At 40.9% G+C, this 133,535-nt stretch overlaps 1 protein-coding gene and 1 non-coding gene across 2 annotated transcripts; one reads left to right on the forward strand and one right to left on the reverse strand.

The window, feature by feature from the left end:
• Positions 1-58,394: 58,394 nt before the first annotated feature.
• LOC115656022 (cAMP-dependent protein kinase catalytic subunit PRKX) lies at positions 58,395-113,764 on the reverse strand. The gene is made up of 9 exons (XM_030572220.1): positions 113,704-113,764; positions 102,871-103,039; positions 94,272-94,535; positions 83,575-83,694; positions 79,831-79,926; positions 75,570-75,627; positions 73,467-73,544; positions 64,362-64,511; positions 58,395-62,586 (listed from the first exon to the last, which is right to left on the reverse strand). The coding sequence occupies exons 1-8, from the start codon at positions 113,717-113,719 to the stop codon at positions 64,386-64,388; spliced, it is 927 nt and encodes a 308-aa protein (XP_030428080.1). The 5' UTR covers positions 113,720-113,764; the 3' UTR covers positions 58,395-62,586; positions 64,362-64,385.
• TRNAK-UUU lies at positions 100,150-100,222 on the forward strand. The gene has a single exon. It is a non-coding gene; the product is annotated as a tRNA-Lys (tRNA).
• Positions 113,765-133,535: the final 19,771 nt, after the last annotated feature.

Below are 133,535 nucleotides of genomic sequence, written 5' to 3' on the forward strand. Positions count from 1 at the left end.
TTCTGCCCACAAGGGAAATTGGAAGCTGTCTCCTTTTCAGTTACTTGATTTCAGTTTGGACTACCCTCAAGCCCTTAAGTGACAAGGTGAGTAAGGGAATATCTTTTATAGGATTGACTTCTGTTTGTAAGAGAAACAAGCATTCAAGCTTACACTGCATACAACAGCGTGGTGGTTAATCTGATTTCCATTGTAACTTCAATTTGATTATTGCATTGTTTAAGTGTTTTAGAGAATATAGAAAATGAATTAACTTTAGATGTATTTCATCACTAGAGTACATCAAATCAATTTGAGGTACATTTTTCCTCATCAAATGGTGATGAGGGCCAAACACTCTTAAGTAAAGAGATTTTAATAAAAACATGAAGAATTCATTTATCCCAGGCCCTGAACTAAACTTCTATTACTATAGCCAATACTTCAGCTTGGGTCTCCCACATACTAGATGTGTGCCTTCACTACTGTGCTATTGGCTACTATGGGAGTCTTTTGCTCTCATGTTTTTCCCCCATGAAGATTTTTGAAAGGTCTTAATACTTCTTTCAGTGCTTGTGCACATATAGAGTCATAGAGTTAAGGCCAGAGGACAACACTAGATCACCTAGTCTGATCCCCTGTATATCCAAGGTCACCAACACCAGCATACTAAACCCAGCAAATATGCATTCCACTGCCAGTGTAAGTACACAGCGTACACTTGAGTCGGAGACTTGTCAGCAGTACCACTAGGCGGTGCATGTACCCCACTCTCCTCATGTATTGAGCCAAGGTCATAAAAGGGTAATATCTGCTGATTCCATTTTCCTTCCCATGCTGGTGGTGAGTGTCAGAGCTCTCCACAAATGTGTTTAGTCTCTGTAAGATGCTTATAAGTTGCTACATGTGTTAATCTTAGTTGTAATGTCTATATCACACCCTATAAGGTAATATGTACATGTTGCTTTGTAATTGTAAAAATGCCTGCTCTGAATTTGTGAACTCAGACCCATCAAGAAGAAGTATCAAAATTAAGTGGGCCATTGTGAAACATCATGATACAAAGACTTTGTTAATTGTCCCTATGCAGGCAACATGCAGAAGGTCTCGTCCCATCAGTTTGAATTCTGGAAAAGGGAAATAAAGATAGCTGACATAAGGATTTCTCATCTCTTTGCTATTTGAACTCTCACAGGGCTCGAGCTAGGAAGCAAAAGCAGAGATCCCCAGGGTCAACCTGGATTAGTCCTAAAACACATTCAGTGGCTAGATTACTACATCTGTCACCTTGTGGAACCATAGACTGTAACTCATTTGTGTATGTGTGTTACCTTCTTTAACTTGTAAATAACTCATTTATTTTTCCTAGTAATAACTTAGTTTACTATAGGATTGGCTACCAGGGTTTCACGTGAGATCTGAGGTACGAATTGATCTGGGGTAAGTGATTGGTATCTTGGGACTGAGAGCAACCTGAATATTTTGTGATCTTTGGTATAAGTGACCATTCATTACTAAGTCCAGCTTGCCTGAGTGGAAAGATAGACTGGAGCGTCCAAGGGGACTGTCCATGACTCCATAGTAATACTGTTACAGTGAGTTCACATTTATTACTGGGTTGGTGAAATTTAATTATAGAGCACACCACCAGTTTGGGGTGTCTGCTCTGCTTTTTGACAGTCTGTCCTGAGGCTGGCACTCCCAGTCATGAGCCACTCCAGACAGCACGACAGGGAGTTCAGCCTATCTATGAATAGAAGAGACTTGTCAGTATAACAAAATGAAGGGAAAGGACACTCTGCATCCATTCAATGAAGAAACCTCTTGGGCAGCGAGGGTGCTTTCACTAATGTTTTGGGTTCTTGCTGCTCTGAAACCAACCAGCTTTGCAAAAGGCCAAACTGTAGGGAGGAAATATACTTTATTATGTAGGAAAGATAACTGTTAATAAAGTGCAGACCCTGTGTGATGGGCTCATCCCCGGGTGCCACCTGGAACTGAGATACAGCTGAGCCTTCTGTCTCACCAATCTGGGTTCCCTCTTGCACTGTGAAATTGTGACAAGCTGCAAAGCCCTCCAAACTTGCACTCACACCAGCCTCCATAGGCAGGGAACACACCCAACTGTGTTCATGAATACTCTGGCCAGCCACACATGAACCCACAACAGAGAGGCTACAGCCAAAATACACCCAGCTCCCCAGCCCAAGACCACAGAGCTGTACCATCCTGCCTTGGTCAAAGCCCGACCAGTGTGAATTCATTATCCAGTCTGCCACTTCTACAAAGGAAAGCGGACATGCATTGACTCTTGATCATGAGCTGAGGTTTATCCCCTGTGTTCTTTGAAGTGCAAAGTGTTCTAGGTAAAATATAAAATTGATTTACTAACTACAGAAAGATAGCTTTAAAGTGATTATAAATGATACCAAACAGATCCAAGTAGATTACCACAAGAAATAAAACAAAAATGCAAACTGAGTCTACAATTCGAGATAGGATTTGAATCATTAAGGGTCTCTTTATCAGACTCTCCATTACTGCAGCATCCAGCTTCAGTATTGACCACAAGGGGGTCTTTAGCACCATCAACACCGTTGGCACCACTGGTCCTATCAGTACAGTTGAAGCACTTGGCACCATTGATGCAGACACTTCAGGCATGGTCAGCACCCCCTCTGTTTCCATTATATACAACATACTCAGCACTGTCAATGATGTCAGGTCCACCAGCACCACATAGCCTTTGACATTGTCAATGCAGTTGGCTTGAACACTGCTGCCACTTATAACACCTTATTGACATTCTGTGCTCATCCCACACTACATAGAGGTGTTTCCCACATCAAGACCCTCATGAACACTAACAAGAACAGTCCCTCCATTTCCCAAGGAATCACACATTTCCTCTTCAGACTCTGAACCTGAGGTGCATGTGTCATCATCCCAATCTTTCACATCACCTTGCAGATGTCATGCCAGAGACATGGCTTCTAAGGACTATGAATGATCTTCCTACAAGGAATCCCCAAGATGGTGCCCTCTGCCCTCAAGGGTCCAAAGTGTGGAGTGCAGCTCCATGGACCATATTGGTCATGGCCCATTCCAAGACAGATGAGACTTCCACCAGAATCCCAAATCAGGAGGCCTCTCTTTGAACAAGCTCCCCTGACTGTTCTCCCTCCCATGGTTTGGATCCTATTGAGGATAGTGAGATATTGGAGGAACCCTGGACATCCCATTGCATATTTCTTCCCCCTCTCCAGATGGGGGTAATTGAATCCACATTATAACCTCAAGACGACTTTAAGACCTTCCAGCACTTAATGAGAAGAGTGGCCACTTCTTTAGGCATACAGACAGAGCTTGTTCAAGAAAATCTGCACACAGTCTCCTAGATATTTTACAAACTCCTGCTCCAGGAAGGGTTGTTCTTCACTTAATAAAGCCCTGCTGCAGCCAGAAAAACCCTGCTGGCAGACCACGGCTTTTGTACCACCTACAGCCAAGAAACTGTACTGATGCTACTAAATCCCTCAAAATGACTTTGCTTTGATTCTCTTTTTCATACCGCTGATTCCTGACTCATTAGTGCTCATGGCTACCAGAGAGTGCACCTGCCACTCTCATCCCCAAGCCACTTCTAAAGAAAAGAAGCTCAAGAGACTGGATATGTACAGCTGGAAATCTTACTGCACAGCTATCCTGCAACTGAGGGTGGCTATCCTCTCCTGCCCAAATATAATTTTGTTAATGGTACAGATTTAACCAAATTTGAAGATGAACTACTGGAGGAGTATAGGGAACAGTTTATGGCTCTTGTCTGCAAAGAGCACCTCACAGCAAAAACATTCTTCCAGGCAGCTGTTGATGAAGCTGATGTGGCTTCACAATCCATGTACATTGCCATGAGACAACAAACAGGCATTTGGAATTCCAAAGAAGCTGGAAAATACAATCAAGGACTTGCAGTGTGAGTGCATATAAGCGGTTCTCTCAAAATACTGATGACATCATGCACACCCTGAAAGAGTCGTAGGCACTTTGAGCTCTCCAGGGATATGTAACCCAGCCTCAAAGAGGAAGCAGTTTAGACTTTAGCCATACTATATATCACATTTCCAGAAGATATTCCAGAGCTGTGATAAGAAACCACCTGGGAATTCTCAACATCACTAGACAGCTTTATCTCAATCAGGCCTTTTTCATAAGACATCAACAGCCTCTAAACAGCCATTTTGATTGCCCCCTTGAGGACAACATACCAGTTTCATGACCTATCTACTTTTTGGAAGATGCCTATTGCTCTTTTACGGTGTTCAGAACAAAATAACATTGGACAAGTGGATGCTGAGCACTGTAAAGAAAGGATATGTTATCCAGGTCACCTCCCTCTTTCCCCAACCCACCTTTCCCATCCCTTTTCAGGGACCCATTTTATAAGACCATATCACTTCCAGTAGTACGATCTCTTCTGGAATTGAGAGTGGTAGAAGAGGTTCTTTGTCATTGCAGAGGGAAAGTATTCTATTCCCATTATTTCCTAATTCCCATAAAGTCTGGTGGTCTTTGTCCCATGTTTGGCCTCAGGAAGTTGAACTGATTGATCAAGAAAATCAAGTTCAAGGTGATTATACTTGCTTCCATTATCCCTTCCCTGGAGTGTGAAGATTGGTATGCTACTCTTGATTTGCAAGTTGCGTACTTCCGTGTGGCAATACCTCCTGGTTATACAAGTGCCTTCTCTTTAAAGCAGGAGACACCCACTACCAATACATGTTGTTCCCTTTTGGCTTGTCATTGTCCTCAAGGGTCTTCACAAAATGCATGTCAGCAGTAGCAGCTACTCTGCACCAGTTAGGTGTCCAAATTTTCCCTTACCTGAATTAATGGCTAGTGTATTGACTCTCAAGCATCCAAGTCCACAGCAGCATCCTCATTATCAGACAGATGTTCTCTTGTCTGGGCCTGCAACTGAATTTAGGCCAGTCTAGCTGACACAGTGTACAATAGTCATAGGAAAAGACCTGGACTCCATAACCAAGATGGTCTCTCTTCTGATGGACAGATTTCAATTTATAGCTGCTTTGTTTGAAGGCCTAATATTCAAGCAAATGACAACAGTGCTTTTCTGTCTACAACTACTGAATCACATGGCCTCATGCACGCATGTAACTCTGCATGCCTGACTTCACCTTTGCTATCTACAGACCTGGCTCAGTTCAGTTTATTGGCCAGTGCGGCATTCTGTGGACAAGCTGGTTTGTGTATCTGCATGAATGTTTCTGTCCCTGGGTTGTGATTGGACTATTTCAATGTGGGCAAAGAGGTTCCTTTTCTGTCTCCAGAGCCAAATATAACTATGTTTACAGATTCATCTACCAAAGGTTGGTGGGCCCTACCTTGGCCAACTTTGTGAGCAAACTCTGGCCAGCCCAAGAAGTCTCTGCACAATTATGCTGGAGATCCATGTGACTTGTCAGGCCCGTGAGATATTTATGTCTGCTTTCAGGAACCAGGTGGTGTAAGCCCTAACAGACAACACCACTACCATGTTTGATTTCAACAGGCAGAGAAGTAGCAGATCGACTCAGCTATGTGAGGAGTCTATCTACCTGTGGAACCTACACATAAGAAACAAAGTTTCCCTGATAGATTTCCATCTTGTGGGAATGAGAACACCATTGCAGACTCCTCAGCAGAAATTTTGTAGACCACCACCAATGGTCAATCAGAAAGGAATCCTCCTCCAGATCATCCATCAATGGGGATACCCAGAAATAGACTTGTTCGCTACCCATCAAACAATAAATGCAAGATCTTTTGCTCTAGTGTGGGCACAGTCCCAGTTCCTTAAAGATTCATTTTTCCTCCCATGGACCAGTCATCTGCTGTATTTCCTCAAGTTCATCTCATCTCAAGGGTACTCAAGAAGCCAAACAGAGAAAGCAACATTAACCTTAGTGGTACCAACCTGGCAAAGTCATTATTTGTTCATAGATCTATGCACCAGATTTTTATCTGTTCATCTATAACTTTCTCCCCAAGTCAGCGATTTCCTCTCTCAGAACCAGGTCAGCTCTCTGAATTCCAACCTCCAATCCCACCACCTCACTACATGGATAATCTATGGTTAAATGCTCAGCAAAAATATGCTCTAGAGATGTTCAAGCTGTCTTAGTGAGCAGCAAGAAGGATTCCACTAGAGCCACATACTCAGCTAAGTGGAAGAGATTTTCCATCTAGGCACAATCTCAGCATTTATCACCATATAGCTCAGCCATTAGTCATATACTGGATCACGTACATTTGAGGTCATCTGGCCTTTCTGTGAGAGTTCACCTGGCTTCCATATCTGCACCAATAAAGGGTTTTTCTGTATTCTATGACCCTCTGGTGTCCAGAGTTCTGAAAGGTCTAGTCAATTGCTGCTCTCTGGTATCTGATCCAGTGCTGTTATGGGACCTTAACCTACATCTGTCAAGATAAAGTACTTGAACACATAGCAACAATGTCATGGTCTCTATTATCTATGACTGTTGGGTTTCTTGAGGCTATTGCTTCAGGAAGAACAACTTTGGAACAACAACTTCTGCTAGCTGGCCCTCCTTATGTTTTTTCTTTAAAAAGAGGACAAGGCATCTCCTCAGATCACATCCCACATTCATGCCAAATGTGATGTCATCTTTCTACCTGACTCAATCTATTCAGTTTCCCCTCCCCCCAAAAAAACTTCACCCTTCCAAAGCTGAAGATTTCACAGCTTGGATGTCTGCCGAACTCTGGCATTCAACTTCACCAAACTAAGTCATTCAGAGCCTCTCCCAGGTTCTTTGTAGTCTATGCTAAGAGAGTCAAATGCCAACCAGTGACAGCTCAATGTATCTCACATTGGATCTCTGACTGTATCAAATTTTGTTATGATCTTTCAGAAGTCTCTACATAATGTCTCATTCCACCAGGGCTCTGTCCAGTTCAGGCCTCTTTGAGCAACATTCTCATAACAGATATCTACAAAGCACAAATACTGTTGTCTGTACATAGCTTTTCCAGACATTATCACATCATTCTGGCCTCTTGGGACACTGCCAACTTTGGCAAGTCAGTATTTGAGTCTCTGTTCAGATAATCTGAAGTTTCTCCAACTGTAAGGGAACTGCTACATACCCACCTGCAGCAGACTGTATATATGCAAATAATCACTAGAAAGAGAAATAGCTGTTAGTTACTGTAGAGGTTCAGACTCACCCCTGCAGCACCTCCTGCTGGTCTTTCAGGGAATTAGCTTGATTTCCAGCCCAGAGCACCCTCTGCAGGCTGGTGATCCACTACCGCTTGGCCCCCATGTCCCTCCCTGGACCCCGGTGCCCTGCTAACTGGGGTGCTGCCTCTGGCAGTAACCCCTATCTCTCAGGGTCTCCCCTTCCTAGGGGATCCCCCACCCTCTATCCCCAACTCACCTCACTATAAGGCTATTGCCAGTCATCATCTAGCCCCCACACCCTGGGGCAGACTGCAGTATCAGCCTATTCATCACTGGCAAGGTTAGGTTTGGACCTGCTGCCTTGGCCTACCCCTGGGCTGCCCTCTGCAACCCCAAGTACCTGTTGGCCTTATGCTAGGCCACCACTTGGGGCTTTCCAGGCTGGAGCTCCCCAGCCTTGCTCCACTCGGGTACCCTGTCTCTAGCACCCTGCAGCCAGGCCTTTCTCCTTCTACAGGCAGAGGGAGACTGTTTGGGCTCCTGGCAGGGGCTGGACTTGATGACCCTTTGGGTCCCTTCCAGTTCTAGGAGATAGGATATCTTTAATTTATTTGGTGTAGCATGAAAATAAATGCTGAAAGCTCACAATTTTTCACAATTTCTGACCAGCCCTAACTCTAACTCACCTGTTTCTGATATATAAAATAACATTTATACTAGGGAAGGAAGTTTCATGTAAATCAGGAATTAACACTATTGAAATCAGTCAAGTTCCACGTGCATAAGACTAGTTTAAGTGAGAAGAATCAGGCCCTGAATCAATATTTCAAAAGGCTCCAAGTTACATAGGAGGCTGAGTTCCATTTTCTAAAGTCCTAAATGTCTAAGTCACTTTTTAAAATGGAACTTCTCCTAAGTCACTTAGGCATTTTTGAAAATTTTACCCAAAACTTTCATCCTGGGCTCTAGAGATAACTGATGGGGCGGCTCTCTGATCCTCTTCAAATATTGCAGTGACAAAGACAGCTTAGCTCTACCTAAGTATCTTATTTTCAGTTTTCTTCTGGTCCTCAGTGAAATCTCTACTCTATGGTTTACCATTGTCACTAGGACTTTTGTTCCAATGATTTCAGTTAAATAATTTTCTTTCCTTTCCCTCCATCCTCTTCTATCTCACTTCTTCTTTCTCTAGTTTTATTTTTTGACTCTTCTTTTTCATCCTCCAAAATCTCACTCAGTACCATAGATCTCTGTTTTCATTTCTCTAATCTCTCCTTCTCCATCCCCTTACATGCTATAGGGTGTGGACATTATACTTACTAGTCAAAGACCAATGAGGATAGGAGATGGGGGAAGGAATTATCTTCAGAGACAGTGTCCAAGTGAGAATCCAATTCCTTGTCCCAGCTGTTTGGAAAGGAGATATTGCTGGCATTCCTACTAAGGTTCTCTCCCCGAAACCTGTTCAGAGCTGTAATGCTGAATAGTAGCTATGTGATAAATTTTAACCCCCCTTTTCCACACACTCTGGCTTCTATGGAAAAGAAAGTACATTCTGTCTGTCTCTCTCTCTGTTCTCCCCTCCTAGCCTAGAGAATGATCTATGGTCTCTTGTTTGTCTCTATTTGTGCCTCATTCAGTGGTCCTTAGTAATGTTTCCAGTTCATTAGCAGAAATGGAGAATTGGCACCTTTCATGAAAATCTGGGGGCCAGTGGCAAGTCAGTCATGGTACTTCATACAAAGTTAGTCCAAAAACTTAGATGGGCACTAATGTGTTCAATATCTGCAGCTTGACTTAAGCTATGATGACAGGGGAATATAGCCACCTACAAATATTTGAACACAGTAAATACTAATGCTGGAGAGAAGTGATTAAATATGGCATGAGGGAGGTTAATTAGGAATAATGAGGTGGAATTCTGAAAGGGAATACTTGCATTGAATGTAAAAACTTCCTGACAAGGAGGTCAAATTAGACTATGAAAGAGTATACTGCAAGAAGTGGTGGAAACCCAGTTTAAAGCTACTTTTAACACTAGAAAAATGTGCTATAAAAACAGCACTGGCAGAAGATAGACTGAGTGAGCCAATAAAGTCTCTCTCTTCTATCTACTAAGATTCTGTGATCTAAAAATGGACCAATCCAAATAGGTTCAGACTTAGTGAAACTTCAGATCCAAATTTTGGGACTGCAGCCTATGTCTACTAAGAACAGAAGAAAAATAATTACGTATTACCGGGGAAATTGGTGCTATCAAGTTTTCCTGAAGCATAGTTTAGATTCCTGTGTTCTTCAAAACAAAACTGACACCCAAAATAGGAGATATTTATTTTTCTCCGTTCCTTTTTAAAAGACAGATGAAACTGGGAGAATGATCCAAAGGCTTCCAAGTGAAATCCATTTTGGAAGCATCTGTCCTGTGCTAGGAGTTGAAACATTTAACTCTGTGATTCAGTAGAACTCCTCAAAATAACCCAAAGGGGGAGAGGTATAAGGGAACAGGAAAAGAGGAGGAAAGTGAGGAGGGAAGAGGAAGGTGGGTCACTGAGTATTCTAACTCTTGAAAGGGGGAGAAGGAAATTAGAACGGTCAAGTCGTTTTTGCAATCTGTCATGCATAAAACTAACAGGACCCACCAGGCAATATTATGATATTCATTCATTCATTTTCCAGACATCTACCAGCTGTGACTTAGCTTTCGGGGTCTATCACAAAGCATCCAGGCTGCAACTATCAAAGTCAGTTGTGAAACTCTGAAATCCTTCCATTGCAAAAGCCATGTGATGCTGGAACATAAGCTGGACAGTGAATGTTTGACTCTCATGTGATACTACGGTGGATATATGGCTCCGAAAAGGCTTGAATTAACTGTCAAACATTGCCTCAGGTCACAAAGATGCATAGTTTTTTCCATTCACTTTTTCACAGTTCTTAGCTTAATCCCACACAGCAGTTTCCAATGCAAGACGATAGGTCGCTGGTGGGTTACTGCGTACAATTCATGTTTTCTTCCTGTGCAGAAAGTCTCAAATGTACCAGCTAATTCAGCTTCAAATGTCCGGCATGCAAAAACTGGAAATGAGGGAAAACGTCATCATATGAGAAATGAGTTTTGAGCCAAGAGATTAATCATGTTATTCACTTTAATGGCACAGTACTCTCTTAAGGAGATGGAAACTAAAGTAGCACTACTGCTGCAACTTCATTGCTTTATTTATTTATTGTGATTGAGAGATACTGCTTTAAATGGATTTTTAGATAAGTTTCCAGTCTTTATCTCTAGCTTATGGAATATATCTGTTTCATATACCTCAGAAAATGAACCCCAGAAGGGGTCATGGATCTCTTTATAACTTGTATAAATCCCAATCAAGACACACATCTATATGAGAAAAACTGAAGGATTTTTATTCCCAGCCACCTGCTCTATCTTAGGGGCTCTAGAAAGCAATTATACATCTGAATACAATAGCTATGAACTTTGATGCTTTTTCATTATAAAATCTTGGCTAAGGAATTCTGGAAATTCTGAGCTTATGTTTATCATCATTATTTTTATGGGCTTTGGCAGCATTACACAAGGAAAGAGAGGAGTTTCAGCTTCATTATTTCGCACAAATGATATACATTTTCATCAGATGGTGCGTAGAAAAAAAGGAGGTTGAAGCGTATGTGGGGAAATGAAGTCATTATTAATTTTGGTCCAGAAAACAAAGGAAGGTCCATGCTAGAAAGTGTTCAGAAAAGGGGCTTGGGAGGATTCAGTCACTGAAAGACAATAAAGCTTTTGGAAAACAACATCTGACAATTCTTCATAACATTTCCAGCCAATTACTTAGGAACAGTAAATGAATTTAAAACAAATGTTTTGGGGTTGTTTGTTTTTCCTTAAATCAGGGAGAGGACAGCTGAAGTTAGAGGATGTTTGACCCAGGAGAGTATGTGATATCCAGGAACTTCTTGGTGCCAACTGGAAGACAAGGGTACATACAGAGTTTTATGGGGGCCAGAGGTACGCATATTAATTTTACCAAAAAGTGTAGGTATGAAGTCTGTACTAAGAGCCAATAGCCCACTAGTCATCATAGACATTGTGAAATGTATAGATGGATGGATAATATTTAGGAAGCTATGTATATACTGGAATTTATGTTCTCAAAGCCTTGGAATTAAGGCGGATAGGCATGTATTAAGCAGGTTCCTTTCAAGCAGAGATAGCAAACTCTTATCTCCTTGTCTGTGTCTTGTGTATTGTATGTCTCACAATGTAAGCCTATCTGCATGCAGAGCTAGATGTGGATTAAAAAACTGCAAGGTCAACGATCAGCAGAGGGTGTCCTGTTTATGAAAAAGAACAAAGGACTGTTCTGATATATGTAAGGCTAACAGGAGATACCCTTCTTCCTTCGCCAAGGAGATTACCTGTCAGCATGCCCTATTTTATGAAAGGAGGGTGTAGCGGGGTGGTTATCTGCTCCTGCTCTGAGAGGTTTAAGAAGTGGCCTGAGAGGGTTTGAAAGCTGCAGCTCTAAATGCTGGGCTGATTAGGGAAGTGGCCACAGTTGGGCCACACCCTAATCAGGCCACAGCTGGCCTGGATAAAAAGGCCAGGGAAGCCCGGAGCAAACAGTCTTCCTCTGCCTGTAGAAGGAGAAGGGCCTGGCTGTAGGGAGCTAGGGGCAGGGCAGGGCAGGGCAGGGCAAGGCAAGGCAAGGCAAGGCAGAGGAGCTGGGGAGCTCCTGCCTAGAAAGCCCCAGGCTGCGGCCTAGTACAAGGCCAACAGGCACTGGGGCAGGGGCAGCTCCAGGCATCAGCACGCCAAACGCGTGCTTGAGGCGGCAAGCCACTGGGGGTGCTCTGCTGGTCACTGCAAGGGCAGCAGACAGGCTGCCTTTGGCGGCGTGCCTGCCATGCTTGGGGCGGCAAAATGCCTAGAGCCACTCCTGTACTGGGGGTTGCAGGGGGCAGCCCAAGGGTAGGCAAAGGCAGCAGATCAAACCCCTTTGCCTATGATGAGTGGCTGATATTGCAGTCTGCCCCAGTGAACGGAGGCTAGATGGAGACTGGGCAGTAGCCAAAACTGAGGCAAAGTGGGGATAGTGAGTTGGGGGTTCCCCAGGGAGGGGAGACCCAGATTGGTGGGGTACTGCCAGGGGGCAGCACCCCAGTTAAAAGCGCACTGGGGTCCAGGGAGGGACCTGGGGGCCAAGAGGACAGGCAGATCACTGGCCTGCAGCGGGTGCTCCTAGCTGGATGGAGCTAATTCCCAGAAGTCACCAGCAGGAGGCACCTCAGGGGTGAGTCTGCACGTCTACAGAGAGTCACAGCCAGCCTGACTGGAAAATGCTGCAAAGAATTCGTTAGACAAGACAGTATCTTACTAATTAAGTCTAGACTGTAGAAGGCATCTCATGGTTTTATTTTACATGCAACCATTGTTTACAATACTTTTACTGCTACTTCTCAAATCTTTATACTTTGTTAAATAAACTTGCTTTTGCTATAATTTATCTATGTGTGAAGCGGAGTGGAGATCTAAGGTGCAACTGGTAAGTTGAGGGGTACTGGTCCTTTGGGAACAGTGGATCTGTGAATTCTGTCAGTGTTCAGTGAAATATGTACTGGACACTCTAGGGCAGGGGTCGACAACCTCTGGCACGTGGCTCACCAGGGTAAGCTCCCTGGCAGGCCGAGCCAGTTTGTTTACCTGCCATGTCGGCAGTTTCGGTCGATCACAGCTCCTGCTGGCTGCAGTTTGCCATCCCAGGCCAATGCAGGAGGTGGGAAGCCACGGCCAGTACATCCCGCGGTGCTTCCCGCTGCCCACATTGGCCTGGGATGGCGAACCGTGGCCAGTGGGAGCTGCGATTGGCTGAACCTGCAGAAGAGGCAGGTAAACAAACTGGCCTGGCCCGCCAGGGTGCTTATCCTAGCGATCCACGTGCCAGAGGTTGCCAGCCCCTGCTCTAGGGAAATGCTCAGAGGGATTGGAGCATGCCTATTATTAAGCTGCAGAGGGACAGTGGAGCCTGCATAGACTAAGAAGGCAGTGCTTCTTATCTGTGGCTGGGGGATTCAGGGAGCTGACACTTGGCAGATACACACAAGACTTCCTCATTCTAAAGATAGGTAGTAGCGAGGTGTCTGACCCCTGGGAAGCATCAGTGTTTTAAATCAATCTGTAAATGAATCAAATTTGTCCTCTCACCCATGTAACCTGAATCTTATCTCCTCATCTAGCTGTCAGAATTGGCATTTGAGCCAGATGAAAGAATATTACAAGAGATGGTTCCTAAGCATTTTGGAACAAACTCCTAGTTATTAGACTGCCAACAAATATCTCCACCTAAAACAGACTTTGGTGATACAGATACTGCATTGTGGTTCGGAATGTCACTGAGCTCCTGCCTTAATCCGCCTTTCAAAGGGATCAATTAAAGAATAGAGAAAGCACAGTGACCGGTCAGAGTGAACCAAGATACTGACTCAATTAGAACTGGAGATTTTCCCCTGTTCGCTAGTCTAGAAGTTAAACTACAAGATCTGGATGGTAGGCCCATTTTAAGCATTTATTCACAGTATGGCTCTTAGCAAGTCATTTTACCTCTTTGCATATCAGCATCCCCATGTGTAAAATAGAGATATATCTTCCTTAGAGACAGGTTTCAGAGGGGTAGCTGTGCTAGTCTTTATCAGCAAAAACAACCAAGAATCCTTGTGGCACCTTAGAGACTAACACATTACTTGGGCATAAGCTTTTGTGGGCTATAACCCACTTCATCAGATGCATGGAGTTGAAAATACAGTAGGCAGGTATGAAAATACAGCACATGAAAAGATGGGAGTTGCCTTATCATGCGTGTGGTGGGGTTGGGTCAGTGCTAAGGAGACCAACTCAACTGAGAATGGGCCACTTCGACTCTGATTGAATTGGCCTTGTTAGCACTGACTGTGTTTTTATACCTCCCTACTGTGTTTTCCACTCCTTGCATCTTATGAAGAGGGTTATAGCCCACAAAAGCTAATGCCCAAACAATTTGTTAGTCTCTAATGTGCCACAAGGCTTCCTCGTTGTTCTTCCTTAGAGAGGTGTTCTCAGGCTTGTAGCTAATATTTGTGGAGCACATGGAGAAGTCTGGATGGGAAGCATTATATAAAGGTTCCTTGTTGTCATTGTTGTTATTATTAGCTCTTTGCCATAATCCCCCACTGTAGAGTCCTGAAATCATCAGAGTTTCAAGAAAGGTGACAGATAGATGAACCAGCAAATAAAAAATAAGATGGCTAGAACCAGCCAGTTCCATGGCCAAATTTAGCAGCCTGTTTGTCAGCACAGATTGTTGTGTGTTATGCTTCTCTGTTCTGGATGAGAAATTGATGTTGTCTGGAATATTGGAAGCAGTATAGTCATTCTCAACTAAATTACAACAACAGGTACTGCTTGAAGTGTGTAAGGTTAGGACACATGGAAGAGCCATTGCCAGTGTGATGTCATCCTTAAACTAAAAAACATCTGAGCTTTGTTTTACTACATAAGGTTTTTTTGTTTACTAAGCCAAATGTCCTCCTCAGATATCCTAATCCTTCCCACAGAAAGATTTTAGATGTCTAAGTTCTTTTTCTGCCAGAAATGTATATATTTCCTTCCTTGTGCGGTATGGTAAAATGCTAATCTCTGTTCCTTATTCATCAGTGCAATGATTTAATGCTTAATATTTTATACACAGAGTTCTTAAAAAACAAAAATTAAAAAACACAAACCCTGCACTGTCAGCATTCTGTAATGAAATTATCTCCAGTGGCCTTCAAAATGTTTTACAGCATCTTACTGCCATATAATTATAGCAAATTGTGAGAAACCTTTCAAGTTCAGTCAAGTCCTGTGAGTGATAACTGTGCTTCATTCCAGGGTTGTTGGGTTTGGGGGTTTTTTATGTCTTGATGGTAATTGTGAGAAAACAAATGTTACCACAGTGGTTTAGAAAAATAACTTTAGCTTCATGTAAAGGTTAATCATGCAAATATGCAGCTCTACAAGTCTGTCAATTTCTTAGATACCTGAGTTCTCATTCTGTGAACTTTACACATCTATTTATACATTCACGAAAAATATCCATCCAACTGTTATTACATGTTGAGCAGAAATTAGAATGTCTTGCTACCATTCAGTATTGCCATTCCAGATTGCAATGTTAAAACCTTTTTTCTAATCTAAGCATTTAGTGCTTTCTCTGTGGCTTAGTTATTATTCACCATATTTCCCGAAGACCTGTTCAGCACATATAGACATAAATCAAAAACTTTTGGTGAGAGACACAAAAGCAAGCATGAGTGTCTACCCATGAGTCCCATAAAAATGCATGCCGTACCCAGATCTCATTCCAGAGACTCTTGCCTCTGAGAGGCAGGAATGTAAAAATTAGGGCTGTCGATTAATCACAGTTAACTCACATGATTAATTCAAAAAAATGAATCATGATTAATTGCAGTTTTAATCACACTTTTAAACAATAGAATACTAATTGAAATATATTTGAAAATGTAGAAAACATCTAAAATATTTAATACATCAATTTCAACACAACACACAGTGTACAGTGCGCACTTTATATTACTTTTGATTACAAATATTTGCACCATAAAAATGGCAAACAAAAGAAATAGTATTTTTCAATTCACCTCATACAAGTACTGTAGTGCAATCTCTTTGTCGTGAAAGTGCAACTTACAAATGTAGATTTATTTTTTTTTGGTTACATAACTGCATTCAAAAACAAAACAATGTAAAACTTTAGTTCCTCCAAGCCCACTCAGTCCTACTTCTTATTCTGGCAATCGCTAAGACAAACAAGTTTGTTTACATTTACAGGAGATAATGCTGCCTGCTTATTATTTACATTGTCACCTGAAAGTGAAAACAGGCATTCACATATCACTTTTGTAGCTGGTGTTGTAGCCAGGTGTCATACCAAGGTATTTACATGCCAGATATGCTAAACCTTTATATGCCCCTTCATGCTTCAACCAGCATTCCAGAGGATGTGCTTCCATGCTGATGATGCTTGTTTAAAAAAGAAAAAAAAAAGTGTTAATTAAATTGTGCCTGAACTCCTTGGAGGAGAATTGTATGTCTCCTGCTCCATGGTTTTACCTGCATTCTGCCATATATTTTGTGTTATGGTAATCTTGGATGACGATCCAGCATATGTTGTTTGATTTAAGAACACTTTCACTGCCGATTCAACAAAACACAAAGAAGGTTCCAATATATCAGATTTCTACAGATAGCTACAGCACTTGGCCCAATGTTTCAGAATCTGAAGTGCCTTCCAAAATCTGAGATAGATGAGGTGTGGTGTATGCTTTCAGAATTGTTAAAAGAGCGATATTGTAATGCGGAAACTACAGCACTCAAACCACCAAAAGAGAAAATCAGCCTTCTGTTGGTGGCATCTGACTCAGATGATGAAAATGAACATGCATCGGTCTGCACTGCTTTGGATTGTTATCAAGCAGAGTCTGTCATCAGCATGGACACATGTCCTCTGGATTGGCGGTTGAAGCATGAAGGAACATACTAATCTTTAGCGCCATCTGGTACATAAATATCTTGCAATGCTGGCTACAACAATGCCTTGCAAATGCTTGTTCTCACTTTTCGGTGACATTGTCTGAGAGATTGACTGAACAAGAAGTAGGACTGAGTGGACTTGTAGGACTTAAAGTTTTACATTGTTTTATTTTTGAATGCAGTACATAATTCTACATTTGTAAGTTCAACTTTCATGATAAAGAGATTGCACTACAGGATTTGTATTAGGTGAATTGAAAAATAATATTTCTTTTGTTTTTTACACTGCAAATATTTGTCTTAAAAACAAATAAAAAGTGAGCACTGTACACTTTGTGTTCTGTTGTAAATGAAATCAATATATTTGAAAATGTAGAAAACATCCAAAAACATTTAAATAAATCGCATTCTATTATTAACAACATGCTTAATTGCAATTAATTTTTTTAATTGCTTGAGAGCCCTAGAAAATGTCACAGTATTGCCAGCCACAAGACATCAAAAATTGAGTCAAACCCCAAAATATAGAGAGATTTTTTAAAAAAAGTTTATCTTGTGATTTTTCCGGTCCACTTTTTGATTTCTAAACTCCCGCTGCCCATCCCCAGTGTGCGTGTGCAATAATTAGTTGTTGGGTAAGGTGATTTTGGCTCCTGCTGAAGGAGTTCCATGCCCACATCTGCCTGTCCCTCCCCAACAATTAATCCTGTCCCTATCCCACCCCCAGTCCTCTCATCAGTTCAGGCTTCCTCAGCCCCTACTACCCTAGTTCTGGTCCCAGACTCACTTCTGCTCCTCCTGAGGTTCTTCACCCATCTATCCCAGGCCTGGGGCCTGAAGAGGTATCCCCTTTCTACCCAGGCTTCACCCCAATTTGCCCTTGCCCAGGCTGGGTGCTGCAGGAGGGCAGCAGGTAGGAGCAGAGGCACTGTCCTATCCATCTTTCTCATAGGAACGGAGGGGAAATAATAGGCCAGAGACACCACCCTATACCAGAAACCCACTGACCGCTATACTGACCTACATGCCTCCAGCTTCCATCCAGGACACACCACATGATCCATTGTCTACAGCCAAGCTCTAAAATACAATTGCATTTGCTCCAATCCCTCAGACAGAGAGAAACACCTACAAGAGCTCTATCAAGCATTCTTAAAACTACAATACCCATCTGCTGAAGTGAAAAAACAGATTGACAAAGCCAGAAGAGTACCCAGAAGCCACCTACTACAGGACAGGCCCAACAAAGAAAATAACAGAACACCACTAGCCATCACCTTCCGCCCCCAACTAAAACCTCTCCAGCGCATCACCAGAGGTTTACATCCTATCCTGAAAGATGATCCCTCACTCTCACAGATCTTGGGAGACAGGCCTGTCCTCACTTACAGACAGCCTCCCAACCTGAAGCAAATACTCACGAGCAACCACACACCATACAACATAAACACTAACCCAGGAACCTATCCTTGCAACAAAGCCCGATGTCGGCTTTGTCCACATATCTATTCAAGTGACACCATCATAGGACCTAACCACATCAGCCACACCATCAGGGGCTTGTTCACCTGCCCATCTACCAGTGTGATATATGCCATCATGTGCCAGCAACATCCCTCTGCCATGTACATTGGCCAAACAGGACAGTCTCTACGCAAAAGAATAAATGGACACAGATCTGATATCAGGAATCATAACATTCAAAAACCAGTGGGAGAACACTTCAACCTCTCTAGCCACTCAGTGACAGACCTGAAGGTGGCAATTTTGCAACAAAAAAAACTTCAAAAACAGACTCCAAAGAGAGACTGCTGAACTCGAATTAATTTGCAAATTAGATACAATTAACAGGTTTAAACAGAGACTGGGAATGGTTGGGTCATTACAGTAATTGAATCTAGTTCTCCTCACACCTTCTATGGGTCATCTCGATTATCACTTCAAAGGTTTTTTTTTTTCTCCTGCTGCTGATAGCTCATCGCAATTGATTGGCCTCTTATTTGGTATGGGTATTTCCACCTTTTCATGTTCTCTATGTATAAATATCTTCTGTCTGTGTGTTCCATTCTATACATCCAAAGAAGTGAGCTGTAGCCCACGAAAGCTTATGATGAAATAAATTTGTTATTCTCTAAGGTGCAACAAGTACTCATGTTCTTTCTGACCTGCTGGGTTCTTTAGCTCCCTCCTTCCATCCTGGAAGAATGGCTTTAGGTTGCAATGGGGAAGGGGATTGGCTGACTCACATCATTGTGAGACTGGCTCCAGCCCAGCCAAAATCATGTCACTCACAAAAATAAAATAAAATAAATAAATCAGAAGGGTTGGCAATACTGATGACATATATCACAGACCCAGTTACGGTGAATAGCAATTTACCTGTCTTTCCAGAAGTATCTCAGGAGGGGAACCCTCCAAACTGAGGAAGTAAGACGATGAACTAAAAGAATCCAATTACCTCCTTACCTGACATTGGAGTTGGCCCGTCATTCTCTTCTGCTGCAGTAGAGCCTGATTTCCAAACTTGGACATCTGTTGTTTGGATGCTCTTTTCTGCATTTGAGATCTCCAATATCCATTTTGTGCGTCTGAGTGCCAGTTCTTTTGTGCACTAATTCGTATTGAAAACTAAGCTCCTGGAATTATTTCATTTGTTTTTTTCCCCCTCATTTTTGATGGAATTTCATTGTAATGGCACCTGGGGCAGTCAGACACCACCCAGCGCAGTAAACAAAAGGGTTGATTAAAGAACCATCAAAAGATATTATTTTGTGATTTGCCAGCTCCTCTGCATCATTTCAGCTGATGATCTGTTTCAAAAGGCCCTCATCAACTCCCTAATGGAATACAGAATGGAACATGCACAACCAATTCACTAGTGAAATGAAGGTCCTAGAATTCCTCAGGGATTTCTCTCTGTTGCTGAGCTAAAGCAGCTGCTCTGCTGGCTCACTCCAGCAAAACGCTGTCAGACATAAATCTGATTTCCTTAGACTTTCCTGTTGATCAAAGTGTCATCTAGTGATAATGCAGAGCAGAAATGAGGGCTTCTTGGCTGCTGAATTCAGGCATCATGGCACTCAGCGTGAACAGATGTTTTTGCTTTATCAGAAAATGATCTTAGCTTTTATCACATTGCTTCCACCTACCTAAAACTCTTTTTCTACTTTTTTTTTTTTTAATCAATGGCTCAGGCACAGCTGAGGAGCGTGGGCCGCAGGCAAAGAAAGATGGCCCTAAGCCACATTCCCACTCCTCTGTTCCTGGGTCAGCCAGCAGTCTGAACAGCCTGGACATAATTTGGAATAGTCCAGCCTTCTCCTGCTGAGGCATTCCCCCTTCTCCTCATCCCTAGACAGAATGTGCATGTATGCAGGAAACAGCAGAGTGAGTGGCACAGAGCTCACTATCCCCCACACACCCGAGCTTTCTTCCACTGTGTTCGCAGGGCAGCTTTCAACGCTGCAGTGATGCGACAGCAAGGCAGAGGACCTGGATCTGGGACTAAGACTCTGGCCCATTATCCAGAAATACAATTTTGATTTGGACTTGTTGATGGGTTAGTGTGACAGGGTCTAACTTCCCTGGAGAAGAAAGTAGTGTAGCCAAAACATTTGTGGGATGCGAGCCCCAGAGCTAGAAGGCTTAGAGGGATGGCATTCTCTACTCCTTCCACAGAGGAATGGCGAGCTCCTGTCAGCCTCATTTGCATTAATTATAATGTTGTATACCCATAATTCCACATATTGTGTTTTGTTTTAGTTAGAATTTGTCTTGCTTATGATTATATAAATGGTAGCAGATTGTCACTGTGACCAAACTCTTGACAGGGCACAGGAATTTTGCAGGATGTGCCCTGGACTATAGGAGTCACCCTGACTGCCTAGGTAGTGAATTCTGGTTTGGCAAGAACAGGTGGGAGTCTCTTTCAACCCCATGCTTTGAGTGGATGACAGGGGATCGATCACTTGATGATTGAACTGTTCTTTTCATTCCCTTGGAAGCATCTGGCAATTGGCCATTGTGGGAAGATAGGATATTGGGTTAGATGGACAGTTGATCTGACTGTTCTTACGTTATGTCCTAGAGACCAGGGACTCTGTCCAGTGATCCTGTTTTTGTTCTGGGTTCTCCACCTGGAAATTCTGTGGGAGTGGACCAGAGGTAAAGCAGTGCTGACTTTGCAGAACTGCAAGGTACAGTTGCACGTTGGCCCAGGACTGTGTGGTGCAGACCTTTCTAGATTGCAACAGGCAGGAGGAAGAGAGCTGGTCCCTGACTAAGAATGAATCTAATTGGACTCATGATTGGGGTTTTAGGTGGCTGGGGACTATGATATTAAGATTTGCAGACCATTACATGCCAGAAAATTAAAACTGGGAGCTGTGCTGTTTGGTCATCCTCCTGATAGACTTACGAGATTTTGTTCTTTTTACAGTATGTTATTTATATGGTGGGGGGGAGTGTTTCTCTTTACCCCCTAACAGAAAGTACTTGTGGTTCCTTATTTCTAAGAGCTTGTGAGTGGGGAAGAAGAACTAAAAAGATGATCAGGGAGAGTCTATTTTAATTTCCCAAAGCCAGAAGTGAGAAGATGGCTTAGGTGCTGCTCAAACCATTGTTTTATATATTTTATAAAAGAATCCCTAGACCAGGGGTCAGCAACCTTTCAGCAGTGGTGTGCCGAGCCTTCATGTATACACTCCTATTTAAGGCTTTGCGTGCCGGTAATACATTTTAAAGTTTTTTAGAAAGTCTCGCTATAAGTCTATAATATATAACCAAACTACTGTTATACGTAAAGTAAACAAGGTTTTCAAAATGTTTCAGAAGCTTTATTTAAAATTAAATTAAAATGCAGATCTTGTTAGTTTAGTGTTATCCTTGCCCTTGCTTTTCCTTGCTGACCTTTCCAAAGTCTGGTGGCACCTATTTGGATATTTTAAGCTGCACACAGGCTTCTGAGTTATAAGCTGATAACCAGCCAGCAGGAGGTCAGTGGCTGGAACCCCAGATCAGCAGGTGAGGTGAGTAGAGTTGGCAGCTGCTGGGCTGAGCAGGGCCGGAAGCCTGGACCCTGTCTGACAGGGGTCCTGCACTGTAACTCCAACTGGAAGCAAGGTGAGTGGGGCTGCAGCGGGGACCCCGGCTGGCAAGGGGCCAGCAGCTGGAACCCCAGAGCGGCAGTGGGCTGAGTGGGTCAGCCGCCCAGCTCAGGGGTTTCGGGGGTGGGCTGAGCATCTCAGCCTGCCCCAGCTCTGGGGTTTCAGCAGCGGGAACTCCAGAGCAAGTTCAGCCGATTGCAGCTCCCACTGGCTGTGGTTCACCTCTTCAGGCCAATGGGGGCTGTGGGAAGCCACAGCCAGCACCTCCATCATCCGGTGCCATTTCCCGCAGCCTCCATTGGCCTGGAGCGGCAAACGCAGCCAGAGGGAGCCATGGCTGGCCAAATCTGTGGATGTGGCAAGTAAACAAACTGGCCCAACCTGCCAGAGGGCTTACACTGGTGGGCCACATACTGAATGTTGCTGATCTCTGAACTAGGGAAATGAAACCTAGATGGAGCTACTATAGGTGGGTACAAAATTTGTTGGAAAACTGTTCCCAGAGAGTAGTTATCATGGTTCACAGCAATTCTGGAAGGGCATAATGAGTGGAGTCCCACAAGGATCAGTACTGGGTCTGGCTCTGTTCAACATCTTTATCAGTGATTTAGATAATGGCATATAGAGTACACTTATAAAGTTTGTGGAGGATATCAAGCTGGGAGGGGTTGCAAGTGCTTTGGAGAACAGGATTAAAATTCAAAATGATCTGGAGAAATGGTCTGAAGTAAATAGGATGTAATTCAATAAGGACAAATGCAAAATACTCCCTTTAGGAAGGAACAATCAGTTGCACACATACAAAATGGGAAATGACTGCCTAGGAATGAGTACTGTGGAAAGGAATCTGGGGGTCATAGTGGACCACGAGCTAAATATGAGTTAACAGTGTAACACTGTTGCATAAAAAGCAAACATCATTCTGGGATGCATTAGCAGGAGTGTTGTAAGCAAGACATGAGAAGTAATTCCTCTGCTCTGCTCTGATCTGTGCTAATTAGGCCTCAACTGGAGCAGTGTGTCCAGTTCTGGGCCCACATTTCAGGAAGGATGTGGACAAATTGGAGAGAGTCAAGAGAAGAGCGACAAAAATGATTAGAGATCTAGAAAACACGACCTATGAGGGAAGATTGGAAAAAAAATGGGCTTGTTTAGTCTGGAAAAGAAAAGATTGAGAGGGAACATAACAGTTTTCAAGTATGTAAAAGGTTGTTACAAGGAGGAGGAAGACAAAAAATCCTTAACCTCTGAGGCTAGGACAAGAAGCAATGGGCTTAAATTGCAGCGGGGGAGGTTTAGGTTGGGCATTAGGAAAAACTTCCTAACTGTCAGGGTGGTTAAGCACTGGAATAAATTGCCTAGGGTGGTTGTAGAATCTCCATCATTGGAGATTTTTAAGAGAAGTTTAGACAAATACCTGTCAGGAATGGTCTAGATAATACTTAGTCCTACCACGAGTGTAGGGGACTGGACTAGATGGCCTCTTGAGGTCCTTTTCAGTTCTATGATTCTTCAATGGAAGAACACACCAAAACCTTCAAAGTCCTAAGCCTAATGAGTCAGTCTCATATGAAGCTAAACAAGAAATTTTCCACCTACCCCAAATAGAGTTTTGGGGACAGACAATACACAAAGATGGAATCAGTCCTAGTCCTGAGAAAGTAAAAGCAATTTGAAAACTGAATGCACCAACTAACATACCAGAACTGAGATGTGTATTGGAGATGGTAAATTGCCCTGGTCGATACCTATAGAACCTTTCTACAGTGACAAAACTACTGAATGAACTCTTAGTGAAACACATCTTGGCTGTGGGGGCCAAATCAAGAAATTGCCTTTTAAAAAAGTTAAATAAATGATCTCAACAGCTTCAGTTCTCAAGTATGATGATATGAACAAACCCACAACAATCACTGTGCATATAATTAGCCATGACCTAGTGGTGTACTATTGAAACACCAAGGATGTGAGTAAAAGCCACTTGCATTTTATTCTTGGACACTCACCGAAGTAAAATATATATATATATATATATACACACACAGATTGTTGGCAAATATGTGGGCATGTGAGAACTTTTACAGATATGCACATGGATTGGATTAATCTACAATGATAACAGACCATAAATTGCATGTAACCATCATCAATGGAAAAGACCTGGATCTAGCACCGACATGTCAAGTGTCTATTGCTAAGGTTAATGCATTTTAACCCACTTACTAAATATGTACCTCGGAAAAATCTGGTACTAGCAGACTAGGACAAGTCATTTTATCATATAAGTGTATGATTGTCATGGTGAACACATACATTGTGTCGTATAATCAATGTGTGATAAATAGATACAAGTAGGATAGAGCTATAAGAGTATAAGATTGACAAGTATTTAGGAGTGATGAGTGGGCATTAGGTATCAGTAAAACATGGCTTGTAATGCAAGGCCTAAAAGTTGAGGCCTGTAAGGTTTTGGTTTAGCCATACTAGACTTCAGGCTTAACAATGCTTGACATAAGGAGGTGACCAAATAATAACGCTGTGCCAGTAAAGTAAAAAGATTACTGGAAAGAATGGACCAATAATTGATGTTACAGGAAATATGTTGTAGCGTACCCACCTAGATCATAAGACATCTAATTATAACATCACAAAAAATTCTGTTCTGACCATAGGCTGCCCTGGAAACAGGTTTACACAAATGTTAATGAGATGCTTATAAGACAAAGGGGAGCTAAGCACAACCTATGAAAAGTGGGGCACCCCAAAAGGAAATAAGATGTGGAGCACAAGGAGAATGGGGGTGCATGTGCAGACCACACAGACATTGCTAAAGAAAAATCACCAGTCCTGGATGCCTGCAGTGTTTGCACAGCCTGAAATGCACTGCACATATGGACAATAACTTGAACTTCTTCATCTAGTGAAGTTGTGGTCTGGTTCAGACACTTCTGAGGTTTGTACTCTAAACTAAAGAGCCTTGAAATTCAAGATAGAGGGCCTGCAAATCAGGAGTTAACACAAATACAAGAACTGTTATGATGAAATTAATGGAATTACACCAGTATAAAGCTGGTAGAAATAAGGAGAATCAGGCCTAAAATGTCTGACAACAAATTTAACTTTTCATTGAAACTCTTACTTTTTAGCAAACCATTATCCTTTCGTGGGAATCTAGGCTCTGCCCCAGGAAACTGGTTTGTGCAAGCAAAGAGGTCTGGCCCATGTATACCAGCTTGGGAGATCAGGGCTCTATAACATAGTTATATTGTTCTTGCTAAATAGATTATTTATTTCTTCAACTGAGAAAAGGGAAAATAAAGCTCAGGCTTCAAGCCCTTTCAACCACATTCTATTGCCAACTCATTTTGGCCTCGGACAGTTTCCTCTCCCTTCTCCCCTCTTGTGATACTTCAAACTCTTGCATGTTTCTTGTTTTCTCCCTATTAGCTGTCAGGCCCTTCCTTATCCTTCTCCGCACTGAGACATTTCTATGCATAATCCAGGCCTCAGACTCCATCCTCCAGGCCTTTTCTTATCATGTGATTAAAGACTCTCATTCTATTAGCATACAATGGGAAAGGACCTTCTCTATTCTGGCTTCCATAATCATGCTACTGGTAAAGAAATGATGGCCTGTTGAAAGACAGAGCAGATCGATGTTTGCGTTTTGGACTGGAGAGGGGTACGCTTCAGCATTTCATTACAGTTGGATCTATTTAAAATTTTCTTCTCAGGTTCTAGGTCTATGTATGATTACCAGATTATGACAGGTCTAAGTAATTGTTCATATCTTTCAGCAGTTTGTAGGCACATTTACTTATCTATCTGTTTGTTGTTTTTTTATATTCCCACCAATGCTATGGTATTGGAGGAGCATCTTCAATGGAGTTACACGTTTCTAGTCCTAATTAGCCTACTTTCCCCAAATTTTTCACATGTTAATACTTCAAAAAGCATATGGTCAGAAGAAACATCAAAGAGTGGGATTAGCTCACCAGACCTGCAACTGTACAACTTCAGTAATACTGAAATGTGTGGTTTGCCAAGATAAAGTAATCAAAGGTTTCTAAATACCAGTTTAACTTCAGAACTGCATCTAACGGGAACAATCATGAAAGGTGCTAAACAGCTATTCGCAAGATACTAAGCACTTTACTCCCACTGAAATAAGGGCACTTAGTACCTCACAGAACAGACCCTTTTGTTAGTGGTGTATTTGACAGCACACAGAAAATACATCATACTGTACACCTCAATTGTAATTGTACAGTGTACCATTTTGATGTAGTTTGGATATTGTGCTGGGAAAACCTGATTGCAAAAAGTTTACAGGAATTTTTTTGTTTGTTTTTAACACAAGATTAACATTACACATGGGAATGATACATTGTCGGTTTGTTAAATCTGACTTTAAAAAAAAAAGTTGAAGTACAGGACCTGGTTGTGAAAATAGCTAGTGGCTCAATAAAGGTTTTTCTGATCTGCGAGGTCATGTATTGAAGTAGCCATATGAATAACAACATCCTTAACATATCTTCCAGCTACTCCCTTGGGAGAGTGATGAAAGTGGAAAAAACAGAGTCTGATTCATTGACAAGTTGTGATTTTTTTTTTTTAGTGTACTGTTCCATGTATCATACCATTCTTTAAAGTCCCTGAGTTACTAACATACTCTAAGATTGTTTTATTTCAATTAATAAATGAACATTAGTATGTTCGCACCTCATTGCTGGCAATGAGACTAGCAATGACTTTTAAGGGGAGATACCTTGTCTTCCTATTTTAGTCTTTAAGCAGGCTGTAATGTTGTGTTCAAATATGAATCAAGTTTAAAGTGCAATTAATTTGGTGGTCAGTCTATTCTTTAGTGGACATTGGCCACATTAAACCTCCAAGCAAACAAAATGAATCAGCAGAGTGAATCAAGATTAGCGTCCTCTTCTCAAAACAAGGTATGTCTATATTGCTGCTGGAAGTGTGCTTCCCAGTGTGGATAGACAGAAAAGTGCTAGCTCTGCTCAGTCTACTGCACTAAAAATAGCAATGCAGCTTGGGCCAAGATGGGCAGAGGCTTGAGCAAGCTGTCCAAATGTGTACCCAAGGTGTCTGGGGGGGGGAGAGAGGGAAAGGGGAGTATACTTAGGCTGCTAGCCCAACTCACCGCCCATGCTACTCTTGGCTACACAGCTATTTTTAGCGTGCTAGCTCGAAGTATGCTCCCAGCTGCAGTGTAAACAGATCTAAGATTCGATCATGCAACTTCTACCCACTCAGATAATCGATGAGACTGTAAGGTTTACTCACGCAATCATAGGCATGAACAGGATCCAGTCCTTGGACAACAGGGTTGTTGCAGATCAGAATTTGAGTTTATTGGAAAATTTCAGCAAAAACAAAATTGGGATGAAAAGCAAAATGAAATGTTGCAAATATTTCTGTGGCTCTTCCCTAGCTTTATTGGCAACACTTTTTAGGGGACTTGTCCAGCACTCTCATTCACTAATCCTAATGGGATGCAGGGCCTCCCAGAGGATTCAGGGGGTCTGAGGACTTCAGGGGCCTCCTGCCACTGAATTGCCACCGAAGACCCAGCACTTTGGTGGAAGGTCCCGGGGCCGAACGACCCCCTGATGCAGATCTTTGGGGCACTTCGGTGGTGAGTCCCAGAGCAGAAGAACCCCCTCCGAAGTGCCAGAGCAGAAGAAGCTCCAGGGGCTCGGACCCAGGAAGAGTTTTCCGGAGCCCCCAGAGCCAGTGAAGGATCCCGCTCCAGGGGCCCCAAAAAACTCTCATGGGGGCCCCTGCAGGGCCTGGGGCAAATTGCCCCACTTGCCTCTTCCCCCCGCCCCCAGGCAGCCATGATGGGATATTATTTGCCACTTATTTTCAGCATCACTAATATTTAAAAAATATAACTGTTCCAGAACTGTTGTCTACATTTCTAAATTACTTAGCTTTTTGCAAAAGAAGAGGTTACTGACCTGTAACTGAAGTTTCTTCAATATGTGTGGTCCCTATCTGGATTCCAATGTGGACTGCACACGTGCCCGGAACCAGAGAAATTGCAAGTAGCATCCATTGGTCCGTGCATGCCCCTTAGCTCACTTGCTACCTCTGACTGACGGGATAGAGGATGGGGCAGACTAGCTGCCTCTCTAGTTCCTTTTCTGTCATGAATCAAATCTTATCCAAAGCAGAGGGGAAGGAGGGTGGATATTGGATTGCAGATAGGGACCACACACCTTGTAGAACATCCAGTTACATGTAAGTAAGCGCCTCTTCTTTTTTGAGGATGGTCTCTATGGTATTCCACTGTGGCTGATTGACAAGCAATACCTAAGCAGCAGGAGGGTGCGAGGATGCAAACAGTAGGGCTGAGAGGAATACAGTTGTCCCAAAGGAGGCATAAGCAGAAGGGTCCTGCACCAGACCATAATGTTTTGCAGATGTGTCATCGGAGCGCTATATGGCCACTTTACAGATGTCCAAGAGGGGTATCTCCTGAAGAGACACAATAGCTGTTGCTTGTGGTCTGTGGAATGACCTCTTATCCTATGGAGGCAGGAGAGGTTCAAAAGCTGATAGAGTAGACTGCATCCAGAGATCCATTTGGAGATTCACTGGGTGGAGATGGCATGGCCTCTGACTCTATTTGCTATAGCAACGATAGTCTCCGGGATTTCCTGAGTGGTTTTGTCCTCTATAGGTAGAAAGCTGAGGCCCACCAAACATTGAGGGAATAGAATCTTCATTTCACTGCTTAATCATGTGGTTTGGAAAGAACACAGGTAACTGAATGGATTGATTAAGGTGAAATTCCAAAACTACTTTAGGGGAGAATTTTGGGTGTAGACATAAAGAAACCTTATTCAATATAGCATATGGAGAAACTGCCATCATCATTCCAAGTTTGATAACCCTTCTCACAGAAAACATTGTTGGAACATACTTTTGTAGTCCTTCCACTGTTTGTTTGATTTTTAAAATGTTTAGTTTAGTGGAAGAACATTCTCTTCCCTCCCCCCCTCCCACAATTGTCGAAGGCACAAAAATAATTCGGGTTCTGTTGTGTAACAGTGGCTGATCCCTTCTTGACATTGGTAAGCATCCTTTTCATGATCTGTATTTCAGACAAGGGAGGATGCAGCAGGAGATGTTATTACTGATATACATAAATTGCTGAGCAAACAAGAGGATTACTAGAGGAAGGAAGGTACTTGGAAACAACATCTGTCTCCCAATGTTTTCAGTTAAATATATTCTGGGTCAATTCCCAGTCAATTCTGGGTCAATTAGTTTTCAGCTAACCAGGAACGATATGCAAACTCTGTAATAATAAAGGCCAACACATGTAGGCCAGTGATTTGCAGGGGACAGGCAATTCAATCATTTCTTTAGATCAGAGTTAATCAACGAGAGACGAGCATCACAAAAAAACATTCAAGAGGGTTGTGAAGCATTGAAAATGTTATTACAATCTAAAAAAAAAATCACTCTCCTCTCTCCTGACACACACTTGCCCTTCAATATATTCTCTGTCAACCTCTTGACACATACAAACATATAAAATTATATATTCTTATCATCACTGACACTTTCTTTTTTTAGAAAATGTAAAGGGGTAATGAAAATTTCTGAATTCAAATAAGGGGTTGCCAACCAAAAAAGATTGAGAAAGATTGCTGTAGATGACTCATTGTGATGCTGCTTTCTTCATTTCAGATACACATATTTGATATGAAAAATTTAATTTAGATTAGCCAAATTTGGAGAAAAGGAGATGGATTTACCGACGGTTGTGGTGGCTTTTTGGGGACGGGATGGGGTGGGGGCGAGAGGTTGTTTTTCCCAACCGTCACTGGTTACATTCCAAGTTATTGACTTCCTCTAGTTTAAGCCTGCAAGACGAGGATCTGTGGGTACATCAAACAAAAGACATCAATGGGACAAAATGACTTTATGTCCTCAGCCCTATGCTTTAAGAACTCTTAGTAACTTAGTCATGGTTACTAGAAATCCATTAAAACCTGACAGCATGATAAGGCCTTTTTTCATTTTTGGTAGGCTTTGGTCTGTTTTCTGTTCATGGCATTTTTATATTGCTTTATGAACGTATTGTTTCAGTCTGTAATTTATTGCTGTTCTTGCCAGAACACCTGGAGAATGAGATGTATAGATCAAGGATTTCCTGATAAAATAAACAGATTTGAATGCCACTGAATGTAGCCTTCAGGGCAACAAAGAAACACACTACAACTTGAACATAAAATAAGTACTTCCAAAATGAAATAAGAAAATAAAGCTTGGGTTCTTTAAAGTTGAGAAGTTAAAAGGAACCAGTAAATGTAATAACTTTCTGGCAACTGTGTTTCTATATAGTGACTCAAGCATGGTTTCGAGGTGATTTGCATTTTTAGATCACACGCTATAGTGCATTCTTATTACTAATAAAAATGTGCAAGGGGAAAAACTTTTGGATAACACATGTTCTAAAACTCACTAGCTGGTTCCATAACCTTGAAGCTTTTGTCTTTTTAGCTCCTCAAAGTACTGCCAACCTAAAATCAACCAAGAAGATTTAGAGGGAAAAAAACAATTAATGGGTTGAATTGTTCTAAATTTCTGTGGGAGGGGAACACTGTGTTAAATTGATCAGAAGGATAATAAGCAGAGTTTCTCTCCCATTCAGATTTTAATGATTGATTAAATAAATTTTCATTAACAGTTTGAAATCAGAAAAATAACAGTTCTGAATATTTATAATTATAGAAAACAGGCACATTTGGATTGAACAGCAAAATTCAATAATTACAAATGGAGTTGTTTATACAAACACTGTGCATGCGTTTGGTCCTAGGATAATACAAAATTTATTCATTATATTTCTACTTTTAACTGTTAATAATAATTTAACACTAAAAAACCAAACTAAAGGCTCTCCATTTGATGGACCTGCACATTTTGTACTCTAAAGTTAGAACAGAATCCTGTAACTAGAGTGTCTATCACCTATAACCCTAAGGAAACCGTTTTCAAGGTGAGTGTTATATCACTCATGTTAAACCATTCTACTTCACCAATCTTGCCTGCTTTCCTATCTTTGTTACCTCAAACCTTATATATACCTACCTACATAGGAAAAGGAGAGGTTACCCACCTTGTGAAGTAAGTGGCGTTCTTTGAGATGTGTACCACTATGGGAGCTCCACTTGTAGTCTCGAAGGCTAAACTGCTTGCTTGCCTAAATATCTTTTCTTATGGGTTTGATTATGTTTTATTATAATAGGTTTATAGATTGATATTAGAGTATGTTTTGGCTGTAACACAAGGGACCTACAGACTACATCCTGTATGTTGAGATAAGGCAAAGTTAGTGTATATATGTTTGGGACCTTTCACCTAGATAGCTGGTGAGGAGCTAAAGCACCAGATCCATATATGGTTGTAAACTTTAACATAGATAGATACAAAATACATTGAAATAGGTCGATATGAGGGTCTACCTAGGTTCATACCCCCTTTTAAACTTAACAGGTACACCACAAAGAACTTGGAAAGAACCGAAAAAACTGGGTAGGACAAAAATAACAAATGTGAGAATGAGCTAATGTCATTTATATATACGTGTCATCAATATGTACAAACATGCCAGCCTAGAGTAAGCGTACCTCAACATTTCTCTGGGTGAGGAAACTAAGTTTCAACATAGAAGGAGGGCTCAAGTGTTCAAGCTTTACAAGAGGGATAACCCACCATGCCACGGAGGCTTCTTCAGCCTTCGTTCTTTGTTGATTATTCTTTTGTTTATTAGATGATTAGTCTGTTAATTCTTAATTGTAAGTTTTAAGTTAGTTAGTTAAGTAAAACTCTACATTAGCCTCTGTAGTCTTCTACACCTCTCAGCTCTTTAACGTTTCCTAACTCTCCACCTCCCACTCAAGAACTGAGGAACCTGGACCTGAACTCTCTTGGCATGCCAGAGAGAAGGCTGGTCTTTAGTCTCGTACCCCCAGGTAGGGCCCTACCAAATTCACGGTCCATTTTGGTCAATTTCACAGTAATAGGATTTTAAAAATTGTAAATTTAATGGTGTCAGCTATTTAAACCTGAAATTTCAGTGTTGTAATTGACCCAAAAAGGACTTGTTGGGGGTTCTCAGGGTTATTGTAGGGGGGGATTACATTACTGCTACCCTTACTTCTGTGCTTCTGCTGGCGGTGCTGCCATCAGAGCTGATGGCAGCTGCTGGTCGGGAGCCCAGCTCTGAAGGCAGAGCCGCCACCAGCAGAAGCAGAACAGAAGTAAGGATGGCGTGCTATGGTGTTATCACTCTTACTTCTGCACTGCTGCCTGCAGAGCTGGGCCCTCAGTCAGCAGCTGCCACTCTCTGGCTACCCAGCCCCGAAGGCAGCAGTGCAGAAGTAAGGAAGGTATGGTATGGTATTGCCACACTTACTTCTGCGCTGCTGCTCGCAGGGTGCTGCTTTCAGAGCTGGTCACCTGGCCAACCACCGCCACTCTCCAGCTGCCCAGCTCTGAAGTCAGAGTGGAAGTAAGAGTGACAATACAGTGACCCCCCTAAAATAACTTTGTGACTCCCCATAACCGCCTTTTGGGTCAGGACCTCCAGTTTGAGAAACGTTGGTCTCTCCCGTGAAATCTGTATAGTATAGGGTAAAAGCACACAGAAGACCAGATTTCACAGTAGGAGACCAGATTTCATAGTCTGATGCATTTTTCATGGCCGTAAATTTGGTAGGGTCCTACCCCCAGGTTATCAAGGAAGGATGTGAGAATATTAATCAAAAGCTTTATAGTATAGTATATAATATCACAAATATCTCTAGAACAATATTATTGCCTTTGTAACTCAGATTAGATTACAATTTGATTATAATTCCATTTATCTCAATACAAGACTTTAAGGCTACATTTGTCTCAGTGTGAGCATCCTTGTCATACATCCCGAGGGTCCTTGCAAACTCTGTGTAGCCTGATTCTAGAACAAGAACCTTATTGGCTTCTATCAGATTAATTGGCAATCCCTATAATCCATATTATCTAAAATAATAACGTCCTAAATTAGGCAACACATTTCAGGAACGGATGTGCCCCCTGCACCTTTGATCAGAGATTTTTGGTAGCAGTGCCCATCCACCAAGTGTGCACACTCTACGCATCCTGAGGATTATAGAATCATAGAAGATTAGGGTTGGAAGAGACCTCAGGAGGTCATCTAGTCTAACCCCCTGCTCAAAGCAGGACCAACACCAACTAAATCATCCCAGCCAGGGCTTTGTCAAGCTGGGCCTTAAAAACCTCTAAGGATGGAGATTCCATCACCTTCCTAAATAACCATTCCAGTGCTTCACCACTCTCCTAGTGAAATAGTTTTTCCTAATATCCAACCTAGACCTCCTCCACTGCAACTTGAGACCATTGATCCTTCTTCTGTCATCTGCTACCACCCGAGAACAGACTAGCTCCATCCTCTTTGGAACCCCCCCTTTAGGTAGTTGAAGGCTGCTATTAAATGTCCCCTCACTCTTCTCTTCTGCAAACTAAATAGACCCAGTCCCTCAGCCACTCCTCATAAGTCATGTGCCCTAGTCCCCTAATAATTTTCATTTCCCTCCGCTGGGCTCTCTCCAATTTGTCCACATCCTTTCTGCAGTGGGGGGCCCAAAACTGGACACAATACTCCAAAGGTGGCCTCAACGGTGTCGAATAGTGGAGAATAATCACTTCCCACAGTCTGACAATGCTCTTACTAATGCAGCCTAATATGTCATATATAGCCTTTGAAGTGGAGGGGAAGGAGGATGGTTAGTGGAGCACCCATTGGAAGACACATATCAAAGAACTTCAGTTACAGCACAAGGTGAGCAACCTCTCCTTTTTCTTTGAATAGTGTCCCTGTGAGTGCTCCACTTCAGATGATTCCTGAGCAGCATCCCCACAGGAAGGAAGAAGCTTCAGAACAAAGTCTAATACTGAAGATAGAATTGCATTGCCAATTGTAGCATCTGATTTTGAGACATGCACTAAACATAGTGGTTGGAGAAAGCATGCACTGAAGTTGCAGCTATGCAAATTTCAGCAAAATTAACATCCTTGAGTAATGCCACAGAAATAGATTGAGATCTTGAGGAATAGGCTAACACACTCTAGAAAGACGTTCAATATTGGCAGAATCATAACAAGAAATAGTACACCAAGAGCTACTACTTGAGTGTCTCTGGGTTTAGGCTGTGAATCTCTTGGATTAGTCTGCAGTTGAAACAACCTGTCTGGGAGACTTTCAGAAAGATTTGGTTCTGTTCAGATAGAAGGCAAACACTCTTCTGACACACAGATTCAATACAGTATGGAAAGCAGATTCCTGCCTAGTCTGATGCGGTTTTGGGGGAGGGGAGATTGGAAGGATGAATGCTCTGTCTAATATGAAATTCAGAAGAAACCTTAGGTAAAAACTTGAGATGTGATAGCAACAATATCTTTTCCTTGAAAAACACTGTAAAAGAGGGTCTACAATTAAAACCCCCAGTTGTCTGATCCTCTGGGCAGAAGTGATGGCCACTACAGAAACTGTTGTCATGGAAGGGTGGAGCAGTGAACACCCTTAAAAAGGGTGTTTCACAAGGCAGTTATGAACAAAATTGAAGTCCCATATTGAAGTCTCCTAATCTGTGGGAAAAGATTCATTAGTCACCTGAGGAATCTTGACATTTTAGGGTGAGCAAAAATTGAAAAATCATCCACAAATGAGTGAAAAGCTGTATAGCTATCAAGTGAACCTTGACAGAATGCATAGCGAGACCTGTTCTCTTTAATTCCCATAGGTAGTCCAAGATGGTGGAAAGAAAAGAATGAACAGGAAAGACTTGTTGAAAGGTACACCAGATGTGAAATCTCTTCCACTTCTGAAAGTATTTCATGTCCAGGTTTTTCTGCTGTTTAACAATATTTGTTGTACCTCTGTTGAACAGGAAGTGTCTATCCCTGAGAACCATCAAGAAGCCAGATCTGGAGTTGCAGAACTTCAAGATTTGGGTGAAAAATTGTATTGTCATTCTGAGACGATGGATGGCAACTAATTGGAAGTCTCAGTGATAGAAGAGAAGCAAGTCAAATAGGCAAGAATATCAAATTTGTTTCAGCCAAGTCAGTGCAATTAAAATGACTTTGACCCTGTCTTGTTTGATCTTGTTCAGTACTTTCAAAAGTAATGGTTTTGGTGTGTATACATAAAGAAGACTCCTTTTCTGTGAAATAAGGAAGACATTCCCTGGTGGTGGACAATCTAACCCCCCCTTGACCAAAATGTCTTGCACTTTGTGTTGGCAGGAGTTGAAAAAGCTCCACTTCTGGAAAACCCCAAGGATAGAAACCCCAAATCCCATTCGTAATTTTGGGAGAAGTACCTGCTGAGGTCATCAACTGTGGTGTTACATATACCTGGGAGTTAAGAAGCTGAGATGACTATCTGGTTGCATATGTACCAGTTCCAGAGTTTTATCGCTTTGGCACAAAGTAAGGAGCGGAGAGGGGGGCATGTCCTGTCCTGAGAGTTGAGGCAAAACATGTAGGTCACATTGTCTATCAAGATATCTACAGATTTGGCTCTGATCAGGTGAAGGAAGTGAATGCAAGTATTTCTGACTGCTCTCAACTCTAAAAGGTTGGTAAGACACTCTTAGGACAACCATTTGCCTGGATACCGTGCAACTCTAGCTGTCAAGTATCAGAGGGGTAGCTGTGTTAGTCTGGATCTGTAAAAGCAGCAAAGATTCCTGTGGCACCTTATAGACTAACAGACGTATTAGAGCATGAGCTTTCGTGGGTGAATACCCACTTCATCGGATGCATGTATTCACCCATGAAAGCTCATGCTCCAGTATGTCTGTTAGTCTATAAGGTGCCACAGGACTCTTTGCTGCTTTTACAACTCTAGATGTGCATCCCTCACCCTAACAGAGATGTCTCCTGTTATAACAATGGTAGGAAGAACTTGAACAAAAGGGACTTCTGCACAGACCTTGGATGGGTCCTTCCACTAGTTGAATTAGTCCAGATTCCAATGGGTAACAGACATCTGATTGTCCAGATTGTGCTTGTTTGGTTAATAAACTGTACTGAGCCATCCCTGGAAGCATTCAAAATGTAATCTGGCATATTGGATTATGAAGACATAAGCTTCCATATGATCTAATAGCTGGAGACAATTTCTTGCTGTGGTTTGAGGTCTTATCTGAATCCCTGAAATGAGATTTTTTTTTTTTTTTTTTTAGGATCACAAACCTCTCCATCCGTAGGCTTCATGGCTTCCAGAGACACTCCTATGAAATCTATCCACTTTACTGGTTTCAAGGCAGACTTTTTAATGTTGAGTTGGAGACCTAAAATGTAGAATAGAGACCTTGTCATTTGTACTGCCAATAGAACCTCTTGGTAAGATCAGCCACTAAATCAACATATGGGAAGAGGATTATCCTTAGTTGGTGTATGGTGCTATAATCTTTGACAATACCCTTGGAGCAGAGGATAGACCAAAGGGGAGCACATGGTGCTGGAAGAGGTTGTGGTCAACTATGAAATGAAGACAGTTCTTGTGAGAGGGATGAATTGTGACATGAAAATACATGTCCTGCAGGTCAAGAGTTGAAAAGCACTCCCCATAATCTAGAGAGGGAATTATAGCTGCCAGGGCACAATCCTGAATTTCTGCTGTTTCAGGTATTTCTTTAGACACCTGAGAGCTAATATTGCTATTCATCATCTGGTTTTTTTTTTTGTTTTTTTTTTGGGGGGGGGGCGTAGGGGAGACCAGAAAGTACTTGGATAGGATTCCTTTCCTCACTGCTGGACTGGAACCAGTTTTATGACCCCTAAGCATAGAAAAAAGGTGACTTTCTATCCACAACAAACAAGTCATTAATATTCACTCTCATTAAGATCCTTATTTAGTGCAAACATGGGAATAAAAACCTATTAAACAAAACAAGTTAGAGGCACACAAGCTGTAATCAAGTGACTTACTGTACTGCTGTAATATATCCTCTTCCTATAATTTTGACATGTTCACTTCTGGGCAGGGACTATATCTTTCATTTAAGTGCCTAGCACATTTTTGAGTGATGTAAAATATATAATAAATTATAACAAATCCTGACTCTATTCGTCCTTCCTCCCCAACTCCATTACACTCTGCTTTCCTTGATCTGTTTTAGATTTGAAGTTCTTCTGGCAAAGACTTCTGTTTTTAAATTGTCTGAAAAGCACCATGCATATCTATGAAGCTATAGAAATAATCATATTGCTTCCTGTAGATGTTTTATGCATACTCCCTAGACATTTTATGTCTGATACTTTCACACTCCCCCTTCCTCCCTTCAAACTTAATTTTATGTATGGCATGTCTTCATTACTTTTGCAAAAAAGTTTGAGATTGATTTGGGCTTCCTTTCTTAATACACCTTTCAGTCCATGTTTAAATCTTCACATACCAAGGAATGCCCAGCTACAGCTCTGGCCATGCTTGGCAAAGATTAGAAAGAGAAAGGAAAAAAAAAGTTACAGAATAAAAGCAATCAAAGTGGCACCACCTTCTTCTCCCCAGACCTCTTATACAAATTGTGTTGTTCATTGTATCTTAGACCTGGTCTACACTAAGCGTTTATACCAATTTTAGCAGCGTTAAACCTATTTAACGCTGCCCCCGTCCACACAACGAGGCCCTTTATATCAATATAAAGGGCTCTTTAAACCGGTTTCTGTACTCCTCCCTGATGAGAGAAGCAGCACTGAAATCGGTATTACCATATTGGATTAGGGTTAGTGCGGCCACAAATCGATGGTATTGGCCTCCGGGCGGTATCCCATAGTGCAGCACTGTGACCACTCTGGACAGCAATCTGAACTTGGATGCACTGGTCAGGTAGACAGGAAAATCCCAGCGAACTTTTGAATTTCATTTCCTGTTTGGCCAGTGTGGAGAGCTCACTAGAACAGGTGACCACGCAGAGCTCACCAGCACAGGTAACAATGCAGTCTCCTGAGAATCGAAAAAGAGCTCCAGCCTGGACCGCATGGGAGGTACTGGATCTGATCGCTATATGGGGAGAGGATTCTGTGCTAACAGAACTCTGTTCCAAAAGACAAAATGAAAAAACATTTGAAAAATTTCCAAGGCCATGATGGAGAAAGGCCACACCAGGGACTCAGTGCAGTGCAGAGTGAAAGTTAAGGAGCTCAGACAAGCCTACCAGAAAACCAAAGAAAAAAATGGAAGGTCCGGGGCAGGGCCAAAAGCATGCTGCTTCTACGCTGAGCTGCATGCAATTCTAGGGGGGTCCGCCACCACTACCCCACCCCTGTCTGTGGATTCCGAGGAGGGGGTGGTAATCTCAGCCATGGCTGAGGATTCTGCTGATGGGGAAGATGAAGAGGAGGAAGAGGAGGACAAGCTTGCAGAAAGCACACAGCACTCCGTTCTCCCCAGCAGCCAGGAGCTTTTTCTCACCCAGACGGAATTACCCTCCGAGCCCTCCCAAGCCACTAGCCCAGACAATGAAGCCATGGAAGTGACCTCTGGTGAGTGTATCTTTGTAAATATAAAGCATGGTTTAAAAGCAAGCATTTTTTAATGATTGATTTGCCCTGAGGACTTGGGATGCATTCGCAGCCAGTACAGTTATTGGAAAAGTTTGTTAACATGTCTAGGGATAGAGCGGAAATCCTCCAGGGGCATCTCCATGAAGCTCTCCTGGAGGTACTCCAAAAGCCTTTGCAGAAGGTTTCTGGGCAAGGCAGCGTTATTCTGTCCACCATGGTAGGACACTCGACCACGCCATGCATGTAGCAAGTAATCTGGTATCATTGCATGACAAAGACTAGCTGCGCATGGTCCCGGTGATTGCTGGCATTCAAGCAACATCAGTTCTTTATCTCGCTGTGTTATCCTCAGGAAGTGATATCGTTCATGGTAACCTGGTTGAAATTCAGGAATTTAATTAAGGGGACAGAGATGGTCATTCCTACTGGGCTGTTTGCCTGTTGCTTAAAAGAAATCCTTCCTTGCAGGTAGCCAAGCGGGGGGAGGCGGGGGTAATGGTGCTGACCTTTTTCGCGTTTGGCTGGCAGGGATCTTCCCTGCTACCAGCCACTCAGTGGGGAGGGAAGGGGGGTGATTAGCAATGATCTTCCATGATACCAGCCACGCGGTGGGGGGGAGGGGTAAAGCGATCATCCCAGAGAATTGGATGGGGGGGTGGTTTCTGCTGCTGCATGTTAACAGGAAAGAAGCAGCACTCAACGGGCTTTGCTTGGTATTTGGGAAAGGAGGGCACTGTGTATATGAAAGGCTGCAGAAGCCGAAAGACAATGGCTTACCATGGCCGCATGCAAGCTGAATTCTGCTACCCGGACCTGCGTCTGTGAGATCTCCAACACCAGAGCCGCAGGCACTCAATATTAAGATGCAAAATGCGACCTTGTAGTGAAATCACATGTGCTATGTAAGGTGAAGAGTGTTGTTCACTGTGAAAGAGTATAACCATTGTTCTGTAAAATGTATCTTTTTAAATACTTCTCTACCTTTTTTCCCTCCCTCATGCAGCTGCACATTTTTCAAGCCTCCCTACTCCATCCCGAAGGCTATCTCAGATAAGGCGGAGGAAAAAAAGACACGAGACGAAATGTTCTCGGAAATCATGGAAGTAACCCTTAATGAAAGAGCTCATCTGAATGAGTGGAAGGACGTGGTATCAAATTACAGGAAAGATGCCAGTGAACGTGAGGACAGGAGGGACTAACTTGAGGAAAGGAGAGATGCTCGAGATGAGAGGTGGCGGCAGGAAGATCAGAGGTGTAGGCAGGAAGATCAGCGGTGGCGGGATGCAACGCTGGGGCTGCTGCGTGATCAAATTGACATCCTCCGACATCTGGTGGAGCTTCAGGAACAGCAGCAGGGTCACAGAGTGCCGCTGCAGTCCCTGTGTAACCATCCTCACCACTCACCATGTTCCTTATCTTCCTCACCCAGACGTGTAAGAACGCGTGGGGGAAGGCTTCGTGCACCTGCCCACTCCACCCCCGTGGACAACCCAACCAAGAGGCTGTCATTACTTTGAAATATTTTTAGTGGCCTTTTCCTTCCCTCCTATCCTCCTCCCAAACCCCACCCGGTCTGCCTTGTCAGTTCTCTCTCTCTTTTTATAATGACTTTTTAATAAAGAATACATGATTTTTAAATGATAGTATCAGAGGGTAGCCGTGTTAGTCTGGATCTGTAAAAGCAGCAAAGAATCCTGTGGCACCTTATAGACTAACAGAGGTTTTGACTAACCTCTGTTAGTCTATAAGGTTTAGACTAACCTCTGTTAGTCTATAAGGTGCCACAGGATTCTTTGCTGCTTTTAAATGATAGTGACTTTATTTCCTTAAGCAAGCTGTAATCGAAGGTGGTGGGTGGGTTGCTTACAGGGAATGAGTCAATCAAGGGCGGGAGTTCATCAAGGGGAAACAAACACAACAGCCACACCGTACCCTGGCCCGTGATGAAACTCATTTTCAAAGCTTCTTTGATGCACACCGCTTTGTGGTGTGCTCTTCTAATCGCCCTGTTGTCTGGCTGAGCGTAATCAGTGGCCAGGTGATTTGCCTCAGCCTCCTACCCCGCCATAAAGGTCTCCCCCTTACTCTTACAGAGATTGTGGAGCACACAGCAAGCAGCAATAACAATGGGGACATTGATTTGGCTGAGGTCTGAGCGAGTCAGTAATGTGCGCCAGAGCGCCTTTAAATGGCCAAATGCACATTCTACCACCATTCTGCACTTGCTCAGCCGTAGTTGAACAGCTCCTGACTACTGTCCAGGCTGCCTGTGTATGGCTTCATGAGCCATGGCATCAAGGGGTAGGTTGGGTCCCCCAGGATAACTACAGGCATTTCAACATCCCCAGCTGTTATTTTCTGGTCTGGGAAGTAATTCCCTTGCTGCAGTCGTTTAAACAGAGTAGTGTTCCTGAAAAAGCGAGCGTCATGAACCGTTCCTGGCCATCCCACGTGGATGTTGGTGAAATGTACCTTGTGATCCACCAGTGCTTGCAGCACCACTGAAAAGTACCCCTTGCGGTTTATGTACTGGGTGCCCTGGTGCTCTGGTGCCAAGATAGGGATATGGGTTCCATCTATCGCCCCCCCCACAGATAGGGAATCCGATTGCAGCAAAGCCATCCACTATGTCCTGCACATTTCCCAGAGTCACAACCTTTCGTAGCTGAAGCTTAATGATTGCTTTGGCTACTTGCATCACAGCAGCCCCCACAGTAGATTTTCCCACTCCAAACTGATTCCTGACTGACTGGTAGCTGTCTGGCGTTGCAAGCTTCCAGAAGGCTATTGCCACTCGCTTCTCAACTGTGAGGGCTGCTCTCATCTTGGTATTATGGCGTTTCAGGGCAGGGGAAAGCAAGTCACAAAGTTCCATGAAAGTGCCCTTACACATGCGAAAGATTCGTAGCCACTGTGAATTGTCCCAAACCTGCAAAACTATGCGGTTCCACCAGTCTGTGCTTGTGTCCCGGGCCCAAAATCAGCGTTCAATGGCTAGAACCTGCCCCATTACCAGCAGGATCTCTAAAGTGCAGGGGCCCGCGGTTTGAGAGAATTCTGTGTCCATGTCCTCATCACTCTCGTCGCCGCTTTGCTGTAGTCCCCTCCTCCTCGCCTGGCTTTGCAGGTCCTGGTTCAACATAGACTGCACGAGAATGCGCAAGGTGTTTACTATGTCCACGATTGCAGTCTTGATCTGAGCAGGGTCCATGCTTGCTGTGCTATGGCGTTGCACAGTTCACCCAGGAACCAAGGAGCGAAACAGTTGTCTGCTGCTTTCAGGGAGGGAGGTGTGAGGCTGTACCCAAAACCACCCGCGATAATGTTTTTGCCCCATCAGGCACTGGGATCTCAACCCAGAATTCCAAGGGGTGGAGGAGACTGCGGGAACTATGGGATAGCTACGGGATAGCTACCCACAGTGCAACACTCCGGAAATCGACGCTAGCCTTGGTACATGGACGCACACCGCCAAATTAATGTGCTTGGTGTGGCCGCATGCACTTGACTTTATACAATCTGCTTTACAAAACCGGTTTATGTAAAATTGGAATAATCTTGTAGTGTAGATATACCCTTACATAGTAAATATTTTACCTCAAAAGTTTCACTCATTTTTAAAATCTCATTCTAAACCGAAATTACATATTTTCTTTGTTCTACTGCCAAGTCAGTTTATTAAAATAAGTAAAGTTTTAATGGATTAAACAACATACAATGTATTGTTTTAACATCCATCATCTTCCACAGGCAAATAAATATCAATAGTACAAATAATGGCTAAAGTGAGCAGGGATGTTTATTAACTACTGCAAATCTATGTACTTGAAAGTAGGCTTTATAACAAATTTCCATGTGTCTGCAGGAAGATTTGACTGCATAGTAAAAAGCACATTTCAGTAGAAAGACATACAGAAATAGCCTTTCTATGGGTACACTTTATGCTCTTTATGGAGCAGATAGCAACATTAAGGTATAGTTTCAAGCACTAGCAAACTTCTGTTAAAATGATCCATCACAAAACTTTGGGTCTTTGGCTATGAGTGACAATTCATAGGAGCACTGGACAAAGACTTTAAAATGAGTTAAAAGTTTGCTGCTCAAACTCCACTTTACATAGGAATATATTGCGACAGTTTTGCTCTCCAGTGGGTGGGTACCTCTGCTGAGAACATAAGCAGTTACTGGAAATGCTCTGACAGCTCAAGAAGTAGAGCTATTGCTTTTAGTCCAATGTTCAGATTACAGCAGGGATGATTTTCTTATGCTTTATGGGACTGATTTAATATTGCCTTGTGGATCACAGTGGCACTGCAAAAAGAAACTTACAATATATGCTGAGGAGTGCTTGAAGTTTCAAGAAAAATAAAACCCCTGTGATGGCGCAGTAAATCTCTAAAAGAGGTGGCTCTGAGGCAAAACCCTGACAGTAACAGAGTTCTCATCTAGAACCAAACTTTCTTCTCTGTTGTTGTCATAAACAGATAGCTAAGGGTTAATGTTCTTTTACCTGGAAAGGAGTAACCTGAAACACCTGACCAGAGGACCAATCAGGAAACAAGACTTTTTCAAATCTGGGTGGAGGGAAGTTTGTGTGTGAGTCCTTTGTTCTTGTCTTGTGTCTGTCCCTCTCGGCTATGGGAAGGATTTTTCTGTCTCCTGCTTTCTAATCTTCTGTTTCCAAGTTGTGAGTACAAAGATCATAAAACAATAGGGGTTATTGTTTTTTTTTCTTTTGTATTTACATGTGTGTAGTTGCTGAAGTGTTTTGAATTGTGTTCTTTTGAATAAGGCTCTTTATTCATATTTCTTTTAAGCAATTGACCCTGTATTTGTCACCTTAATACAGAGAGACCATTTTTATGTATTTTTCTTTCTTTTTAAGACCTGTTGGAGTTTTTCTTTAGTGGGGAACTCCAGGGAATTGAGTCTGTAGCTCACCAGGGAGTTGGTGGGAGGAAGAAGTCAGGGGGAAATCTGTGTGTGTTAGATTTACTAGCCTGACTTTGCATTCCCTCTGGGTGAAGGAGGGGAGTGGGGGGGGGAGCTTGGCTCTCTTTCTCGGTACTTGTGTTTCCAGGACTGGAAATAGGGAGGGTGGAATCCCTCTGTTTAGATTCACGGAGCTTGCTTCTGTGTATCTCTCCAGGAACCCAGGGAGGGAACACTTGGAAGGAGGAGGGGGAAGGGAAATGGTTTAGTCCCCTTTGTTGTGAGACTCAAGGAATTTGGGTCTTGGGGTCCCCAGGGAAGGTTTTTGGGGGGACCAGAGTGCCCCAAAACACTCTAATTTTTTGGGTGGTGGCAGCTTTACCAGGTCCAAGCTGGTAATTAAGCTTGGAGGTTTTCATGCTAACACCCATATTTTGGACGTTAAGGTCCAAATCTGGGAATATGTTATGACAGTTGTTCTTTAAAATGCCCAGAGATGTGTTCCCACTCCAGTTTCATTAGCCTGAAAGGCACCTGAACTTATTTAGCATTATCCTATTTGATTAAATAGACTCTGGGTGCTAATTTTTGAGCACCATTTGTTTTGGTGCCTACTTACTTATGACAATGAGTAATTTATAAATGAATACATCTTTGTAATGCATCAGGGCCCCAGTCATGGACAATGCCCATTGCATTAGGCATTGATAAAAATGTACTGTCAAGGGCACTCCTGATTGGTGAAATTTTCTGCCAGTTTTCATTCAAAGTTAAATAATGAATGGAAAAATGATTGTATTTTAATAGAATAATAATCAACTGCTACACCTCTACCCTGACATAATGCAACCCGATATAACACAAATTCGGATATAACGTGGTAAAGCAGCACTCCAGGGGGGCGGGGCTGCGCATGCCGGTGAATCAAAGCAAGTTCGATATAGTGCGGTTTCACCTATAACACGGTAAGATTTTTTGGCTCCCAAGGACAGCGTTATATCAGGGTAGAGGTGTACTTGTCATCACAGTGAATGGATTGATAGCATATTTCAGTTTGCCTAAAACCAGGATTTTGGTTTTTTTAGATAGGACCATTTCACCTGGTATAGAATAAGTTTTCCTCTTCTGTTTATTTTTTAACCTGCATTAATACCTTATTTTCAATCATGTTTAGTAACTCATTACAAAACCAGATTTCAGTCAACTTCAGATAGTCTTTATTGATCTGAAAATAATCTACCTTTTGGGCCTCAGTATATTGGTGTTATCCATGTGCACTAGGGATACAAGGAGTTTGAGAAGATTTTTGTTTAGAATCTATAACATAAAACACAGTCCAAGCATTATGTCCAAAGCATATATATGCTGTAGCAAGTTGTAGCCTTGAACTGGCTCTTCAGATATACTTAATGAGGACCGGAATTCTCTGCTGAGCAGAGATCACACTTGCTGCAGCTGAGGAAAGGGGTCTTTCCTTTCCTGGGCTTGTAAAACCCCCCAGAAAAACTTTAAGGTAATCTGAAGGCTGCTTTAAGTTATGCCAACTCCAGTAGTCTCCTGTTAACTGCAACTGCAGAAGACTTTCTGGAGTATTGTACACCATGGCGCTGGACCTTCCCATCCCTTATGGAGGAGGAATGGGTGTCACAGAGCTGGCTATGATGACTGATTCATCTCAAGAATTCCATTTCACTATGTCAGTTTCCTGGCCTTTTTTTCACAGCTCAAGTAGCACAAAAACCAGAACAGAGGCAAACATGTGGCCCTAAAACCTCCCAATTGCTATAGCAATGGAGGGGTATGGAAGCAAATACATTCTTAGCAAGATATTTCTGGAAGGAGTTGCCAGTCTAAGCTGTTTCCTTTTTCAAGAATTCAATGTTTCCTTTATACCGTCATCTTTTGGAACTACAAAGAGTGAGCATCTTTATATCGGCAACATCCAGGAGATTAAAAAAAAGGGAGGGGGAATTACAAATAATAAATTAAAATAATCTAAACTTTGAAAAATGAACAGTGATGTGTTATGATACAGCTGCTATAAGGGTCAGGTGGTACATTAATAGCTCTTTTAAAAAACATATCTGGGGTCGGCAACCTCTAGCACTCGGCTCACCAGGGTAAGCACCCTGGTGGGACAGGCCAGTTTGCTTATCTGCTGCATTGGCAGGTTCGATGGACCACAGCTCCCACTGGACATGGTTTGCCATCCCAGGCCAATGGGGGCAGCGGGAAGCACTGCAGGTGGAGGGATGTGCTGGCTGCAGCTTCCCACCTCCCGCATTGGCCTGGGACGGCGAATCCCGTGCCAGAGGTTGCCAACCCCTATATTAACCCATATTTTAACAAGAAAGCATGAAGTAAGGAATTAGGATGGCACTTTTTAACTGTGTGGCACTATTGATAATGTAGGAAATGCCTCATACAGGTGTGATAAAGGGGGATCAAATTATTATAATAAACTTTAGATCTACTATGCGTTAAGTTGTTTCACTGTACAAAAATTGGAGCGTGAGCTGCAATACAGCACTGTCAATTCATTTAGAATTAAGAAATACATTTGCTCTAGTCCTAGGAAACACTTTTTTACTGTAATATGGTACTGGGTCTAATGTAATGAGAAAAAAGAGTTCTCAGACTGACACTACATTAAAGTAGCAATAGAGCTATTTTTAAAAGCCACTGAATACATTTGTGTCTATGTAAATTGGGATAATTTTTCCCATTTTAAAGAAAAATTACAAACTCTAGAGTCACTATTCACTAGAAAGGTCTACGAACTTCTGCATTGTTCTTCCTTATTTTAATACCTAACCGAACAGAATACAAAGAGGAATATAAAAATAATGAATGGCATAGAGAAGACCAATAAAACACTCCTATCATATTTCTGTACAAGGAAAAATCTCATGAAACTGAAGGGGAAAAAAATTAAAACTGAAAACAGGCACTTCTTTTCATACAGCACACATAATTAATATGTAATAGGACATATAAGATAAAGGCTAATAATTTAGCAGTATTCAGAAAAAGATTAGCCCTTTACATGAATAGCAGGTTATAGAGTTACATTTGCTAGGACAAACCGTTATTATACAGCACAGGCACATGTGGCTAGCCCGCATCAGCTGACTCAGGCTCACAGGGCTCAGGCTGCAGGGTTAAAAATTGCTTTGTAAATGTTCAGGCTCAAGCTGGAGCCTGAGCCCCGGGACCCTCCACTCTCGCAGGATCCCAGAGCTCAGGCTTCAGCCCAAGCCTGAACATCTACACAAGTTTTCAGGCCTAGAGTCGGAGCCCTGCAAGCCTGAGTTAGCTGATGTGGGTTAGCTGTGTGTTTATCATCGCCATGTAGACATGCCCATAGATGGCGCAGGTAGGGCCACCTATTATTAAAGATTCCTGACACTTTCTATTTTAAGACCCTGATTTCAGCTTCTTATAACATTGTCACACTAATTGTTTGGGTTGAAATTTTCTATGCTCGATGTATGCATCAGGCTGGTGTTTTCTTTTCTTTTTTATTTCAGGTACAGCAGTTCAACCACTTCTCAGAACAAGATTAGAGAAACACATTGTTTCACTCAAGTTAAAAAATTCTTATAGCCAATATTCCCAGAATGAATTTTGGTGTGTGGATGTGCACCACCAGTAGAAACAAAAAATCTAGACATAATATATATTTTTAAAAAGTTACCATAGGGATAATTATGTCAGCCAGGACAGGTTAGGCATCTTAGAACTCGCTACTCAAAGAACTAAATTTAACCATAAGAGAGAAATAAAAATTATGAAATGCACAGACCAGTCAAAAATCCGTAACACACTTTGAAAGAATAAAGTTACAGAGAATATATGTGCATTACAGGAAGTATCAAGAAGTAACAACAATACAAGTAGGTGTTTGTGTGTGAGAGACACGCAGGCACTGCCGATTTAAGTAGATCCAGGGCTGCCCAGAGGATTCAGGGGGCCTGAGGCAAAGCAATTTCAGGGGCCCCTTCCATAAAAAAATTGCAATACTATACTAGTATACTATGCAATTCTCGTGGGGGCCCTGGCGCAAATTGTCCCACTTGCTCCGCACCCACAGGCGGCCCTGGGAAAAAATATAAACCACCTGCATTTCAGCACAAACCCAGTTTTGAGAAAATTTCTTTACAAGGTATCACTGGTTCTCAGCATCAGCTAGTGCTAAAAGGCACTAAAGCTCATTAAAAGAGTTGGACAAATATTTTCTGTCAAAACTTTTTCTGGATCAAAAACTAGGGGTTTTTAAAAAGCAGAAAAAATCACGGGCAATGTCTGCTTTCCTTCAAAATTTGTTGTGGTGTTTTAATTGAAAAGCTGAAATTAGTCTGAATATGGTTTGGGGTTTCAAAAGTGTGTGGTCAAATATTTGTGGCTTGCTGTGTTTGATTGTTTAAAGAAACAAAAAAAATCTATTTAAAAAAAATCCAAAACTTTTGAACCACCTCAGCTTGTGACCAAACGCCCGAGCCCACCCAGTCAGAGATTTTTCCAGGTTTCTGATACTCTGCTGGCTTCCTTGACTCATTCTGTCTCCATAACTTTGGGTTCATTTAGGTTAGAACATAAGAACAGCCATACTGGGTCAAACCAAAGTTCCTTTCAGCCCAGTATCCTGTCTATCGACAATGGCCAATGCCAAGTGCCCCAGAGGGAGTAAACCTAACAGGTAATGATCAAATGATCTCTCTCCTGCCATCCATCTTCACCCTCTGACAAACAGAGGCTAGGGACACCATTCCTTACCCATCCTGGCTAATAGCCATGAATGGACTTAACCTCCATGCATTTAGCTGTTTCCTAGAGACTGGCTCCATGGGATCCCTCACAAACTGGAGACGGTTACTGTGGGTTTGTCTTTAGTATAACTTATGTATATACTCCACAAACTGAGCATATGAGCTTGTTCCAGAATCTGGGATGAGCCTATGCTGTGAAAACTGAAATGCTCAAAATTGTACATGTATGTGAATGGACACAGGGTGCTAAAATTAAATTAACCCAGGGGTTCTCAAATGGGGGGCCAGGACGTCTCAGAAGTCACAAGGTTATTACCCGGGGTCGCGAGCTGTCAGCCTCCACCTCAAACCCTGCTTTGCCTCCAGCATTTATAATAGTGTTAAATATATAAAGAAGTGTTTTGAATTTATAAGGGGAGGTCACACTCAGATGTTTGCTATGTGAAAGGGGTCACTAGTATAAAAGTTTGAGAACCACTGAATTATCCCCATTGAAGCCTCAGGGAATGCAGGGGAGGGGTCTCCCTTGGTAGGGGTGGGAAGGATATTACTCTTCTCATATGATCCCTTCCCCAGTGGCTAATTTTAAATGAATCTCCCTATGGCACTGAAATTAAATATAGACTATAATTTGGCATTTGAGAAGTGAAAAGGATGGTAGCCCTAATGGAAAAGCTAACAGCTTGGCTCTTCTGCAAGCCTCAAACTGCTGAATGAGCTTTAGGGTAGGGAAGGCTGTGCCTCCCAAACAGACTGGCCCTGCCTCCTATCCGACTACCCCGCCTCAGAATCCCCGACCCATCCTGATCCTTGTCCCCTTGCTGTCCCTCAGCGACCACCACCACCATGCCGGGACTCCACCTCTGCTCCCTGTCCCAACCTCTATCCACACACCCCTCCGCTGAGTCCTGACAGAACCCCGGAATGCCCACAATCCAACCCCCGCATTCCCTGACCTCCCTCCTCCCTGTGCCCTGACCGTCCCTGGGACTCCCTGCCCCTTAGCCAACCCCCTGGCCCTGCCCCTTTACCCCCGGCTCCCCCCTCACCCAGAGCCTCAGCGCATCCAGGAGCTTCGCTCGACAGTGGCAGCGTGGCTCCTGCGCTGACCTTGAGCTCCACCCCACTCAGAGCTGTGAGCTCCGGGCTGAGCAAAGGGAGAGCTGGGCGGAGCTCAGGGGCCCCGCCGGAGCAACGCTGCAGCACTGTCCAGGGCTGCAACTGGATGCGCTGAGGCTCCAGGAGAGGGGCGGGGTGGGGGAGGGAGCCTCAGCTGTTCTTGTGGGGGCCCCTGCGGAGCCTGGAGCAAATTGCCCCACTTGCCCCCCGCTCTGAGCGGCCCTGAGTAGAGAAGCACTCAACAGTCTGAAATCTGCTTGTTCAGACAGCAGCAGTAGCCAGCAAGCTCTAGCCCAGTCTTGAGCTCTATTGTGTCCCTCTCACTGGAGATGGGGTACAGAGGTGGGGGGGAGGACTCTGACATCAGAGCCTTCCCTCCTCCCACATTCAGCAAGGAGGGACCTGGGAGCTGCTGGCCAGGGGCTCCAAGGCAGAGGACAAGAGCAGCACTGCAATGGTGGGGGAGGGACACCTGACGTGTGCAGCACTTCAACACCTCAATGCTTTTTGGCACTGATATGAAATTTGGAGAAGAGGAGGTGGCATTGTCCTGTTGTAAGGGATATGTCTTTTGCCATTCCTGTGAAAACCCGCTCAAATGTGGCAAAGTTAAAGAGCCTCTGAAAATCTTTTTAGCACATGCTCAGTAGAGACAGTTTGGCAGTTAAGTTATCCTAAGATACTGTTTGCATTTGGCACAGCCCAGGCCAGGAATGCAGAGGCTGAATAGGACTGACCTTGCAATTGCACTTCCTTGTAGGCAGCAGTCACTGTAGTGTCAGGGCTCTGGAATTGAGAGCAGGAGAACAAGAGCTGATGCAGGAAAACCAGGACTGGGACAGCCTGGAGAAGCCAGCAGTAAAAGTGTATAATCACGAGAATGTTCTCCCCTCAGAATTTGGATTAGAATACAGGATTTTGGAGTCAGTACCCATCCGCTGTCAACAAATGACTAAAACCCACTGGCAAAATGTGTGCCTCATCTTCCTCTAGTGCTTGGCCCACACAGAGGAAGACAACCTTCTATTGCCATTACTCCGTTAGCTTGAGTGGCAGAGGTCTGTGCTTTGGATCTAAATGCTCCGCTGGTGAACCATGTGGAAGTCAGTATGGTTCACTATGACAGAATGAGTTTTTTCAGCTTGCTTTTTTAAGACCTAGGAATTTACAGACAAAAAGCTATGTTGAAAGAATGTTACATTTGCAAAGTCAAATATGCAAAATGCCAGAACGTAAGGTTTCATGTGCAAGCGTAATTCGCTCCCCTTGTGTGTACAACTAAGTCTTTAATTGCATGGTCATATGCTACTTCCCCTGCTAGCATATGGACCGCTACATCTTTCAGTGCATCGGATGAACACTGCCCACTTAAGGAGCAGATATTCAAAATTTTATTTTATTCTCATTGTTTCTATTTGTGGCCCCAGGCCTTATTTACTGTGTACTATTCAAACCCTGCTCCGAAGAGAGAATTAATTTCCTCATCTTCTTTTCTAAGGCGCTCATCCCTGCAGCAACTTAGTACTTCATAAGAAATGAGTAATTTTCACAACACCCGTGTGAAACAAAGGGATGGTATTATTCCCATTTTACAGATGAGGAAATGAGGCACAGGTATCTTATGTCAAAAGTAAAAGGGAAAGCTGACACGTGCAGAGTAGCATGTGGGTCAGACAGAGATATACCTTAGAGGAGGATCTATTAACAGAGCTTCTCTATGCCCTAGTAAGGAGGAAAGGATGGAAGATGATAAAATACAGGTAGGATCTGATGAGAAACAGTCAAATGAAAACAGTCCATTCAATTACATCATGTAATGGCAGATAGTTTTAAAGTTTTTAAAGTGCTTATATACCACTGCTAGACGTCTAAATAATACAAGTGAACTAGAGTGCCTCATATTAAATGAGGATATTGATATAATAGGCATCACAGAAACTTGGTGGAATGAGGATAATCAGTGGGACACAGTAATACCAGGGTATAAATCTTAAATGAAACAAACTGCATCATATAATCTCTATGGATAGTAATCCCATGCTCTAATAATAAGAATACAGCAGTAGGGGTATATTACCAACCACCTGACCAGGATGGTGATAGTGGCTGTGAAATGATCAGGGATATTAGAGAGGCTATTAAAATAAAAAACTCAATAATAATGGGGGATTTCAACTATCCTCATATTGACTGGGTACATGTCACCTCAGGAAGGGATGCAGAGAGAAAATTTCTTGATACCTTAAATGACTGCTTCTTGGAGCAGCTAGTCCTGGAACCCACCAGAGGAGACGCAATTCTTGATTTAGTCCTAAGTGGAGCACAGAATCTGGTCCAAGAACTGAATATAGCTGGACTGCTTGGTAACAGTGACCATGTTATAATTAAATTTAACATCCCTGTGGTAGGAAAAACATCACAGCAGCCAAACACTGTAGCATTTAATTTTAGAAAGAGGGACTACACAAAAATGAGTAGTTAGTGAAACAAATTAAAAGTTACATGTCAAAAGTGAAATCCCTACAAGCTGCATGGGAACTTTTTAAAGACATCATAATAGAGGCTCAACTCAAATGTGTACTACAAATTAAAAAAACGTAGTAAGAGCACCAAAAAGTGCCACCAGGGCTAAACAACAAAGTAAAAGAAGCAGTGAGAGGCAAAAAGGCATCCTTTAAAAAGTGGAAGTGAGGAAAATAGAAAGGAGCATAAACACTGGCAAATGAAGTGTAAAAATATAATTAGAAAGACCAAAAAGAATTTGAAGAACAGCTAGCCAAAGACTCAAAAAGTAATAGCATTTTTTTTAAGTGCATCAGAAGCAGGCAGCGTGCTAAATTCCAACTAGTGGGGTCACTAAACAATCAAGATGCTATAGGAACACTCAAGGATGATAAGGCCATTGCAGAGAAACTAAATGAATTCTTTGCATCAGTCTTTAAGGCAGAGGATGTGAGGGAGATTCCCAAACCTGAGCCATTCTTTTTAGGTGATAAATCTGAGGAACTGTCCCAGATTTGAGCTGTCATTAGAGGTGGTTTTGGAACAAATTGATAAACTAAACAGTAACAAGTCACCAGGACCAGATGGTATTTGTAGTAAGAGGAGATCCTGAGATATAAACCTTGATATCAGAGGCCTGGTATGAGGCCTAAGACCTGAAATAAAGTAATGTTCAAGACTTTGCTAACATAAAGCAAAGTTAAGCTGTGAGCCAGAGGCAGGCCCTGCTCACAGAAGCTGGCAAGGAAAGGGCTGATGCTGCAAAAAGAGACATACCTAAAAGGTACTGGACACCAGATATCAGAACATTTGCATACTTGTACACGCCCCACAGACAACAAGGAACAAACTGACCCTTCCCAATGACAGGGGCAAAAGGGTAATATGATGGATAGAGTTGTTTTGTTCGAACCAACATGTACAAGGTGAGAGGCGGCACTTTATTACGTAGAGGAGTTGCACCTCAATACGTCAGGAGTGATGTGTAACTTGTTTGTACCTGTGTATAAGAATGCATCCCTGGGGCAGTGTCCTTGTCCAGCCTAGGGGGCAGTGGAAAGTCCCGCCACTGACTGAGCTGAGTCCATTGCCGGGGGCACATACTCCTAGTATGTCCTGTAGAGTAAAGTCTAGAAGGAACTATCATTGTGCTTCGTTTGACAATAAACCTGGCCGAAGTGCCTTCGTACCTTAGTAGAGTCTGTGGTCACTGGGGGTTCTCTCGGGATCTGTTGTGTCAGCTATCTGCGCAGAGCTGGGACAGCACACAGAAGGAACACGCACGCAGCCGATTGATATCAACACTGAACAGAGCAGAGCACCCCACCGGTAGCACCTGACAACGGTATTCACCCAAGAGTTCTGAAGGAACTCAAATGAGAAACTGCAGATTTACTACTAACTGTAGTCTCTAACCTATCATTTAAATCAGCTTCTGTGCCAAACGACTGGAGGATAGCTAATGTGACGCCAATTTTTAAAAAGTGCTCTAGAGGTGATCCTGGCAATTACAGGCCAGGAAAGTCTGACTTCAATACCAAGCAAACTGGTTGAAACTATAGAATCATAGACTTTAAGGTCAGAAGGGACCATTATGATCATCTAATCTGACCTTCTGCACAATGCAGGCCACAGAATCTCACCCACCCACTCCTGTATCAAACTTGCGTCTGAGCCATTGAAGTACTCAAATCATGTTTATAGACTTCAAAGTGCAGAGAACCTTCCAGCAAGTGACCTGTGCCCCACGCTGCAGAGGAAAGCGAACCCCTCCCAGGGCTTCTGCCCTGGAGGAAAATTCCATCCCAACCCCAAATATGGCGATCAGCTAAACCCTGAGCTTGTGGGCAAGACTCACCAGCCAGACACCCAGGAAAGAATTCTCTGTAGTAACTCAGATCCCATACCATCACAAGCCATTGGGCATATTTACTGCTAGTAGTCAAAGACAAATTAATTGCCAAAATATTGGCCATTATACCATCCCCTCCATAAACTTATCAAGCTTAGTCTTGGATCCAGATATGTCTTTTTCCCCCCCCACTCCGCTTGGAAGGCTGTTCCAGAACTTCACTCCTCTGATGGTTAGAAACCTTCATCTAATTTCAAGTCTAAACTTCCTGACAGCCAGTTTATATCCATTTGTTCTTGTGTCCACATTGGTACTGAGCTTAAATAATTCCTCCCGCTCCCTGGTATTTTCCCTCTGATATATTTATAGAGAGCAATCGTATCTCTCCTCAGCCTTCTTTTGGTTAGGCTAAACAAGCCAAGCTCTTTGTGTCTCCTTTCATATGACAGGTTTTCCATTCCTCGGATCATTCTACTAACCCTTCTCTGAACCTGCTCCAGTTTGAATTCATCCTTCTTAAACATTGGAGACCAGAACTGCACACAATATTCCAGATGCGGTCTCACCAGTGCCTTGTATAATGGTACTAACACCGTGTTATCTCTACTGGCAATACCTCACCTGATGCATCCCAAGACTGCATTATCTTTTTTCACAGCCATATCACATTGGCGACTCAGTCATCCTGTGATCAACCAATACTCCCAGGTCCTTCTCCTCCTCTGTTACTTCCAACTGATGCCTCCCCAGCTTATAACAATAGTTCTTGTTATTAATCCCTAAATGCATGACCTTGCACTTTTCAATATTAAATTTCATCCTGTTACTACTACTCCAGTTTACAAGGTCAACCAGATCTTCCTGTATGATATCCTGGTCCTTCTCTGTTAGCAATACCTCCCAGCTTTGTGTCATCCACAGACTTTATTAGTACATTCTCACTTTTTGTGCCAAGGTCAGTAATAAAAAGATTAAATCAGATTGGTCCCAAAACTGATCCCTGAGGAACTCCACTAGTAACCTCCCTCCAGCCTGACAATTCACCTTTCAGTACGACCCGTTGTAGTCTTCCCTTTAACCAGTTCCTTATCCACTTTTCCAGTTTTCATATTGATCCCCATCTTTTCCAATTTAGCTAATAACTCCCCATGTGGAACTGTATCAAATGCTTTACTGAAATCAAGGTAAATTAGATCCATGCATTTCCTGTCTAAAAAATTTGTTCCTTCTCAAAGAAGGTGTTATGGTATCTTTCCCCAATCTGAACCTTAGAGTCCAAAAAATTGGGGTACCAGCATGAATTTTTCTAAGCTTAATTACCAGCTTAGATCTGATAAGCTGCCACCAATCAGGACTTGGCGTGCCTGATAAACTCTGGTCTCCCCAAAACCTTCCCTGGGGACCCCAAGACTCAAATTCCTTGAGTCTCACAACAAAGGGGAATAAAACATTTCCCTTCCCCCTCCTTTCTTCCTCCCAGATCTTTCCCGCCCTGGGTGCACCAGGAGATCACCGTGCTTTAAACTTCTTGAATCACAACACAGAGAAATCAGGTTTCTGCTCCCTCTTCTCCGCCTCCCTCCCCCGTCGTCTCAGGCTTTTCCTTCCTGGGTTATCCTGGACAGAGAGAGAGAGATTCATGCTCCGTGAATTTAAAACATAGAGGAAATTCACCTTTCCTCCCCCACTACTACTCCTCCCTTCTCCCCACCAATTCCCTGGTGAGTACAGACTTAGTTCCTTTGCCTTAACAAGGGGAAAAAATTAATCAGGTCTTAAAGAGAAAAACATTTAATAAAAGAAAAGAGAATAAAGAATATCACTGTAAATTCAAGATGGAATATTACAGGGTCTTTTAGCTTATAGAAACTGGAGAAAAAGCCTCCTCCAGCAGAAATACAATTTAAAATACTTCCAGCCAGATACACATTTGCAAATAAAGAAAACCAATTAAAAAGACTAAACTGCCTTTCTACTTGCACTTACTACTTGAATAGAAAATTAGAGCCTGTAGTACGTCCAGTCACTCTCAGATCCCAGAGAGAACACAGACAAAGAACACACACACAAGCTTCCCTCCATCCAGAGTTGAAAGTATCTTGTCTCCTGATTGGTCCTCTGGTCAGGTGTTGTTTGTTAACCCTTTACAAGTGAAAGAGATATTAATCTTAGCTATCTGTTTATGACAGAAGGAGATCAGGTTGGTTTGGCACGATCTGCTTTTTGTGAAACCATGTTATATTTTGTCCCAATTACCATTGACCTCAATGTCCTTGACTACTTTTTCCTTCAATTTTTTTTCCAAGGCCTTGTATACTACAGATGTCAAACTGACAGGCTTTCCCCTCTCAAAGAACGAACAAAATTGCCAGACACATAGATGAACATAATTTGCTGGGGAAGAATCAACACAGTTTTTGTAAAGGGAAATCATGCCTCACCCATCTACAAGAATTCTTTGAGGGGGTCAACAAGCACGTTGACAACGGGGATCCAATGGATATAGTGTACTTAGATTTTCAGAAAGCCTTTGACAAAGTCCCTCACCAAAGGCTCTTATGCAAAGTAAACTGTCATGGGATAAGAGGGAAGGTTCTCTCATGGATTGGTAACTGGTTAAAAGATAGGAAACAAACGGCAGCAATAAATGGTCAGTGTTCAGAATGGAGAGAGGTAAATAGGGGTGTCCCCCAGGGGTCTGTACTGAGACCAGTCCTATTCAACATTTTTCAAGATCATTTTTGAATAAGGGGTAAACAGTGAGGTGGCAAAATATGCGGACGATACAAAACTTTTCAAGATAGTTAAGTCCCAGGCAGACTGTGAAGTGCTACAACAGGATCTCTCAAAACTAGGTGACCGGGCAATAGAATGGCAGATGAAATTCAGTGTTTATGGATGCAAAGTAATGCACATTGGAAAAAACAATCCCAACTACACATTAAAATGATGGAGTCTAAATTAGCTGTTACCACTCAAGAAAGATCTTAGCATCATTGTGAATAGTTTTCTGAAAACATTCACTCTATGTGCAGTGGCAGCCAAAAAAGCAAAAAGAATGTTAGGCATCATTAAGAAAGGGCTAGATAAGACAGAAATCATCATATTGCCTCTATATAAATCTGTGGTACACCCACATCTTGAATACTACGTGTAGATGTGGTCACCCCATCTCAAAAAAGATGTATCAGAATTGAAAAAGGTTCAGAAAAGAACAACAAAAATGATTAGGGGAATGGAACAGCTGCCGTATGAGGAGAGATTAATAGGATTGGGACTTTTCAGCTTGGAAAAGAGATGACTAGGGGAAGGATATGATTGAGAATAGTGTGGAGAAGTAAATAAGGAATGTTATTTACTCCTTCTCATAACAAGAACTAGGGGTCACCAAATGAAATTAACAGGCAGCAGGTTTAACACAAAAGGAAGTGTTCACACAATGCAGAATCAACTTGAGGAACTCTTTGTCAGAGGATGTTGTGAAGGCCAAGACTATAACACAGAGTTCAAAAAAGAACTAGATAAATTCTTGGAGGATAGGTCTATCAATGGCTATTAGCCAGGATGGGCAGGTATGCTGTCCCTAGCCTCTGTTTGCCAGTTGGGAATGAGCAACAGGGTATGGATCACTTGATGATTACCTGTTCTGTTCATTCTCTCTGGGGCACCTGGCATTGGTCACTGTTGGAAGACAGGATACTGGGCTAGGTGGACCTTTAGTCTGACCCAGTATGGCTGTTCTTATGTTCTCTTCTAAGTATCCACTTATTTTTGATACTCAATTTGAGATATCTACAATCTGATTTTTCAGAATACTTACCATTATACAGCATATTATTTCTTCAGAGCACAGCCCTCATTGAGTTCAAGTGCAGCTGTGAGTGCTGCTCATTGTGGAAATCAGATTCCAGGTGTCCTAAGTTGGGCACCCAGAAAATGAGGAACACAATTTAGTGACCACCTGTGACATTTTTGGTTAAGTGATTGTTGAGCATCACAACAGAACTCTGTGGCAAAGAGAGGGATAGAATTTCCAAGTGGCTGATCTAAAAGTATTTTGGTTGGTTCAATTTTAAGTGACTTGCTAGGAGACCATTCTAAAATAGAATTTTAATTTGGATTTCCCCTGCCATTGTATATTATGATCAATGCAACACTAAAGCACTAGACTATTCTAGCAGGAAATCATCACAACCACAGAGAAGCAGTTTGATACCACACCTACATGAACATCTGTAAAACAGTATATATTTTTCGGAGGCTGCTGAACACAGGAATATTTAGTTAAAAGTACTTGATTCAGTATATGTGTTTTCACACTTGATTAAATTAAAAACAGCATGGAATGAACTTGGGGAAGCTATAGAGCATTAAATCATGAACACACTGAACTAGATCAGGACAAAGTGTTTACATATTTTAATGAGAACTTTGCAGACTATGTTTTTTACTATGGAAGATATCCCTGAACAAACAGGAATCAGAACATTTTTGTTCTCCAATATTTCCTTTAACTCTTCATGCCAGTGGCTACTGAAATATCCTTCCCCACCTGAGTCTTGTGCAGACAAATCTCGACTTCTGCTTTAAAAAGGGAAAGTTTAAAAAAAACAAAAACAAAACAATTAAGCATTTTCATTTTGAAAGCTGGTGCAAAAGTTATACCCTCTTCCCAATATAAATTGAAGCAAACTAGATTTTAGACACTTATAAAGATAGAAAGGTTTATTAAACAAATCCAGAATTGACAGATATTACATAAATTAAACAGCAGTAAAATTTTACTAAAGTTTATGTACAGATCACAGTGATTTTAATTGTGCAATGAGGGCTGACTTATGACTTTGAACAGTACTTATACATTGGATTTAGGACAAGCAACCAACAACATGTAACAGTTGTCTAAGTTAACCTTGGAAGTCTAGCAGTTCAAATTAGTTAAGTAGTACACTGATGCCTGCTGCAACTACCACTACTCACTATCCAAATATTTATCAAGCAGTTAGGTTTGCCACAGAAAAGTGCAATACATGGAAATGTCTGTACACAGTACAGTACAAAAGGAATCATGCTACAGTTCTTGAAAGCTGAAAAATAATTGTATAGCATAGGAAGCACTGCATCACAAGCAGATGGGCTGAATAGTAGGCATATTTTAATTGCTTACAAAATCCCTGTTCATCCATTTAAACATAGTTTAGTACCTATATTTTGATCAAATAACAATGACTTTTCTACAGTGGAAGATCACGTTAGTTAAAGCTCAGTAGCACAAGTATTCATCAATTACGCTAATTTACAGGAAAATCTACAGCATGTTCTCCATCTAAATCATGAAGCATTTTAATCATTTGGTTACAAGGCAATTTAGTTTACAATGCAAGTTCATTCCCTTAAAAGCTCATATTGGGCAGTTTAAAAACAAATATATAAACACAAAAATAAAGAATTGTAATGTTTCTTTTGTAACGTTCTTGTTCACTGAAGCTGAAGAAATATAAAGGTCTTATAGACTGTTGTGGGAAAACAGCACTAGTTTATATGCAAAATACTTGTTAACAAAAGCAACCATTATAAAAAGATCTTTAGAGAATAACACGAGTCAAATAATAAATGAAAAAAATGTTTTAAATTACTGAAGAAATCAGAGTCCTTCATGCAGTGTTTCTAAGAACTCCTGGTTAAGCACTGATATATATTTGCAACAGTGTGGTGTGAAATCCCAATCAGCAAACAGTTAAATTGAAACTGACCCAGATATACAAATAAATAAAATGTGTAGGCAGTGGTGCCTCTTAAATTCTGTATTGTACAGGAAATAACTGATCATAATTACAAAACAGTTTTCACTTAAAATTATGTTACGAAAACGGTCTATGGTTAATAATCATAAGTTACCAAAATGTGAAGTAAGTTTTATACCAGAAAGCACAAAGAGAGATCATTAGTCTGTAATAATGAGAGATCAGCAGTTGAGCTATATATGCACACACAATTCCAGAAAGATTGTAAAATTAATCTATCAACTTAGTTTACCTGCCTGATTAGATTTCTCTACTCTCTGGCACAAAGAGGTTCAGTGCATCCACTGCCAACAATGGATAAATTTCACGGACAAAAATCTAACCCCTTATGTGAAAACATTCAAGATCAATTACCGCCGCTGTGATACGTGTGTTCAAATGTATTCCCCTCTTCTGGCTTTGAATGAGGCCTTAGGCAGTTCAGTTTTTTAAATCTGCAAACTGGAGTTCTTGAAATTCAGTACACTCATTGCAATATGTACATATTGTAATAAGAAACGGGTTTTGTAGTTCTCCATGAAACACTGTAAACTTACACATTAGAAAGAACTGTACTCTTTCGAAGATACAAGCTCTGTGTGCTGTGTACTTAATTATTCTATCAAATCAGCAAGAGAAAGTTATCTCCCTGCATATAAATACATGCCAGATCAAACATTTTACAGAGATTGATATATTTTTACCAAGTAAAATGACTGTTCCTTATGCCAGTTCTGTGTCTTATTTTTATTTATTACCAGTTTCTACACAGTATTTAATGTGAGTGGCACTTGGGGCCTATTAATAACCAGTGACACGTGGCACTTGCATAAAGTTATCAAGATGTCAATAGCGATACAAAATTTTCCCTTTGGTGTCTCAGTTACCTCCAGATAAACACTGTCTACATTTCCGCAAGACACTTATGTAATCGGTCACACTCCTGCATTGTGTATAGGTCCAGGGATATATCCATTATTTATTCAATATAAAGAAGAAATTGGAGTTTGACATATGATTCATTATATAAAATGATGAACATATATCTGTCAGCTCACTGCACTTGTGCACTGATGAGAACTAGGTGGGTACAGATGTCAGCAGCTTTTTACTGCTAGAGACTCCTGGCTGAAAATCTGACTGAAGTCAGAAGCAGAATTATTTTACCAGCTTGGGTTATGAGCCAAGTGACTATTTGAATATCACATACTATATTGCAGCATGCAGCTCAGAACAATTACCCAACTTAGGCCTAGATTTCAACAATACCTAGGGCACTGCAGGTTACAACTGAGGTGCAGAGATCTGTGGAGAAGTGTCCACATCATCTGTTTTGGTATTCTTAAACTCTACTTAGAGCCATCAGTATAAGTAGTAAGACTCCAGTGCACAAATATGCCTTTTAAAAAAATACTTTTGGCCTAACTACAAATTTATCTACAATATAATCATTGAAAGCATGTATTTTTTGTTTTGTTTTTAAACTTTGATACTTCAAAATCAATTCCTCACATTAGCGCAAATATCACAGTGTGAAACATGAAATCAAATATTCTTAAATTATAGCTAAATCTACCTCTACATGTATGTGTATACACACACATCACTTGCTAGTATTTGGTGTTACTTAAAATGGAGCATTATTGCAAATATTCCTTAAATACAGTGCACTCTGCTTATCAACTGATGTGGTCCACCTAGAAAACTGATCAGAGTAGATAAAAAACAGATTAGGTTTAAACCTGAAGCCCGATCCTGCACGTGTTAAACTCCCAATGGTGAGGACCTATAGGACAAGACTCTAATAAGTTTAGCCCTGGATTTTCAAATATAGGAGCACAAAGTTAGGTATCTAAACCCATATTTAGGCACCTGTCTGATTTTCAAAAGTACTGAGCATCCAACAGCTCCTACTTAGGTCAATAACAAAAAGAATTTTAACTATAATCAAAGTATGCCTGACACTGCTAGTACTCAACTTGGGGGAAAAGAGCTGCTAGGGAGAGCCAGGAAGTTTAAAAAAAATGGAGCTATTGTACAGATCATTTCCACAAACTTATTTAATTCTATGATTTTTAGGGAAAATATTCAAAGATAATTCCATATTTTGCAGCATAACCAAACAATAATAATGTTTAATAGCTTTTGGTTGTTTTTTTTAAGATCCAGATTTGTTAGGGAGGATTGAGTAGTCTTCACTAACACATTCCACTGTTTATACTACTGTTCACATCTTTTAGATTACGCTTTTTCAAATTTTCTTTGAGTAACTCATTTCTCCTACTTAAATATCAGAAATTGGATAAAGTAGAACACAGTGAGAGCAACAGATGTACCCCCCGCCCCTCATTAGCAGCATGCACTGCTTTATATGCCCTACAGTGATTTCACATATAAGGGAAACCCACTATACACAGTGTGTAGTCACCAAATATCATATATGTTTTAACCAAAGTTACTTATGAAGGTGTTAAGATGCTTTTTAAATGAACAACAAAACATGTTCTTTTTCTTTCTGCTTTCAAGTATTATGGTTGCAAATGTGAAGCACTGGAAGTTTTAGGTACAAATTTTTAAACTTAATTATTTTTATTTTTTACAAAGAATTATAAAATGCATATAAGATGATGAAAAACTCATTTATCCTTTTGTGATTTTCCCTCAGAGAACTTCTTGAAAAACATTTGAAAAATAAAAATCAGACTCTGCAAAGTACAAAAATTTACATCTTTGCACAGTTCCTGTGCTTTAGTTGTATGTATTCATTATATACATATATACTAATTTGTGCTTTTAATTACACAAGTTTAGTATAAACTTATAAAATTAAGTCTATGCATTAACTATGCAAAAAGGATCTGGGCATAGCAGGAAACTAACACTAAAACAAGTTAAAAAACTACAAGATAGAATTTATGAGTCTACTTCAGAGTAAACTTTCAGTATCATAATATGCTAAACTAATGCCAATTCCATACAGTTAAAATGAGTCTCTCTTGCCTGCCAATTGTTTAAATATTTATCTACTAATGTGCACATATGAATGTGATAACACTCTCCTACATGTGAAAGAATGTCTTCATGTATGTTCTCAGTTCTTCCTTGCAAACTTGCGAATACCACTTCAATCTTCTTCCAGTTTCCAACATGAAACTAAAAGAAAAAAAAAAAAGTTTAAAAGAATGCCAAGTTCCAGACTAGTATAATTAAGATTACAATGCTATGAAAATAGGGACATATAAATACTTGGACCACCTCATCTGTAAACTTATCTAGTATCTCTTCAACTACTATACTTCGTATTATTTATATATTTACTATACATTGGTTCAGCTATTCTTTAACAGCAATTCTCCTTACCCTTCTCCATTTTTCTCACCCTAACCGAATCTTAAAAAGAGCAAGGTAAATTTTATAGCGATGTGATTAAATAATCAGAAGCTGTTACCTGTCAAGCTCTGTGTTCTTGGGGAATCGGGGCACAGTATACAGTCTGTCTGACTCACGAAAGACCTCCCCCCCAGCCTCTGCTTAAACCAAAGCTGATCAGAAGAAAGACTTACACAAAGCAATGAAAAGGCAGTGGGAAACACCTAAATCCTTGGGATAAGGATGACAGGTTTAAGGAAACTCCCCTCGCCTCATTTGTATCAAGGATGGGACAGGCAGGCATCCCCATTCACAGACTGAATGGAGAACAGAGATTCCAAGGCAAGAACAGCACTGAACCCTGGGACCAGAAAAGCTGGGAAGCACAGCATGATGGGGGAGCTCTGCTCCAGATGCTAATGAACCCAGGCCTGCACACACTCAGCTCAGTAGTTATCAGACCAATTCTAGTAATAAATCCTTTACTGGTATTCAAAATACTGAAGCTTCCTAATCGCATTGTGAGCCCCCTCGAAGGAACACCACCCATAGCCAGGAATGATCAGTTCCTATTGTCTAGCCTGAACAATACAATTTTGGTATACTCCCTTGAGCCATCAGTTTACCCATAAACAAATCTAGTGTTCTCCCGTGAACCATCGTTCTGTCCCTACAAAAATCCCACTCATGCTCAAGTAAGTGTTCTGATGCTTGGATCAAAAATCTACACCAGTTCCACTGGAACTTCATCTTCTCCTGATTGATCATGCTGGGGGCTCTGCCTGTTTCCAGCACTCCAGACCCTCAGCTACCATCACCACCTTGGACCTCCATTCGAGCCAAGCTTCACATAATGGTAAGAACCCAGCTCACACTCCCCCTCTCTCTCTCTAGGTATAGTTTTCTGACCCTGACTTGCGTGATCAGTTATAGTTTTCTAAACCTGACTTAGATTAGATTTAATAGTGTAACTATTTTGTTTGTATGGTTATTACATGGCAATACATAATTTTCATGGTTAAGCTGGCTGCTTCCCTCTTTGCGGCCCCCCCCCCGGCGGGTGTTCTTTGGCTCTCTTATTCACTCTGCAGCAACGCTCCTCATACCTAAGCTAAAAATCCTTGCATCAAGTGGGTTACTACTAGAACAATTGTAACATGAAAGTGGGGATAGGCATGCGCTGAACCTGGGACATATGAGGGTGGCAGCTTGAAAGTGCTGCTCAACCCAGTCTGCTGAGTCCAGGGACATATAAAGGGGTCAGCTTAGGACTTCTGATTAACCCGGTACTCTCAGACATGTGTGTGTGTTCGTCTGATTCTCGGGCTGGAAGAAGGCAGCCCTGGTGAACATAGGTCCTGCAAAATAGCTCCATTGGGAGGGAACTTGCAGAAGTAGAGCTCTATATGAGAACACAAGTGATGGGCAAATATGGTAGCACTTTTTCTTCTGCATAAGGCTCTGTTGTACAAACCGACATTTCCTACTGAATTTCAACATACATAGTACAGGCTGCCGTTTTACTAAGGTTACTGCTGACAAAGATGAAGGCCAAATACCTTGCCGAATTTGATTGTCCGCCCTCAGAAGTTCTGGAAAATTTCTAGATCTTTAGGGGCTACAGGAGGGGTTTTGTTCCAGTCATCTTCAGGATAAGCTTCAAAATTAGATGTATCTCCATCATTGGATACCTTCGGCACTATAGGAGGCTGATGAGAAATAAACAACACAAAAATGAAATAGATGTTTCATACCACAACAATTCTCAGTTATTTGTCATCTTTTTGAACACATACTGTAGTAGTGCCTAGAGACCAAACAGGTTGGTGCCCACATTGTAAACGTTGTATAAACAGTAAGTGACAGTCCCTGCTCAAAGAGCTTGCAGTCTAAAATACCAGAGTACAAGAAGAAGAGAGAAAAATGCAGATGGGAGAGGGACAAGGGTGATGAGGGGAACAGGATAACAAAAATAAGATTGGCTAAGAATCATATAGTCAGGGGCATGATTTACAAGTGCCACCTGCATACTATTATCAGGGTGCAGTTTACTCAAGGCATTATGGAAGAAGTGGTTTGCGAGTAGAGAATTGAAGAGTAAGATTTATGGATTCAACTAGGAGTTTTTCTTCCATTTATGAAGAGTTGGGATGGGAGTGGCTGAGGGAGAAGTGCTCTAGGTTGCTATTACTGGTAGAAAGAAGGCAGAAATCAATGGCTCAACAACCTAGTATGCCTAATAGGTCCGGGCTCAATGCTGAAGGACCTTAAAGATGAAGACCAGGAGTTTACCTAAAATAGGGGTCAGCAACCTATGGCATGCATGCCAAAGACGGCACGCAAGCCGATTTTTAATGTCACGATGCTGCCTGCTGGGACTCCAGTGTGCCATTAAAAATCTTGCCCAGACTGGCCTGCTCTCCTCTGCCCTCCACTCCCCCTGTGGGGGCAGAGAGCAGAAACACAGGGCACATGGGGTGGGCAAATGGCCCCACTCTCCTGGCGCGGCAAGCCGTGAGGTCCGTGCTCCCGGGCCGGAGCGCCCAGCCGAGCACAGTAAGCCGCTGGCCACCTTCCCCCCGTCCCCTGGAGCCCTGCCGCTGCGCACGCAGCGCTCTGAGGGGTGGGGCTGCGCGCTCCTGGTGGGCAGCGTATCTGGCTCTGCTTAGAGCCTCATGGTAAGGGATCTGGGACTTGCGGTGTTGGATAAGGGGTGAGGGCAGTCAGGGGACAGAGGGCAGGGTGGGTTGGGTGGGGGTGGGGGGGCTCTGGAGGGGGCAGTCAGGGAGCAGGGGGGTTGGATGGGGCATGAGAGTCCTGGGGTCTGTCAGGGGGCGGGGCGTGGATAAGGGTCAGGGCAGTTAGGATGGGAGGGTCTTTGGGGTGGTGGTCAGGGGACAAAGAGCTGGGTGGGTTGGATGAGTCGGGAGTTCTGGGGGGGCTGTCAGGAGGTAGGGGTGTGGGCAAGGGTTGGGGCAGGCAGGGAGGGTTGTATGGGTCAGGAGTTCTGGGGGTCCTGTCAGGGGGCAGGGTGTGGTTGGACAGGCATGGGAGTCCTCAGGGATCTGGGGAGTCTGAGGGCAGGGGTGTGGATAAGGGTCAGGACAGTCAGGGGACAAGGAGGAGGAAGGCTTATATAGGAGATGGGGTGTTGGGCAGTCACCTAGCCCTCTGCCCTGAGCTCTGTACCTCCCTCATACACACCCAGTCCTCTGCTTGACTTCTTCACCCCCGCCCCCACGACCCCAGTCCTGACTCTGGCACCACCACACATACCCAGCCCCCGTCTGCCCTTACACCTGCACCCCCCTCACATGTCTCCAGCCCTGACTCTCGCACCCCCCCATATCCCCACCCCCACCCTGAGCACCAAATGGGAGCTCCTGCACCCCCCCCCACATTCCCACCTACACCCCTCGCATCAAATGGGAGAAGCCCAGGTAACTGCCCCACAATCAAATCTCCTGCCCCAACCCTGATCCCCCTCCCTCATTCTAGCTCCTGGCCAGACCCTTCACTCCTGGCCCTGTGCTCAGTGCACTCCCACCCTCAGCTCAGTGTAGAGAGAGGAACAGAAGGGGCTAGAACCAGGGAGAAAGTAGGTGCCCACTGTATGTAGGCAGGGCTGGGACCCCAGACCGCCAGTGGGCTGAGTGGATCTGGCAGCTGAGATCCCGGCTGGCAGGAGCCAGCGGATGGAAGTCCACTCAGCCCACTGCTGGTCTGGGATCCCAGCCACCAGCCCCGCATAGCCTACTGCCGGTCTGGGGTTTTGGCTGCTGGACCCTTGCCAGCTGAGGTCCCAGCCGCAGGCTTCACTCAGCCCACGCCGGCTGAGGTGAACAGAACCCCAGACCAGCAGTGGGCTGAGCTGGCCGGCAGCGTAAGATCAACATTATAATTTAATTTTAAATGAAGCTTCTTAAACATTTTGAAGACCTTGTTTATTTTACAATACAACAATAGTTTATATATACAATATATAGACTTATAGAGAAAGACCTTCTAAAAATCATTAAAATGTATGACCGGCACACAAAACCTTAAATTAGAGTGAATAAATGAAGACTTGGCACACCACTTCTGAAAGGTTGCTGACCCCTGGTCTAGGACAAAGGGACAGACATGAGGGTGGAAGGGGGCTGATGTGGTCTGTGCAATGAGACAGGAAGAGGTTCCTGACAGCAGTAGTTTGAACGATTTTAAAGGGGGCATTCATATTTTCACATATGATGGATCTATTAACAGAATAAAATTTCTGTGATTAAATTTTTGATAGAAAGATGAGCAAAGCCAAGAAAAATGCTCTGGAATAATGCTGACTCTGAATTAAACCCAAAAGAACACAAAGATTACATAAGGCTGGAGCTCCATCCTTAACTAATCTGTTTTCTCCTAGAGATTTGATCACCATCAATAGTCATATCTTTTAACTCTCTTTAAGGGTCAATGGGCATCTTAGCACTGACTCTATACCGGGCAATATTCGTAAATAAAGTAGGGTCAATTATTACATATTGCAAAAGGCCTTGCTCCTGTGGTGGTATTTCCTTAACATTAATGGGGTAACAGGGAAGAAAAGCAGGAGACAAGAAGAAATGAATAAACATCATGAGAGAAAGGACGAGGTAAAGTAGTAAGGATAAAAACAAATAAATACTCTCCCGCACCCCTCTTAAAATTAGGAAAGAGGGGAGATGATTTTCTAATCATTTGTAGGCATGCTCAAGGCTTCTCAATTGTTGCACAGTGCTTGTATACTATGGTGAAGGGCACCTTAGTAATACAGTAAAGAGATTAGATTGTAACAAAACATTCTTGGAAGCTTTGACTAATTGCTTAGTGACTAAAATTTCAGAGAGTTAAATATAATATGACTTTTTCCCGCTGAGTATTAAGAAGTGATTTGGTCACATTAAATATTAACCTATTTTTAATATGTCCTTGCCGTGACATCAGCAGGTCCTTTTGCTGGCAACAAATGTGTCTCTTTCCAACCACTCCTCAAGAGAGATTTGTATATTTTGGCTTAGAAAACACCCCAAACCTATCAAACTGATTGCTTGTAAGTGCACTAAAATGTTTCACTCAGATACTGCACTTCATTAATATCTTATGCTTTTTCTAGTCTGGCAATAAACCCATGCAGGAGAAAAGCTTTCAGCAGTTCAAATTACTTTTTATTTTAAGAAAAAGTAGCCACATCATAAAATGCTGATTTTACAGTGTTTTATTAACAAAAGTATATATTTCATCCCAGTAGAACTTTTAAAGCAAATGTGGAGATATTGTGAGTAACCATCTGTTCTTAGCTTCCCCTGAAGGTCTTTTGCATTTCTAATATTGGCCTGGGAATCCCCAGTCTCCATAGCCTTTCCCATCTTACATCTAGTACATAATCACCAACCTACTCTTCTTCTGGGCCTGAGGTACAGAATGGGGCTCCCTTTATCTCTCTCTTTCATTAGGCAGATGGGTTTGTGTAAAGCAAACAGATGTTGCCTTCTCTCACACAACTCTCATCCCCTACTACCTAGGGAGCAAATTTAGCATTGTGAATCAAACCTGCATTTTCTGCATGGCATTACAAAGGCACTGGACTATCAAACCGCCTAATATAAAGCATTATTCATATAATTTGCTACAAGCCATTAACAGATCAGAACATAACTTTCCCTGAAGGAATTAATAATAATGAAAAAATTCTGAAATTAAGATTATTCCTGTTAGATATGGGATATAGATGGTTTTCCATAGTTATTTCAGTGTTACATCCAAAGTCACATGATCAATATGGAACTGGTGGGGGGGAATGATGATACTCATATAAGTAAGGCTACATTTTAGTCATGGGTATTTTTAGTAAAAGTCATAGATAGGTCACAGGCAGGATGACCAGGTGTCAGATTTTCAACAGAAACATCCAGTCAAAAAGGGATCCTGGCAGCTTCAGTCAGCATTGCTTACTGCGCTATTGACTGGCACTGCATGGTTGGGCTGGCAGGCTCCTTGCTAGCCTCTGCGCCATGCAGCTGGCAGGAAGCAGCCATCAAGTCCCCCCTCCGGCTCCTACACATAAGGGCAGCCAGGTGGCTCTGCATGCTGCCTGCACCCCAAGGCCACTCCACAGCTCCCATTGTTTGGGAACTGTGGCCAATGGGAGCAGAGGGGGCGGTGCCTGCAGAAAGGGCAGCACGCTGAGCCACCCGGCTGCACCTCCCCATAAGAGCTAGAGGGGAGTGTGACAAGTTCAGAGACCCCCTTGGGACTGTCACCTGATGTGCTGAATTTGCCTCTGAGTCCGTTTTCCCTGCCAGCTTGGGACTCCAGAATCCTGCCTTTTGAGCCAGACATGCTAGCCAGCTGAAAACATACACCCCGGTCTGGTCCACGCCCCCAAAGCTGCAGACTAACTGAAAACAGCTCAGCAAGTACTCGTCTCCAACACCCAGACACTCAGTTCCCAATGGGATCCAAACCCCAAATAAATCCGTTTTACTCTGTATAAAGCTGTTACAGGATAAACTCAAATTGTCCACCCTCTATAACACTGAGAGAGATATACACAGCTGTTTGCTCCCCCTGGTATTAACCACTTACTTTGTGTTAATTAATAAACAAAAGTGATTTTATTAAGTATAAAAAGTAGGATTTAAGTGGTTTCAAGTAATAACAGACAGAACAAAGTAAGTTACCAAGCAAAACAAAACAAAACAAAACACACAAGTCTAAGCCTAATACATTAAGAAACTCATTACAGATAAATCTCGCCCTCAGAGATTTTCCAATAAGCTTCTTTTACAGACTAGACTTCTTCCTAGTCTGGGCCCAATCCATTCCCCTGGTACAATTCTTGTTAGTTCCAGCTCAGGTGGTAACTAGGGGATTTCTCATGACTAGCAGCCCCTTTTATTCTGTTCCATCCCCTTTTATAGCTTTGGCACAAGGTGGGAATCCTTTGTCTCTTTGGGTCCTCAGCCCTCCTTCTAAATGGAAAAGCACCAGGTTTAAGATGGATTCCAGTTCAGGTAACATTATCACATCACTGAAGACTTCATTACCCACTTGCTGGCACACAAAGAAGGCTTGTAAAGAAGACTTACAAGTAAACAGCCATTTACAACCAATTGTCCTAGTTAATGGGAGCCATCAAGATTCCAAACCACCATTGATGACCCACACTTTGCATAATTACAATAGGACCTCAGTTATATTTCATATTTCTAGTTTTAGATACAAGAATGATACATTGATACAAATAGTATGATCACACTTCGTAGATTATAAGCTTTGTAATGACACCTTAAAAAGAGACCTTTTGCATAAAGCATATTCCAGTTACATCATATCAACACTTATAAACATATTTTTATAAAACATATGGAGTGCAACATCACAGTGGGACATGCCGCTGCTTCTGGAACCCAGCTGAGGCTGAACCCCTCACAGCCCCAAACCCGACCCCCTGCGACACCCTCCAAACCCCTCAGTCCCAGCCCAGAGCACCCTCCTGCACCCAAACCCGTCATCCCCAGCCACACATCAGAGCCCACACCCACACCCCAGAGCCTGTACCTCCTCCCATACTCTGAACCCCTCAGCTCCACCACCCCAGAGCCCGCACCCTCTGGAGTAGCCCTCCCACCCCCCGCTTCCTAACCCTCTGCCCCAGATAAGAGGCCCCTCCTTCATCCCAATCCCTCATTGCAGGCTCCTCCCCAGAGCCTGCACCCCCAGCCAGAGCCCTCCCCTCACATCCCCCTTCACCCTAAACCCCTGCCCCAGCACAAAGCCCCCTCCCACACTCTGAACCCCTCTGTCCCACCCCAGAGCACCCTCCTGCATCCCAAATCCCTCATCCCCAGCCACACAGAGCCCACCCCCCTCACCCCAGGGCCTGTACCTCCTCCTACACCCCAACCCCCTGCCTCAGCCCAGAGCCACTCTCATACTCTGAACCCCTCTGCTCCATCGCCCCCTCCTGCACCCCAAACCCTTCATCCCATGCCTCATCCCAGAGCCCGCACTGCCAGTTGGAGCACTCACTCCTCCTGCACCCCAGCCTGGTGAAAATGAGCAAGTGAGTGAGGGTGGGGAGAGCAAATGACAGAGGAAGGGGGAATGGAGTGAGCAGGGGGTGAGGCTTTGGAGAAATGGCAGGGCATGGGCAGGGCCTTGGAGGTGGGTCGGGGCAAGGGTGTTCAGTTTTGCGCAAGTAGAAAGTTGGCAACCATAGTCATGGGCAGTAAACAAACATTCATGGCCCGTGACCTGTCCATGACTTTTACTATATCCCCCTGAGAAAAATGGGGGGGGGCGCTTAGGGGGAAAAGGGAGGGGAAATGGGCAGCCTAGGATGCTCAGTACTGCTCTTCCCCTTTGGCTTTTTAACTCCACTGGTCAGATTGGCAGGAAAAATGTAGTAGTTCTCTCCCAGGTGGCATCAGAACGAGATGCTTTTCATAATACATTATGCAGATCTGCGAATCTTCTGTGTATAAGCCACATAGCTGAAACCCATAACTTCCAGTCCCAGAATCAAGATAGAATGAAGAAACTTTCTCCCACGAGTCCCACCCCACAGATTTAATTTTATGGGTTCTTCAGAAGCAGCATGAATGTATTTCATTTAAGAGGTTCACAGAAAAGAGCTTAGCATTTTGATTAAAGGCATAATGAACTAAAAAATCCATTCGCCTCCCTTTCAACTTTTTTTTTTTCTTTGTGATGATGGATGAAGGTGAGGAAGGAGTTGCTTGGATTCAGTTTTAGGTTGGGATTTTAAGAGGATCTTTAAAGTGTTATGGGAAAAGAGGAAACAGGATGATAAATATAGAAAAGGGAATTAACTGAGGCTGGGTATTTTAAAGGGGCTTAAGGGATTTAGGCACCCAACTCCCATTGTGTTTCAATGGGTTCTAGATGCCAAACTCCTTTAAGATCCTTTTAAAATCCCAGCCTCAATTTACTTTTCTATATTTATTATCCTCTTCCCTCCTCCCCAAACTACACATTTATAATTGATTCTTAGTAAAAGAACAACCCATACCAACAAAGCTTATATACCATGAGAAAATAATTCTCTGTATTCAGATTCTTAAATCAAAAATATTCAAGTGTAAAGTCTTAAATTTTTTTATAGACTTTCCTTTGTCTCCAGAAGAACAGCTGTGCATATATTAACCCATCAAAAACACTGACGGCAGCTCTACATTAGAAACTTTTGCCAGTATATTAACATCAATTAGGGAGTGTGATTTTTGGTGGCATTTTCATACTGACAAAAGTCCTGGAATAGACAGAGTTATATTGGCAGAGAAGGTTTTTTTTTCAGTTAAGGATTACTTTACTCAGAGAACTGGTACAAGCTATACAGACAAAAGTACTTTTCTGCGAACATAAGCTGTGTCTACAGTAGGAGGGTTTGTGATATGGTTGCATCTTTTCAACTGACAATAAGGTGTAGTGTCAAACTTCACAGGAACTAATCATGTCTTATTTAGACCACCACAAACTTGCAATTCAGTATTTGAATAGCCCAAACGGTGGGCTATTCGAAGAATATCAAGGCTGTTTGGAGTTGAGGCTTTCCTCGCTAACATTCAGTGGCTCATGTATCTTTTATCTGGGTATTAATTGGCTTAGTATAATAGGTAAGTAAATGTGTCTTTCTATTAAAAGTATCTCAGTAGTACAGTTCTCATTCAGACACATTCAATTTAAGTACTATATACTTTTAAAAACAAACATTCTCTTTCTGAATTATGTCCCCTCAAATGTTCTTGAGCAGAGAGTTTGAAAAAATATGAGATGACAATGTATATTGACAAAACATCTGAAGTGAAGCTTTAAGGGTTCTAACATAGAACAGCCACATATGGTTTCTCTTTAAATAACATCTACATGGAACAGAGCAAAAATCAGTCTCTTTGCTCTGAAGAAGTTTCAGTGATTCCATCCAGAAATTCTATCCAGAAGTTTACCGCTTCACATACATATATAAGCAAGCAAGCAGAAATGTATCTGAGTAGCACTAGACTGACATTATGTGGTGGAATAAATCACATTACTAATAATTAGGTGGAATTGTACCACCTGGAACTTTTTTATTTTTTTAAAAGGAGACGGAAGAAGTTTTACCTGCAAAAGAACTTAAATGAGCATCTTCAAAATTGGTATATTTTACATAACATTTGTTCCTCTATACTGGATGAATTTAGTGCTGCTGTATCTGTTAGAATTTTAATAATAAATTCATTTTCCCCCAGATGCTTTAAATTTTATTTAAAGATTTCTCTGCACTGAAATTCAGCAGCGAGACTCAAATCCACAACAAAATATTTCTAATTATTTTTGAAAAATAGCTATTAACTAGTTCTTGTGAAATGAGACATGTACGTAATACAGGATATAATTTTCTGATTATTTTAGGGATTTTGTAATGTAAACCCATACCAATTTGGAAGATGTTAAATATGGACTAGTGAAAAGCAAATCTTTTTAAAGAATTAATATGCATCACATGACTATACATTTTAAATTATTCTGTAATAGATCTGAACTGAATACACATGCAACATTATACCCCTATATAGTATCAGAAGAAATTTTGCATGGATGATTTTTGATTACCATAGTCTACATAAGATTTTTGTACAAAATACCTTTAGTTTTCTTTGAGGTACAGCATCCCAATCTGTAGATCTGAACCACCGATGCCGTTTCACATCATCTGCTCCATTCTTTAAATAAAACAAAACAAAAAGATTATAAGAATGTGTATGCCATAAAATCTTAACCTATGTATTTCATTATAGCTGTTCTCCTGCCCCCTCAAGTTCAAATTTTATATTAAAAAAAAAAAAAAAAAACCACAGAAGCACAGAAGTCATCCATAACCCTATAATATGAAGGGAAATATGAAAAACATTTCAAAGCTTTCACAAGGGCATTAAATAACCAGTGAGTATAAAAAATTAGATACTACACAAATTCACTCTTATTTATAATATATTTCTATTTTATTTCTGAAAACCTTTTAACCCTAGTTATACACTTTGGACAAGATTTCTCAGTGGCATGAAGGGCCAGCGCAAAGCCCTGTGGACCACATAAGCCCCCACTTTGGGCTGCAAAGGAGAGTAGTGAGGAATAGATGGAGTGGTGTCTGTACTTACAGAAAGGGTACTGGCCTGGCTCTGCATAGGGTATTAAAATAATCCAGAGAAAGGATGAGGGGATTGACAGATCCAGTGGCACCCAAGATCTCATACACATGGTACAAGGACATGGGAGAGTGTGGAGCATCCCCATATCCAGTTTTGGGTTGAGTGGGTATATCCTCTCCAATATCCTCTCTCTCCTGGCACTTTACCACTTGTAAAAGGTGAACAGAGAAAAGTGAAATAATGCTGCTAAAAAAAAATCAGGGTGGATAAAAATCAATTGGATTTTTTTTTGATAAAATGCTTTTTGAGGGGGAAAAAAATAAACTATCTAAAGATAGTTTTAATTAAGATACCTTTGAGTTATAATGTATCTCATCATGGAATAGGGATTATAAATTCTAATTCTATTATGAGACAATATATTCATGTAATGTTTGAGAAAAGTTTTGTAAATGAATGCCAATAGTTCATGGATTAGGGACCCAATCTTAAGGGGTTCCACAGGCTTCTGTATAGATTATTTAGATTAATCTTTCTATCTACCCAATGGGAGTCAGTGCTCAGTCTAGAAGATACCATCAGAGATGCTTAGTTTTGCAGTTCTTAAACTGTGGATTTTTGTCTCCAAAGGTAACATGCTTGTTAACAGCAAACATGTTCTTAAATACATAACATATAGAGGTGCAAAACAACAGAACTCAACTCTATTGTCCCTCTGCAAATTTGTGTACAGAGTCAGTTCCTTACCTCTCTCTAAAAAGTGCAAAGTTTCAAAAAGTTCAATGAACAGAAGACTGTTGGGGGCAGAATAGATCTGGACAAGGAGAAGTCTGGAGATAAATGTGAGAAGCAAGGGAGATATGCTTGTTTTGTTAAATTATTTGAAGAAAAAAAGCCCAGAATACTTAACGTTGTTGTTTTAGTTAAATAAAACAATCTAAATGTCTGTCTGGTGATGTTCTCCTAATACAGCACGGCAAGAAAATCCTCCAAATATTAATGATTAACCTGTTCAATTGGAGATATTTATGAAGTCATTGGGAGGTGAACTATCTGCTTCAATGACCATTGGTAAATGAAATAACCAATCAATCATTCATGTTCTGATATACCTGTAAGACTAATCTGATAAGTTTTCAAAATAAATCACTGTTTAAAAATGTATAGTGTGTACTTTCTAAAAATGAAACCTACATCTATCTCTGACTTGTGAAGAATATGCATTAAGGTTATAACAACCAACAAGAATGCACTTTTATGGCGAAAACCATGATTAAATTGAGTCTTTCTAACTACTGATTTAAATCAAAACCACCCTGAAAAGAAAATAACTAAGAAACCAACATTAAGAACTTTGAACATATTTTTTTCAGATATATAGTACAGAGATAGCTATGCAAACGATTTTAATGAGGGGTATGTACTTCACCGACTAGCAACCCTTAAACTGTGGCCGGCTAACCCACTGGTGGGTTACACAAAAATGTAACTTAATATTTTTCATATGCTAATTCAGATGTTCAGTCCTAAGTAACACAACAAAAGCACAAGTGGACCTCAAAATTCACGTGTACGTTTTTAAACATATTTAACACTAACCTTCATATTTCCCAATCGCCTTGTCCTGTCAACCACTAGAAGCTTTTTAATAAGGTCCCTGTAACAGAGGATAAATTTGTCATTGTTTTATTTCATTAGGATATGCACACTACAGACCACTGGAAGCACTTTTATTTTACCATCATAAATATTTTGTGCATTTTAACAATTCATGTTTTCCCTGTTTCAGAATGTTTTACATTCAAAGGGTTCAAGACTAGCATGAAAACAGGTAACCTGTCTCAGTGGAGCAGTGGTGAATCTCTCTATAGAGTGTAGTTTCTTAAGAAAAGATTTGGGATGCAAGTTCCTTGCCTGAAACGTCCTTTGCATTTTGTTAGGCATTCCAAATCTCAAGTCAAAACTGAACTTCCTTCAGAACATGGTTTTAGACTAGACCTTATAGCAAATTAAAAAAGAAAGAGATAATTTTCAATCATTAGGTTTCAGCCAATAATACACTGAATTCTACCTTGGTTAAAAATAGAGAAAATGTGGAACAGTAAGTTCTCTGTTTAAAATATAGTGGGGACTAGCTTGCATTCAGAAGTCCTCTGCAGAAAATGAAATGTATACTTTAAGACCCTAACATTGTTTTATGAGCTTTGCATAAAGCTAAATTCAACTTTTTAAAAGCTGAGACAACACTTAGAAAATGAAAAGTATTATGTAAATACATTTGTAAGTATTATGTTAACAACAAAATCAAGGATCACATTTTGTTTTGTTATTCCACTATAAATCCAGAATAACTCCATTAAGGTCTGGTCTAAACAAATCATCTAACGTTGACCTATGTCAGCGTACACACTACAACCTTGTCCTGCCAATGTAAGTGCCCTACTACACCAACATAACTATTCACCTCCATGAGAGGCGTATGGCTTATGTTGGTGTAGTTAGGGAGATCCCATCTTACATCTTCTGCTGGCTGTCTTAATTTCATGGCTCTGTGCTAGAGCTGTGAAATTGACAAGAAAGCATCTAAAGCCCGGCTGCCCCTAGGTACATGCTCCCAGCCAGGGTGCTGCCCAGAGGTTCCTCTCTTCGGGAAGTGAGAAGCCCAGAAGGCTGCCCTACTCCCAGCTAGGAGCAGGGTGCCAAAAGCTTGGGGTAGAGGTGGAGGGCAGCTGTGCTCCCAGCATGGAGGGCTCAGCACCTCAAGTCAGTGGAAGTGCTCCTGGTGAGGACGACCAACAGGAGGAGGGTAGTAATTACTGTGGTGGCTGTAAGTCGACCTAAAATAGACTTCACTGGAGTCCTAAGGCAATGAAATTACCCTGGATACACACAGGTATTACAGAGAAATTCAAAAACAAATTTCTAGAGTGAATTACATGTGCTCTCAGTGGCTATATTCTTAATTATCTACAACTTAACCTCTTCAATGAAAGCAAAACAACAGTTTTGTATGTTCCACAATAAACAATGTCTAATACAAAACACACAGCTTAGCCACCTTCACTGTTCTGCAGCCTAAAGAAGAAAGAAAGAGGTGCTACTGCAATCTTCTTTGTATGAAAGGACTTCAAAACAGGAGTTCCTCAGAGAAAGATTGTGAAGTAAAAAAAAATCAGATCTATATTTATCCAACTCAGCAAATAAATATAGTTTTTTTCCTTTGAGAAACCTAGGAATCTTAGTTTGGCATATTGAGAATAATGAACTGAATAATAAATTTTCTAAACAGCTTGAAAACTGTCATATGTGACAAAGCAAATATTTCTGAAACTCAGTGGAAAAAACAAAACAAAAACAAAAAAAAACTTCAGCTGCCAGCCATTCGGGAATACAAAAGTGAAATTGGAAGGAGATTTCCTAATCTCCCATAAACATTTCAGCCAGTAAGTGGCTGGATTTAGATTCAGTCCTGTGATTCAGTCATTTGTAGTCAATCCTGAAGGCATTTCTTTTCCTCCCTGGGCATCCCAGAGGACACTTAAGGATGGGTGAGAGAGGGGGAGAAATCTAACCATTATTGTTCTAAACAAATAGACACCCTTTCAAATAGAAGAGTGAAAAGTAAGTCAAATTAGAAATGAAGGGCCAGATCTATTGCTAGATCCCACTGGGTTAGGAACAAGTTTGTGTAGTCATTTACTGTGTCATTTAAATCAGAATTGTGTTATTTAATTGATGACTCTTGGAGTAAGTTGTAGTGATCTTTTGACTGCTCCTCAAACAAGCCTTGGAAATGCAGGAAATACACAGCTGAGACAGAACTGACTCAATGATCTTGAGTTGTCACTGAAGCTGTGAATGTATTTAAATTAACATCTGTATCAAGAGACAGTGTAGTGCTTCCTTAATGTCCTACTTTATACACAGGATTAAAAAGTCAAATGTTCTAACAGTTTATTACATATAGTGTTGAATTCAAGTAGGTGCCGACATCCTAGATCAGACCTGCTCAATAATTATTTAGACTGCAGTGGCACCCCCATTGTTATGCATTTCCAAAACACAAGATGACATCTTCGCCCTGAAGAGTTTACCCAAAAAACCAAAACCACACACTTTTCAAAACAGAGTGGTCAGGGAGGTGGCTGACACACCTATTAGTAGTTCTTTTTTAACAGGGTGGGCAGTGGACAGCTACAAACAAATACCTTCAAACCAAGGGATTATTAGATGGCTAAAGTCTCATGATTTGTGTCAGAAATGGGCCTTGAAAATAGATTTGAACTAGAAAAGGATAATGGTCAGGGCATGAAAGTTCAGGAAAGGCATTTCGCATGTAGAGGATGGGAAGGAATAAAGCACAGACTGTTGCAGGACAGTCAGATAAACTGGCAACAATGATGACATCAGAGGCAGAGTGAAAAGCGATGTGAAAAAAGACTAGGTTAGAAGTAGAAAAGGCAGAGAGTTATGTAGGGCCTTACTGGCAGTAACAAGAAACTTGAACTTGAAATAGTGGAAGAGGAGAAAGTGGCAAAGTCAGATCAACAAGTCTACAGAAGCAGCTGTTTTCTCTAAGGATTATAGGGAATGGTATGGGCATCAAGAGGGAAAGATAAAAAGAGGCTGCAGTATCAAAGCCTTGCCAAGAGTCTTTAATGGCTAGACATTATGGAAATGTTGTGGAGAAAGAATTATTTGGGCACATCCTGGATGTGAGGGGGAGAAAGGAAGGGATGTGTCAAAAATGAAAGAATAAGGGTTGAGTTCATAGTAAAAAAAATAGGGAGTTCTGTTTAAGTTGATGGTGAGAAGTCAAGGAAGAGATGTCAAAGAGGTAGGATGAAATACAGAATTGGATAGTGGGAAACAGGTTAGGAGTGAAATGATAGATTGGTGAGTCAACAGTATAAAGAAGCACTAGATGAGCTCATCCAAAAAGATGTAAAAAGAACTGAGGGGTGAAGAACAGAGCCATGTGCGACCCCCTCGCCCCCGAAGGTGGGGAGGAAGGAGGAAGATTACCATCAGGACAGACACTACAAAAATACCTAGAGAAGTATGAGGAGAACCAGAAAAAAAAAAAAAAAAAAAAAAAGAGAGTATTCAAAGGGTATGATACCTAAAGGAGCTTAACTGCTCACTGATGGCCATCTTTCTCGATTTACAATGGAACTTGGATACACTTGGTGAGTGCGGGGATTAGAATGTCTTTCATGGCATCAGAATTTACCAGATAATACAAGTCAGTGATAACGAGTCAGCGTGACTGAGAAATACAAACAGATGCTGACAGTACTCTAGGTTTAATTGCTTTTCATCATGATGGCCTAGTTATCAATGACAAAGAAACCAACTTTGTACTGTTCGCCTTCTGGCCATGTACCCAGAAATTACTACAGACAGCACATACGGAGATGTGTACTCTTTGTTGAGAAGGATTGTATTAAAACACAATGGACAAGAAGAGGAAACTGCAGGAAACTGGTAGCAGCAGCAGCAGCATTTTGAGAGCAGCCACCGTTCAGAATATGTACAAGAATGGGATACTAGGATCAGTCAGCATAAGCACCTATAATAAGCTGAAGCATGCTCATGAAATCTGCTGATACAGCTTTAATAATGGTCTTGTGAGAAACCTTGTGCCTGAAGAGGCGTTCAAAGGAGATGGGAGAGAGAAACATTTAAACTTTATTAAATATGTTTTCATTTTGATTTCAGGACTACATTTTGTCCAAAATATTTTGCAACAAGCATTTTAAAATACTGCAAGAAGGTATCCTCCTATGCAGATCCTTTCAAACTATGCTAAAGAGGTAATTAAAAATAAACATGTCCGTGATGAAAGCCATATACTTACTTCACATACAAATCCAAATGTCTGGGGAAATCTATTTTGCCAGCAAGAATCTTCTGATATATACCAAATGGGTTGTCATCAAAAAATGGAGGAAACCTATTTGAATTAAACAACCAAAACACAGCTTTCTTTAGTTATCTGCAGAAATGTATAATGTTGAAGTAATTTATCTGCTGACCAGATTGTTAGGCACATAGTTATTCTGTATGCACCGAGGCATTGCATACTGAAGTCAGGGTTAACCACACCTTTGTAACTCATTTAAGGTAGCTATTCTGCAAAACATAGAATGTACAGAACACATTCAGAATATATTAAAATTGAATACTAAGAACTATTTTTAATATTACAATAGAAATGTCAGTCACACATAGTGCCGGAAGATTTCCCTTGGAAAATCTGTGCTTTGGCTTTTTCCCTATTGGTGAAATTTGAGGGGCCCTCACCAAACCCAATTCTTCCCTTCTAGTCTGGACACTACTGACTTTCCCTTCACCTTGGCTGCCAATTCCAGAATTAAGAAGCTGTAGTTCTTTACCTTTAAAAGACAATATAAAAATAAGGAGCCAGTTGACTTTTTTTTTTTTGCTGCACCTCTTGCAACAACTAAGAATTTGTATCCGCTCTTGGGCTTCTCTTTCTACAGGCTGACCTGTTTGCTCATCAGAAAGGATACACGTATCACTGTGGAAATATACCAGTTCAGTAGGTTTAATAAAAAAGAATCTATTCTTTTTCAGCTACTGTAATCTCAGTATGACCTGTCACAATAATAGATTTTTTTAATCTAGATTTTTTTTTTTAGTATTATTAAAGTTGACTATGTCCCTTCACAGTGTAGGCCTGGCCAGAATTTGAACCCACTGCAGATCACTGTTCACCTGGAGTTCTCACTGCTTCTGGATTCCCCAACAGCTACAGACATGGTAGGCACCCTTTTCCATCTACAGCTGTCAAGCAGGCTGTCTCCCTTCTGTCATGTTCAGACTTTGTTATGGTGATTCACATATTTGTCATCTCCAGGCTTGATCACTATAAAAATTCTCTAGCTATTAATGAAGCTGCCAATATTAAAAAAAAAAAAAAAAAAAAGTGACAGTTGACTTAGAATACAGTAGCACTGTCTGTTTAGGAACGAAGGCTGACAAAAGTACATCCCCTGCAGTGCTTTCCTCACTGCCTCCCTATAAAATACCATGTCAAATTCAATGTTTCAGTCTTAAACTTCAAAGTCACATAAGGGATAGATAAAATTTCCTGGGGACTGCCTGACCCTGCTTCATTATGACTTCCCATGGCATCTGTGTTCCACTATATACAAGAGTCAGAACTTTCTGCACAACTGCTTCAGAAATCTGGATTTAAGTCCCAGAAGATATTAAAATGATTACAAACCACACTGACTTCAGATGAAAATTCCAAGTCCACTTTAAATCACTTTTTCATCATGGATATTTTTAGTAAGTCAAGGACAGTTTCTTTGAATTTTTCTTTATTGCCCATGACCTATCCATGAACTTTTACTAAAAATATCCATGATAAAATATAAATTTCAGTAGAAAGACAATTGTAAACCACTCCCTTTGTTGACTGATCCATGGGATGGCACTGAAATCACTCTCATAGGATTAAATATGGATTTTGTCACTAAAAGGTACTATACAAGCATCTGCCCCTCTTCCCCATAAAAAAATAAAATAAAATTTAAAAAAAGGATAAATCCAAGTGCTGATAGCTGTAAGAAAAAAAGAACAGTAGATAACCTACTGCCCTGTCTATTTAGGTAAGCTCCACTATCATGTAGAGCTACCTTATAAAAACAACCCATAATTCATGGCAATATCCCTTCATTAAATTCATTTTGCAGCATAACTGGTGACATGACTACAGAACGACACATCTAACTGTTAAATAACTAATATTTGACATTAGGCAGAAGAGGTATCACCTACATCTGTTCTTGAAGGGGATTAACCCATTGCAGGACAGGAAGGGTTTGAATCCTGAAGTTTTAGATTCCACCATGAAGGCACGGCAGTTTCGTGTGATGTGCCTTCCCCTGCTATACCAGGTTGTGTACAGGAGGGTCGTAGACCAATGTGTTAAGTTTGGATTTTCTTTATTTTTTTTTCATGGGGGTGGAGGGGGGAGGGGGGCTAGAGGATGACATCTCTGAAAAGGAAGTATGAGATAAGATTTTGTCTCCTAAAATGTTAAAAAAGAACTTGTTTAAAGTCTCAGAAGAGAGTGGTAGGTCAGATACTCGGTGGGTTCTGTCTTGCTGCCATAGGCAGTAAATGGGAAATGAGGGAGGGTTACAGCCATTCTACTCTTCATACCCTTGTACAGGAGCACAAAGAGGCACAAGACACATGGGCGGTCTGAAGAGATACCCTTTTATACTGCTGTATGGCAGCATTAGTGATAAAATTCCATCAGTCCTCATTTTTTTTCCCCTCCCAGTATACTTTCAGCAGATATGCAGTGCACATGCAAAGAAAGGTATAACTTTTAAAAACATTTTTGAAGTCTTTATGTATAATATACAAGTAAATACTCAATCAGGCTTTTATTTTCGGTATAATCAAATACCTGAAACAGGAAGAACTATATTAATTTTCCTTTTATTTTTCATTTTAAAAATTGCATTGATTAAAAACCTAACATAAGAGTTTCAATTATCCTCCTTAATATTTAACTCAAATACTTACATGAATGTATTTGTAATGTCAAGAAATATTTCTTTAGTGGCAAAGATTTTAAGTTTGTCTTCTGAGAACACCGCCATCTAGTGAATCCCAAAATATTGTTGGAAATAAAGTTTATAAGCATATGAACTCAAGAAAGAATCCCTAGATAGCTTTTACTTTTTTACTCCTCTCCTCCTGCACCTTTTTGGAATTTACTATATTAGGAATAAACTTTTCATTCAAAGAAATAAAGCACCATAACAGAGTGCACAAAATGAAATAATGCAGTGTCTGTTTTCCAATTGCCATGTTCCAACTTCCATAAGATAGGAGAGGTTTTTGATATAGTTGTTAAAGTCTCAGTCTTAAAGTTAAACCAGGCTCTTTAGAGCAAACTAGTAGCCTCTCTCTGCACAAGAACAGTCCATGCACAAAATCTAAACTCTAAAAAACACTTAAGCTTCCAACTGAAATATAAGTTAGAGTGAGAGGGTAGAAAATAATGAAGTTTGATCATAACTCTGTTTATTTTTTTTAAAGGAAAAAGAGAAATGTGTTTAAATATATACATATATTTTAATTCTTGAACTGTAAATCAGGTGAGTTACTCTTTATGAAGCTTGCTCTCTTTGCTTCAAAGAATTGCCAAAAAGACAAGTTACAGTGCTAGTTTGCAGGACGCTCAACCTTTGAGAAAGGTATAATTGGTTATTAAATAAATACTTTATGGAGGCTCAAACTGAACTCCATGATGGGAGAATATAGAATTGCAGAATTTTGAGCAGAATATTTTCATAACTGTAAACTGGGATTTTGCTTCAAAATCTCCCTCTAGTCAGGTTATTGGGAGTTGTATGGCTAAATTCTTTTGCATTCCTAATAGAGTACATCTTTGCAGTCTCTCTCATAGGCTCTTAATTTTTTTCTTCACAGTAAGACAAGATAATCTAATTAGTAATAGACTAAACTTATACCCAGATATTTCAAACTTGTTATTTGGAATACTGAAATAGAGTGAACGTTATGTACTTAGTATCACCAGAGAAACACTTACCCTGACAGCATCTCAAATATCAAAATTCCTAGAGCCCACCAGTCCACAGCTCTTCCATGACCCTTACTCTGTATCACTTCTGGCGCAAGGTATTCTGGTGTGCCACACAGCGTCCATGTTCTAAGAGAAACGAATCAACAAAAACATAACATCTAAACTTTCATTTACTGCTTTAAATGGCTGGATTGAAACTAGAATTAACATTAATACTGTAGGCACACTAATGTTTGGAACAGCCAAGTTCACAAAGCTCTAAATGTACATTACAAATGGCAAGTCAAGAATATTGCTGTTTTTAATCATTTCATACAAGGTCAGGAAAGGCCATTGTAATTATCTACTCTGAACTCCCATAACAGAGGTATAGGGAAGTGAAATGACTTGCTCAGGGTCACATAGGAGGTTAGTGATAAAGATAGCAATAGGAATCACGTTTCCTGATTCCCAGTACAGCACTCTATTCACTAAATCAGTGGTCACCAACACATTGATTGCAATCGACTGGTCAATCCTGGAGCCTTGGCCAGTTGATTGTGATCTCTGGGGCTAAAAGTCCAGTGGGGCAGCAGGCTCAGGCAGGCTGCCTGCCATGGCCCCACACTGCTCCCAGAAGTGGCTGGCTGCTCGCACATCTCTGCAACCCACTCACGTAGCTCCCATTGGCTGGTTCCTGGGCAATGTAAGCAGCAGGGGCAGCGCTTGCAGGCACAGGTAGCACACAGATACCCGCTACACACACACACACACACACACACACCCGGGGCCACACGCAAGACGTGCCAGCAACCAGCCACTTCTGGAAGCGGCATGGGTCCCTGGTAGGCAGGCAGCCTGCCTGAGCCCTGTGCACTGCTGACCGGGAGCAGCTTGTGGTAAATGCTCCTAGCTGAAGCCTGCACCTTGCACCCCCACCTGCACCCAAACCCCCAGCTGAAGATTTTTAGAATCAAGTTGTTCATCCTACTTATCCATTCACATTCCTATGTTTGCATCTTATTTTCATGCAAGGAAATTTCCAATATTTATAATTAGAATTTAACATGGAGTATAAACATCATATTTTGTAAGAAAAAAGGCAGAGAAATAGGCAAAAAAAATCAGTAAGTACACAGCTTTCACCTAATCCTGGAGATTGCATCCACCCTGCCAGTTTAACCCACAAAGCTTGCAGTTCATATGGAAATGCAAATTTTGTTGTCTTCTCAAAAGCTGAAGTCCTCCAAACTAGCTTAAATATGCAGCGAATAAATAACTTTTTAGACAATTTAAAATTCGGTTTCTTATAGTGCATTGTAGTCCTGGGTCTGAGTCACTTGCACAGTGCAGGCACTTTTGATCAGTCATGAATATAATTAGTAATACTAAGAACAGCAGTAGTAGTAACTTCAGCATCATACAAGGAGGCATTTGTGTAATGCTGCTAAAACCACCAGTAAGCTCCTGCCATTGACAAAAGCCACCTAGAATCTGTTGATTCAGTGTTTAACTTTGTACTCAGATCTCTGCTAGTCATCAGTGCCCTACAACCCTATCCCTGTGGCTATTTAAGGCTCCCCACATGTGTCTAGAAATGACAACTTTCAGCAGAATCCCAGCCCTCCCCTTTAAACACATCTGAAGGACCCGCGCCAGAACTCTCACCCATAACCCATCCCACACCACAACCTCACTGCCTCAGCCTGGATCCCCCTCCTGCATGCAAACTCCCTTCCAGAGCCCGCACCCCTCACCTCCTCCCGCATCCCAATCCCTTGCACCAGCCCAGAGCCCGCTCCTGCACCCAAACTCCCTTCCAGAGCATGCAGCTCTCACCCTCTCCTGCACCCCAACACTCTGCACCAGCCTGGAGATCCCTTCTGCACCCAAACTTCCTCCCAGGGCTTGCACCCCTCACTCCTGCACCACAATCCCCTCCCCCAGTTGAGAATGCTACACTGATTTGCAACAATCCTGGAAGGATTTTGGATCTATAAACCACAAACGACACTAATAAAAAGTAGAAGCCATGAAATGTCCAGTGGATTCTATGAGATTGGGTGTAGGCGTCATATGGTCACACAGCACCTAAACTCGCTCCCAGAGCTTGTACCCCTCACTCCTGCATCCCAATCCCCTGCCCCAGCCCTCTTCCACACTAGCCCAGAGCCTGTACCTCCTCCCACACCCCAACCCCCTGCCCCAGCCTAGTGAAAGTGAGTGAGGGTTGGGGAGTGTGAGCAACAGAGGCAGGGGGAAATGGAGTGAGCAGGACGGGGCCTAAGGGAAGGGGCCGGGTAGATCCTGGGTTGATCTTAAGTTCAAAAAGTGATCTTGTGTGTAAAAAGATTGGAGACCCCTGCACTAGACTATATGGCTTTGAACTTTGTTCCAATCTAAAATTCAAAAGGGATCCATTAAGCTTGTGTTTGATTACTTTTTAAAAGCTCAGTTTGCTTAGAGATATTTATTGTTGTATATCCTCTCTCCACAGATACACAGGTCTGCTAAAATTTTAATACTCTGCAATGTAATTCAAGCAAACATTTGAATTACACTATATTACATATGCACACACTTAACTATCTGCTTTGACTCAGGGCTCATTTATTGTTTTGTCAGGATACATTTCTAGCTATTCAAAATTTATCTTTACTATCCAAGGTTAAGCACTGTTATTAAGGAATGTTAAGTGGTAATTCATCTGCCTATGCTATATACACAATAGACAACTAATTGTTGTAACGAACTAGAACTCTGAACTGTTCTCTGTGAAACATCTGTGCTGCATCTTTTAGAGTTTTTTTGGCTTCACTATCTTGAGATTCTTTTTAAGTGTGAAAATAAAAATCCTGTTTTCATTTTTGAAGACCTGCACTTCCCTGAAATTAAGTAGTCAAAAGATAAAGCATTAGAGAATATTCTTGAGTTGAAATGGGAAAAGGGGGCATCTCCATCACAGAAGAGATATACAGAGTCTTACTCCTTGTCAAAATTTGACAAAAAGTACTCCTAGAATGAATGAGAAAAATCATTTCAAAGGTTTGTATCCCACCACTATAATTGCATTTGAAATATAAAACAACCCTCTCCACCTCCACAAATTCTCTCTCTCTTGGGGGGGGGAAGACAAGGTTTGTTTTTTTGTTTTGTTTTTTTTTAAAGAGTCAGGCCTGGGATTTTAAATTGGGTGTTTATTAGAAAGGAAAAGGTTGTTGAGGCAATCCTTTAAAAGAGGGCTCCTACTGTAGGACTTTAAGTTTGTTAATGTTTTAAATGTGGCAAAAGTTAAAGATGTTTTGCTCCAACAGAACTGTCAGAATATATTTTCAAACACACTCCTCTACATGCCCAGCATTTCTTGAAACTGTTCATTCACCTAAAGACACTCCTTCAGTTTTTACCATAAGAAGCTTGGGGAATTATTTTTAAAATCTAGAAAATGTCTGATTTTTAGAAGACACCATCTAACACCCAAATACCCAGACACAGTACTGCTTTACACACTAGTGCCATCTAGCAGTAGCCTGAAACATGACTATAATGCAGTACAAGGTATGCAATCAGTATTAAAACATGAAAAATTCAAAACAAAAAAATAGAACCATATCATTTCAGGGTTTGATTTTTCATTCACATGAATTTGTCAAGTGCTACAAACTGAGCCAGATTCCAGCATTTGACTATGGACTTTACTACAGAAAACAATGCACAAAGCACATAAGAGAGCTGGAATCTTCTTGGATTCTGACCTTCACAACTTATTTGTGGCCAGATTTTTCAGATAGGGAAGTCCTTATGAAATATTAGAGTATTGCTTCCAGTGCACAAGAGATTACATATCTTACTGCTAACAATAAGATTAAAATGAGCTGTTTCCTTAACTACTTAACACTTTTGTAATGGATAAAATTACTCAACTTGCAAAAAGAAAATTACAGGTATAGGGAAATTAATTAGAGAGTATCTGGTCAAACACGACCATCAAGTTTTACTACTACCCAACAGGACACCTGGTTTTACTGCTAATTTTATCACAAACTACTTATATTAACTGATTGCCCGCACATTTGAAGGCGAGTGTGTTAACTCTTCATCATGCTGGAATCACTGGCGTATCTATTTTTCCTCACACAGCGTTCTTCTGTATATACTTGTGCTTTTACCTTTTTATTTTTCTAGATTTATAAAATACATCCATTCCACATTTCAGGAACCTAAATAATTTTAGAACAATCTCCAAAAAAAATTAAGTTGCTCTGCTGAGATCAATAATAAAGTTCACCAATTTCATAAACGGCAAGTCCCTCCCCCATACAAAAGTTCTGAGAAAAGTGACCAGCCTTACAGAATATTTATTGGCTGCATGTTTCTGTTTTCTCTGAAAATAAAACTGAAGATGAAAGAGGCAATTAATCTTTAATAGAGTAGACAAATTATTTTAAAACATTACAACATTTTTCATATTTTGGGTTCACAAGGTAGGAATTAAAATAAAGTAGGAAACTGAAGGGTACGGAAGTTGTCTGTGTAGGATTGCAGCCTAAATTCCCCCTAAGCTGCGTGGCCATGCAGCAGGCTATTAGGGGCTGCGCAGGCATGCAGAGGGGAGAGGTGCCTCTCTGCCTATCCCCCAGCCCCGGGCTACTGCGGTGAGAGAGGGCTGGGGGGAATCCTCTCTCCCTGCCACAGGTCCAGGGCAGCCTGAGCCCCAAACTCCTTATCTCAGCCCCATCCCAGAGCCTGCATCCACAGCCAAAGCACCTCCTCCCCTGGCCCTTGCACCAGAACTCTCTGGCCCAGCCCTGAGCCCCATTCACTAAACACAAATACTGTACTGCAATGTCTATCATAAAAGTTGAACTTACAAACGTAGAATTATGTACAAAAAGTAACTGCATTCAAAAATAAAATATAAAACTTTAGAGTCTTCAAGTCCATTCAGTCCTTTTTTTTTTTTTTCCGGCCAAATCGCTCAGACAAATAAAGTTTGTTTACATTTGCAGGAGATAATGCTGCCTGCTTCTTGTTCACGTCACCTAAAACTGTGAGACCTGGTTTTCGCATGGCACTATTGTAGCCGGCGATGCAAGATATTTACATGCCAGATGTGCTAAACATTCATATGTCCCTTCATGCTTCAACCACCATTTCAGAGAACATATGTCCATGCTTCTGATGAGTTCTGCTCGATAATAATCCAAAGCAGTGCGGATTGAGGCATGTTCATTTTCATCCTCTGAGTCAGATGCCACCAGCTGAAGGTTGATTTTCTTTTTTGGTGGTTCGGATTCTGTAGTTTCTGCATCAGCATATTACTCTTAAGACTTCTGAAAGTATGCTCCACACCTCATCCCTCTCAGATTCTGGAAGGCACTTCAGATTCTAAACCTTGGATTGAGTGCCGTTGCTGTTTTTAGAATTCCTCATTGGTACCTTCTTTGCATTTTGTCAAATCTGCAGCAGAAGTGTTCTTAAAATGAACAACGTGCTGAGACATCATCCGAGACTACTATAACATGAAATATATGGCAGAATGTGGGTAAAATAGAGCTGGAGACATACAATTCTCCCCCAAGGAGTTCAGTCAAAAATTCAATTAATGCATTATTTTTTAACGAGCATCATCATCATGGAAAAATGTCCTCTGGAACGAAGGGGCATACAAATGTTTAGCATATCTGACACAAATACCTTGCAATGCCAGCTACAAAAGTCCCATGTGAATGCATGTTCTCATTTTCTGGTGACATTGTAAATAACAAGTGGGCATTACTATCTCCCGTAAATGTTAATAAACTTGTTTGTCTTAGCAACTGGCTGTATAAGAAGTAGGACTGAATGGACTTGTAGACTCTACAGTTTTACATTGTTTTATTTTTGAATGAAGTTATTTAACCAAAAAAAAAAATCTATATTTGTAAGTTGCATTTTCAGGATAAAGAGATTGTACTAGAGTACTTGTATGAGGTGAATTGAAAAATCTCATTTTTTACAGTGCAAGTATAATAAAATATAAAGTGAGTAGTGTACACTTTGTATTCTGTGTTGTAATTGAAATGAATATATTTGAAAATGCAGAAAAACATTCAAAATATTTAATACATTTCAGTTGGTATTCTATTGCTTAACAGTGTGAATAAAACTGCGATTAATGTTTTTTGAGTTAATCGCGAGTTAACTGCGATTAATCAAAATCCCTAACTATAACTAAAGTCGTCAAAATATTAGATAATTAAAATTGTAGGGTTTTATGCTGGTTTTCATCACCATAGTATCCGAATGTCTTTATTGAAAGTCAACAGAGCACTAGCCAAATCCTCAGTATGTTTAGTTCTGACTGAGAGAACAAGAGTGAAAAGACAGATAATCAGGAAGTGAAGGGAGGACACACTACTTTGGAGGAAGCCATCAACACGAAGTGGAAAACTGGAAGAAAACAGTTGAGAGATAGAGAAGGAAGAAAAGGGGATAAGTCAACACAAGAGAAGCAGAGAAGAGATAACTCCTTGTTTTCTAAGGAGGGTTGGAGAAAAGAGGCAGGAGAGAAGAGAAAACCAAAGAAAATCTTACCTGCCAGAAACTATCACCATATCATTCTCAGACTGAAAAATTGCTGTCTTAGGGCAAAAGCGTAGCATGGAGTTGACTTGCTCCATGGAAAGCTCAGGTAGACCCGAGCAGCTTTCCATACAGGAAGGACTGTGCAGATTGTGCAATCACAGAGAATGGAGCAACTTGCTCCATTACACATTGTGACCAGACAATCAGTGAGAGGATTTGGAAAGGTTTAACCTGGCCCATGTCTTCTTGCTGTTTGCCTGGGATGACATTCTCCACCTTTTGGGTTTACCAAAGCAGCACCCCTTGTACTCATTTGAATACAGCAACTACAACTGTTTAGACTAAGGCAGGGGAAACTGTGTGAGCTCACTCATCTTCTGTATGCTGCACGTGGGCTTGTCACTATCTGGCCTGTGACAACCAATTCATTCGGCCAAAGGTAGGAATGATGAAAAAAATAAAATAAAATAACCCATAAACTAAAAGGAACAGAAGAGTGAGAAATCAGTCACATTTCATGTTAAACTGATACCCTCCTGAACCATTATTTTTAATTACTACTTCTTTACTTCTTTGACAACAATTTACTTCAGACATTTAAGAGGAAATGTCAATAAATTGACATTTTTGCCATTTCTGAAAGGGAATAATTCTTTACATGCAAAAATTACGAAGCGTGAACCACTTATAAACAAGCTTGTTATGTTTTATGGGGTATTCTAATCCTTAGGAAGATGTCAATTTAAGTAATAGAATAATTGAAAGCCCAGGTTACAAACCCTAGGAATGGTATAATTCTATTTAATTCCTTTTTGAGGGAGGAGAGAAACAACAGAGATAATCTTGGGGTACTTCTGCTTTAATGTATAACCTGGCCTGGGAAGTTTCTTTGTAGCAGCTGCGTTAGTTTCCAGAATTTTGATTTGTTGTACTTATATTTTTGAACAGCTCCTACTTTGGGGTAAGTGCTCTATAAATTTAAAACATAATTATAGATATATAATTACTATTTCTCTGCAATAATTGTATTAGGAGAGCTCTCTTTATAGATGCACAATAATACATAGTACATTATAGCTATAAAGTCACTACTTCTCTGAAATCAATTGTGTTACAATCACTGTTTTTATAGATGTACAATACATAGCAGGGGTGAGCAAACATTTTGGTTTGAGGGCGACATCTGGGTGGGGAAATTGCAAGGAGGACCATGAATATAGGGCCGGGACAGAGGGTTGCGGTGCAGGAGGGGTGCAGTGTACAGGAGGGGGCTCAAGGCAGGAAGTTGGGATGCAGGGTGCAGCCAGTTGCTCAGGCCAGGGGGTTGGAGTGCAGGAGGGAGTGCAGGCTGTGGGAAGGGTGCAGTGTGCAAGAAGGGCACAGGGCAGGGGGCTGGCGTTCAGGAGGGGTGCAGGGTGTGACAGGGGGCTCAGGGCAGGGGGTTGGGATGCAGCAGGGGTGACACGGGGATCAGGGCAGGGAGTTGGGAGGCAGGAGGGGTTTGAGGTGCTTGAACAGTTCCAGGGTGGCAGTGGCACACAGCGTGGCTAAGGTAGGCTCTCCCTGCCTGCCTGGGTGGGGGTGGGGGAGGAGGGAGCAGAGGACTCTACATGCTGCCCTTGCCTGCAGGTACTTCCCCCGAAGCTCCCATTGTCTGCAGTTCCCTGTTCCTGGCCAATGGGAGCTGCACAGGGCAGTGCCTGCAGGCGAGGGCAGCCGCAGTGCCAGCCACTTCCGGGAGCGGCATGGGGCTGGCAATCCCGTGAGCCAGATCCATAGCCCTAACAGCGTGAGGACTGTACTTTGCTCACCCCTGATATATAGTAAAAAAAGGCAAAAAAAAAAAAAAAAAAAAGGAATTTTAAATTCACAATAATACAAAGGAAGAATTAGTTTTACTCTCTTTCTAGTGGTTAAACATAGCACCATGAGTTTGCTAAACTACCATCTATGGCCTGTAAATACCATCCACATTGCTGAACAGCGTACTTTGCATTACTCTCCTTATCTCTTTACTGTTGGAGTAGCTATAAATTACACACCACTCTACCATACTCAAGTCAAACCTAATGCAAAGTGCCAGACTATAATCTAAACTACTTTTCTGAAATACGAGAGAAAATGAAACAGTATACAAAATACAGGAGAGGTATTACAGTATAATATTACAGAATATATTCAAATTAACCCACTTCCCCTTTGTTCTGGATTTTAAATTGCTCAAATCAAAGTACATTGTTCAGACACACTGTTGATGCTGAGTTATACCCATTATACTTAACCACACCAAACACCAAACTTAGATCAGTCACTAAGTGACAGTATCTACATTTAAAAACAAAATCATGAGAATTAGTGCAAATACAAGACAATTCATAATGAGACCCACTAATTTACTACATGCAATAAAGGTTTGTTTCTTGTTAGTCAGCAGAATTAAGTGAATTGGAGTTTTATGAATTTCTGAAGTAAGAACTGCCACAGGGTTATAATCACTTGTGTAAATCAGGCAGTCTCCATAATTGTCTCTAAAGACTGCCGTTAAAGATAAGAAAGATCTTGCATTCAAAACAATGTTTAAGTTAATTTATTCAAGTAGGGGAGGAGCAATCATTTCCATAGTAATATAAAACAAATCTAGACAATCCAGTGAAATGTGGTGCTCAGAAATTAAAATTAACCTCACTTTATCACAAACCTGATGACCTCCAATGTTTAAGAACCTTTACCATTACAGGACAACCTCAACACAAGATTCATTCATATTTTAAAAACAGGAGCTACTAGATTCCATATATACCCAGCATTAACTGAATTAGGACAGAATCAAATACATATTTGATCATCGCATTTTTCAACTGATCTTTAGCCTCAATGTGTTTCAGATGTTCACAAAAGTTGGAAGAGTCTTTTATAAATAACCTCAATTGGCTGGTGACTTGTTATGCCCAACCAGCATCATCTTTAGCCAGCACAGGATTGGAAAGATGCAAGGAAAAGTTTGTTTCCCAAGCAATCTTCCTGTTATGATTCAGCCTGCCATGTTCTGTTTTTGTCACTTTAAGGTGTATGTTAGGGTAGCTGCAGCTGAGCCACTTCTACTTGGGTCCCCTTTGTAAAATCCTCACATACGCTAAAGTAGAACAACAGTGATCAAAGAAATCAGCATAATCTCTCATCAAGTTTGTGTCTGTCAATTAAATATTGTTAGCATTAGTATATGATCCAGTCTAGTTTTTAGCATCCCAATCAAATGGGGTTTCCCTTATCCTGCAGGCCAACAGAGTCGTCATTGTCAGGGATTGTTCTCTAATATTCAGATTAAGTTGTTCCTTCTTAAATTCATCCTCACATGGCTAATAGCAACCTTCCCCTTTCCACCTAAATATATTCTTTCACACTGTTCCCATTAGCATTTTTCCAATGATTATGGATAGGCTAAGAGATACAAGATACACTATTCAAACTTCACCCTTACACGATAATCAAACTAATATCCCTTTCTACCAGAAAAAGGCAATAGATGTGTTTCACATAAAATATATACAGCAGCATATGGTATGGGCCATAAGGTTCAACAAAACTGTCCTTATGCCTTCAGTCTAGTTTTTTTTGTAATTTTATTTCAATAATATAATATGCTAATGAATTACCAAATTTTCTTTAATCCAAATTGAAATGCCCTCTTATGGCTCCACTTTCAAAAAGTCCCTCAAAACGTAAGGGTAACAACAAAATGAAGTCAATTATAATGCATTCAAAAGTTAAACAACTTTTACTTCTAAGTCTGAAAGGTTAATATCACATTTTAACACTGATGTTCACAGATTAATGTTTGCTCATTTCACGCGAGTCACTTGGTGTTTTGCCGTGCATGTACTCAAATTTCAAGTGCACAAGAACATCCACAATGTTTTTTAGAAAGCGATTCCTTAGCCACGGTGGCACTATTTGCTATAAATATTGCTGAATACTATCTACTGTACAGTAGTTTGTTTTAATATTCCTTTCCTCCTGGTAGTAAGATTGTAATGTGGTTCTCTCAGATGTCAACAACACTAAGAGTGAATGAAAAATTGAGCACTGAAAATAAACATTACTTCTCACCCAAACTTAACTATGTTTTACTTTACAAGTGTGATTTTAAAAAGTCTTACCTATCCACCAGCTTTTTAGCAAATCCAAAATCTGTAAGCTTGATATGCCCTTCTTTATCTAACAATATATTTTCAGGTTTTAAGTCTCTGTAAACGATTTCTTTGGAGTGCAAATATTCTATTGCACAAATAATCTCGGCAGAGTAAAACAGTCCTGTGCTGTTGTTGAAACGCCCCATGTTGCGCAGATAACTAAAAAGTTCTCCTCCAGGTACATATTCCATTAACATGTATAAAAAGCGTTCATCGTGGTAGGTCCAAAATCTGTAACAAAAAGTCTTTATTAAATATTGAGCCAAAAATTCATTTGTCAAACAAATAAGATATTCTGTAAACTGCTGTTGTTCCATTGTCTCAAGGAAAGAAGTACTCTAAAATAATGCATAGCTAACTTGTGGATTTCACTGCACAAGGTACCTCCAAGACCAAGAGCTCAGCAGGATTTTTAGGTATATTTGATGGATATATGGATACGATTTCCCAGAGTTAAATCAGGTAGAGGAGAAACACTCACCCCTGCCTTAGACGAGATATAAACTTTCACTCTTCAGGGTACAAGCCAACAAGTAACTCGCCAAGCTTAGAAATAAAGCTTCCCTTTGTAGGTAGGTTTCCCCCATAATTGTCTGTCATAGGGTTTCTTGCACATTCCTCTGAAGCATCTGATTCAGGCCACTATTACAGTCACAATGAGCCACTGTTCTTTATCTATTAAGACAATTCTTGTGTTCCTATATTGTACTCAACATAGTGAAGCCCAAATGAAAAATAAAGTGTGATCTAAATTTTGAAAACTGCTTATGACAAGGTGTCTAAATGGAGAAAAATACACTGTAGCTAAATCATTTTTTCCCATCATTTAAGTCATGTCTTAATAGAAGTTCCATATCTCCATCTTTCACTTCTGTAGTGTCTTCCATTCAAGGTTCTCAGAACAATAGTTCACAAAACAGAAATGTGAGCTAGTAAACGATTATAGTCATTTTAAAATTTAGGGAAAGTTGGGAAGAGAAGTTTAGTGGCTTGCCAGAAGTTTGTGGCATAGCCAGAAACAGAACTCCCATCTTTTCACACCCAGTACTATGACTTAACCATTAAACCATCTTGACTTATCATCCACATCATAATTTTGTTGTGCAACGGCTGCATCAATGCCAACAAAGGGATTAGCTTTAACAAAATCCTCAGTCTTGACTAGGGCCTCTAAGCACTACTATAAAGAAACATCTGCACCCAGATATTAAGCTGATAAGTACCTCCATCCTACAGATTCTCTTTCCTCTTTCAATTGAGAAATACTGCTCTTTCAGTAGTACTACTACACCCAGCACCAGACAGTGAAAAACAAGCTATGCAACTTTAAGGAAATACATTCCAGATCATTTAAGTCAGAAGGAAGAGAGGTTGATCAAAACATGCTGGCTACTATTAAGTACAAGTCAACAACTAATAGTGAAGGCCAAGGGACAGAGAGAGAGTGTGTGCACAAGTGTATGTGTCACACACACTCATTACATAAACATACTTAGCACAATCGGGCCACACGGCTCAAACATGGGCTCATGGCATTAGACAAAATAATAAATAAAATAGCAAGTATAAATTAGAACTGCTGCCTCACAAAAAGTTTTGTACTGAACACAAGATCATAATCTAGCATATGCTAGAAAGGAAAGATAATTTTTTTTCCACATATAGTGAACAGACCAAATACCACACTTGTATCCAACCTGTCAGCCTAAAGAGCAAATCTGTTAAGAAGAAAGTCTGTATTGGAGTAAACTGAACAGGTATTCTGAGACACACTCTGCAATTTCTAAACTGAATTGTCCCCTTACTGCTTCTGCAGCATCAGCAACACCCCACTCCCTGCCCACTGCACTGTAGGGAAAGGAGGACAAAGGCAGAGTTGGCTGGAAAATGGAGATCTCTACCCATTAAAAAAAAAATTCAGAGAAAGCTCTGCCTCTCAGTCTCCACACCCTAGCTCTGGGGCCAGAGAAGAAAAGAGCTTGGGCACTCAGCCCCACTAGCCTTAAAACAGGATGTGGGGCAAGGAGTGTAAGGCTAAGAGGCTGAACCAGGGTGCACCACCAAAGCAGCCCTATCAAGATAAAAAACTTTTGTCAGTTTCAAAGGTAGAAAGTAAAATTGACAAATGCCTTCTAGACAAGCAGCAAAGAAGCCCTCCTTTCGTTATTCCCTATGGGCGGGGGGAGGGACTTTTCAGCTGTGTGAAAAGGGTATTTTTCCCATCAAAAATATTCCAATTTTTGAACTCTAAAAAATAGCTTTTGCTGCACCATTACCTGCTTCCCAGACAGGCTGCAGGAGCCCCAGGAAGAGCAGAATAGTCGCTCAACTGGTTCTTCCCAAGTCTGTGGGAGTCTTGAGCAAAGTAAGGCTTCATTCCTTGACACAGGAACATGAGAAAGCCTAGCAAAAGGCAAATTTGAGACCATGAGAACTAAACCAGTACAGCTCCTAATTCTCAGCCCCAGCACAGGTTAGCCTGGCGGAACACGGCACAGAACTCTGGGCCATGATTGATGTTAATGATGCTAATGTCTTTTTCTAACAAGGATGTGAAGGGCTGCCACTGACATCTTTTTCTTAAATAAAGCAAAATCCTAACAACATTGTTCTGCCAATAAACATCCCTGTTAAACCGTTCCCACACCCAGTCACAGAAGAACTGTGCTATGGAACACACTAAATAACTCAAACATGCATACTCTGAGTTGAAAAATGCATTTTAAGTAGGGCTGTCGATTAATTGCACTTAACTCATGATAAACTCAAAAAAAAAAAGGATTAATCGCACTGTTAATAGATTACCAATTGAATTTTATTAAATATTTTGGATTTTTTCTATAAATTTCAAAGATATTAATTTCAATTACAACACAGAACACATGTACAGTGGTCACTTCATATTTATTACAAATATATGCACTTTAAAAATGATAAACAAAAGAGTATTTTTAAATTCCCCTCATACAAGCACTGTAGTGCAATTTCTTTATCATGAAAGTGCAACTTACAAATTAGGTTTTTTTGGTTACATAACTGCACTCAAAAACAAAACAACATAGAACTTTGGAGCCTAGAATTCCACTCAGTTCTATTTCTTGTTCAGCCAATTACTAAGAGAAAAAGGTTTTTTTTACATTTACGGGAGATAATGCTGTCCATAAAAGAATGATGCTTGTTAAAAAAAATAATGCGTTAATTAAATTTGTGACTGAGCTCCTTGGGGGAGAATTGTATGTCTGCTGCTTTGTTTTACCCTTCTGCCATATATTTCATGTCATAGCAGTGTCAGATGATGACCCAGCACATGTTGTTCGTTTTAAGAACGCTTTCACTGCAAATTTGACAAAATGCAAAGAAGATACCAATGTGAAATTTCTAAAGATAGCTACAGCACTCGACCCAAGATTTAAGAATCTGAAGTGCCTTCCGGAATCTGAGAGGAATGAGGTGTGGACCATGCTTTCAGAAGTCTTAAAAGAGCAACACTCTGATGCAGAAACTACAGAACCGAAACCACCAAAAAAGAAAATTAACCTTCAGCTTGTGGCATATGACTCAGATGATTAAAATGAACATGCATCGGTCCACACTGCTTTGGATTGTTATCAAGCAGAACCTGTCATCAGCATGGACGCATGTCCTCCGGAACGGTGGTTAAGCATGAAGGGACATATGAATCTTTGGCACATCTGGCACGTAAATATCTTGTGATGCTGGCTACAACAGTGCCATGCGAATGCCTGTTCTCACTTTCAGATGACATTGTAAACAAGATGCAGGCAGCATTATCTTCTGCGAATGTAAACAAACTTGTTTGTCTGAGTGATTGGCTGAACAAGAAGGAGGACTCACTGGACTTGTAGGGTCCAAAGTTTTATATTGTTTTATTTGGAATACAGGGTTTTTTGTACATAATTCTACATTTGTAAGTTCAACTTTCATGATAAAGAGACTGTATTACAGTACTTGTATTAAGTGAATTGGAAAATACTATTTTTGTCTTTTACAGTGCAAATATTTGTAATAAAAATAAATATAAAGTGAGCACTGTACACTTCGTATTCTGTGCTGTAATTAAAATCAATATATTTGAATATGTAGAAAACATCCACAATATTTAAATGGTATTCTATTATTGTTTAATCGCACGATTAATCATGATTATTTATTTAACTACTTGACAGCCCTAATTTTAAGAAATTAAGCAGAACAGCCATATAGACCAGAATAGTAGCTCAGAGCAGTAGAAAATCATAAAAACCGACAACTCATCTTTAAAAAAAAAGTACTGTGACGTGAGGCAAAATGTGGCCAACAATGGAAGACCTGGATGTGAACACCAGTTTACTGTTTTTTGTAGGCATCTCTTAAATCATTTAGCAAAAATTAAAATAAGTGCCAACAGCTGATCCATAATATAGTAAGGCTGGGAGTGTTCTTATTAGTTTTTAAGTTAAGATGTCACTGACAATGAAAAAAAAAACAGTACATACTGCAAGCCTTAAAGGAGTTTATTTTCACTTTAAAAAGTTATTTTTTCCTTTAAATGAATGCAGCATCAATAACTCAATTTGCTTACAAAATCTGAGGCGAAGCCAACAAGCATTATTTTAATATGAAGTTAGCGCTTGGATCTTATTATGTTTACGGGGCCAACTTAAGACTCCTATTCTGCACTCTTACAACCAAGCAACTAGTTGATATTAATGGGATGATCAAACATAGGGCTCAATTTTATTCCTAATTTTTCTGAAAGCCATAAATACAAAAAGTTACAGTTGAATTCACTTAGGACGCGTCCTTGTTTCTATAAGACTGGTTTTTACCTTAATATGCCCACTGAAGGTAGCATACAAGATTACACCGCCTGGCTGTTGCAACAGTATAAAATAAGCATTTCCTAAACAAATGTCACATTTGAGCATGTAAATGGAGACTCAGAAGCAAAAATTGTTAATTGGGCAATCAAGCACATATCCAGGTGAAATTTTAGACAGACACTTCTACAAGTTGAATTCAGGTACAAGAAGGAACAACAGAAGTAGGTGTGTGTTGAAAGAGTAGCAAGGAGGTGATATTCTCTTCCAGTCATCCATCAAGTAAACATCGTGCATGTGCACACACACGCCCACAGATCCCTCCATTCTTCTTTCCATAATGAAATTGGCTACTAAAAATTATTTTGCATCTGAGCATGATTATTCAAGAAGCATATTTAAATGTATATCCACACTAAGTTCCATTACATTTCAGCCAGTCATCACTGTACAGTATGTATTCTGTGTAAATAACTAATATTCAGATCCCATTCCACCATATTATGAAAGTGAGGGCTGCAAGTTTTACCTTTTTCTTTTGTTTTAAGAGAAGACCAAATTCTGCTCTCTCCCTATAGTTAAACACATTTGCTTACATCCATTTCCTTGTACAAGGGTTGCTGTATCCTCTCTCCAAACTATCATGGAATATTTCTATTAACTTTATATATTGCAGGAACATTCAGAGATACCAATCAAGATTAGGTCCCTATTGTGCTAGCAAACAGACTACTGCTGGGGGAATTCTGTGTCAAAAAAATTAAAAATTTGGCACAGTGTTTTAAAAATTCTGCAAAATTCAGTATATTTCATCAAAAACAACAACATAATCACATCCGGGGCTGCCAGCAGGAGTCCCAGCTGACGATGCTAGGCCAGGGTAGGAGTAGAGGAGAAAAGGGAATATCAAATTCTGTGTGGAAAAATAAAATTCTGCAGGGAACATGAATTCTGCATTGCGCAATGGTGCAGAATTCCAACAGTAAGAACATACAAAATTGCTGTCCTCACCACCTAGTGTATGAGCCTGGCTAGCTCAGTTGGTAGAGCATCAGACTTTTAATCTGAGGGTACAGGGATCAAGTCCCTGGTCAGGCAGAGGGACACTTTCCTCCTGTGATATCCCCCAGAATTTCACAAGGACTCTCTTTGACTTCCATATTTTAAGACAAGTGACATACAAAGGAGGGTGGGGGAGGGAGAGAGACAGGGAAACGTTTTAATGTACAAATTGCTTTTTTAATTATTAAAAAATGTCACCTGTCCTCATCTGCTCCTCAAACTCTAGTCACCATTAGCATTTCTAGTCTCACTTTAAAACAAACTTTAGCTCCCGCAACCTCTCTAAAAGCAGAGGAGAATAATTCACCTGCTAACAGTAGCACAAGTTTGATTTCACCCCTTAGAGACCAAACGCATCAGCTCTGCCACACTTATTTTTCATCTGATGCAAAAAGTCCTGGCATCTAACCATGCTAATGAGCCAGCTGTAACACTTTAATGAATCATTTTTTCCCTGTTTGAAAATTTCTCTAGAGCAAACAGTATTGGTGTAAAAGCAAGAGACACTTATTTCAGCTGCAATCATCCATGATCAATTAGTGGCTGAATGTTTAAATTATGCTCTTTGACCTCAAATGTCTAATGCTTTTAAAGTAAATATGTGAGCCCATATGTCACTAGCAGACCTGGCTTCTGGAAAACTACATTTTGGTTCTGCTTATGGATTCAAGGAACTCCAGTCAGCCCCTGCACCTGATTTGGATTCATTGCTTTGTTCGCATCATATATATCAAAGGAAGCCAAGAAGTGGTCCAGTCTGATTGGAAGTGGGTAGAATTAGTACAGCAATGCTGAATTATGCTTTCAGAAAGAGGCAGATATGGATGGCAAACAAGTATAGATTAATGCTGACTTAGCTGCATTCATGTGTGTACTCATTGGGAGCAGCCTGGCTATATATGTGATTTTATAAATCTGCAGCTAAAACAAAAATCCATCATTCAGACATTATGTATTTGCTCTATTCCTGGAGGACTTGAGGTCCATAAATCAATTTAAAACAACAGTGAGAATCATACTCGAAAAGGTGGCAGATTAGTCTCCCATATGTGCTTTATCCACAATAAAGGTATATTAAAGGCAGTAATGCAATTTTTTTCTATCCCATGCCTGTTCTGAGGAAGTTACTACTGGATGTGTGAACACTTAGGGCTTGTCTACATATTGTGGCAATGTAAACTGAAGGGGCATAAACTGTAGAGTTCTCTAAAGAGCTGCGCTGTAACAGCCCCGGGTGGATCCTGCTGACGTGCTCCAGAAGGTAGAATCATCTAATTTCACAGATAAGGGCAATGCAATACAACGGGAACAGCTTGTAAACTTCATATCTTAAAGCAGGGGTGGGCAAAATACAGCCCATAGGCTGGTTCCAGCCCAACTAACGTTTCTCTCCGGCCCACCAGGCTCTTTGACTGCCTCCTCGCGATCTCTCGGCTGCTAAAAGTCCCACGGCGCTGCAGAGCGCTCAGGCAGGCTGCCTGCCTGCCCTGGCCCCACGCCACTCCCGGAAACAGCTGGCTGCTGTTGGCATGGCTCTGCGCGCCCCTGGCAGTGGGGGGAGGTAGCTCTGTGCGCACTGCCCCTTCCTCCAGCACCATCTTCACAGCTCCCATTGGCCAGAAACCAGCCGTATCTGAGCGTACAGGCAGCACTCAGAAGCCTGCTGCCCACCTCCCTCCAAGGGGCACGCAGATATGCATCGGCAGCAGCTGGCCGCAGCCATCTCCGGGAGCAGCACGAGGCCACGGCACGCAGACAGCCTGCCTGAACCCTGCTTCGCCACTGGCTGGGAGCCGCCTGTGGTAAGTAGCTCCCTGCCACAGCTTGCACCCCCTCCGACACCCCAGACTAGAGCCCCTTCATGCACTCACACTCCGTTCCAGACCCCGCACCCCCTCCATTAATATAGTAAAAATGTGCGGTTCGAAACTCCAACAGGGCAGAAACTTTGAGCCCATGAGCAGAATTGAGGGGCCCCAAAGGTACTGGGCTCCCAAACTGCAGCGCCTTACTCAGAGTGGGGCCGTCCTGGCAGCAGCTCCACCCCTCCACGTACCACCTCCTCTCCCCCAGCCCCCCACCCCACTGGCCAGGTCCTAGACAGAAAGTTAGGGCCAGGTGGTGTAGAACAGCTGTTCCTCTCGCTGGTGGTGCCATGTAGTGGGCAGCCATAGCATTCTCCCATCTGCTGCTGGTACCCAGTACTGTGGCTGCTCCTCAGCTTCCAACCCTCTTTGACTGCTCATGCAGCCAGTCAGAGTTGCCCAGGTGGTTCCAGGCCCAGCAGAGCCCTTAGGGAGTAGCTACCAGCACACAGCCCCAGAAATGTGGGTGGCCTGCTGAAGTGAGCTGGGGGTAGGGGTGGCGCTCCCTCCGTGGACCCTGCTGTGCAGAGCTGGGCACAGCCTCGCCAGCCATTGCTGCTCCTCCCCCTTCCCCAATAGAAGTCAAACAACACCTATGCCTAACCGTTTCCACCCGTGACCAGGAGCCCTGAGCCCCTCCTCCCCACTTCACCCTGGAGTTTTTCTAGCATGCTGAGAGGGGCTTCAGAAAGAAAAAGGTTGAGAACTCCTGACTTAAAGGACACTATTTAAGCCAATTTAAAAAGTTCGTTGTTCCTGAATATCTGGTCCCAAAAATAACCACGCCAAAAAAAAAGTGAAGGCAGAAGGAAAACTTACAATCTGATCAGAAATGGGTGATTGACCTCTTTCAAGACTGACTTCTCATTATGTACATGCTGTTCTTGTTTTAGCCGAATGACATCTGGAATGCTCATTACTTTCAGGGCAAAGTAACGTTTGGCCATTTTTTCTTTCACCAGATGAACCCGCCCAAAAGTACCTGTGCCTGAAAATTAAAGAACAAAAAGGTCAAATGAACCAACCTTTTCTATAATTGTACATATAAGAAATGCAGAAATGCAATAAGTTTGTTAAAGTAACAGTTCCTGCCCACTGAAGCGGGGTAACTGAATTCCAACTTTTCAGCTGTATTTTTTACTCCCCCCCCACCAGATTTAATGACATCTTCACAGCAATTTCTTATCAATATTTTGTTGCAAAATCCTATTGAGGTCCCTTCTAGACCTACACTTCTATGATTCTACAAAAATTATAAATGTTTTTAGATAAATGTCATCAAGTAAAGGTGAATAAGACAGTCCATATTTTTCTTGGTTTCTCCCTTTCAGCATCATTACATTTTAGCACATTAGAAAACTATATAAAATGAAGTATGTTTTACACAAACAAAATGGGTTGGGGAAAGGAGAAAATGAAATCTCAAAACACTGGCAGAACTGCATACTGCAGATAAAACATAATCATGGTCAAACTCAACAAATTTGATACTAAATTGTTTGGGGTCTTGTGCCTCCATACCACATGAAAAAAAGCCAATTTTTCAGTGGCATGTTCTCTTTTGCAGATACTGTATGTTAGCAATGAATTAGGGGTGAGGAGGAAAGACTCCTGTAGAAATACCCCCCCCCACACACACACACGTGGTTGCACTTCAGTCATGCATTTACCTTTTTTTAAATTTAGTATATACCTTACATGATGTTCTTATTAAAATTGATATTATAAAAGTAAATCCATCACGAAGTGATTCACATCTACAAATCTTTTTGTCATTGCACACTTCAAATACACCTTTCATCAACAGAGTGTCACTATACCATTCGTAAAATTATAAGCTTAAAAACAATGCACGTAGATGAAGAGCTTTAGTTTGCTTATGAGAGAAAGGTAAAGTTATAATTACTATACAATACTTGTGCTTGCATTGTCTGTTCACCCATTTTACAGCATTGACTAAAGTTAATTGAGGATCTAAGTGAAATGACAAGTAAATACCTTAACATCGCAAATTATTTTAAAAGAAATCAAGTTAAAAGATAAAGGCATTTGTAAAAATATTCAGTCACTTGCCAATCTTGCAAACCTCTCTCCACAACTCCAATCTCCCTTTGACACATTACAGTTACTGGAGAAATAAAGAACAGGGCAAAATGACTAAAGTTAACACTTCAGACTAGTGTACTAAAATTAGTAATGACAATTCATTTTTCCCAAAGCTGCCTCAAACCGAAGTTCATACTACCTATCAAATTTACTAATTTTTTGATTAATGTTTATATACACTGTGCCAAAATTTGAAAAGGCCATGCTTTTGCATGGACACACCTTTAGATAAGAGTATAGTTAGAATTCAAGGATGTGATTTTTGTTGACAAGCATCCATTATACCATGTATGCACAAACTGATGACTAAATATCTTCATCGATAACTGAAATGCAGAGATGATGAAAGTAAGAGACGCTGCTTGAAAATTTATTTGAATTTGATTTAAGGCTATTTACTTTTGTGAAAGTAGGAACCTATACAAGAAGGATGGACTCCACCTAAACCAAAATGGAAAAAGATGGCTTGTATGTAAAATTAAAAAGGTCGCAGAGGATCTAAGCGTTGGTGGAAAGCAGGAAGGTGAGTAGGAAGCGCATGCTTCAGAAGACATCACTTAGGGATGAGTTCATTATACACTAGCAAAGAAGATAGGAAAGCCGTTCGTAAACTACAGGTAGAAGCTAGTGAGAAACAGTCAAACGTAAGAGAGTCCCATTTAAATAGTACACATAAAGGCAAGCAACTCAACATTGACAAAATACAACTGCCACAAATCTAAATACTAAGTGGGTAAACAAGAGTGCCTGGTATTAAATGAGGATATTGATATAACAGGCATCAAGGAAACTTGGTAGAATGAGGATAATCAATTGGACGCACTAATACCAGAGTATAAAATATACAAGAATAAGAGTAGGTTGTGACGGTAGGGTGAGCGACACTACGTGTGAAAGAAGGCAGAGTCAAAGTAAAAATCTTAAATGTATCAAATTGTACCACAGAATCTATAGATAGAAATTCCATGCTTGAACAATAAGAGTATAGCTGTAGAAATATATTATCAAGCACCTGACCAGAGTGGTGACTGCGAAATACTCAAGGAGACTAGAGAGACTACAAAGGCTGAAAATGCAATAATAATGGGGGATTTCAACTATCCTCATAGTGACTTGGTATAGGGCACCTCAAGAAGGGATGCAGAGAAAGTTTCTAGACTGCTTCTTAGAGCAGCTTGTCCTGGAACCCACAAGGGCAGAGGCAATTCTTGATTAAGTCCTAATGGAATGCAGGATCTGGTACAAGACGTAAACATAAGTGAACTGTTCAGTAACAGTTATCATAATGTAGTACATTTAACATCCTTGTAAGCGGTAAAATGGTAAAAACAAACAAACAAAAATAAACCCATCATAGTAGCACTTAACTTCAAAAGGGGAACTAGGCAAAAGTGAGGAAGCTAGTTAAGCAGATGTTAAAAGGAACAGTCACAAGGGTGAGAAGTCTGCAAACTGCATGGGGACTATTTTAAAACACCATAATACTGACTCAAACTAAATGTAACCCCCCCCCCCAACCAAAAACAGTAGAAAGACCAAAATACCTTACCACGGCTAAACAACAGAGTAAAAGAGGTGGTTAGAGGCAAAAAGGCATTCTTTTAAAAGTAGAAATCAACTCCTAGTGAGGAAAATAGAAAGGAGCATAAAGTCTAGCAAGTCAAATGTAAAACTATACTAAGGCAGGCCAAGAGAGAATCTGAATAGCAACTAGCTAAGGACAAAAAAAACTAAGAGCACAAAAAACAACTAAGGGCATGGATCACTCAAAATTGATGTGTTCTGTTCATGTCCTTTGAAGTCTCACTAGTCACTGCCAGAAGACAGGATACTGGGGTAGATGGACCATTGATATGACTCAGTATGACCATTCTTATGTTCATGTGATGTTGACAAAGTTTTGTAACTGTTCAAACTCTCTGAATCTCACTGTCACTAAGTAATTATTGTCCAACCCTCCCTATTGTCTGCATGATCTCCCCACCATAATTTCTTTCAACTGGTACAATTTAAGCCAATAAAAATAAAATATTTATCCATCAAAATTACAGAAAGTAACAAAAACCAAATTCTACCAAGCCTAGATACAGCTAATAGACACAAATTCCAAGACCAGAAGGAACCACCGATCATTTATTCTGATCTCCTGTGTAACAGGCCATAAATCTTCCTTAATATAATTCTTAGAGCATATCTTTATTTAAAAATTGTCTGTGAAGGGAGAATCCACAATGACCCTTGGTAAATTGTTTCAAGGGTTAATTATTCTCACCATTAAAAAGTTGCACCTTATCTCCAAGTCTGAATGTGTTTAACATCAACTTCAAGCCATTGGATCGTGTTTACTTATCTCAGTTACACTGAAGACCCCATTATTAAATATTTGTTCCCCATGCAGATATTTATAAACTAATCAAGACACACCTTAGCCTTCTCTTTGTTAAGCTAAACAGACTGAACTCTTATCATTATAATGAATGTTTTCTAATCATTTACTAATTCTATCACATGTGGATAGAAAATGGCTAATTGTGTGATGAATTAAATGCATGTTTTGTGCATGCCTCTAACGGAAGCTCATTTATATATTTCAGTGCTATCAGCAAGTTAAGCTGAACTCGCACTACACTGATCTCTCATGAATAGCCCACACTTGAAAACAGTTGCCTACAAATGCCAAGGAGCCTTTATGGAGTAAGAACTGAGTTGTCTGGGCAGCTTACCAGGAACAAATGATAAAATAAAATGCACAATCCTTTGGCCTTTTGTTTGAGCTAGAAGCTCCAGTTTACCTTCTACACTACAGATGCAAATCATTTTACAAATAATTAAGTTTTTCTGTGTGTTTACATGCTTAACATATTTTCCTGTTTCATGTAGCTATTTTTTCAAGTGTTTCTAACTGAGAACAATAGAGACAAGGCATTTGCTAAAACAAGCAACAATCTGTAAAAGTAGTCAGTTTGTTTTTAAAATTATCTTCAAGAACATGAAGTGCAAGTCACTAACCCAGTTTATAGGAGCACTGTATGGGAGTTCAGCTGTACTCAGATACAAGTTTCAGAAATATGCAGACAAATTTTGTAGCAGAGTAAACCCATGAAAGGCTTTTGTGTCCAAATACAAAGATTTTAACAAAACAGTTTGTGGTCACACCTAGCCTGAGTTACAGTGCTTCATTTAACCACCAAAACTGTAAACAGAGGTCAGAGAAAGCTTAGTAACATATTGCAGTATGTCACTAAGTTACCCTGGGAAATTTATCATGAGATTAAATCCCTTAATGAATTCACATTACATGACTATACGTGTAAACAACCTTGTTTTCAGGTGGGCTTATGCAGTAAAATATGATTCTAATCAAAGCACCATCATCCCCAACATATTTGAAATATTAATGATCTGTGTAATATTAGATACCTTAAACAAATCTAAAATCAATGTTATTTTTTTAAAATGCAGCAGCATGCAGTTTTAAATAGATGCACTGGGAGCTAAAAGAGACACCAAAACTAAAGTTACAAATGCCCAGTGAACTGTTGACCAGAAGTTGTCATATTATGTTTCTAAATTAGGTCAGTGACAACTAGAGAAAGCTATTAGAAATTAATCTGAGACAGACATTTACATTTCCAAATATGAACTCAGTATAAATAAATAAAAATATCATTAACACATTACAAGTGAAGGCTATTGTGTGTGTTTTAAGTTACCAAATGAATACAAATTTTTCTAAGAGAAGGGAAGGAAAGTTGTTTCTAGGACCCCGTGGCATTTTTGATCTCACATTAAACAAAATTGTCACAGTTACTGTGTTGAATCTTTTATTTTGGATTTTATTATTTTCAATACTCCTGCTAGTTTAACTTTACATATGATGGGATTCTCCAAACAAATCAATCAGTTTCAAGACATGGTCTCATGGACTCATTCAGTAATAATCTCACTCAGGTAGCATTGCCTCAGTTGTAGAGACTGGCAGCTTATTCCAGACCTGTGGCAAATATCTAATCTAGAGTGCCGCAGGGAAAAAAGAAGACGCACCCACAGACAGGCAAGAATGTACAACCTCCCTAACCAGTTTTATTGTTTGACAACTGATCTTAGTCAAGGTCTTCTTTGTGTAAACTAATCCATAAGCTATTACAAGAAAGAAGTTATGATCCAGTCAATGATCCTTCCTCTCTACTCAATCAAGGAAACATCTAATGTGTGTTTTTGCAAAGCAGAAGTCATTTTTTTTAATAATATTAATTTTCTTCTATTAGAATTTCACCAATTATGTTCAAGGCTTCCCTCTCAGAAAATACAAAGACAGTAAGACTGCCTAAGGCAACTACCAATGACAAATGGAAGCACACAAACCTTCCAGGATTTGTGATGGATATGCTGTTCTGGATACCCCAAACAAAAATATTCATTGTTCTGAATATGAACTAAAGTTTTAGTTGCACATTTTAGATTATCCAACATTCCTTAAATTAGTTTGCTCTCTTCTAATCATTTTGCAGTCAAGAGCAATGATCGTGGTGAAATTTCATGTAATAAGCAGTAAATATTTAGTATTCAGCAAATACATTGCTATACATAATACAGTGTGCATGTACAAAGTGAATGATACTTGAACAATGATTTTAAGCTATATCATGCAAGTCCTATGTTTTCAATTTTAGTTCATACGTTGGCCTCTCCACTATAGAGTACTGAAGGTCTTCCCTCTAATTATCAAGGCTTTTTGTAAGCATTCATTTCCCCATAACATGGTACTAAACATGAGAATTAATGCTGATTATTAAAATAGTCCTCATGCAAATTGCACTCAATGTGGACATATGAAACACTCTGGCTTGATTGCTGATTGCCAGGCCACCCTCTGAAGGCCATCAAGGACTAGAAGATCCCCACCCCAACTGTAGAGAGCAGAGATGTACTGTAAAGAAGTCTCCTTCTTGACTGAATAGACCTGAAAGATTAATATAATATGCGGAGGGAAGGAAAGTCCTGTCACTACTGATAATTTTTAAAATGATTGTTAGTCTCTTGTGCATACATATTGAGAAAGACTATTGTTCAATGGTGCATGTGCACATGCATTTAGAGGAGTCTATTCTATATTTTCCTACTTACAGCATTCTTCAGGAGACGTGACAAAGTGTATACGTAGAACTGATAAATGAAATTGTTTTAAATAGTTTACTTTATTAATGTAACTTCTGTTCATCATTCACTACACTTGCCTACACTGTAACTTCTGTTCATATTGTAATTCAAACCCCATTTTAAAACACTCACTCCATTTTGTAAAAGCTTTCTCCAACCTTCATTTTTACAACCCCGCTGTAATCTTATTAGTTTAGTTTAGATGTGTGAATGAGGTATGTATGATGAGGGAATCAACCTCCAGCCCCAGCCTGTCCTGATGAGATAAAGTTCAAATACCAACGGCTGAAGACCTAGACAACAGCCCTAAACCAAAGTAAGAAGCCATCCACCCTAAAAGAAAAGGACAAACAGAACAACAGAAGGAAGATCAAAGCCAGGTCCAAGGCTGAAAGTCACGCCTGCAATTGATGGTGTGATCAGTCTAAACCCAGAGCAGGGTGACACAGCAAACACCTATAGACTTTGAATCCAAACTAAAAGCCTATAAAAAGAAGGGTGAGATAAAAGACTCTGGGTAACATTCTGCTGCCAACATGGAAGAACATCGGTGCCTGCCCAACAGAGATCCAGCTCAGCCCTTGTGCCCAGCTTTCCTGGCCAGTTAGCTGCCACAAGCTACGAACCCAAGCTGCAAAATCAAGCCATGAACTTAAGCTATCTTCAGGACTGGTAACTATGCAGCAGCTGCAGAACACCTAATAAATGTATGTGTGTGTGTGTGTGTGTGTGTGTGTGTGTGTGTGTGTGGTGTATAGGTATAGGTATAATGTGTGTGTATAAGAATTAAATATTAGTTATTAGTCATAAATTATCATAATAAATGTGGCATCTTTGTCTTATCCCCTTTAAAAGATCCTGTTGGTTTTTACTGGTCTAATATAATTGGTACAACATATACACAAGGATGATATACAAGTATGTGTTATTGCAGCTCAAACTTTCCCTACCGTGCCTTGTTACTTCTTTTCACTCCTGTATTGACTGCACCAGAGGTAGCCAACCAGTGGCTCTGGAGCCACATGAGGCTCTTCAGAAGTTAATATGTGGCTCCTTGTATAGGCATCAACTCTGGGGCTGGAGCTACAGGTGCCAATTTTCCAATGTGCCGAGGGGTGCTCACTGCTCAACCCCTGGCTTTGCCCACAGGCCTTGCCCCCATTCCACCCCTTCCCGCTCCCTTCCCTGCCATGCCCTTGCTCCTCCCCACCAGAGCCTCCTGCCTTTCACAAACAGCTGATCAGGGGGTGCGAGGGGAGGCGTTGATCAGCAGGGTTGATGGTGGGTGGGAGCTGGGAGCTCATGAGGGGCTGCTATTAGTGTGGCTCTTTGGCAATGTACACTGGTAAATTCTGGCTCAGGTTGGCCACCCCTGGACTACACAGTTAAATCTGATCACACTCCTAACTCGTTCTTCCAAAGTCAGAAACTGTCATTTGGTTGCTGCTTAGCATAAGCTAAACAGGAGAGAGAAAATTATGGTTGTAAATAATTCTCTTGTAAGTACATTTTAGCATTGTAATATTTACTTGGAGAGAAATTCTGGCCATAGCTTCATGGGTGCCAAGAGTCCCAAGAGCTGAAAAAGCCAGGCTGAGCTGCACAGAAGAGAGGTAGTGGGTGGGATCGAGAGGGACTGTGCATGGTATGCTTATACCCATGCATCAGGGAGAAACTGCACAGGCTCTGCACTGCAGCAGAAGACAGGAGTTGGGACCAGACTGCCAAAGACCATTGACTGGCTCCTTCTCTCCAGTAGCTTCTTGGAAGCTACTGGAGGTGTCTCTTGCTTGCATGGGAAGGATTATTTACCCCTTCCCATTATCACCTCGTGTCCAGCTACCCAGGCTGGTCACAGTTAATAGACGTGTGCTTTACATACTACTTTAAGTACATAGTTAGGATTGCTTTAAAATAATGGACACTGGTCCTGTCCATGATAAATGCATTCCCTTAGATTATACAGTATTTGGAGATCTGTAGCCAATTTCATTAAAATCCTATATTTAGTTGTACAGGACAACTTCAGTAGTCCCAAGTACTGTTCTCGATGAATCTTGGGAACGTTACAATGAGGCAATAATGTTGCCTCAGCAGGATAATGACTATGCACGTACATTGCTTGGTTACTGCAACCTAAGTGTTGCATTTTTAGAATAAACAAAGGAGTTTACATAGCATAAAAATGGTACTTAACAGTTTTTCTGGGACATCCCCCTCTTTTGAATGAAAACATACACCATCAAAGTAACATATGGTAAATGAAGGCCCACAGATTCAGGTAAGCAGGTGAAGTGTATTTCTTCAGGGAATAAAGAAGCTTCTGCTGTTTGGGAAGTTGGGCAAGACAATTCCAGACCTTCAGAGCTGAAAGGGCAAATGTGTGTACTTTAAAATGCTAACCATTAATCCATTATCATCTGTTTCCATGAGAAGAACACACTCCTGGAGCCTTCTGCAAATTTAGTTAGATTGCAGAACTCTGAAGAATCTCAACTATTTCCTTGAACAGATAACCTTAACATATTAGAATCCACAGTACAAGCAGCAAAGAGTCCTGTGGCACCTTATAGACTAGTGGGTATTCACTCACGAAAGCTCATGCTCCAAAATGTCTGTTAGTCTATAAGGTGCCACAGGACTCTTTGCTGCTTTTACAGATCCAGACTAACACGGGTACCCCTCTGATACTTGACACAGTACAAGTGAGTCCACAGGAAGGAGTGTAGAAATACTAGACCAGCCTGGCTGAAGTGTCATTGAAATTGAGGATAGAAAAGGATTATGCATATCCAAATTGTACAAACTTCAAACCAGTCTGCCTTGGTCTAGGCCAGAATTACCACATTTGGCTTCCATATTTTGCCATCCTCAAAGTCTTGCTAGGAGAAAACTGTAAAGGAAGTGGGAGTATTTGTTTCTTAGTGCAATTTTATATAATTGTAGTGTAAAAAGTCTATATTACAGCTGTTGATCAGCCAAGACATTAGAGTGAACAGTTTCCTACATTAATAGCGAGGAAGCAGGAGATATGGTATTCCAGGCAAGAGTCATTGTCAGTAGCCTTTGCGTCCTCTTTCTGTTCATCAGAGCCAGTATTCATTGGCATTCAGATCATGCTTTAAAGTCTGGGAGCAGGAGGTTGAGTGTGGGTAAAAAAGAGCCATATTTTTGAGTTGCAAGGATTTGGGACGTTCCATGTTTCAGAAAATGTGTGTTATGTATTGTATATTCAGAGATTCTGTACATGCACCAAAAGCATTAGGTGAATAATTCTGAGGAAAAAATATTAAAATAATGCAAGTGTATTTAAATATCCAGGTACAACAGAACAGATTTAAGAATGGATTCTCTGTTTATAGAGACTGGCAGTTCTGGCTTTTCCTGATAAAATGGTATACTTTGTGTTAATGTATTTACTTTTCAGAGATGTTTGGGGAAAAATGTATTGTTCTCTACAAAAAACTGACAAGAAAAATTTTAGTTTTTGTGGTTGTAAATTTTTCAAAAAAAGAGTTCCATGTAGTCAAAAAGCCATCTGCAGTCAAAGTTCCATTGGAACATTTTTCACCATCTGTTATATTATGTTAAAACTTACTTGGCTTAGCCAAAAGTCTCATGGAAGAACAAATGTTATTAATGACATGTTTTACATATGTATTTTTTTCACAGCAACCCAAGATTTGCTTAGAATATAATGCAGACAAACTACTGAAACAAAACTTTGTCAAGGCAGCTTCTGAGACATACAGAAAAATCAGGATTGTGGGTTTGTTTTAAGCCTTAATCACTTCAATAGCTCCTTCTCCACTATATCAAGACTGAACTTCTTACAGCTATTCAATGCCATGAAGATAGGCTATTACTCTAATCTTAGTTTACCTTGAGCTTTCTGATCTGACTCATACTGTACCAAGTTGACCCTAATCTAACACTTTGGTGGAGACACTTCTGTTTTACTATAGTATGAGTATGATTTAGACCTCCTGTCTCTTGTAAGTCCCTACCCCCTTTACTTCTCTAATGGCACCTCAGAGCCCCATCTGTCCATTCCTCAAGTTACCATCAGTACTTTCTCTCACCACAAATCTCATGATTCACTTTTTCTAAGCTGGTCTACTAAGTCATACCTTTCAAGACCCACTTTGTCAAGACAGGACCCAGTTCCAGAACTACATTCAAACACACCAAGAGACAATCTATTTAAATGAAAAACCTTCTTGGGGCACCAGGGGGAAGAGAGGTCAGTTTAATATAATAAGCAAATGCCCAATAAAACCCTCCCAAAAAAAAAAAAAAAAACCCTAAAAATTCACAGAGTTAAAAAACAAAACAAACTTCCCGGAAAGTTGACAGATATTTTGCTTTAGAGAAGCAGCCACCTACCTGTTCCGTCTACCATGACTGGGTCCAGCCCCTTTGGCTTCCTATCCTCTCAATCCTTGAAGGAACTACTTCTGGATATCAAGCCCCCTATCCACTCAGACACACATTGCCTGTTTTTAAATATGGGAAACAAGGACAAGCAGAAGTCAGGACCCTGAGGGCTCCCATATCACAGAAGTCTACTCAAGCAAGTCAGAGACACAGGTTTTATTTATGGTTTTTAAAAGTGTTCCCCACTGTGCGAGTGCTAGGCTTTGTAGAGTAGCCACATGCACTATTACTGTAACTCCACTCTACTATTTGGTTAACCCATTTAGATCAGAGGCAATGTCTTCTCACTGTGAAGTGCTGTCAAATCAATACATACTTGAAAAGGATTCTCTGTTTTTTAAGTTCTGTATGAAAATGTATGCACAGTAACATTCTGCACCTTTGAGGGGCACTCAGTGACCCCCACAGTCCTCATTTTTATATAATTATTACTTATAAAGCATGCCTTGTAAGGTGTCGGGAGAGATCATAATCTGCTGCAAGTCACTTCTCTATCATTAATGCATATGAAGTTATGAGAATTGTGTTGTATGGTGGTCACTAAAACATGCTGTAAGTTGGGGAATCAGCCAGATATTAGTCCACAAAGGCAACAGCAAGAAAAGTAGCTAACACCCAGGTGGGGTTTCAATCAACCCATCATCATCAACAACCATTGTCCAGCAAGGGAGCTACAATGCAACGACTCATTGCATGAGGCTACACCAGGGGAATTGCTCAACCTTGCCTAGAGACTCAGCAATGCACCCAGACATGCCTGGACTTGTGTTTTCTAAGCACATGGACTCAGGGTATAAAACTGAACACAAGGGGTCCATGCTGGGCCTTTCTCCTTCGTCCACCTACTCTGCAAGCAACAAGGACACTCTGAAGACTCCAACTGAAGGGCCTGGCCCAAATTTCAAGTGTGAAATCTGTAAACTATGGACTGCAATATCCAGTGGGGTGAGAAAAAAAAAACTGCTTAATCTAGATGTTGCCCAGTCTAATAGGGTTGAGAGTTTAGACTGCATGGTTATATCTCTCTCTTTTGGTAACTGTGACTTTTTGCCTATCACTTAATATCACTTAAAAGCAAGAGGAAGACCAAAGACAGGGTAGACCCACTGCTCAGTGAGAAACAGTAACAGGAAAGTTGGAAATGGCAGAGATGCTTAATGACGACTTTGTTTCGGTCTTCACCGAGAAGTCTGAAGGAATGCCTAACATAGTGAATGCTAATGGAAAGGGAGTAGGTTTAGAAGAAAAAAAAAAAAAGAACAAGTTAAAAATCTCTTAGAAAAGTTAGATGCCTCCAAGTCACCAGGGCCTGATGAAATGCATCCTAGAATACTCAAGGAGCTAACAGAAGAAGTATCTGAGCTTCTAGCTATCATTTGGAAAATCATGGGAGACAGGAGAGATTCCAGAAGACTGGAAAAGGGCAAACATAGTGCCCATGTACAAAAAGGGAAATAAAAACAACCAGGAAACTACAGTTAGTTTAACTTCCGTGCCAGGGAAGATAATGGAGCAAGTAATTAAGGAAATCATCTGCAAACACTTGGAAGGTGGTAAGGTGATAGGGAATAGCCAGCATGGATTTGTAAAGAACAAATCATGTCAAACTAATCTGATAGCTTTCTTTGATAGAATAATGAGTCTTGTGGATAAAGGAGAAGCGGTGGATGTGGTATACCTAGACTTTAGTAAGGCATTTGATACAGTCTCACATGATATTCTTATCAAAAACTAGGCAAATACAACTTAAATGGGGCTACTATAAGGTGGGTGCATAACTGGCTGGATAACCGTACTCAGAGTAATTATTAATGGTTCCCAATCCTGCTGGAAAGGTATAACGAGTGGAGTTCCGCAGGGGTCTGTTTGGGACCGGCTCTGTTCAATATCTTCATCAATGACTTAGATATTGGCATAGAAAATATGCTAATAATTTTGTAGATGATACCAAACTGGGAGAGATTGCAACTGCTTTGGAGGATAGGGTCAAAATTCAAAACGATCTGGACAAATTGGACAAACGGTTGAGGTAAACAGGATGAGTTTATTAAAGACAAATGCAAAGTGCTCCACTTAGGAAGGAACAATCAGTTTCACACATACAGAATAGGAAGAGATTGCCTAAGAAAGAGTAGGGCGGAAAGGGATCTAGGGGTTATAGTGGACCACAAACTAAATATGAGTCAACACTGAGTCATGATCAGAATCCTTATCTGTCTTGCCTGCAAGTCTCCAATAATGAATGATGTCTATCATTCATATCAACTGACAGTGACAACAGGTAGTACAGTACTTGCATCTGCAGTTCAGCTTTCCTAGCAGTCCTCTGACAGGTCCCTGATGCTGTTGCAAAAAAAGCAAACCATGATTCTGGACTGAATTAACAGGTATGTTGTGAACAAGACACAAGAAGTCATTCTTCCACTCTACTCTGAGCTGGTTAGGCCTCAGCTGGAGTATTGTGTCCAGTTCTGGGCACCACATTTCAAGAAAGATGTGGAGAAATTGGAGAGGGTCCAGAGAACAACAGAATGATAAAGGTCTAGAGAACATGACCTATGAAGGAAGACTGGAAGAATTGGTTGTTTAGTTTGGAAAAGAGAAGACTGAGAGGGGACATGATAACAGTTTTCAGGTATCTAAAAGGATGTCATAAGGAGGTGGGAGAAAACTTGTTCATCTTAGCCTCTAAGGATAGAGCAAGAAGCAATGGGCTTAAACTGCAGCAAGGGAGATTTAGGTTGGACATTAGGGAAAAGTTCCTAACTGTCAGGGTGGTTAAACATTGGAATAAACTGCCTAGGGAGGTGCAGAATCTCCACCTCTGGAAATATTTAAGAGTAGGTCTAGACATATTTGGTCCTGCCATGAGGGCAGGAAACTGAACTCGATGACCTCTCGAGGTCCCTTCCATTCCTAGAGTCTATGAATCTATAAAATCTACCTTTTGTAGTCAAATTTGTTTACTCTTTTATCTCTACCAGTGAGTATGTATGAAATGTGTGACAAATCTGCTCAGGTTTTGCAATGACTGATACATGTCCACTTTCCATTGATGAAATGGTGAACCAATTAATAAATCTACATTGTTCATCTTGAACAATATAAGACGGTATAATTCCTGAGGTACAGTGCTGGGAACTGAAGGATTTAGCTCTGGTGCCTTTCTCTGTGTGATTCATGAGTGTTCTGGGAGCATTCATGCAATCTAGCTGCGTGTTGGGTCTCCACATGCTTTATCACTCAGCACAACTGCACCTGGAGGGGTTTGCTGCTGGTAACTAGCAAGGCATTGTGAGAGACAGCCAGGCTGGAGAGTTCAGTGGGTACAACAGTCCCAGGTTGCACCCTGAGGATCCCATCACACAGTAAATAACCTTACAGGCTCTCTCTCTTTGCCTAAGCATTATCATTCCCAGTTAATACTGTAGGTATTTTGGTGCAATAGTCATTTCATTTATAGAAATGTAAAAGTGCAAAAAAGCATTTTATTAATTTTAAGTTCAACTTGCGTTTTGAAAAAAAATGTAAAAAACCTCTCATGAATGTAAGCTCATTTATGTCAAGTTTCAACTTGAAGAATATTTTTCTGGAAAAAAGGGAATGACTTTAAACACTTGATTGCTTTATGAGATACTCTGTCCCATCATACAAGTAAATGCTTAATTTTTTTTCTTTTGGAAAACTGACAGTGCACTTATTTCCCCAAAAGTAAATTTGAGACCTAAAGACACTAAATTTTCTGCAACAAACTCAGATTTTGAGCATTAGAGATTTCTTAATTGTCTAAAACCTAAAAGATTTAATTGACAAGAGAAGCAATTAGGTCGATTTTTCTGTAATTTTGCCTTTTACTTCCCACAACAGCTTTTAGTCTGGCACGTGGCTCCAGCTCACATAGATGGCTATGACTTTGTTTGATCGATTGTTACCCTGTTCTTTAAAGCAGGCCACGTCTCCGGAACAAGAGCTTTTAATGACTCAAAGTCTTATGACTAGCATTCATTCACTTAATAGCAATCTTTATTTGCTTTCTTTCATATATTGAGTCATGATCAGAATCCTATCTGTCTAGCCTGCAAGTCTCCAATAACGAATGATGTCTATCATTCACATCAACTGACAGTGACAACAGGTAGTACAGTACTTGCATCTACAGTTCAGCTTTCCTAGCAGTCCTCTGACAGGTCCCTGAAGGTCAGCTCCAGTTTAGCCACAAGCCTTCACCTTTTTGCAGTTCCCACTTTCCAAAGATTTTGGAAATGAGGTCAGTTTCTGCTCACTTCCTTCTTGTCTCATTCAGCAAAGGATGTCTTTTCAGCCTTCAAGACAACTTGAATTGTCTAGGCTCTACCCACTTCACCTGCAAGATTTCACATGCCAGAAAAATATAAAGCTTTTTTTCCCCAGTCACACCACCACTTATTATTCTTAAATTATAACTTTTAGGAATAAAGAGCATAAGAATTACCAGACTAATAAGGTCAACTGTATATCTAGTGCAACATCCGGTCTTTCATTTGGTTCAAAGGAAGGTTATTAGACTCCCATAATGAAAAGTGAGGTAACAAAAAGCCCATGAGAAGTTTCTTCATAACCCAAAGTAATTAGTAGTTGGTTTGTGACCTGAAGCATGACCTTTGTCACCTCTAGTGCTCCTTTAACAAAAGCACCTTAAAAAAACATTTTTTCTCCCTGACAATTTTAGTTCAGTGTCCTTGAAACACCTCTCCAGCTTCTTCACCTCTTCGTAACTCCTCTATGGAGATGACAGAGTAACAGCAGCCAGCTGAGGAAATTTTCCATCAAACTGCATGTAGAAGCCCTTATTTCCTTTCAATCACCAACATTTTCAGCTGCACTTAGGATTTAAGTATGCACTTAAAATCTTTCACAGTAACAATTTTACCGCGTCATGAGCTGTCAAACAGATAGCTAAGGGTTAATGTTCTTTTACCTGTAAAGGGTTAACACAGGGAACCAAACACCTGACCAGAGAACCAATCAGGAAACAAGACTTTTTCAAATCTGGGTGGAGGGAAGTTTTGGGTGTGAGTCCTTTGTTCTTGGTCTGTTCTTTTCTCGGCTCTGAGAGTGACCACAGGAATCTCCAGGCTTTCTAATCTTCTGTTTCCAAGTTGTAAGTACAAGGATAGTAAGACAATAGGTTTATATTTTTTTTGTATTTACATGTGTGTAGTTGCTGGAATGTGTTAAATTGTATTCTTTTTGGATAAGGCTGTTTATTCATTTTTTTCCTTTAAGCAATTGACCCTGTATATTGTCACCTTAATACAGAAATCATTTTCTGTCCTTTTTCTTTCTTTTTATATAAAGCTTTCTTTTTAAGACCTGTTGGAGTTTTTCTTTAGTGAGGACTCCAGGGAATTGAGTCTGTAGCTCACCAGGGAACTGGTGGGAGGAAGAAGTCAGGGGGAAATCTCTTTGTGTTAGAGTTACTAAGCCTGACTTTTCCCCCTCACCCAGAGGGTATGCAGAGAGATTAGATCTCTCGGTACTTGTGTTTCCAGATTGGAAGCAGGGAATCTCCTAGGTCCAGAGGGGAGCCTGGGAGGAAGTAACAAGGAAACAAGGGGAGGAGGTTATTTCCCTTTGTTGTAAGACTTAAGGAATCTGATCTTGGGGTCCCCCAGGGAAGGTTTTGGGGAGACCACAGTGAGCTAGGCACTGTATAATTCCTGGCTGGTGGCAGCAATTACAGGTCCAAGCTGGTAACTAAGCTTGGAGGTTTTCATGCTAACACTCATATTTTGGACGCTAAGGTCCAGATCTGGGAAGAAATGTTATGACATTAGCACCCAGGTGCGACAAAACAACATGCATTACAGAATTTCACTTAAACATTGAACAGGCATATCTTGGCTTAATAGTACATTAAGGTCTCTTTTCCTCTCCCTTCTTACCCACCTCAACAGGGACGTGGTACATAAATACATACACAGTATAGTTTAAAAGAAAGGTTTCAGCCACAATGGAAATAGAACCCTCCAAAAAACCAAAAAGCTTTCTGAAGTGTTATCCTTACTTCAGCCATTTTACAACTATAACACATTTTGGTAGGACTCAACTATACTTTAAATGTAAATTAACTGCAAAATCCTGCAGAAATATGTAGTTAAATTAATAGTTTAATATTAGCAAGCTATTGCTGCTTTACCTAACAAATAAGCTTTGTATTATCTTATTTAAACTAGCTGTAAAAACAAGGTGTTTTAAAGGATGCTAAGCTCAGGTTAATAATAAAAAAAATGTGTTATCTTAAGATCAGGCAGACAAATACAAACTCAGCCTGCCACACATTAGAACCAAAGAAAATTAAATAGAGTTAAACAGGATGGTGCCTGGCTAGTTGGCAGTCCATCATTTAGCTATCTCAATTTACAAAAAATATCCAAAAGTAGCAATGGTATTTTTAGTTCGAACAGTTATTTGAGAGTTAGAAATATACACAAAAGCTTACACAGACTACTTCTGGACATTTTCATTTTTTTTCCATATCCACAATGTAAAATTTCATTTCAGTCTTCAGAACCATAGAATTACTTTAAAATTAGCATTTGAATCTCTCTCTCTCAACATGGAAACCAACAAGTTACTCAAGAACCATGTTACAGTGCAAGCCTCAAGCTGAGGTTTTCAAAAGACTGTACATCTAGACACCTATTTCCCATCAATTGGAAGTCCAACCAGGGCTGGCGCAAGCCATTAGGCGACCTAGGCGGTCGCATAGGATGCTAAAATTTGGGGGGCGGTGACTGTGGTGGTCGGATCTTTGGCCACCCTGGTCGTCGGTGGCATTTTGGGGGGGCGGACCTTCTGCCGCCTCTGTCGGGGGCAGCATTTTGGGGTGGGACCATGTGCCGCTCTCGGGGGCAGCATTTCGGGGTGGACCTTCTGCCGCTCTCTGTCGGGGGCAGGACCTTCCACCATCTAGGGTGCAAAAAAAGCTGGCGGCGCTCCGAGTCCAACTCTGAAAATACTAGGCTCTATCTTTAAATGTATTTTGTGCTTAGGAATAATTTGTTCAAGTAATAAAAAGAGGACAATACTAACAGAATCTGACTTCTACATAATCAATCTCACACCTTCACTGTAATGAAGCCTGACATTCACCTACATCAAAACAAGTGCTAGCCTCACAAATATACCTCAATCAAAACTGTCCTGAATCTATAGGAACTGCTGTACAAAAGTACCACCACAGCACTCATACACTGTCATCTTTATTTTGTGTACAACGTATGGGCAGGGGGGGGGAGGGTAGGAAAGGAGGGAAAAATCAGGGAAGTTAGTATTCCACCCTAGGCTAGTTGTAATTAGTCCCCAATTTTAATGCCATTAAGTTATGTTTAGTTCTGGTATACTGGATACTACTATGACAAAAAGCAGTGTCAGAATATGACCCCAAAAAAAGGAAGGACTTTCCTTGATCTCCTTTGAAGTTTAAAGTCTCTGTCTCCTAGTTGCTAAAGTCTCTATCTGCTTTGGATTAACAGAATGGCCAATGGTTATGATTGCTGTTCTGGTTTCCCAGTGTATCCTTTGTAAATCAGAACTAGAATTTAGATTTGGATCTGGTAATGCACAAGGAACCAATTGCAGCATTGTGCAACAGTAAGTATTTTTGTTTATTCCACTTAGGAAATCAGCTACAGAGGTTTATGATTTTTTTCTCTGTAGGCTAACTGATTGGATATTGCTGTAATCTACTATAGAGGAAGTAAGTGGATGAAGTGCCATGACTAGGGTCTGCATCCAAGTGGATTGTATAGCCTTCTTCCTTTGTTTGTTTTATGTTTATAAAGTTATTTTGTTGATATTTATAGGAGATTTAAAGATCTGTACTTTTCTCCCCTTGTTCCCAGTGACAGGAAACACAGATTACTACTTTTACGTATCTTAAGCATAGAACTTTTCTTTATAGAAGTTAGCATTTTAATGATTACTAGGTATCCTTTATGAGACAATCTTAAAAATTTTAAGGATATTACTTGTTCCTATTTGTAGAAAGAGAAGTGATATATACACACACACACACACACACACAAAATTTATATAAACAAACCTAGAATTTTTTTTTAAAAAGAAATTCAGCATTTGGAAGATTTTTTTTTTTTTTAATTTTTAAAAAAGGACTACCTGATGTGAATCATTCCTACATTAGAAGTCTATAAGGCAAGGAAGTATTTGGCCTACAATCCCTGACTCCTTTTAAAAAGCAAACAAAAAAAAGTCTTATTGAAGTACAGAAGTTTATCATCGCTCACGGAGTGCAATAAAAGCTACATTGTTTATACTTGACTGATTTTCTCCTTTACCACCGTTATACAGACGCCTTCAAGGGACTGGCACTTGTAATATAGTGCCTTACAATTACCTCTCATTTCCTCCTTCATTTAATAACATACTGAAGGAGGAAGAAAATGGCGGTGGGATACACTTAGTGCAAAAAGAGCATTTACTGAAAAGTTTAGAAACAGATTACCTGTTAACTGCTTGATTAAATCTGTAGCACTTAAACTGTCCTAAAACATAAAATTGAACAAAATATGCTCAAGAGCATATAAACTACTGGATGAACACTCTTTGATGGTACGTAATGATCTAATTTTAGTTGTAGCTGAAACTTTCCTCATCCCATCCAAATGTTTCATATACTTAAGAAACAGGCATGGTTATATGAAAATGTTCAACAGTAACTTCTTCCCAGAGCTCTAGGTGCTGCCTTAGAAATATGACTGTGAAAGGGACCAAGACCCCAGTCCTACAAACACAGATGCATGTGTTTAAAGTTGAAGACATGAGTTAAGTTTAGCAGAATCACGATGTAATTGAGCAAGACAACCTAAATCCAAAGCTTTTAATGCTCATAAAGAACAAAATCTATGAAAAAATTTACTGTAGTACTAAAAAACCAAAAAACTTTCAATGAAGCAGAACAAAAGGACCATGATAAATGATCCTGCAGGTTCTCAAATATTCAGACAAGTACATGACAATATTTCTACTGATTTCCACCAGGAATGGAGTGAGGCCAATGCTGAGTACTTTTGAAAATCCCAGCTTAAGGAAAAACAGTTCAGACTGCCATACCAGACTTCTATTCTTCCACAGCATACAGCTCACCAACATAGCCAGAGTTGATGGCCAAAAACAAATCTGAAGAATTTCAGGTATAACAAATTGGAGGACAGCAATAGTGTTCAGAATCAGCTTTAAACTTACTATAATTCACAGAATATAAGAGCCAATAATAAATAATAAAAGACTACTTCAATAACTTGAATTTAGTGTTGCACCTATGTATTCATACCAAGGGAAGAGAGAGAAAAACAAACCACTGAGAAAGTTCATATCCACTCTCCTGAATTAGGACAAAAAAGCTTTCAAATACACATTCAAATACTTGAACTTCCTCTTAATACTTCTGTATTGCAAATATAGACCATGGTTTCAAATTATATTGAATAAATAACACAATAAAAAAAACTGAGCAGCTTTCTACCAGTCACGATAAATAAAGTGGAAAAAAGGTTACCAACAGTACTACTGTAACATGAAAGCCTCTTTCAGTGAACACAACCACACATCTGGAGCAGTCAATTGTACTGCAAAGAAAATAATTTCAAAACTGATTAATTGGGCAGGAAAGAACAATACACACAAATTCAGTTAATCACTTAAACACATTTTAGACAATCATAACCCCAGTACAACTCTGAAAAGCAGGAGGGGCTTTTGGGAGTCTCTCCGTTTCTGGCAATGCTGCTCTCCCCCCAGCCTCCGAAACAGCTGCAGCTCCAGGGCTAGCAGACTGAAGCTGTGTTGCTTGGCCCCGCCCCCCAGAGCAGGCTGCAGCCGCGTTGCTCGGCCTGCCAGAGCTCACTGTGGCCATGCCGCCTAGCCCAGCCGGCTGGAACATGCTGCAGCTGCACTGCTCAGTCTGCCAGAGTAGCTCCAGCCAGGCCAGAGACATCCTTCCCTGGTCGTCTCCAGATAAGGTGGGAAGGGATGGGATGGGAAGAGTGTGGGGTCTCAGGCTAGGGGTGGGGTTGCTATCCCAGCCCATCAGGGTAAGCAGCTAGCACGCTGAGACACTTTGTTTACTTCGGTTTACCTCTGTGCCTGCAGACGCTTGAGGTAAACAAACCATCTCGATCCACCAGCAGCTTATCCTGATGGCCTGGGAGCCAAAGTTTGCAGACCACTGAATTACAGTGCCGGCTTATGAACAGGTTATAAAAAAATTCCATTTTTACTTATCCATCTTCGGGTAGGGGGTCAGCTTATAACAAACCGGCTTATAATCAAATATATACGGTATTTCCTTATCAAATCTGCTCAATTATAATCAAAAATATGTTTGCAGACTCTTTCCTAATTGCCAGCATGTCAAGCAGGGTTCTCTCCTTCTGGCACATCATCAGTGAAAGCTTCTGCAGGCAAAATGTTGCTGTCATTGATACCAGTGCAACTCTATCCCTTCAATGGGGTCATGCAGACATAACGGACTGAAACAGTTCTATTAACGCACAGAAAGAATTCAACTCACTCTGAGCAGAAGTAGAAAGAGTAAAACTGCCATCACTAATACAAACAGACATACTGCACACAAGAACTACACGTCAGAGTAGAAAACACTAATTTTATTTCCTGATAAGCATTTCATTAAGGCCTTAATGCTCCATACATCACAACTTTATACAACACAAAGACGCCTTAGAACATACCCATGATTCTATATGTTTAATATCTGATGTATTATGTTTGTGTGACTGAAAGCTTAGTTGTAGGCAGCTAAAGAAAAGCCGTTAGAAAACGAGAAACTGGAAAACTACATGGTTGATCCTTACTTTCATAATTGAGCTCTTTTCCTTAACTTTTATTTAGTTTGATCTGTGTTTTATTGTTATTAGGATGGAGCATATGGAGAAAGATATAAAGCCCTCGTTGAAAATTTCTGCATAACTTTAATTGAATTCTCAGTTAAAAGCCCTTTATAACATGAAAAGTCTTAAGTATATCATCCACAAAGTGCACATGACTAAGAGATGACCACATGCTGAGAAAGATTCCTTAATCTTGTCTGCAGGCAGAATGGATGGACTTCCATGAAGTCTAAATGCCCTGTCTTTATTTTATGTATTGTAAATTAAATTCTGCAAAATAAAGCAGAACAAGGTGAACACGTATCACAATCCACTCCTAACAAGCTATTTTAATCTGGAACTCCAGCTGCAAATGGGTTTATTTATTTTGGTTAACTGTTAACAAGACCACTGACAATTAGCCGATGGGACAAAGTATTCCTCAAAGGGAGGTTTTGTTTATGTTCATATGATAGTATTATCAGATATTCCTTTGAGAATTTTGAGAGAGATATCAAGAGTCTGAAATTTATATCAAGTGGCCTTTGCATTTCCTAGATTCCTCTTTAACCCTGCCACACAGAAGGATATGAAATATTCTCCCACGGAAAGTGGTGGCAGCCACATTATTTGGAAGTTAAAATTAGAATTGACATCATCAGTAATTTTATGATGTATGGAGCAAAACCTGCTGAGGCAGAAAAATAAGATCTTTTTATTCTGTATTTGTACAGACCTAGGCACAATGAGAACCTGGGGCTCCTAAGCAATATAGTAATACAAATATTCCAAGTAATACAATTACATTCTTCATAGAACTGGAATAAGTGTGTGAACAAAAATACTAAGTTTTCCAAACCTGGTAAAGTCCCATTTTCAGAATGACAACCGTTAACTGACAGTAAACTTAGGAGAAAATGTCTGTGTGAATGTAAGCAAAATTAATATTATTGACAAAATATCACAGGCAGAATATATTGTACTTATCAAAGTCAAACATTATTAAAGACTTGTTATCTCAATATAGTAAAACAGTTGTAGGTACAGCATGTGCACCGTAAAACTGCAGCTGAAATAAAGCCACTGTACTGCAGTGCCTAAGGCTATTCAGAATTGTATGAACCATTTACCAAGTTCTTCTCTACAGCACAGATATGAAAACTTAAATTCATTAAAAATTCCACTATGCTTTACGATACTAGTCCCATCAGTTTCTCTTAATATGTGCTGAGCAGTAAATTATCCAGATGAACTAAAACCCTGAGAAGATACAGTAAAAGCTTTTTAAGCAGCATGCTGGGAATGGGGGGTGCTGGTAAATTAAAAATGCAGGTTAACTCAGAGGGAGGGTTTGGAGTGTGAGTGGGGCAGGGGCTGCAGGACAAATCTCTGGGAGGCAGTTGGGGTCTGGGAGGTGGCTTGGGCCAGGGGATTGGGACAAGGAGGGGGTTCAGAGTGCTGGAGGGGGTGGGGGGGTCCCCTTCACCTCCAGCAGCTCCCTGTCCCTGCTACTCCTGGTGGAGGCGCAGCAAGATGGCTCTGGAAGCAAGCACGCTGCCTCCATCTGCAGGCGCCACCCCCTGCAGCTCCCATTGGCCTCGGTTCCCATCAATAGGCTGGGAGCCGCAGAGTCAGTGCTCGGGGAGCAGGGATGGAGGCAGTGTGCCTGCAGAACCACTTGGCCATGCCTCTGCCAGCAAATGCAGGGACAGGAAGTTGCTTGTGGGGGCTCACTTCTGGGCTCCCTCCCCCGCATCTGGCACCCTGAGCCCTCTCCCATGCCCCAGCCTTCTGCTGGCCCCAACAACTATGCCTTATTTCCAGTCTGAATTCATCTAGCTTCAACTTCTAGACATGTACTTTTCTCTGCTAGATATAAAACAGCACATTATAAAATATCTGTGCCCCATTTACACATACAGGCCGTAGTCAAGTCACACTATAACCTTTTCCTTGTTAAGCTAAATACACTGGGCTCTATCACTATACGGCATATTTTCGAATCCTTTCATTAGTTCTTGTGGCTCTTCTTTGAGTCCTCTCCAATTTATCAACATCCTTCTTGAATTATGGGCACCAGAACTGGACAAAGAATTTCAGCAGCAGTCACACCAGTGCCTAATACAGAGGTAAAATAACCTCTCTGCTCCTACTTGAGATTCCTCCGTTTATGCATCCTGGGATTGCATTAGCTCTTTTGGCCAGTGTTACATTGGGAGTTTATGTTCAGCTGATTATCCACCACAAAATCCCAATTTTTTCCAGTCACTCCTTCAGGATAGAGTCCTGCAACCAGTAAGTATCGCCTACATTCTTTGTTCACAAACATATATTTACATTAAGCAGTATTAAAAAACACACAGTTTGTGCCCACTTTAGCAAATGATACAGATCATTTTGAAGCAGTGACCTGCCCTCTTCATCATTTACTTCCCCCAACTTGTGTGTCATCTGCAAACTATCAGCAATGTTAGTGTTTTCTTCCTATATTTTCTTCCAGGTAATTGATAAAAATGTTAAATAGTGTAGCACCAAGAATCGATCTCTTCAAGACCGCACTGGAACATATCTGCTCCATGATGATTCCCGGTTTACAAATTACATTTTAAGACCTATCAGTTTGCACGTTTTAACCCATTTAATGTGTCCTATGTTAATTTTACATCATTCCGGTTTAAGCAAAATGTTGTGCAGTACCAAGTCAAATGCCTTACAGAATTCTAAATAAACTATGTCAACACACAATTACCTTTATCAATCAGACCTGTAATCTCATCCAAAAAGGGATATCAAGTTAGTCTAACAGGATCTATTTTCCATAAACCAATATTGATTTGCGTTAATTACATTACTCTCCTTGAGTTCTCTATTAAACACGTCCTGTATCGGATGCTCTATTATCTTGCCCAGGATCAATGTTAGGCTGCCAGGCCTGTAATTACTTGGGTCATCCTATTTACCCTTTTTAAGAATTAGTGCATTAGCTGTCTTTCAATCTTCTGTAACTTCCGCAGTGCTTCAAGAATTGTAGAGAAAAGAAAATCCACACTAAAATTCCAGCAAGCTCCTCAGTCAGCTTTTAAAATTCTTGAATGTCAAATTATCTGAACCTGTTGATTTAAAAGTGTGACTTCAGCAGCTTCTGTTTAACATCCTCCTATGATACTAGTGGAATGTAGCATTATCACATGATGAGATTATATAATCTTTTCTCCCCACAAAATGGAACAGAAATGTTTATTGAATGCTTCTGCTTTTTGATTATTGATAATTCTACCATTTCCATCTAGAAATGAACCAATTCCATTATCAAGATTTTTTTGTGTTCCTAGTATACTTAAACTCCTTCTTACTGTCCTTAAGGCTGCTGGCCAGAGTCCCTTGTCTTCCCTTATCAATTTTCTACAATTCTAACTTCTGATATATATCAGTACTTTCAACTTACCTTATTTTTTTGTTTATATAAATTGTGATAGACCCAGGCCAGTTGGGAACAGCAGAATAGTTGAAGGGAGATATACTGGCCACTGGATAAGCAGTTTTCTGTTCCCTAAGTGACCAGAGCAGGGGCTGCTCCAAGCTAATGAGGACAACTGACTCCAATTAACCTGCTAAGAGTCAGGTGAGCCTGTTAAGCACCTGACTCTAATTAAGGCCCCTCTGATGCTAAAAGGGCTCACTCCAGTCAGGCTAGAGGAGAGGAAGTGTGTGCAAGAAGCTGAGAGTGAGTAGGCATACTGCTAGAGGACTGAGAAGTACAAGTGTTATCAGACATCAGGAGGCAGGTCTGGTAGTGAAGACAAAGAAGGTGCTGGGAGGAGGCCATGGGGAAGTAGCCCAGGGAGATGTAGCTGTCACGCAACCGTACCAGGATGCATTCTAGACAGCTGCAGTCCACAGGGCCCTGGGCTGGAACCCAGAGTAGAGTGCAGGCCTATGTTCTCTCCAAACCTCCCAACTCCTGATCAAACACAGGAGGAATAGACCTGGACTGTGGTTTCTACCAGAGGGGAAGGTCTCTGGGCTGTTTCCCAACCCACAGGTGAATGTGTGAGGTTAGCAAATCCGCCAATAAGCACAGGACCCACCAAGGTAGAGGAGGAACGTTGTCACAAAATGCACATACACACGGCTGTCTTCTCTTCCCCTCTAAAGCAATTTTTTTTTTAAACCAGTATGGCCACCTCTCTCAATTGTGGCTTTGGGGACATGGATTAAGGTGTTCTTAAATGATTGCAAATTATGATGCACATTTTTCTGATCAAATCCTCTCCCCAGCTGATCTGGTTCAGCATTGTTTTCAGCTTTGTAAAACTGGCCCTATGAGATCAAGTTTCTATGTTACTGGTCTAGATTTGATTCTGATTGCACATTACAGACATGATTGATCCATAATCACTTGTACCAAAGCTACTATTAATTTTTAGTTCCATGATCAGTTCTTCTTTATCTGTTAAAATAAGGTTCAATAAAGAATTCCCCACACTGGCTGCAACACTTTTGAGTTAGGAAATCATCTCTAATGTTTAGAAATTCAAAGGATGTTTTAGTATTAGCTGCATGACACCTCCAGTATGTGTCACTCAAACTGAAGTCCCCCAGGATCACACAGTTTTCCCCTACATATTATAGACAGATGTGTTAAGAGGCAGTCATCCTGTTCCCTAGTGTGATTTGGTGGTCTGTAGCAGAAACCAACTAATATCTCATCTTGTGCTTTTTCTGTTTGGACATAGAGCTCTTGAATGCTTATGGATCATCTTCCAAGTTATCACTGACTTGGAAACAGGTAATGCTATTTTTGACATAGTGCCATCTCTCTCCCCTTTCGACCACTTGATCCTTCCTAAATAGGTTATAACCATTGATTTTAACATTCCAGTAGTGTGAATCTTCCCACCAGATTTCAGTAATACCCATCAGATCAAGTTTATGTTCATAAATAAGCAATTGCAATTCCTCGTTTGTTATCCAGGCTCCTAAGCACTGGTGTATAGGCAACATAGGATTTCTTCTCTTTGTGTCCAGTGGTTCCTCAACAGCTCAGTTTTGTGCTGAATGCTCATATCTTCCCTCTTTTACTCTCCCCTTTTGCCTCTCATCCTAACTACCCAAGCCAGACTGTCCCCATAGATACTGGTTCCCTTCTACTGAGAAGGAGACCATCCAAACTACACAGCCCCATTTCCCCAAAGAGGTGGACCAATGTTCCACAAAACCCTACACCTCTTATCTAGCCAGTGGTTCACTTCCATATCTTCTGCCTCACTGCCTTAGGAAGACAATGATAAAGGCTCCAAGGGCTGACTTAGGGACGCACAACACAGTTATGCAGCCCATAAAAAGAGACAAATAAACCAACAGTTAAACAAAACTGAGACAGACCAAGAGCACTGCTCACCAATTCCTACTATGTCCAAGCATGGAGTCTGCCACTGGAGCTTCCCCCTCCTAAACTTTCCTGTTAGCTGCATCTGTTTGTGGCTTGAGTTCATCCAGCAAATGACTTTTACACCAAGTCTTCTCTGCTTAGCTCAGCCCTGCCCCTCACCTCCAGGAATGGATTTACTACTCAGATTTCAAACACATGAACTGATTAATGCTGCCAGGGCTAGAACCTAGGAGAAAGAGAGGGAGGAAAGGAGGGAATCACTTCTTAACAGTAGTGACTTCAGAAGTTTTCTTGAAGATTATTTCCCATGAAGGCAATCGAGATACACTAACTATACACAAATTTCCTTTTAAAAGAAGTAATCACATTCACTTAAGGACCAGATTAAGCTAAGGAGTATGTTTCAAATCTTAAGGAATACTGCAAACCCACCAAATCAGTTTAGTCAGTGATTAGCCAATAGTGCAGAGGTCTGACCCTATTAAAAATGATTCTCTGGAATCAAACTGTGCTTGAGGAAAGACAACTCAAAAAATGAATAAGCCATCATGTTAATGTTAATACAAGGGTTTCTAATTTCTAAAATGTATATTTACTCTATAGATACTCTGATTCCCAACTACACTGAATTCTTTCATGATAGTATTGAGATTCCCTAATCCTTGGCTCACATGGGACTGAGAGAGTATAGTATATTGTTTCTTCACTATGGTTATATGCAAGTCAGTTTGGTTTTATACACAGTATTCTAGCACACAAATGGGCAAGAAACAAGTGTACACGATAAAGTCATTTTATCATTAGTGTCAATTTATTTGGTTTCTGAAAGAAAACTTTATTTCAACAAGACAGATATTAGAAAAATATGCAGCTTTTATGTACATAAGCAAAAAGTCACAATATTGAATATTTGCAATGAAGATATTGTTTCAGTAAGCCTACAGCTAGATTTAAGATCAATAAATTCCTTAGTCAAGCTATTTTACAGTGGAATGAAACACAGTTAGAAGAAAAGCAACGTTTTAGGTGAACCTACTCCCAACTCCAAATGGATTTCCTATAATAAATTATCCCTCCAAAACTCAAAGCAAACAAAAAAACCTTAATGCTAACGTAAGAATGTGGCAACAAATCTCACTTTGGATAACCAAGCTGCTTTAAAATAAACTATATCTTAAACAAAAAATTTAAAATAGATTATAATCTACTAATTTATCTGGCTGGAAAATATGGACAAAAAGGTCAAATCAACATAAAGAACCTTGGACACTGATACAGAGAATTTCCCAGATTGTTATGCAGTGGGGAGGAACAGAGGATCAGGCCTGGCACTAAATGCCAGAAAATCTCATAGTCTTTAATCTTTCCACAAGTAGACCAAAACAGCTTTTAAGTCTTTAAAAGGCAGCACCTATTGTGACAAATGAGCACAGTTTATCTTGCCTAAGTTAAAAAGAACCTTCAGCATTGGAGAACCTCTGTACTCCCAGCTAGTATTGTGGAACAGCTCATCTTTTGATTGTTCAGCTTTAGCTAGGTAACTTTTTAATAAATTTAAAATCCATGATTATGCTACTTGTTACTAGCTCCACAGATAATACATCAGCTGTTCCTTCACCACAAAGATGCAGTGCTCCAAGTGAAAGGCATTAAATTGGATTTTGTCCTCAAGCTTGTGTCTCAGACTCTAACCCTGTGCGGTAAACAAAGGATTACTAAAGGGGCACAGTAAATGCTCTTTGTCTCTTGTATAGGCTTCCAAAACAATATAGATCTCAGGAGTCACTGACTACTTTTGACTAGATGTTCCATCATTTCTAGATGCTATGAGTTCTGCTTTTGGACTATGTGGAATTATTCAAGAAAATGTACTCTGTCACCTCCGAAGTCATAATATGAGACTTGGATAATACTATAGACATGTGGAGTCCTTCTTCTAGAAGAAGGCAAGTTGGTGTTTTGATTAAATCAAGACAAAAACATGATTAATGCAATTTAAAAAACCCTATTGTGTTTCTAAACTCTGCCAAGAAAGTTATGGTTTGAGTTCCCAGATGTAAGTATTTTTAAATGAAGACTAATTGTTTTGTAAGTGTGTTCACAGCTATTTAGGCTTAAAACTTTGAGACAACATAAGGGTAACTACCAAACCTTCTTTAATTTAATGGGAGTCACAGAAGGTTTAAACACTAGATTCTTGGGATCCAAGCCCAATGTTCAGACCTTCACTCATCTGATAGCCACTTACTGTGCCCTCTGCTCTGTCACTTCCTCAGGGCAGACTATGTTTCCCGCCCGATAAACACAGAGGAGAAGGGACAACTGAAACACACTCCAAAACCATCCCCTTAGGTCAAGTAAATTTGTGATCCCCAGGAAAGGGAAGCAGAAGGAGCAGCAGGCAAAGGGTCTACCGGACAACTGCTGACAGCTCGCTGCTAGAGCTGCAATCATCACCATCCCCCCACCAGCCACATGATATTATTATATGACCTGCGAAGGACTGGGTGGTGGAGGGAGCAAAAGCTGACATTGGCTTCGGTCAGCAGCTTAGCCTCATGATCAAGTTTTCATACTGAACACACTGCTTTGACTGAGGGAGCATGGACTGGCTGACAGCTAAATAACCAGCACAAAGAAATCATTCTACCAGCACCCAAGGACATGACTATCAAAGGCAATGTTTTTAAATTCAATATCATGCTGAATAGTCAGAGAAGCAAGTTGAGACCAGGCTTGGGGACCTCAGGAACTAGTCTGTCCAGGTGGGATATATAGGAGTAAGTGGCTGGGCTGAAAGGTTATATCCAGGGTGTTTTTATGCAGGGAAAAAAAATATGCCTGTTGCAAGTGTCCGGGGTCCCCAAACTATTTTTATGAATTCAGGCCTTCATTAACTTTAATCAGCCCCTGATTAGAGCTGTTCGGCTACAACAGTACTTGTTTTTTTCCTCTTCAGATTTAGGGTTAGTTTTTACATATGGGCAATTTACAAATGGATTCATTGCAGTCAGTCAAATGTTAGAGACTGATAATTTACTCCATCCTTCTGGCCACGCAGGATTGTTCTCCACAGTGCTTTGCAGATGACACTAAACTGGAAGGAGTGGTAGATATGCTGAAGGGTAGGGATAGGATACAGAAGGACCTAGACAAATTAGAGGATTGGGCCAAAAGAAATCTGATGAGGTTCAACAAGGACAAATGTAGAGTTTTGCACTTATGACAGAAGAATCCCATGCACTCCTACAGACTAGGGACCGAATGGCTAGGCAGCAGTTCTGCAGTATAGGACCTAGGGGTTACGATGGACAAGACGCTGGATATGAGTCAGTAGTGTGCCCTTGTGCCAAGAAGGCTAACGACATTTGGGGCTGTATAAGTAGGAACATTGCCAGCAGATTGAGTGAATCATTCCCCTCTATTCGACATTGGTGGACTGTGTCCAGTTTTGGGCCCCACACTATAAGGAGGATGTGGAAAAATTGGAGAGTCCAACG

The sequence above is a fragment of the Gopherus evgoodei genome, chromosome 1, assembly GCF_007399415.2.
Source record: "Gopherus evgoodei ecotype Sinaloan lineage chromosome 1, rGopEvg1_v1.p, whole genome shotgun sequence".
Classification (NCBI taxonomy): domain Eukaryota; kingdom Metazoa; phylum Chordata; order Testudines; family Testudinidae; genus Gopherus; species Gopherus evgoodei.

What these genes read in the sequence shown, in the direction of transcription:
- LOC115656022 (XM_030572220.1), bottom strand. An exon ending in GCTAAAAAGCTGGTGGATAG is followed by an intron (nt 83,695 to 94,271) that starts GTAAGACTTTTT and finishes CGTTTCTCTTAG; the next exon opens with AACATGGACGCTGTGTGGCA. An exon ending in CATTTGGATTTGTATGTGAA is followed by an intron (nt 75,628 to 79,830) that starts GTAAGTATATGG and finishes CCTCTGTTACAG; the next exon opens with GGACCTTATTAAAAAGCTTC.